Source organism: Trichogramma pretiosum, unplaced genomic scaffold, assembly GCF_000599845.2.
Source record: "Trichogramma pretiosum strain Unisexual culture from Peru unplaced genomic scaffold, Tpre_2.0 scaffold64, whole genome shotgun sequence".
In the NCBI taxonomy this organism is placed as follows: Eukaryota; Metazoa; Arthropoda; class Insecta; order Hymenoptera; family Trichogrammatidae; genus Trichogramma; species Trichogramma pretiosum.
In genome coordinates, this window is record NW_019641692.1 from 811,304 (window position 1) to 941,075 (window position 129,772).

The 129,772-nt window shown below is 39.1% G+C and overlaps 2 protein-coding genes across 6 annotated transcripts; both read right to left on the bottom strand.

Annotated features, from left to right (window-relative positions):
• Positions 1–482: 482 nt before the first annotated feature.
• Positions 483–1,167, bottom strand: LOC106655944 (endocuticle structural glycoprotein ABD-5-like). Its single transcript, XM_014376553.1, has 2 exons — positions 996–1,167; positions 483–827 (listed from the first exon to the last, which is right to left on the bottom strand). Exons 1-2 carry the CDS (start codon positions 1,002–1,004, stop codon positions 483–485), a joined length of 354 nt encoding a protein of 117 aa, XP_014232039.1. The 5' UTR covers positions 1,005–1,167.
• A 3,290-nt stretch (positions 1,168–4,457) lies between these two features.
• Positions 4,458–62,938, bottom strand: LOC106656333 (A disintegrin and metalloproteinase with thrombospondin motifs 6-like). 5 transcript variants are annotated; one of them, XM_014377263.2, is made up of 18 exons: positions 62,919–62,938; positions 54,117–54,156; positions 26,576–26,656; positions 21,769–21,829; positions 19,116–19,330; positions 18,299–18,385; positions 14,662–14,869; positions 14,392–14,560; positions 14,175–14,304; positions 13,962–14,104; positions 12,099–12,154; positions 10,253–10,379; positions 10,016–10,180; positions 9,805–9,931; positions 9,348–9,452; positions 9,106–9,236; positions 6,554–6,963; positions 4,458–5,479 (listed from the first exon to the last, which is right to left on the bottom strand). In XM_014377263.2, exons 3-18 carry the CDS (start codon positions 26,636–26,638, stop codon positions 5,349–5,351), a joined length of 2,328 nt encoding a protein of 775 aa, XP_014232749.1. In that variant the 5' UTR covers positions 26,639–26,656; positions 54,117–54,156; positions 62,919–62,938; the 3' UTR covers positions 4,458–5,348. The 5 variants fall into 5 exon arrangements, with proteins under 5 accessions (XP_014232749.1, XP_014232748.1, XP_014232746.1 ...); XM_014377262.2 differs by lacking the exons at positions 54,117–54,156; positions 62,919–62,938 and adding an exon at positions 30,883–31,833; XM_014377260.2 differs by lacking the exons at positions 54,117–54,156; positions 62,919–62,938 and adding an exon at positions 27,668–27,901.
• Between the last annotated feature and the right edge of the window lie 66,834 nt (positions 62,939–129,772).

Below are 129,772 nucleotides of genomic sequence, written 5' to 3' on the forward strand. Positions count from 1 at the left end.
ACATATTTGTGCGCGCCTCCGAATTTAACAAAAGGGCTACCGAAGGTTGAATACGTATATCGTTGGCTCTCTTTGCAAGGGTATGTATAAGTGTGTGTGTGTGTGTGTGTGCGCTCCAAAGCTATAAGGCTAATGCGTTTGGCGTCTTGTATAGAGAACACACCTTAGACTATTGAACAGCGCGAGATAACATCGAACCTGTGGGGGTACGACTTTTGAAAGCTCGATGCTAAGTTTGCGAAGGCGTACAAGAAAAGCGAATATATACTATCGCTCGTTTGATTCTTTGTTAACTTCCCAGCTGCTATTTAAATAAAGCAGATTTACTTACAGAGCAACTTTGAATGATCTAATACAAAAGATTGATTTTAATGTTTGGGCGAAGGAGAGGAGTGCAAATGTAAACGAGAAAGATTTTTAGCTAAATATAAAAAATTTTATTTATAAAAAGAACTTATAAAAAACGCCTGTCGCTTAACAATTTACAATTTTGGCAGGTGATCGCCGACGGCTTGGAAACCGTTCTCATCGGCGACGTATTTGACGGAGTAGGTCTTGCCATCGTCGGGGCTGACGTAGCTGAAGGATCCGGTTTGGCGGAGGAGGACGGTCTCTTCGCCGGAGCGAGCCTCGCGGACTACCTGGACGTCGGCGCTCTCCTCGCGGCGCTGGCCGTCGCTGAGCTCGTAGGCGAACTGGTATTTGCCGAGACCGTCGTTGTTGGAGGCCAGTTCCTTGACCAGTTGGACTTCTTGGGCTGGGGCGCCGCGTTTGTGCAATTGTGGCAGGGCAGAGGCGACGGCCAGGAGGGCAACGAAAGCGAAGATCTGCGAAAAGAAACATTTTTATTTAATTTCTAAAAATTTTTTGTTAATAAGCTTCAAATTATAAGTATGAGAATGAATTTTAAACGAACGATAAATAGTGCTTTATTCTATATTTTAAATAACAACAAAAATTGAATAAATGTTTAAACTTTAATTTAATTTGCTTACGGTTTTCATGGTGATGGTTTGTTTTGGACCTGAAGGCTCAAGCTTGGGAGGAAGATGAGTTCGGATTGTGCTGACTTGGAGAGTAGCTTCCCTATTTATACTGGAACACTCTGATTCTCCCTCTACTGAAAGTTCATTTTTTGTGCACGTGATAAGCTTATGACTCCGCTCACTTTTTGGAAACCTTCGAATTGATTAATTTTTATATGTTTCACTTGATTTTAGTAAAAATCTGAAATATATAAAAACGACGCTTGTATCACGCAATCGTTAAACTCGTTATATGCATTCTGTATCTTCTCCTCTCTTTAACAGCTATATTATTTTCTGATTTACAGTTCAGATACAAAAGGTGAGGTTTAAATTCTTTTAAATAAAATCGCCGATTTTGTAACCTCTCGCAGTGGCCTTTGTCGCTGTATTTTAATATTATGCAAAGAATGCTACACAAAAACTGGATTTGTTCGTGAAAATTATAATGTTAATGTATTCGTAAAACTAGATTAACTTCAATATTGTACACGATTTTTAAAGAGTTCAGTGCTCTATTAGTTAGTTAACTTTTCTTACTTGGATTTCTAATTCTTTTTACAGGAAAATTTGAGTGATAAAAATTAAAATACTAATTAATAATAAATACCAATAACAATGATTAATTATGATACTGATTATAAAAAGAGCGAAATCAGCTCATTATTAGTGAAAAATTTACGTATGATAATTTTGACAGCACATATTTGAAAGTCCTGTAAAAACCTACAAATCCATCGTCTAGGAGTGTTTCTTCAAGTTCTCTTACTCAACTAGTGGTAGAAATAGCGAAAAAAATAAAAACCAAATTTCGATTCATTAATTGTTAATAAAAGTTGATGAATAAATAGATCATTCTCGTGATAATTGATATAGCCTGAAAATATTTGTAAAAAGCTTTACTATATAGTTAATTTAAACCTCGATCCAACTTTTTTTGACCGAACACTTTGAAGTTTACTCATTTTTCGCTCAGGTATGGCAAACGTGATCGGACGGCAGTGTACAAAAAAATTAAAACTAGAGAAAATATTAATTTTCCTTTGATTTCTGCCTCTAACATATTTGCGTGTAATAGATGCATAAATTCATTGTATTGGTTTATATTTGTTTCTATTGAGCACAAACTGAATGAAAAGTTGTAATTTTACGCTTCAGTCTGTTCATTTCGGAATTGAAATGTGATAATTTTACTTACTAATCCTTCTTTCAATTTCTATAAATCTTCAAACACGATAAGATATTTTATTGTTGTTAATCCTTTTTTTCTTTTCTACTCTTTTGTTTTTTGACTTTGCTATTTTTCACTAGTAATTATACGTTTTCTATTAATTTAATAGCCATAAGGAAAGATTAGAGAAGATTAGACATCTCACAGCATTTGCGAATCCATGAAAAGGGAAAATAAATTGTATCAATAGTGTGCTATACGTACGTACACAGCGCAGTAAGTAATTCTCGCTCTGATCAAAATCAATCGAAAAGTTAGCGTAGTTCAATTTTACTGTGATCTAAATTAGATGCTTTACGTGCTTCAATATCAGCTGCTACGCACGGATGGAATGCTTTTCCAGCTTCTTTGTCGTTCGAGTAAGATTATCTTGTAGGACACGAAGTCAGTGATCAGTTGCAGTAACTTATCTGCTTTTCGCTCGGCAGAGAATTAAATAATCGGACGCAAAGTAAACGAACGATTAATCAAGAAAATCATAAGACTTTAAATAATTATTTCCTTTTCTTGCTTTTTCTTTTCATCATACATTTATATTCTAAATATAAATAATTGAATTTATTCATAACTTGTTTCTGTACTCATAGTATGTTGACAATTATCGTTGTATCATGTTTTTTAATTTTGTTGTAAAAAATTATATGCACTTCCTAAAGTTGTACTTCAAAAATCATTTTAAAAATCATATTTTAGAATATCTATGTATAAAGACATAAAATAAAGTTTCTTAATATTTACTCTCGAAAATTTGAGAAAATTTATTTAAAATAAATTTCTTTAACTGCTTCGCCTTCGAATGAATGTTACTACCAGCTCTTAGCAAAGTCACTAATGGTAATTTTAATTGTTCTGAATAATTTTTAAGAATTGAATTCATGTTTGAATTGAAGGTAAAGTAGTTTGCTGCTTGGAACTTTCAACGCGTTTATTCTCCACAGGGGGCAGCACATAATGGATAATACTTTTTATTTACAGTATATGTAAAACGAGTTTTGTTTAAAATTACATCTTTTAAGTTATATACGAATATATTTTGTTCAAAAAAATTAAATAAAGTAAACATTTAGGGAATAACTATTGAGCGTAATACAACATTTTTGAAGGAAAATAGATTTTTAAATTTTCTTAATATATTCTTGCTGTATTAGCAATAATTGATGCGAATCTCAAATATGTTTTGTTGTTACGGAGGTTTAGGCATTAGAAATTGGTAGTTTGATTGTTCAGAAGTAGATAAACAGGCTCTGCTTATTCTACTTTTAAATTTACGTTTATAATAAGTATATATGATGGGATAAACTATTAAGTTTCAAGTACTAACTATTCTGTAAAATATTTCGACGATCATGTATTTAAGAGTAATACAAAAATTTTTTGAAAAGTGATTACATTCAATAATTTTTCAACGTGCTTCTCATTTCTTATTCGGATTAAAATATGGAGTTCGAAAAAGTAAAATCAAATAGTTAGTTTTAATAATAAGTAAGTTTTAAAACGGTCATAAATCAATCAAATGAAATAATCAAAGTGTATTTAAATACGAGTTTTTATTTAGATAAATGTGAAATTTTAAGTACAAGTTTTAGAAAAAAACCGTACATATTAGTTGGTAACACATCACTAAATCGTTATGTTCAAATCGTGATACGATTATTGTACGTACTCATGGCGCTAAAACATTTTTTTATAGTCATAAAAAAATTCAAATAATTTCAAAACAGATTCTCCTTACCACGCTGAATACTATTTCTAACATGGAGAATTAATAAAAGATACACAAATGATCAATTAGCAAAATACGCTGCGAAGAAAAATACACTTGCTTTTAAGATTGCAGAATTGCGAGAAAGGTAATTTATTTTTATTCAAAACAGAGTTTGAAGCTTTCACAAGTTTTCTTAAAAATGACTGATCAATTTATTCAATTGCTATATGAAACAAAATTCAGGAAAGATAATAAACTAAAGCGCTTAGTACAATAAAAAAAATTAAAAAGCTAAGAAGTATACAAAAAAAAAAATAAGAAAAAAATGTTCACGTTTGTTCTACTTTAATTATCCTAATTGATTTTAAAAATAACAGTTTTCACTCATTTCATTTACTCAATCCATTCGACACATTGTAAATTATTTTCATTCATTAAAAACAGTAATAAAATAATAATAAAAATACAAATAAAAATGATAATCATAATAAAAATAATAATAATTTAGATCGTTTATGCATTATTCAAAATATTAACGTAATAAGTAGGTCAACTTTACAAAATAATTATTAACCAAGAAATCATCGGAATACAACATTCAAACCTGACAGTATTCATGACGTTTCGGTTATTTTGTGAAATCCGAATCAGTAACGTACAATTTTGATTATTATTTATTATTATTAAAAAATTAAATTTCTTATTTCTTTATGTACATATTTTCCACAGAGAATATTTTTCAATAACGTTTTAATTTTATATGTAGAATTTTTTAATTGTATGTTACTCTAAATTATTGTTTCTACAATTTTATCGATGATTTAAACGACTAAAAAATTTTTCAAATGAAAATCAGAACGGTCAGAGAGACAAGTAAATTTAATATCGATGGACAAGAAAACGTGTACATAACATAATACCAAAGAATGGTAAAAATACCATCATTAAATGAACGATCAAGAAAAAAATCTCAATTTTTTATACAAACATTTAAACTACATTTAAATTTTCAAACAAACTCTTTGTTTTTACTTATTTTATGTAGTATTATTTGTAGCCTAGCAGGCCTTCAATTTCATTTTCTGAAGTGAAATTTCAATACTTTTTTACATCATTTTTACAATCTAAAAATACATTCGATTGGTAATTTTCTCAATATCCTTATTAGACTAATACAAATTTCACAAAGTAAATATGTAAGACGATTCGTACGCATTACATGAACAGTCGTTACTCAGTGCCCTATTTTTAAGATGCCGCTCATTTTACACTTTTGCACCGTTTTAACATTCGCTACATAGTTTCTTTACCCCCAATAAAGCAGATTGCATGAATATTTGCTTTTACAAAACATAGCCCTGAGAACATATTTGGTTCGAGCCATTTATCAGCAAACTGTCTTGAGGGATGCACAACATCGACTTTTCACTGTTTGCAGATGGCACAACCATGACCTTAGCCTGGCGATCAAATCTGCGCAGTCCGTTCTTGTATCTTGACATTCACCGACCTCTGTTCCTGAATTTTTTAAAGAAAATGTATAATTTAGTAAATTGAAAGTACAGAATGTATAAATTTTTTGTAATCGAAGATAAACTATTTATGAATATAAAAGGTATTCATAAATAAAAATAAAAGTAGATAAGATTGTTTTATTATACTTTTGAATTTGAAGAAATACTAGTGTTAGAGTGTAAATGAAAATTGTAAATGGTATGAAAATAAATTCTGAATAATTTCTAGAAATTTATTGTAAAGCCCTGAAATCACTGAAAATGTATTTGATGTTATTTATTTCCTGGCATCAGCATCGGCTAAATAATTAAAATTAGTAATCCGTTAGCGAACAGTTAGAGAGTATTTAGTCTAAATACAGTTTGAATAGCTAAAAATGTTTTTAAAAATGTCGATTATTATAGTACTGTACAGATCACACCATCACCTTCTTAGCGTTTATTTCAACCACCTAATTATTTTTTAAGAAGATCAGCTCTTTATAAAACCCCTATTATCAGGTTTTATAAATAAAGTTACTATTATTATCATGCTCTAAATTTAAAGAAAGTAAATCACAGATTGCAATTCAAATGCCGAAAATTTGTATAATAACACAAATTTCGACGAAATAAGTCTAGAAAACCATTGAAGATAGAATTAATGAATATACATTCTCATTAGGGAAAATAATGAATGAATTTGATTGAAAATCAAAGTTTCCATTTTGCCAAAAAAGTGAATAGTAAACATAATTTTTAAAATCAAGTGATTTAAAAATATACATTAATGTTCGAATATTGTAGTGAAGTGTTGAAAAGTAATGTATCAAAGTATGTGACATTCGATTTTTTTATTGAATGATCAAAGAATATTGAAGCCTCGAAGAAGAACCAAGAATAATATTTAAAGTTTTTTATGATAAAAAAAATCCTGTACATAAGTATTGAGAAACGTGATAAAAGAATAAACCATGGAAAAATAAAAGAACTTTAAGAAATAGCCGAAGTGAAAAGAAGTAATGAAAAACCGTAGAATCGAAGTAATTGGCCTTAAGTCATCGCCAAAAGTATGCTTTTGTGACATTTAAAATCTTACCAAGAGTATAACTTGGCTGCGTAAACTTGGGGCTCGTCCAGGCGAGCGAGCTTGGTGGTCTAACCGTACTCTGATAATTCAACGGCATGACGTGAGAATTAGGAAGATTGTAAGAAAAGGAAAAACCTTTTCCACTAGAGATAGTTGAATGATAACTTTTTTTATAATAATCGATGTTATTTTGATAATTTCCATATTTCTGTTTGTTTTGGTCATCCGTTATCAAATTACTTTCGGTTGAGTAAACATATTGTTTATAAAATGGCGCCGGAGAAGGCGTGAAAAATTGTTTTGCAGTTGTTGTAATGACACTCGGCGGAGGAGTAACCGTTGTTGAACTCAAAGGTGCGAGTGTCGTGTATTGATTTCTAAGCTCATTAATACTGCGAGTTGTACCAGACCATTGATACCTGTGTAAGATAATTTTCTAAGTATTATAAAAATTCCTTTACTAGTGAATATTTATACAGCCATAGTCACGTGGCTGTATGGATAATTCAATTTTCACCTACATATGTCATTAATATTTAAAATATCAATTGGTACCATTAATAATAAAAATATTAATATTAAAAATCATATCAAAATTTAAAAAAAAAATTAATTAAATTTTAATTTTATAAGTAATTCTAAATTAGTTTTCTAATCGGTTAGTATTTGAATGGATCATAAGCCTCACACTACAAAATCAAGATTGTCTTGTAATAATGCTAATGTTTGGGGTAATTTAAATTACTCTTAAAATCAATTAAAACTATAAATATTTGTATATTTTATACATCCTTTAACACGTTGATAGACTTATTTTTTATTAGACGTTAAACTGCTTATTATTTTGATTCTGAAATATTTCTCTTTTGTAAATAAATTTTCTACACACTAATTTTACGTAGTTGCAACATTTTTTACAGGTAAATTTTTTCAATTCGATTGAGTAATTAATACATTATTATGTAATAACAAGTGTGTGAAGCACCCTCGCTATGCCTGACTGAAATCAACCTCTAGTTAAGTCATTTTCCTCACACAATACCCTCACTCTAATACATTTTTTTGGACGAAACTATTTATTCGCTCTAGAGTTTAGTAATTTTTGCTGCGTTTATCGACGATTGTAACTTGTGAATGATCAACTTCCTTTTTGCATTTTTGTTTAGCGCATTTTCATTGTTTTATTTAATTCAGTACAGTAAATAATATTTCATTATGTAAATGTTCTAATAAACCATATCACATTATAAAATATAATTAATTGTTAAGTAATGATGCAAGTATCCGATTTAAAACAAATAAAATAATCATGAAATTATATTATTTTTAAATTTCATTTCGTTTTAAAGTGTTTCACGAAGATTCAAGCGAGTAGCAATTTTTAACCTCATTATAAAAATTTGATACCGAAACGGAAACATACATACTTTCATAAAACGTAGTCGTAGATAGCTTATTATTAATGGAAGCTTATTTATTTAAATATAAAATTTTAAAATGCTATTTTTACAATTACTTCAAAAACGTTCATATTTTCATAAGTAAAACAGTAAATATTCAACATTTATCTGTTCCCTTATATCTTTGTAGTTTAAATCGAAATAAAAAATAAATAAAAAATTAACTTAAAAATATTTTATTGGCGTCGATGAAAGATCTTCAGGAAAAAAGAGGTTTTGGGAATTTAAGGAAAATGGGTATCCGGAAAATTGGATAGGGAAAAATGACTGGGAATCTTATATTATACAAAAACGAAAATACATATATTCTCTTACAGAGTAATAACGATCAAACTTTTATTAACATTGAAATATTTGAATTAATAATGTAGACACAATTAATAACTATAACTATGCACTATTTTTAAACACTGAACATTTTTTTTCTTAAACACTTGTCACTTTTCCACAAACATTAGTTTTTTGAAACATTAATAACACACGAGGAATACAATCCACATAGCATTGGTTACAAATAAACTACAAATTTAAGACGACATGTATATTTTTGACTAGATAGATTGATTTCCTAATGTGTAAAAGATATTTTGAGATGAATTTGTAGCCTGCAGTGGTCCTCTTCTGTATGCTGTTCTTGTGATTCGGTTTTACGAATGATATTTTACAATAAGGGTTTCAGGGCTTTCGAATTGTGGTGATGCAATGATGTAAAGAGGCCAAATGTATATATTTTAAGAAATAAGTGACAAATATTTCAGGAGTCATGAGTACGGGCTAATTCACATTAACAACAAAACTTCAGTGTAAAACATTTCTCTTAAAATATAATTTAATATCTAGATTTTGTGGATTTTTTACATAACGCACTTGATTTTGTAGTATATAAAAATGTCATTCACTCGTTAATTTGATAGCTAATTTTTTAAATTTCTAATTTGTACTACTAATATAATTTATAATTACAAAAAATAATATACAAAAAAATACATGCTTATGTTAAGATATATTTACATTCCGTATTGATTGCAGTTCAATTGCGTAAAAAAAATTTTTTTTCACACGCAAAATAAGCAACTTTTGCTTGAATAACTGATAGGTTACCTGTATTCAGTCGAGGTATTATTATATGTTGATCGAGCGAAGGAGTCTTGCCGCACGTATGTGGGTATGTTTTGCGTGTAATCAGGAATGATATTTTCATGCTCAGCAACGCATTTTCCATTTAAGCAGTACTGTAATTAAAAAGTACCGCAATTTTTACGTTAAATTCGATCAAGTAATTTGGCAATAAAAAATTTCTGTATCATATACATCTAAAAGTTACAGAAATTAGATGCACTTACTTGACCGTCTCCGCAAGGTGATCCCTCTGCAGCTGGCCTGTACGCTACGCAGTAACCAGAAGTTTGATCGAAGCAGAATAGTTGAGCGCAAACTCTTGCATCATACTGCAAATGAAAAAAATTGAAACGGATTAGCACATTGATATTGAACGAATTTATTTTATGAAATGATCAATATTTAACTTTTTTTTATCATTTTCTTTTTACAATCGTGTAATAAGTATGAACACATTTTAAATGGCATAAATAGGCACTTAGTTCAAAAAATTTCAGACCAGTTTTTAACCACTTTAAATTTAATAATATCACTTCAAGCTTCACCACTAGATGGAGCTTACGATTATCTGTAAATCTACTAGTGGTAAAATAAAGATAATTGTATAAGTCAAAGTACGATTTTAATATTTATAGTATTTTCGTATTTTTTGGCAGGGTGTTTGTATGTGAATGCACTTACAAAACAAGCTTTGGTTCCTCGATCCTTCCGACACTGTGCGTCGAGAGATAACATTTTTCCAGGAAGTACTCTGGGCAGTGCTTCATCTTCGTGTGGAGCGTTGTAAAGGCAAGTAGCTGTATCGCCACTGAAAAATTCAATAAAATCCATCAAACTCCGTTTTTGGTATTAGGATCTTTTAAATGATATAATTTGCAATGAAAAAACTTACTTCAGAAAATGATGGAATGATTGTACACTGCACGAAGACCATCTAAAGCCTTTTTCTGTATGTCTAAGATCACTCATTATGTAACCGTCCTCCCATCGACATTTCTGTGCTCCAGGACCACCAAGATAGCTAGGGGGTGGAGATCCATCATGCACAGCTCCGAGTCTGAATTAATGTAAATAATTGGTCAGTTTAAATAAAAATTTATGAAAATTAATCTCAAGCATGTTTACTTACAAATGGCCAACTTCATGGGCAGCGACTATGATTCCACTGAAACCGCCGGTGTCTTCAATGATAGCGACGGAATTGACTTTCTCAAGACGTTTGTTGACCACGCAAGCTCCTCCAACGTAAGCGAATCCTAATAAAAATAATTGATAAGTCGATTTGATTTAAGATTTTGTAACGGTTGATTTAAATTACATTTATTTTCAACTCTAATGAATAAATACTCAGGTTACAAATAAATTTAGCTTGAAAGCTCAATTATAAATAACTGATTATAGATAAGTACTTTTAATTATTTTCTGAACCTTAAATATGGATCAAAGCTAAATATCTTTATAACGATTTATAAAATATCGCTCAATGAAAATAAGAAAAAGTACTTATGACTCTCTGTTGTCTGGTTAAAAAGTTAAATTCAATTAATTGTTGTTATTTAAATTGTAAATAGATGTTATTTTTAAAAGTTATAGCAAAAAGCTATTAAGTAAAAGTAAATTATAAAAAATCAGTTGAGCGTTAGGTCAATTGCCTCGTAGTTATTTTTAAAGCCTTACAGTTCAAAGCAAGCTATAAATTAAATCTTGTAAGTTTTCAACTACTTGTGTTAATTTTTTTCGGATATTTTTACTAAATTGTAATTGATGGTTAATTTAAATAATAATGAAATTTGTCTGTAGACCTCTGGACTATGATTTGAATATTTTTTAATGTACAACAATACAATGTTAAATCAATTTCTCTAAGAATCTTTTCACTCGAATAATTAAAATGTACATAATTCCCAGTTATCATTATTAAAAACTTACCGACCTTACGACAAAAGAGAACATGGAATTTGCAAAAATCTCCTAATTATATTATCAGTTCAAAATATTTTTAAAAATCAACTTTTGAAGTCTCTTAAACTCTGATTTACAAATAGTCTCATATAGATCCTATATAATATATGCTTAATCGTGTGGGAATATTGAAGTCAGTGTACAAGAAGAATACATTTTTAAATACATTTTGAAAAATATCTACTGAATTTTTTAACGAAAAAAAAAATATTAATTTGTAAAACCAATCAATATTCCTTTATACTTTGAATAAAAATTTTCAGTAGAAATTTCATAAAATATTTAAGCATTCTCATTTTAGCACTGATCCTATCATCACCTTACAAAAACTGAAGTTTTAAAAATCAGTTTGATAAACCCATATATATTTTTTACTTATTGACATTTGCTCGATTATTTCAATTAAATTATGCAGGCAAAGAATATAGATCGTAGTCAATTCTTAAAAAATTGAAAGATTTACATTTGTAGAACCATAATATAAAAAAACCTTAAGTAAATAGTAATTAAGCATAATCTTTCATAAATTGCAGACAGTGCAGAAATGAATTTGAGCAGAAATTAGACACAATAGAATAAAATTTGTCAAGTACAAAAAGATTTCAAATTATAAGATTTTTCGTGTGAAATCAAAAGTGTATTCTGCAAGCTCGAAGAATTTAGACTTTTATTCAAAAGCTGAAACTGCAAAACTCATATTTAAATTGATTTGAAACGATTAAAAACAAAGAATTTTGATATTTTTGTTGGAAATGATGGTGTGCCTCTACAAAATCTTTGAATATCTACGTTAGCTTTAAAAATGAGATTTGCAGTTGTTTGCGCGACAGAAAAAAGATTTTCTTTCAATTTTGGCAGGAATTATAATTAACATTTTTAAGATTTGCATTGATAAGGTGTCAATAAATCATCTTGAAAGAAGAAGAGCTTTAAGCCAGTATTCAGATCGTCACTTGTTGATGCTTTAAAGGCGCATCATTTTCAAACACTTAAACTCTTAAAAACGAACGTACCTGCAGTTCCTCTATTGCATACTTCGTTCGCGTACTGGCGTCTGCACATATCTAATCTGCAATGCAATAATAAAACAACCTCTTTTATCATGACAACTTAAATTTCAATCTTTTTAGACCGCTCAGATTCGAGTGTCACGGGACAGATCTGTGAGCACATGTTCAATCAAAACGTCAAATGTTTGCAGACTTCTTGATGCGACTGAACTTTTCCTCATTGAACTCAGCAGCAACATTTTTTTGTAATATTATACTTATGACTAATATTTCCTTTGATGAATACTTATGATAATAATGATAAGCGTGTAGAAATGATATACAGCAGAAGAATCATGACATAGAGAACGATTCTGACTATGAATAGTGACACACATATAGTATGCGTTACCCCTGACAAAATTTCGTAATTGTCGTATGAAATTTTGAACCTAATGTCTAAACGAGAAATTTAACTAAAATTTGTGTGGTGTATTGTTTTTCTAAACTAAACGTTTTTTGTTAATTAAGTGCAACTGTACATCAATTTATGACTGTTCTACATAATCGTTAAAAAATCCTGTAGCAGTCATAAAATGAAATTAATTTGTGCTTTGCATTATTTGATTAATCCTACGCAGAGCTACAAAAACTACCCATAATGTTGCACGTTTGCGATAATTCGGATTTTATCAAGCTTTTTGAAAGCCCATCAGTCAGTAATGCCAGAAGAAAATTTTCAAACGACTCCATTAAGTAATTGACTATAAATGAAGATAAAAAAGTAAACAAATTAGAGCATCTTTTGCTCTTTATTCTTTTGTACAGACATGTTCAACGTACTGATGATTCAGCCCCAATGGACTTTCACAATGCGTGATCCGAATCCACAAACTCGACTCTACGTGAAAAGCGATTTTCATTATTTCAGACTTCATTCCACTTTTTTCCGTCTAATTTTTTTTTTGTACGAATTAATATACAATGCACGTAGTCAAATAGAAAAGAAAATTGGCACGTTGTAAACGTGAAAAATTTGGTGCAAATCGTTAAATGAAAATCACGTCTCACTCCACTATGTTCCCGTTTTTATATGAAACACTACACAGTGATAATTGTAATAAGTACTTTTAATAGATTATGAGATTAATGTGTCTACTTGATACCCAACTACTATTAAATATTTTCAATAAAACATACAAAATTACTAATCGAGTTAATAATTCGATTAAAAAAAGTAAATAATTTAAAAGCATGATCGCCATATAATAAACCATACCCGCTGTTCCCTTTGTGCAGCGGCCGCCTTTCCTACGACGGCACATATCATACCTGTTTTTTGAAAATAAAAATTTGCACAGTATGAAGTCAATGAAGTGCCTCAATATAAAGTTTTAATGCATTCTTATATACTTGAAAAAATTCCTGGGTGGATGTACTGTTCAGATGAAATAATTTGAAAAGTGTAATTCGATGAGAAAATGCAATCAAGGTATTTTCTCGTGCACACATGGACATTTTTTTTTTATAAACACATTAATCAGAAACAGAAAGTGACAGAACAGTAAGCTTATGTGCAGCTTGGATTGTCTTCTTAATCTTTCAAATGGTTCAAGATCGATTTTTAAAAAATATGAGTCTCTCGCATTCGATATTAGTTATCTTAGTAAACCTCAAGAAAGTTAAGTAGGACAATGTAATTTGCAAATAGACGAGTGAATACAAAATTTTGAAAAATGATTTTTTCGGAAAAAAAGAACAACACAAGTGTAAGTGATGCTGCATAAATGAAAAATGAATATAGATAGAAAAAATCTCAGCGCTGTAATTGAAAATCATTAATTGCTCGCGGCGACTGAGGCGCAATAAAAGTTCGGGCACACTCACTTTGTGACAGCGACAGCTATGTCGTAGACCGGCAGTCGTCGCTCCCTGTACAGATATTTGCCCATGTCGGTGAGCGCAGCTGCCGAGTCGATCGCGTCCCGACCCACTCGATTTCTTTCCAGGTACGGCGTGGCATTTTTCGCCTGCATATAATGATACGATTGAACGATATTCTCATACTTTCAATGATAAAAAGCAGGTAAATTGACTTACGCGTGAAATGATGATTCCAGCGATACTTATGCGTATTTTTGGGCCTTTCAGTAATTTATACCTAAGATCGACTCCGTTCCAAAACGACACAAAGTATCGTTTAACGTTTGGATTATCACCTCCGTGCATCCTGCAAGAAAACATTTGTTCATATGTAACATTGAAAAAATAAGTAAAGGACTCTAATAATTTCACAACAATCATGTTTACTGCTTACCTATAACCATCGTAGTCTACAATACAGAGAATTTCTGGGTATATTACATATGGCGCTTCTCGTTTTTCTCGAGTATGAAGTTCAAGTGATCTCTTTACCCGAGCATCAAGATCATCAATGGATCTCTTTCTCCGATATCTCTTGTTGAGTCGATCAGGCTCCATGTAAGCTGCGTAATAAATGAAAAAAAATCGAAATGGATTAAAATTTCATCGATATGATTGGCGAAGAAAGAGTTAAAAAACATCTCAAATACGACTCGCAACTCACCAAAATCGCTGTACATATCGTCCTCGTGGGATGCCGATCTTTTGTACACCACGTGGTGATCCGTCAATTCGTAATCGACGCTCCGCCTGTCCCTCGAAACCTTTGGCACTAGTCGCGTACTTTGCAAATGATCCATTTTACTCACTACATCCTTGAGCACGCGTGCGGGAATCGGTCGGATCACTAGATCTTCCCCTATGCTTCCGTCCTGCAAAAGAGGAAAATTGATTTTTTTGAGTAATTTTTCTCTATTATTTTTTCCTCCATTGCGAGCGCAGCTAGTTAAGAGCTATTTTCTCAACTAAATCAGCGAAGAAATCCAATCGATTAAGTTTAAATGCGAAACTTTCAACGCATTCGTTATATCTATACGAGCTCGGCTTGGTTATCGCTGGATAATCGCAAAACTCGAATGAATATAGTTCAATAGCCATAAATTACCCGGGGCCCCAGCGAGATAGTGCGCTTAGTTGGACGCAAGTTAAAAAGTCGGCAATTGGCGATAAATTTTCATGATTTTTGCAATCGCCGCCGCCTCAGCGCGCGAGACGGAGTTTTGAGTTGAAATCGACGGGACGATGTAGGTGCAGCAGCAGCAGCTGCATACAACACTATAACACACATTTATAGAGCCAATACGCGAGACGCATCGTCGCCGCCGTCGTCGTCGTCGTTGTCGTCGTCGTCATTGCAGTTGATGCATCGGTTAGATTAAAACGAGTAGTGAAAGCAAAAGGTCGCAGTACGGATAGCGTCTATGTATAAACGTATGTATATGAGCCAAACAACCGCTTTCACGGGTGTATGTGTATATGTATGTGTGTGCATGCTCGAGTGAGCTCTTACGTAATTTGAACCCGCGACCCAAATAGATTCGCACCGCCGCCGCCGCCGCCGCCACAGCTACGTACCAACATACGTAATTTTGACATTCATACGGACTGGCTCGTAAATTATTGTACAAGTGATGATCGCTCGCGGGACACGAGACATTATGATCGACGCGTCACAAATTCACCATCGCGTACGCGGCGCGACGAGTTGACGATCATCCTCGATTGCTCTTCAATTACGCCACTTCCGATCGATACACACGCGTACCTATGTACGTTGTGAGCGCGTACATAATCTGATAATAGGATTTTTTTTGAAGAATGAAGAAATCTTTCGATAAATTCAGCCGTTGTTTACAATCTTTTTAATTTAGCATTGAGGTTTGTCGTTGCTAAATGACAAATAGCGTATACGGTTCGTGCGAGGAGTGCAAGACGTGTCGTCTCGAGTGTGTCTGCCCATGAATATTTCAGCGAGTCTAAAAACGGTACCTGGGCTTTTTTTATTAACTGATTTTTGATTTAAGCGCGATTGTAAAATTGACCGCAGACGCGCTTTTATGCACGGTGTGTACGTGTTTCACGCGCTTGTTAATAAATCTAAATTTTTCGCAACGAGACTTGAAAAAAAACGAAAACGAAAGTTATGTTTATGTTGTCTGTCGGCGTTTAATGCTAATTTGAACAATAAAAATGGTTGAAATATCAATTTGGAAATGCAAGATATTCGAGACTAATTCTTTTATTTTTTTTCAAAACTAGCGAGCAGAAAAGTCGCAACGAAAAGGAAACCTTTTTTTTCCTCAAACGTATGCACGAGCAATAAGCACGAGAGATTTTTATCGCGAGTGACCTCAGCGTAATATCTTAAAACGAGAAATAATACACTTTCTATGGCGCACATGTACGAGGCACACTCACACACACACAAATAAATATATACGTAATTTCGCAAAGGCCTATTGTCTTCTTATCAATGGTCGTTTGACTCCGAAAGAGTTAGAAACAAAAGAAAAGGGGTAAAAAAAAGTACCGGCGATAAAACAGTGAAAAATATTTTCAATTCGAAGAAATTTTATGGCTATTGTAAATATTGAGCATTCAAACGTTGCACTAAAAATTCATCATTGTCGAACGTCAAACCTACAAGATCTTGAATCATTTACATACGATTGAGTTATTTAAAGCAGTACATTATTAATTGCTCTCAACAAGTCGGGAGTTTATTTTTAGGCAAAATTAACCGAACATTCCATCCGATCAAAACATATCGAAGCTTGGATCGACGCTCACAGATCGAAGGCTTCGGCAATGCGATTATTTGAAAACAATGAGACGACGCAAAAGACAAAGGGGGGCCTTATTGCGCTTCTATCGAGGATGTATTCCGCTCGCGTACGAGCACTATCACCGTTACTCAACAAAAGTTTATTGCTCGTGCGTCAATTGCGATCTTGAATGACTTCTCTATCGAGCTGTTTATAATAATTGACGAATTTATAATATTCGAGAGGTGCGAGAGACTCGCCGCTCGTGTACATTGCGGAAGTCGTCGTCGTCGCCGCTTGGTTAAGCCCGACTCGTACCTATATGTATAATAATGTAGTGCCAGGGACTCGTGAGTGGCGAAACGCGCGCCCGGCTTTATAATCCACGCGAGCGAATTATGAGAACTAGACTGCGCGCTTATCGCCATTTCTTATCTTCGCCCATTCTTGTACGTGTAGCCACCCTTTATGTACGAATATTCACATCTTTAACTACATTAATACACACACATACATACAACGGCATAGAGGCGGAAAGTAGGCGGGCCATTTTATCGAGAGAGAGAGAAAGAGCCCGAAATGCGTTGTGTATCAACAATATCGCGCCGCGATAAGGTGCGCACACGCGCGCGGAATAAAGGATGTAAAATCTTATATACACCGTCGAATCGCGCAAGCACAATCTTAACCGTTTGCTTTGTCTATTTTGTACAATTTTTTTTTCGCAATATTATTTTAATGCCGCTGTTACTAAATAATAAAAAAAACGAGAACCGAAACACGACGTTTGGGTCAAATTGAATGAATATATTATTGTGTACGTAAACCGAACTATTGTTTCACGCACACGCAACCGTTTACGCTCCGCGTTTAATAACCGGTAAATTATAAGTCTCGAGAAAATTTTCGAACACACACTTGGATTCGTATAAAATGTAAAAATCATTCGCATTATCGTCTAGTTACATGACGTCTTTTTTCTTATTATGATGAAAACGGGAGTAATTGAGCTGCTAATATTACCGTACTGAAGTTATTATCGCATTGGGTTTAAAGATCGCGCGCTCGAAAGCTCGAGACAGACACAACGTGTATATATCATATATATAGCTCTTCGTTGGATTGACTTATAAACTCTCGGGGAGATTTCAAACGTCGAATTGCACATAACTAAAAGGCTCTTAGATTCGCGCGCGCGCGAGGGGGGCATTAAAATCACGATAATGATGATAACGGGTTGTTCTGTGTAAGGATCTACACTAAAACTCGCGTTCGCACACAGGAGTGTACATATATAGCGTATACGAGGCTGGCTCGGATTGCCAAAAGCCTTTTATATATATATGTACGAGCGGAGCTGTATCTCAGAGGCTCTCGCGTATATACAGACACTCTTTTTATTAATAACGTGCACGCGCGCCGGAGTGAGAGTGAGTGAGAGAGTATAAGTATACGAGCGAGTGACGAAAGATGCCCGTTGAGTAAGAGCCTTATGCAGCTCTCCGCGTAAAAAGGATGTGTACAAAGTATACTTACGACGAGTAATCTGCCTTTGGAGTCTCGGTACAGCAGAACGGCGGCCATGTTATCCTCGTCTTGGTAAGCGTGGCCGATGTGTTCTCCCTACGGAGCATCGAGACAAAAATTATTAGTCGAGGGTCTTTTTTTTACACCACGGTCGATTCTTCGTGATATTGTATGTATATTTGACTCGAGAAATCTTTGCAACTCTATTAAGTTCGAGAAAATTAATCGATACTTTCTTCGCGGGCAGTGACTGCGGTAAGAGTTGTAAAAAAGTATACCGAGTGAAATTAAATTTTTACTTCGATTGTGGATAAAAGGAAAAGTTATTGCTCATCCGGATGCCTTGATCCGGAAAGACATTATTTTAAATTCTATTAGGCAAGATAATGATTTTAAACAGCGGGTAGAATCAAACTTTGAATATCATAAAACAAATACCTTTGTAGAAATGCTCAACATTAATAATGGCCTGCTGATCAAAAAACTGACCACTTAAAATGTTTTAAAATACTCTATTATTAACTAGCTACTTTTTTGACTTAACAGGCAAAATGGCACTATAACTGTTTTAAAAAATTCTGCCTAGTTTTCAACTACTTTAAAAACGATACTACCACTTTCTGCCACTAGATGGCGAGTATAATTATATGTGCAAATCTGCAAGTGGCAAAGACAAAATAATTGTATAAGTCAGAACTACTTCGATACAAACATCGAAACAAGCAACGTATGTAAAATTCTATTTAAAGAAGGATATGTTTATGGCCAATATTGGAATTATTATTTTCTTTTCAAGCTTTTATGAAAAATTGATAGGAAAACTCACATCAGCTACTCGCTCGAATCTCAAATCCGTTTCATTAATTATTTCCTTTCCGTCGTCATCGAGGGTCCAGACGGGCACGTGATCACCCTTCCAGAGCCTGTCGTTTTTATTCAAGGCTAAAGAAAATGTCTCGTTAAAGACCTTCATGTGAAGTGTTGCCGTCGTCTCATTTTCTCCCCGTTTGTGTAACAGTGGTATAACTTGATAATCTGGAACTAATTTAACAAGCAAATATATTAATGAGGAGAGTAAATAAAATTTTAAAAATAATTTATTTCTATGAAATATATTATTATTATACAACTTGTATAATCATAAGAAAACTTTTAATCGTACACGAAAACCGGAAAACTTTTTTTAAAAAGGGTTAAAATTTCCACCGTATAATATAAACCCGTTTAAGAATCATCAAAAACATGCGTTTCTTATCCGACGAGATCGGATTATAATTATAGAAATCATGTCATGGAGGCACTGGAGTGTAAAAATAAATCTGTTAAATATCACTGACAAAAAGAAGACGAGCGATCGGTCATTAAAGATTCGGAACTTTTTATTAAACGTATATTTTTCGAAGGACCACTTGACCGTTTATTATTTTTACCTCAAAAGCAAAAAAAAAGATCCGAAAACCGATACATATATTAAACCAACAGTTCCGGTAAATTCGAGCCTTAAAACGATTATAACAGTTCTCGTAACAGTCCGATTCACCTGCTGCTAAACGCCTACCATTTGATTCATGCGGTTCGTTCACTTATGACGAAAGCCTCGTTCATTCATCATATCGGAATCGGCAAATTCAAAAAAAAAAAAAAAAAAAAAAANAAAAAAAAAAAAAAAAAAAAAATCAATGGCAAGTGAGACTGTGATTTTATTTCAAATTATCGTTCGTTGCATTATTTTATGTTTTTTCTTCAAATCATGCCTTCGCTTTTATCTACATCGATCTCGAATTTTGCTCTATCACTCCTACATAACTATAAGGATGCATGATTGACCCCTACAGTCCATATAACTCGGGTAAAAATTATTTCATATCTGAGCATCGGATTGAGTCACGATCTGTCACATTGATGCATCAGCGCGGCTTTCCACTGGCTTTCGGCGAAATTTGATCGGCCGATGCGAGAACGAAAATCGTTACACGTATATACATTTATACACGGAAGAAAATCGTGCGCGCGAAGAAGATTCTCGGAGTGTAAGTACGTAGGCGCGCACTGCTGTACCCGAAATGTATTTACACACATTGCCGAGCTGGTAACATATATAATACGAGTCACGTCGCGTATCTAGATTTCGATGACCTCGTGTCGCTTTTTCACGACTTCCTTGTACAGTCCCTACTGGTATTACCCCTTTCACTCCTGGCGTAGGCGCACACGGTTTTGTCTCGTCTCTCGATGGTCTCTTATCTGATATACACTTATACACACGCGGTATCGTCTTCTTCCTTCGGCTTCGGATACGTATAGCGCACGACACTACTTAGATAATGCGCGCGGGTGTACGCGTTCAAAGGTTCCTTTTCATACGTACACACATAGAGCAGATAAACATTTACACGTACCCGAAAGGTTTCTTCGTGGAAAAGGACTCGAAATTTAATCGAAAATATTGTATACACATCGGCTTAATCTGCGCGTTATTTTCTTCTTTCTTTTATTTACAGCGCATGACGCGCAAGGCGTGCAATCCGCGGCCGAGTTCTCCGCTTTGAAACTTTTGTTTTGCAATCGTGGTGATACCGTCACGTCGAACGCTCATTTTTTCTTTCGCTGGCAGAGATTTGTTCCCTTTCCGAGTGTCGTAAACGAAATGTATCACGAATAATGGAGCGCAAGATAAATGCAACTGTACGAGAGAACAATTAAAATGACGTAAAAATTTTTAGATAATCCTAAAACAAAGCTCGATGTAAAAATTGTTGAGATGCTAATGTCTTTGAAAAAATTATTATCACATAAAAATGAGAGTTAAAAATTACGAGCTTATAAAATATTTATAATTAATGTTTTCCATTAGAAGATATTATCATAATTTGATGTCCAGACCGTAAATGCATGTGGCAGTAAAAAGTTGCAAGCTCAAATATAGAAACACGACGTCCAGCTACTCGTAACCCGTTGATGAAGTTCGTTACTTCATCCTGCGATCGTGTTATTTTCAGTTTTCCATAAAATATTTACAAGCCGGTTGACCAATATAATCGATAAACAAATTTCAACACAAAAATTCGTTAATCAACCACCGATGATACAGCGACTATTAACTTTTACAAACTAGTTTTGCGCATAAGTAGTGCCGTAGCCTTGACTCTTATTTTAGTTCAAAACAACTATTTAAAGCCTTTGCGTTATAAATAAGTCGATATTTAAATAAACACTCCATAAAAAAAAAATTATCTCAAAAATTAACAATTAAAATGTCCTTTAATACCACTTAGCTACTCGGCAACGCAAGCGGTATACTGATCAAAAAAACAAACAAACGCGCGCACGTACGCAGACTACGGTTGCTATATAGGTTATTGAAGTTGACAGTTAACTTCGATCGTCAAATAAAATGTAATTTTCAGAATACAATTGACGTAGAAAAAACATCGATGAAATAACTCATTGGATTTATGATTCACAAGGATGTAACTTACTGGAATTGTGGTCTGTATGAAACACCGATAGCACCTCCTCAGGGGTCATGTGATGGTGAATCTGTAAAAAAATTAATAATTAGTAATGATAAATAATTCAAAACTGAATTATGTAGTGTTAAATGAGAGTATTTTGATAAATTATCAGCTATTACATGGAAGAAGGGTTTCGTGTTCCCTGCTAATGGGTTCCGCATGGATTTGCATGTAATTCAATTATTTCTGTATCGAAACAAATTTATTCTAAATATGCGAGAATCAACACAGTCATCGTGAAAAATAAGCTAATTCAATTCAAACACGCGCGCGCGCAAGTTCGTGTATGTATGAAATATTGAATAGAAACTTTTGAGAGGTTTATAGCGTAACTTTACACACATTAGCATGAAATCGTATAAATAAGCGCTTATACAACATTCCCGCAGAAAGAGCAGAGATACTCGATAAATATCGTTCGCGATGCAAATAATGCGTGCACACAGACACACGCGGTGTGAAACTGCTACTGAAAATTGTCAAAACTACAAATACCGTCAATTGCAACGATTAATCGACGCTTGTGTTTAAAAAAAACTATGAATCAAGGCTGTTATTTTAGATAAATCGTAGGCACGAAATTGTCGCGTTGACTCTTTAAGATAATCATTAAAATAATTAAAGAGCGAGCACGCCGCGAGTAATTTAACTCGAAATTTCATCTCGTGAATCGCAGCGCTCAGCAGCTGCAGCACGTGCCTCGTAAACCATGCGCACGTCTTAGCTCTTTTCCCGCGAGTGCGAGTAAAATTGATGACACCGAGTCACGCGAAAACAATATACACCTCGTATAACTCGCGGCGGGCGTGTGTATACACAATGTAAAACGCCGGCTTACCACGACGATACATACAACGCTTATATAGGTATATAGTTCAGCACACCGTCGACGCGGGCAAGTCGACGCGAAAAGTAAAGAAAAAAGCAAAAAAAATTATCCGCTTCGGCTGAAAAAGCCCCGCGCGCGCGCGCCTGGCGTGGCGTTTCCCTTTCGTTTGACCGGGTTCCCTCTCTCGCTCGGCAGCAACAGTCGGCTCGCTAAGGTCGATCACTTTCACGCGCGTTCGAGCAGTCTGCAGCGCTGCAGAGATACGGTGGTACGCACGTTACGTCGTTTGTAAGTTTTATCCTGCACAGTAACGATACGAACGCGGCTCACACACACACACACAAATACACAGACTCACATGCTCGATCACGACTGTTTGATAAAGCGCACGCTTTTGCACGCCCGCGAATTGTATACTCCGGGACTTTGCGCTTGAGAAAGTAAATTCTTATTATAATTGTGCACGCACACGCGCGCCGCGTTTATATCCGCACACCCGATCGTTGCGCGGCCAGCAAAAGAAAGGTCCAAAAATTAGACCAAAACGAGACTAATGTGACATTCGGAAAGCTCGCCGATCGCCAATTAAAAAACCTCGAGCGCAGAAAAAATTACATCTGTATAATGTACGATCTTGTGTATTATACAGCTGCTGCTGCTGTTGCCGCTGAGCAAATTGCGCTCGTTGGCGATCTCGCGTTATTATTGAGCAACGACAACGGCTCGTCAGGCTATAATGTGCAAGTTGTGCATTGTTTTTTTTCCCTCGGCGCGATGAAAAAGTCGAGAGCGAGCGAGTGAGCGAAAGAGAGAGAGAGAGAGAATTCATAATCAACAAGATGCTGTTTACCCTTGGTTTATGAATGACTTGTACGAGAAATTCTTTGTCGACTTGTTACGCGCATTCCACATATACGTATGGTGACACTCGACCGCGAATGCACGACGCGTTTATTATTATCACACACACGCGGCAGATAATAATGTGCATTTTACAATATTGCTCGAATCGAAATTTTGCCGCCGTGGAATCTTACGATGTTTGGCCACCTCCACCACCACAAATGTGATTGAGCGTGAAAGTCGCGCAAAAAAATTTCGTGCGTCTATTTGCCCGGCCCGCAGATACTCCGCGTGTATGCGTATGTTTTTATTAATAATTGTAATCGTAATAAACGCGCACTCGCTGCCACGCAAAAGATAAATATTTACCATGAGATATTCCAAAGCTTGAATGAAGTCGCGTTCCGCGCGAAACGCGCACGATCCGCGGCGCAACAGCAGCCACCGCGCGACATTTTTCGAGCGTTCGTCACCTTCTTTAATTTCGAGCGCATATTTATTATATTATACGAGAGGTACGTAACGAAAGTAATGGATATATAATATCGCTGTCAGTCTACTTTATACGCGTACTTTATGTATACGCCTAAGTAAGCAAATTGTCGCGAGTCTCGAGGCACACGGGGGCCTCGAATTATCTTAATTGTCGCTTTTGCGCACACGTCGTACGATATATAACAACGCACGGCAGGGAAGAAGAAATGGGCGGAGGCGTCTCTGTACTCCGAGTCTGCAGCGCAGACGAGAGGCGCGTGCACCGTATTATATACATTATAATAATAAAGACATTGCGAATGTGCGTTGGCACGAGAGCTGTACGGAGCGGAAAAATAAATATGCCTGCTTTGCATTTTCACCGCGTGATTCAGCTATTGCCGGATTTTCAAGATGCTTAGAGCGCGATATCGTCGACTCGGTGTCTGAGAAAGAGAGCAGCAGCAGCAGCAGTAGTAGCGGCAGCGGAGAAGCAGCGGAAAATGCCTCTCTGCTGCTGCTTGGCGTCGCTATCTCTGCGAAAATATCGCGTAGGCGTAGCGATTGTGTATAATACACATGCGCGAGCGCGTACATCCCTAAAAACTTTTGTGCCTCGCTCCGCACGCAGCTACTGATTTCGTCTTGTACACACGCACGACGTATAAACCGTGCAACACTCGTATACTCCAAAGCCGAGAGACGGAGATTAAACTTGGCTCGTTGGAAGTTACTCTCTCGATTGGCAATTTCTTCGCAACGCGCGAATCAAACGCAGCAGTGGCAGCAGCAGCACTCGGTCTCGCTTCAAGGATACCCGGACGAGAGAGAGAGAATCGGACTTTGAGAGACACTCGTCGAAACAGCTCTCACTCTCGATCACGCAGGGATGCGATCCGAAGCCGAGGATGTAACGGTGCGCGATGATTAAAAATATATCGACACGCGCGCGCGATTGCAGCTCTCTTTGGGTGCACACACGCAGCAGCAGCACAACCGGTTCGCGTTGTGTAACGTATAAAACAAGTTGTTTAACGAAATTTGCGTTAAATTAGGATGCGCGCGAAAAGGAGAGCCGAGATCTTCGCCTCCTTTTTTTTTTTCGTTCATTCCGACCGATCGAGCAAATAAAGTCGAATGAGCGTGGCGCGCGCGGATCGGTTGCGAAATTGAACGGCGGTTGTTTTTTTCCTTCGCGCGCGCTCTAGCTGTGTTTATATATATATCGATTTTTTTTACTACTGCCTTTTTTTTATCCTCGTCGCGCTCTTCTACAATATAAAATCGACTTTCTATGCTCTGTAGCTATAGCTAGAGACTGCGCCGCCGTTTTTGAGCTAAAGCTGCTGCTGCAGCTCTGGTATGGCGTACGTGTGTATGTGTGTGTGTATATATTATATTGTGAAACGCGAGTATTTAGGTAAGATCAATTGCGCGAGAAGATTCTTGCTCGCGATATATACACACAGACACACAGATATACACACGGAGAGTCATTTCGATCGGCTTGCAGACACTTTACACATCCAATTCTATATGACGCCGAATTGCAACACGCTACACATATACATACGGGTACTCGTGCACCACGAGCGATCGTAATAACGAGGCATGTAATGTGCACAGGCTCTGAAGGGAGCAGCAGCAACAGCAGCAGCAGTAGCAGTGCCTCGAACTCCCGCGAGTCTCCGCGCGGCTGCAGCTGTACACAACTTTTCAATGTCACGCAACTAACTTATACAGATGTATGTTTCTCCGCGTGTAAAAGTTACGTACGCGTTAGCGATTAATAAAGATCGTTGCACTCGCGAGCCGCCGACGAGTCGATCGTGCGTCACGCACCACACAACAATTGCATTGTGAAGCATGTACTCGCGCGCCTTTGCATATATGGATTAATGCAAGCGCGTATTAGACGTATATGAGAATCAGCGAGTATAACAAGATTTATATATTAATCGCCTGACAATGAGCAGATCATTATTATTCTATAACGTATTGTACGGCTATGAATCCTTGGCGATTAGCGCGCGCGCGCGGCTTATAAATTGAATAATGCAGAGACGGCTGGACTCGCACGCGGATACGTGTCGAGGAGCGAGCTTATGCAACGGTTTTGCTCCAGTTTCTCTCTCTCTCTCTTTCTTTTCTTCCTCCGACGTTTTGCACTCGACTCTGTACTACTTTGCGTATAATGCCGCGTTCGTTTTTTTTATTTTATTTTATTTATATACATATAATTTTCGAACGAGATACCACATACCATATAACCCCCGCGGTAAAAACGAGAACGAGATTTGTAGAAATATTTATAGAAAACAACGGAGTTTTGACGCTGCGTGACAACCGATTTTACGGGCGATTATTCTTTCGGGCCAGTTAGTCGAGTATTTAAATCCAGACACGTGTATCTTGCGACTGTGAGTAGTAGAGGCGGCGTGGGATCGATTTCAGAGATATGTGTATCAAGTAGGTATAGGCCGCGCGCGACAACTTGTTCGTGTGTACAGGTATATGTGTAGATACACCGGTGTAGTGAACTAATATCATCGAACATATCGCGCGGCTTCTATGAGACTGTGTAACGTGGGTAGGAAAAATAGAAAAAAATGAGAGAGTACTCACCGCTGACGAGCTGTCCACTGCAGCCAGTGCTATGCACAATAAGATGCACAGACTTCCTGGCATCTTCCCGATTTCAATTCGCTGAAACAATAACGAGTTTCCGTTAGTTGATCACTTTTCACTGATAAATTTTCATAAATTTTAGTGTAAAAGAACATATTATCGGTAAAGAAATAATTTTTAATAGAATAAAGTGTCTAGATTTGGAATTACAATAGGTTGGTATAATATCATTTGACAATTTCCCTACATATCAATGAAACAAAATATCGAACCTCAGCTTTCGAAAGACTAAACCCAGTAAAAGGGTACAGTGAAATAGAAACGACGTTGAATTACTCAGAATATAATAAAATAAAAGTGATAAAAAGCACCAACGCTGTTACTACACCAAATCTATAATGCTTGCTTATTACAGAAAAAATTTCTAGAACCATGTAAATTTAAAATATTTAAAAAAAAATCTAGAGTAGTTTCAAAAACATGTAGAAATACTTTTTAGTACAGTGCACTATTTACGAGTATGACGATACTGATAAAAACATTTCAAGACAAGTCTCGATCGCATGTACGAAAAATTAAAAGCTTTTTTTGCGAAATCGCCTAGTTATACAGAAATCTCTTATCGAAATTCGAGAAAAAAAAAACAGCTCGATCCATCACGTATGCATTTCACTAGTCGTCGTCCTTAGGTTAATGATAATTCGCGTGAATTTTCAGTTGAAAGGTCGGTCACGTACGTCAATGATATAATTCGACAAGTCGTATCGTCGGTGAAAAAAAAATTGGTGCCTGCAATAATGGGCCCCTCCGGCGTCGTTGTATGTTTGCATAGCCACTAGGTATATGATTTTTTTTAAAAGCATCGACTAAGAAACTCCTTTCGGAGAAAAAGTCTGTCACCAAATATTATCGGTATACCACTGAGACCATCGCTGATTACGAAGAATTTAAATTTGAAGGAAATTCACGAGAAACGACTGATACATAAATTTTAATCGCAAGATTTCGTGGCGAACCGAAAAACTAAGAGTTACCAAGCCGAGTCGGAAAAATGGAAAAACATCGTTTTTAAAAAACGATAATACGTACCATTGTAAAAAAATTTAAATCCTAATTAATTAAATTAATGGTAGTAACTATCGATCTTATAACACTAATCACTAATCACTAACAAGCACTAATCGCAGTTCAGCAACATATTTCGATAGGAACACACTCTCAATTTCGTTAAACTCCAATATATGTATATAAAACGATATATGTGCAGCTAGGTATCGAAAATCGAGTTCACTAATAAGTCGGACTATGGCAAGAGAGGATCGACCTGTTCGTCAGAGCAGTCGATCAATGAATGATGCTCACGTATTTCTCACTCGGGTATTTATGGCCAAGATGCGAAACCAGTCATCGGCATCATCATGATCATCATCATCATCATCTTTGTCGTCATATTGCGCGCGGCCAATACCCGGCTTGTCAGTCCTCCTCGTGTGTATGTACATGTGTGTGCGCGCAAAAAAGTGGCCGGGAGTGGGGCATCGGACGCACGCGAGTCGATTCATTGTTCACACTTCTTCGTTTGCCACCGCGAGAGAGAGAGACGGACAGAGACAGAAGCAAAACGTTTAATGCCCCCACGATATAGGTAATTGCTCTCGTCGTCGTCGTCGTCGTCGTCGTCGTCGCCGCCGCCGCTGCCGCGGCAACAGCAGCAGCAGAGAAGAGAAGAGAGGAGTTAATGGCCCGAGTTTATAGTGCACGAGCCGCAGTCGCGTGTCACCTGTCCATCGACGCGGTGCTCTCGAGGAAGCGTACATTATATGTATTATCGAGCTCCTTATCACGCTCGCGGTTCGTGTCGTAGAATGTACAATATTACGATGAGTTACCGCGGATTTTTTGGTCTCTCTCTCTCTTTCAACGGCGATAAGAATCTCCTAATATTATTAATATACATGTATACAGGCCTCGTCACTCGCTCGGTACACATTATTATTTTACAGTCGCACCGACTCATCGTCTGTCTTACGCGGCTTTGTTTTTCTTTTCTTCTCTCTTTCTTTTTTTGCGTGGGTGTGATTTATGACACAACGCGACAAGTGCGCGGCTTTGCGCGAGTACGCGTCGCTGAGCAACTTTGCAATGAATAATATGCCGCTTGCGCGCACATATACATGTAAAACTATCTCGAAGGCGCGGTAAAAGTGCGAAAAGATATTTTTTCGCGGCTGCTCCCGGTTTTCGACCATCTAGCTTTGTGTTTGTGTATGTTTGCGCGTATGTGTGTGTTTCAACGAGAGTAGCAATTCGTGACAGTTTGGCGTTACGATACGATTAATCGATGCCGAGATCATCGAGCCGATTCAGGACAATGACTTCATTTTCTCGTGTCTCTTATAATTTTATCCTTTCGATTCGATTATAAATATCTTGTATTCGTCAGTGTTTGTGTATGATAAGTAATTTGTTTGCGAGTAAATAGCAAATGTTTTTTTCCCAGAACGCGACACGTGACTTGACGCCGAATTTTTGCGTGTATAAAATAGAATGTCGCGACCGGACGTCGACGATTTGTCAAACAATATAATACATTCGGCGTTAAATTTATGAAGATAGGCTCGCGAATGATGAATATCGTACAACTTTTTAACGAATTTTAACGGATTCGTGATCGATCGTAATCGATCGATACGGACGACGCGAAAAAATGTCCCCCGTCGAAAAAAAAAACAGAAAAAAAATATTAAAATAGGCAAATCCTGATCGTTTAATCGGTCGATTAACCTCATCGCGTATATCGGCTCTCGATTTCGTTCGCCGCGCAGACTGCGTGCGTGCACTGCACTGCTACAACTCGCTCGCTGGCTCGCGGGAGAGCGATGTGAAAACCTTGAGATTGCGTAAGGTTTTTGTCACACCTGATCGACCGTAAGCCAGCAGCAGCAGCAGCAGCCGAGCGAGATCGCAACGCGGCGGCGACACGCGTATCTATATAACGTATAGATACACATTGGAAAGTACCCCGCGGACTTTGGTATATAATTGGATTATAAGCGAGGAACAAAAGCAGCAGCAGCGGTGTGTACATAATGTAATACAAAAGGGCGCACCGGTACCCTCTGTACACAATGTATGTACAACGATAATAACGTGTGTGTGTGTGTGTGTGTGTGTGTGTGTGTGTGTGTGTGTGTGATTTGGCAATTCTCGAGTCCAAAATCGTTCGCTTCTTTTTTGTATGTATACGTTTTGCGCGCGTAATTGCTGCCGTTTGCGACCAGCAAGTAGTCGTTGCTCCGTGTGTATTCGCGTAATTTTACACGGCCGCGGTTAGTGTGTGCGCACGCAAAAGCGCTGGGGCCGCGCAAACCGTAGAGATACAGATCCCCCAAAAGAAAGTGAAAGTATTTCGCCCAACGTGTATCATTGTTTAATTAACGATCTCGACGATTATCATTCCGAAATTGATACATTTTTATTCGCGCTCAAACAATGAGTCCTCGAGCGGCAGCAATGCGACGATAAGAATTCCGTTGATATAAACGTCAAATATTCCTCTCTAACGATCTACGCGTCTCTTTCCTCACTCTCACTCGCGCGCGGCGCGTGTGTGTAAATAAATCGTTGACTGCACTGGTACAAGTATGCACGATTGCGTTCGTACACGCGTCGTGCGTGTGCGAAGCAGAGGAAGCCAAATCGACCAGCACGAAACGTCCCAGTTTCCCAACTCGATTTTCGCGATCGCGCGTCAATTTCATATATTTAATAATTCGGGGTCATGCACATACGAGAGTCGAGCAGTGCACTAAACAACGCAAAGTCATCGTATTCCACGCGCGTATCGACTATTAAAAGGAGTGCGTGTACGAATATACATAGATGCATGCGAGCGATGCATAATAACAGTTTTATTAGCGCTAATAAAAAAAAAATCGCTTCTATTTCATGAACGGCATTTGTCGATGGCATAAATAAACACTGTTTTTTAATGATAACCAGCCGCCGCGGCGGAGAATCGAATACGAGGAATAGCAACGGGAGCTGTTTTGCAACTGAAATATATAATTTGCTATATATATTATATATACATCTATACGCGTGCGTTTCGTTAATTACGCGCGTACAAATAATTACAATTCCAAGCGATACTTTTTTCCCTATTTTTTTTACTCTTTTTTAAGTATGTAATTGCTTAATGTCGATATCGTAACACCACGATTGTCATGGTATAAAAAAAAAATTTTCTAGAGTAACTATCATAATCCACGATCGTTATCGTCATCGTGATATTGTATACTTACAAAATTTTCGTCGATAACAATAGTGAACTCTTTCGGTGAATCGGGTTAAAAGTAACCTCGATCGAGCGACGAATTTTCCTTTATCGTGCGCGTGTGTATATGGCAAATCACGCACTTTTCATACATGTGACGCACTTTTTACGAAAATTAAGCAGCGATGCACACTTTATTAAACGATCGTAGTATACCGATTTTACCGATTTATAGAAACTAAAACTTATTTGCTTGACTAGTCGGCCTGGGGCACCGGTCCACACAAGCCCTTCTTGCAGACGAAGTGAAAAATCACTCAATTTTCACTGTGTATTACAGAGCCTCCTCTCGTTCTATCTATCTCTCTCTTTTTACTGGAATGGCACACAAGCGATCCGATACCGATCTGCGCACGATCGTTAACTATCGATTATTTCTCGAGATAAGCGACATTCTCTCTCTCCTCCTCCTTCTCGAACCAGCTCGATTTTCTCGAGATACAAGAGAAAATCGGCCCTAGAATTTCCGGTATCGGTGGAAAAAAAAATTGAAATAAAATCGGTATACGTATGATATACCTCTTATAAAGGCGCGCGCGCGCGCGCACCGCTCAAAACGTTGAGAAACGCGGGCCGCCGCAATGACAATATTTATATACGCTCGCGTGCATGTGCGCGTGTGTGTGTATACGCAGGCTCGTTTTCGATCTGCTCGTTATGTATAGCAGCCGCAGTATAAGTAATATTATGTGTACACACGAAACGAGCTGAAAGAGAGAGCGAAGAGAGCGTGTCTGTCAGTCCCCGTGTTGTACGCACGCACTCTACTCCCGTCGCTGACGGCGACCACAACCACGACCACGACGACGACGACGTCGAGGAGAGATACGAGCTCGTCGAGAGTCGGCAAACTACTGCTGCGACGGACTCAAATGTATATTGTTGAGAGAGAGAAAGAGTCACACACACACACACACAAACACTGCCGAGGGAACGATCTCCACAGGCCGCGCGAGCCGATCGAGAACTGCGCTGCTGCCGCCGCTGACTGCAGCACAAAACACACACACACACAGCAGCAACGTCGTCGCGCGTTGGTTTCTCGAGATCGGTAGTAGTAGTATTATATATAAGACTGTGAGTCGCACAGGCCTATATATTTCGCATGGCTACATAGTGTAGCATATACATTCGCAGCTTGGGTAAAAAGAGAGAGGAGTGGGTTGAGTCGCTGCTGCTGCTGTTGCTTGTGCTTGTGCTTATGCCTGGCCGTTGCTGCTTATGCCGCTGCTACCTCGCGCGCAGCAGCAGCGAATTGCTTCATCCTTACAGAATATTGTAGTGTAATACCACGGCCAGGTGCCGCCGACTGAGCCCGTGTATATAGTGCTTAGATGACGCACCGCACCAGCTACTACTACTACTATTTTCCACGCGTGCCTATGTGTGTATATAATACAGTGTCATACTTCAATGAGCGCGTGTATTATGATGAACGCTAATTACTCGCGGCTGGGCCCGTCTGCCGCGAGCCGCCGCGCACAGACGATATTGCAAATATCGCGACGGGGCCGACCTTTTTCTCTCTCTCTCTTTCTTTTCTTTTTTCTTTTCTGCGCGACGCGCGGCTTCTTAACGTCATGAAATTCGACAAATTGTTTGCCAATTTTTTTTCACGCGATAAGCCTATGCTTCGTGTCTTTCGTCACGTCGCAGGGGCACGTCGACGACGACAACGACGACGAAACGATCCTTGACGAGGTCGATGTGTGTATTCGATAGCTAGAAAGAATCGCAAATGTTTAAACATCCCAGATGTAACCAATAATTGTATCGCAATTATCCTCATTTTCATAGGATATTGTTATGCCGACTAAAATTATAAGAGTTAGCAAATCACCTCGTACACCTGATTCTATGTATGAAAACTTTTGAGTAATATAATCACAATCGCACCCGACACTTTCACTCTTACATGAATGCGATCTTTTTTTTCCATCACAATTATGTCTCACAATTAAATCAATTAGGTTTTAAGTCGATATAAAGCGGCACTTTTTGCAAACACTTCCTTGGACTTTTTTCTTTAGTGGAACGCATCGATCTAATGTAATAATTTCCGAATATTTTTATGCCTTTTTTTAAATTTTCATGATATTTTGAAGAACCTCTACGTTGATCAGGATAAAACCAACGTTATATGGGTTGTATACATTACATATCAATTCCGAAACATATTATCCGAAACATATTATTTAATTCGAAAACTCACTTCTATTTATACAATTATTTTATCTGTGGTACTTGCAGATTCATACGGGAGGGTACTCGCCATCTAGTGTCAGAGACTGACATTAATTATCATTTAATTTTCATGCATTTTTGAACCAATGATGTAAAAACTAAATCAGTATCAAAACAATAATTACAATTGAAATATTTCAGTTTCAGATTAGATTTACATTTTTCCGTTCTTTTTTGCATGATAATGCATTTGATGGTTTTTTCCGAATTTTTCGTGCACTTTATATAAAAAAAACCAATTATTACTTTTTCATCATTCTCAACGTAGCTTTCATGTAAAAGTACGTTGAATAAATGTCAATATCGGTTACTTTAATTTTAATGTCTGATTTTACATTAATCTGCATTAAATTTAAGGTTTTTTTAGTACAGCCTTTACAATAAATCGATCATTGACAGTTAACCTCTACCAAGTTGAGTAATTTTTTTTATCGCCGATGCAACTTGCTTTCGTTAATGAGAAAAAAAAACAAAACAAATGGCACGAAAAAATAAGTGAAATTCTATTTGCCATATAAAGAATAAGCGGCGTGCAATTGTGCACCTCCCTTTTTTCTTTCTTTGACAAAAATAATTTATCGCTTGGCCTTACGTAAGTTTAAGTTCAGAACCGGGCTTTAGATTATATACGTATTATAATATAGCACATACACACACACAAGAGTTCGAACGCGCGCACCCCGACCGATTGTGCAACGTATAGCCAAGAGAGAGAGAGAGAAAAGAGCACGCGCCATGTCCGGCGAATATAAACCTGCATATAATCGCTTTTCACTCTCGGTCTGGGACCATGTAGATATAGGCGGGCTAATTGGAATCGGAGTTCGGAGTTGGTAAATATATATCGCGGGCCTCGATCGTTGGCTTTTTCCCACCGCAGAATGTGTATTAGTCGTCGCAGCGAAGCACGCCATGTACAGTAGTGAGGCCTATAGTAGTTGGTAGTAGTTACTCTACTACACGCAGAGACCAAACAGTCCACGAGCAACTTCTTGTTGTGTTTTTTTTTTCGTAACTTTGAACTTCTTTTTCCAAGACGATTTTTCAATGTCAAATTTACATGTTTAATCCAATGAATTATGCTGAGTACTTGTCATATGGAGTGTTAATGAACTCATTAGCGGCATTTTTTTTTATGAAGCGAGAGATTTGCAAACCGCGAAAAAAACAATAAAATATTCCGCGGACAAGTTATCATATTCGCGCGCGGAATATTACTACAGGCCGGTATACTAAAAAGTAAATATTTAAAAAATTCGCGTGCGCGCTATCGGCTACTGGGTCAATTGTGTACTCTCATTGAATAACCTAATAACTCTCGAAAAAAAAACCAAAAGCCTCAAAATGTGCTAATGTCTTACGTAACAGGGTATTAATGAAACGAGTTTTTAGGTGATATGCATTTAATAAGTTTCTGGTGATTATCCGAGATTAAAACTACGCGTGATTAGACACGTAAGAGTGAAAAGATGATTTTTTTTTAATTTTCAACAAATTTCAAATCTTAGAAGTAAAAAGATCGGTCATGTATGTATTACACATCTTAGTCTAAAAAACTTCGCATGACTCAAAATACTTCATGATGTAGCAGGGTAAAACGTGTAAAAATATCGAGGAGCGCACCAGCGCTTTATTATTAATACTGATATGATGCATGGTATCATATCACCCGAAGCGATCGAGCTATTTTTAAACCGAAAAAATTGTTTTTCATGTTTTTTTTTTTCCAATTGATATTATTTTGGAAACACGTGCCAGACCGCGTAGCATTGAATTTTGTGTATATTAAATTTTGTGTACCTGTTCGTTCGTGTTCATCTACTTTTTGCGTGATCAATTTTTGGGGAAAAAAAAAATTATTAATTAAATTCGTGCACATAAATCCTGAAATTTGCTACACATACACGTGTACGCGCGAGAAAATAATAATTATGGATAAAGGAAGTGAGCACAGGTATAACGTGACTTGTAAAAAATTTTATATTCGCAGACGATACGTGATTTTTTTTTATACAGTACTCTTCCAGAATCATGGCAACGGGCGAGATTTTCAGATTTGCTTCGTTCTCTCACTCTCGATTCCACTCGAAAAGAGACACCATAGCTCGCGCTCAAAAATAAAATGTTGTAAACGGATCTAAAGTTTCGAGAGCATTTTCTTGTCTTGCGGTCGACATTACACTCAATTAAGAGGGATATTATTATATGGCTCGTCTTCGCTCACCTGGCAGCATATGGTAGCGATCAATTATTCCGCGATTTTTTATGAATTTAAAAAGCAGATCGGTTCTTAGTCATATAAAGTATATACCTGGCGGCTGCCGCGCGCGAGCGGCATCCGTTAATATTCATCATACGTCGCATTTGGAGCAATATTCATACCATTATGAGGTATACATTATCATTATTTATTCTTCGATGACAATAAATAATGCGATTACATTAATCATGACTCATACCTTTTTTTCCAATAAAATTCAGATCATCAGCAGCAGCAGCAGATTTCGAATGAACTTGGCCAGAAAAAAAACCTTAAATCCACATTAATTTTCGCGGTGTATAATATGCAACACAGCGTGTGTGTGATGTGTGACTCATCTTTCGTGCAAGATTTTGCAGGCAACACTAATACTACTTTCCTATACATAGCCAGACAGACGCGTTAAACTGCTCGCGCGCTTTTTTCTTCAAAGTCGACCCGCCGACCGCTACCCCCTTCGGACAGTGTGTCGAATGTTACTTCAACAATCAATCGGACACGGCGCGCTGCCGAGCGCGCGCACACATTATGCCCACACATCCAATGCACCAATAAGATAATTATACATTTGCATGATTTAAAATTGGTTCAACGCGGCGTTCCAATTAACTGCACATAATTACAATTTAATTCAATCGGCCGCTGCTGCTGCTGCGCAGAGCGCGTGGGGCTATTATCTCGCGTATTTTAACAAGGTGCATAAATATATTCGCGCGGCAATAAAATAAAAGTCCTCTGTGCGCGCGCGAGGCACCTTGGCGATAGCCTACAGCGTCCCGAACTATATAGCTGAGCCACACACACAACGCGTCAAATCCGTCCGCGGCTCTAATATACATTATGTAAAATGGTAAATGGTGCAATATTAAACGGTTCAATAACAAGACTTTGAGAGGCTGCTGCTGCTGCGTGCAAATGAAGAAGCTGGCAGCGATAATTATGAAAATCACTTCTAATTTGAGTGGCTTCAAAGTCAGAGAGGCAGACGAGGCAGCAGCAGCCACAACAACGGCAGCAGTGACTTTGGGAACTTGAACTTTTTAGTATATATTATATATGTAACGCAGCGGCTGGCAGGTGAAAAAGTGATAATTGAGAGTCTCCTTGGCCTTGACGGGTGTGAGAAAAAAAAGGATGGGTGCATACGTACGAGCGAAGAATGAAAACATTGTTGCATTTCGCTTTCTACGTGTATACGCCTGCAGGCGGTGCAGGAGTGTTCTTATACGTACGCGATATTGTGAGAGACCTTCGAGGATGAGACTTTGCGTTGTGAGGACGTATATCCAGTTCTTATAAGAGGATGAGCGCAACTCGAACGCCCAGGATATTTTTTTCGCGACCGCAAGTGTGGATAAGACGTTTAATATACCACGTGCGATGGAAAGTACCCGAGAGCTTTAATATAGTATTTTCGTCGAAATCGACGATGAGTTTTAGGTACATGGATTATTTATGGGTTTATAACTCGAGGTATCGACGAGACAGGCATTGTTTTAACATGTATGAGTGCACAGCTTGATAGGTAAACTTTTCCAGAAAAAAAGAAGAAAAATTCATATCTAATAAGCGATGAATAACGGATAAAAAGGAGATTTTTTTCCATGCATAATTCATACGGTAATTGGCGATATAGCGAACAATTCGCTTGACGACTGAAAATTCATATACATACGAACGACGGCTATCGTTTCCTCGTTGTCATAATTCCGAGCTCGTCGCAACTGTGAGCGCTCAATTAAAAAAAAAAGAATAAGAAGAAAAAAGAACGTGAACGATCCGATAAAGGATATGCGCTATAGACATACTCGACTCTTGAATCCGGTAAACGCGAGTTATATACTTTTGACATCGAGCTTTCGGTAGACTTTCTAATTTCGCGATACATTATAAATGTATACGATGCGGAGATCGGTCATTTTTCGGTCGTACGAGTGCGCGCGCGCGCATTGTATCGACGTCTCTGCTCCGCGCGCAGAGACAAAAATGATATCAAATAATTAGAAAGCTATCGCAGCAGCAGGCAGCAGCTGCAGTGTGTTGCATTAATTACGATATCGATAAGGCGCGTTTACAAGACTTTCTCGCGCTTATTTTTTTTTTAATCTTTTTCGTTTGTTTTTTTTTTTTTAACATTCAACGCGTTGCGCGCGCTTTGCAAATTCCGACGCGAGTCCTTGATAAATGTTCCTAAATCATGAATCAAAACGCGCGCTCAACGACTTCCCGACAATCGAGTTCTATTCGTCGTAATGACGGCACACGAACACCAGCACACGCACACTTTAAAACGATAATATCTTCCGTAAGCCGTGCGAGTGGTTGCGTTTTTGATACGAGCTCGGCGCAGCTCTCAGCGTGAGCGAATACATATTGCGTATGTATCGATCGCGCGCATCATGTGTATATGCATCGCGAAAATGAATCACGCTCGGCACGCATAAACGCGCGCATCTTCAATCATTAATCGTCGCAGCTGATAATTAAATTGTGTGTGCGCGCAGAGACCGACCGACTGCGTGTATATAGCTGCTGCACAGCGGGGAGGACTCGAGATCTCGACGCGCATTACGCGCCAGCTATACGCTCGAAATTTATGAGATTGTAAACGCTATGTTTCAGCTGCTGCTGCTGTTGTTCGTGAGCTTGATTGTCATTTTGCAAAATGGAAAAGGCAAAAAAAAAGAAGAATTCCGCCGTTAACTCGGCGACGTTGCGAAACCCCAGCAGCGGAACTCGCGTTTATATGCTCGCTTGTGATTAGCACACGCAGACTCATCGGCGCATATAAGAATATTATTTCATATATACGCACTTATCGTATCGTACCGCGTATATAATATCGCGAATTCGCGAGCTTGTGTAATTTTAAGCGCGAGTCTGGCACACGATGCGCAGCGTCTCATCGGTACGGTTCACGCGATTGACGGAATCGAATAAGCCGAATCCTCTTTTTGTCGCGGGCAAATTTAGAGGTATTAAAATTTAAAAGGTGACGATTCTAAGACGTACTAAAAAAGATCGTATAGGATTTCGATGGTAAAATAATGATTCACGACGAGCTTTTCCGCGAGTTCGCGCGAGAAATCGATGCTTATTATGTATAGGCTCGCGGTCATCGTATCGTAACTCACCTATTTATATAGGTATCGAGATCGGCGAAAAAAAAACACATAAAAATTTCACTGCCATATACTCGTTGTCGTCACCTCATCGCGTATGTAGAATACAATAACAGCGGCATACGCGTACTTACTCGGTGTCGTGTCTACACGTGCGCCGATAAATTATATATTCAAACGAGCTCTAAAATATATCGGAGCAGGCCTCGTTATACAGGCTCGAGTTATAATTTTTCTACAAAATATTATCTCGGCATGATTTTCGAAAATTAGCCGCGTGGCCTGTACAAGGATCGGAATTTGCACTCGTGAGCGCGCGTGAAAGCGAACTTTCAGCCACAATAGACGCGGCACTAGTTACCAAGTATGTACATTATATACACACATCCAATTTATATAAATATACCGGCAAATCGATTCGACGTGCACACACACACTCGATTTTACGTATACCTTATGTGTATATCGATATAGACTCTCGAGCTATTCCGCAGCTATACTCGCGCGTACATAGAAAAGATGTTATAATATATTGAGCTTTGACGCGGAAGCAGCTCGTCGACGATCGGTTACATGTACATGTAAGCGCGCGGCGGCGGCGGCGGCCCGAGAGTTCTTCATTAGCATCTCGATTATCTCGACAGATTAGAAATTCGTTCGTTCGAGCCAGGATGCGCGGCGCATTTATAAAGATGTGTATATACGCGGATATACGTAATACCGTATAGATACACATTATACAGCTGCGCATTGTTGTAGTCGCGAGAGAGAATCCATTATCGATTCGATGTAATGATTATGGGGTGCGTTGAGCAGCGTTTGTATACGCTGCTTGTAGCATATATAATGGCGCGCGCAAATTTACGCGCCATGCGCTCGACAATGCAGTGCATTGTATGCACGACACCTCTTGTAATACTCTGTCTCGTGAGTCTATATGATGGGCGCGACGACGGCGAACGATCACTTGGGCGATTCCAAGTTGCAAATGAATCGATTAATGCAAATATTTTGTAAATACTGAAGGTACAACATTTTCAAGTTAATATACAGGTCTGCCAATGACCAAGATTAATAAAGGCCTAAAAATCAAAAAATGACCGTTTTAAATGTTTTAAAATTCAGTTTTTGGCGACTTTTACTCACAACCACCACCACTAGATGGCGAAGTACTTTTATCTGTAAATCTGAAAGTGGAAAAGTCATAATAATCGTATAAAGTATGCAATAAGCATACAATTTATTCACGGCAAACAGCTTTCTGTGCAAGTCGTTATAATTTGGCACCCATATTAGAACGAAGCTTTCTTCTTATACTTACTCTATCAACTTGACTATAAAAAAAAATAATAAATACGCATTTGTGGCTTCGTCGCTGTACTATGAAAAGAAAAATCATTCCCATTTTACGAAGAACGCGCGGCAACCTTAATAATCGAAGGCTTCACGCATTTACATTGCCAATTCCGTCGTCGATATATATGCGCGCCGTACAATAAATACAATGCGCGAAAGAGACAACGGGCACACAGTAAAAGAAAAAAAAAGTCTCGGCTCGGGTTGTGTGATACGCGCAAGTACGCAGCTCAGTCAAGGCCTATGGCGCGGCACACGAATGTTGTGTGTGTGTTGCGAAAATCTCACTGCCGCCACTGGCGCTGCTGCTACTGGTTCCGTTTCGATAATCGGCAAAACGGAACGCGCGCTCTATACTACCTCCTATGTACATATATTTTTATACACGAAAGGGACACAAGGACACGCGCGAAATAAGACAGCGGCAACAGCAGCAGCAGCAGTGGCCGGTCTTTTATATATATTATTTGCCATGTACGTATATATCGAGGTTCGTGTGTACCACTAACTCGAATATGGCTTCGCTGAGCCATTCGAATTCAAACCTTTACTTCAATTTTTTTTTTCTTCTCGACGTTTGTGTGTGTTTGCAAGCTCCGCGCGCGCATTCTCGTATGTGTGTTGAGGTATGTTTGCATTGTGTCTCGGACGTGCCGCATGCATACATATTATATCGCGTGATTTGTGCAGCTCGCAGGCGGCACTAACACATATTGCGATCGATCGATCGACACAAAATGATTTCTCAAATTTGCGCAGCTGCAGACTCGCTCGTAGTTTCGATTGTTTTATAGGACACACGGGCGCGTAGACAATACAATAAGCCGTATAGATAAATAATTAATTCGAGCGAGCTCGCGCTGACAATCGTGCGCCACAGCCACAGCCTCGTAGGCAAGCAAAAGCTACACAATGTACGTAAACGCGCGTTATTACTTTATTATTTTGCGCGATGTTTATTGAAACTTATTTGTTTTCTGCGAGCTTATGTGCAATGCGCGCTTACGTGTGTATGTGTAAATGACATAGCTTGACGCGGAAATCGACAGTTTTATTACTGCGACTATAGACCGCGTGAAAATCGAGTGATTCTCACCGAGGAGTCGGTCGTTTCATCGCAATTTTATCACCCGCGAGTCTATAATAAGACTTGTCAATAAACATACCAAGAGCGCAGCCGTGTACATAGGCAACGCGAATCGGTTTTTTTATATCATTATGTTCTCACCAGGCCGCGAGAGTATTATAAATAGACGATAATATAAATTAATAATGTTAATTGCGCTTGAAAATGAGCAGCCGCGCCGATCCAGCAGCAGTAGCAGCAGCAGCTCACGCCTGGTTATGACCACCGATCGCGTCGCGTCTAAAAAACCTCGTGTGTGCGAGAGTCATCAGCATGCACACACGTACACACACACTCGCGTCTCGTAAACATCGCTATTATTATTATGCGAAAATGGGAGCTGCTGCGAGGCGTATATGCAAAAGCGAAAAAAATTGCGGATAACTGAAAGCGGAGCGACTAGAAAGTGTAATATATGCATCCGCGCGCGAGCGTCGTTCACATATCATCCGCGTGTCTGGAGCACCTATACATACTTCACGCATATACACGTAGACCATAATGTATATATACACGTGCGACTATAGATATATATACCCTTTAATATTTACGTAAGCTGCTGCCAAGTCGCGCGAGTACTCGTGCGCGGCATACGTATATATGGGAGCACTGGCACATATATATAGTACACGCAGTGCACAGTCGCGTCAGTTGTAAGTTTGATCGGTATATACTCGAGTGAGCCAGAAAGAGAGAGCCTATAATAGGCAAAAGACAAATGCGTTGCACGTACAAAGTGTGGTACGAGCCCATAAATTTCGATTCTTTTAGTTTCGAGCGCAAAGCTCAAACGCAGTACGACATCGAGGCATGCATATATCGTCCAAAAGCTCTCACCGATGCCACACGTAACGCGAAAGCTCCGGGCTCGATCTCTCGTTTCTGCGCGACCGTGTGCTCAGTACACGGTTATATACACGAGAATCAATTAGCGCGCAAAATCATAATATCGATACAACGTCGGTGAAAATGAGCATCGATACGCGAGGAGAGCACGCGTAAGCATTCGCGACGTACCTGCATTACATAGATACGTAACGACGCGACGCCCTCGCATTCTCGAGACCTCGTGTGTGTTCTACTGTACGTATGGGAATGTGTACACATGTACGCGTGGCGCATTATACGTAATTAACACGTTCGATGCATCGATACAGTGGCAGAGATAGGCCGTAATATAAATACGCAGAGAGATCGATCCTCTGCCTACAACGAGCTGCATCGCTCCAATCGGATTAAGCAGTTTGATCTTTGATTTTTTCTTTCCTCCAATGATCGCGCGCTCGTAATGGTTGAGAGAGTCGAGGTACAAAAATATATATATCGTTATAACGTAAACACTCTTATGCAGTATACTTGCACAGGCGGAGATCGACGAAACGAGAATCGAAGAAGGAAGAAATATACATTTGAAGAAAAAAAAAAATTTATCGCATTGTATAACGGAGCTAATCGACTGTATAATATGAAATTCTCGTAACGCGCAGATATAATACCGACTTTTCCGCGGGTACATTTTACATATGCACATAATATGTATACATATCTATATAAACCCTGTGTGTCAGTGGCGGCGGCAGGAGTAACAACGGCAGCGGCACGAATGGTAATTTTCGCGATTCCGTAACAAACGTATATACACGTTTCACCCGCGCGCGCGAACGATCGAGCGGAGGCGCACAAAAAATTCGTTTTCTTGTCGTTGTTGTTGTATCTTGTACGCGAAGAAATTCCATCGTCGAGCGCGGAGGCAGTAGCAGAAAACGATGACGAAAAGAGAAAAAAACGATCTCTTGATAAATTTTGCGGCGCACTGCACCACGTCTATGCATATGAATTGCTACGACGATCATACGATATACAGAAATGAGAAAGATGAGAGAAAGCGATGAACAGGATATAATCAAGAGGGGAGGTAGCATCTAGCCGGCAAAGTATGAAAAAATAATAATAAAAAAATTATTTAAAAAAAAAATATTATCGTCCAAGAAACATTAAAAAAAACGTATTTATCAATAGTAAATTATTTATAATTTTTTTTATTGTTTTATAAAGTTTATTTTACTAAAAATAATATTTTCAATAAAATTATAAGGTTTTAAAGATACAAAAGTTCAAGTGTGTTATCAATTGATTTCACTCACATGTTTTTGGTTATTAAAGTAGTTCGATGGTTACACTAAAGCAACAGTGGCATCAAAAGTTGAAAAATCTCTTCTTTATGAAACAACCATGATTTTTATCCTCCATATACATGTGCTCGAACTGCCGCTCATAGTCGCTTATATGCATACACTTGTGTGTATATGTCGTCTTTGTGTATATTATAAATAATGACGGCGATTAAGTGAAAGCACTTGATGTACATACGCAGACGCGTTTGACGCTGCGCGCTACCATTAGGATATTGTATGCAATCGCTCGCTCACTCGCACACAAACACACACATGTATATACAGTTTGCACCACCTAAGCGGCTGTTATTTAGCAGGCTAGAGTGTATGCGTGCCTCACAGATGTATGTATACGCGTTGATGGCTTGCGGAGGCTGCAGCGCGCACGACAAACACGCGCCGCCGAGAGGCGTCGAAATATTAATCGTTGCCTTATTCTGCTGAGTAAATATTTTGACGAAACGAATCGACATATGAATCACAATACAGATTTACACTTTGAGTGAGTGAATATTTAAAAGACACCCGATTTTAACTTCTGGTGATTTGAATTTTACTTGTGGATTTGTAAGTGACATCTAGTGATAGAATTTAAAACTTTTGCCATACCTACAAAAACGAGTTATTACAAACTACAAAATCGTTTTAATAATATAAGCATTAACAATGTTCATTAATAAACATGTTTATGAATAATATCACATACATGTACATCTTTTGGTGTATTAGAAATGTACGCGAAATCAAACATACGTATATAAAGCCTACATCATCGGTGCAATCGTTTGACTCTATAGTCTAACGTTTAGTTATTTGAAAAAAAAACAATAAAATACCATAACCTAGTCTGAATCTCTGGGTGCGTTTTTATTTTTACTCAAAAAATCACGCGTATAATTGTTGTCCTCCAAACACCCGTGATTAATAGTGACACATGTACCTCGCAAGGTAAATAAGATGCATAAGCTATAAAAAAGAAAGAGGAAAAAAATCGAGAATTCCACGATCCCATGGAGCTAATTACTCCGATCTTGGATAACATTTGTGCGAGACGCTGCTCTACATATAAACGACGAAGAAAATATAAAGAGATCTGCGTGCAGCCACACGCCAGTACAAAAGGCGTATTAATCTGTCGTTGCGATTCATGAAGTTTATAATAAACGACGACGACGACGATGTGCACCTGATCGTCGAAGAAACTCATTATAACTACTGCATGGCGATTGCGGCTCGCGCAAGGTAATGCCGAGTTTAAAAAAATCAAGGTGCAACGACGATACGTTGTTACAACCATGAAGATGTATTTATGCACGCATGGTATTCTGCACACAGCGTATCTGAAATTATTCCAGCTCTATACGTAGAACAATATAAAAATCAAGTGACAACGCCTTGCTTTGAATTGCGTTTCAAAAAAAAAAAAAATGATAATAATAAAGACAGAACGATCCAGCAGCGCCTCAGCCTCCAGCGCTTAAAAAGTGTGTGTGTACGCATAACAGCGAGGAAATATTCGCTCTGGCTTATATAAACGCCTCGTAACATCCGGTGGGAAAACAAAATTTCGGAAACAGCCCAGAGAGAGAGAGAGAGAAGGTGATGGAAAATTAAATTTTATATAGTGTCAATATGTATATGCGAGCCGGGCTAATAAACGCTCGAGTCGCGCGAAGACGACGTGCGACATTGATAATTGGCCCGAGCGCATCTCTGTTTGCACACGCGTTTGGCAGCTCGCTATATTTGGGTTAAATTTATTATTATATGCGCATACTTTTGCCGCGAAATAAGCGAAAAATGTCAACTCCGCGAACGCGATAAAGCGCGCCGTCATCGTCGTCGTCGTCGTATGCATGCACGACTGTTTATTTATTAAATGTTCCATTATATATACGTACATTTGAGCCATAAAGCGCGCCTGTCGTGCGCGCGAATTGCTTCGAGGAATTTTCTGGAGGCAGAAAAAAAGGTAAATGCCTGCATCGATACGGACATCTACCCCCGCGAGCGTATTTCGTAATTTTGTATCATAAGCGCGTCGTGTTTCGATCCCGGCAGCGCATTTGGTTCACTCGAACTCTTTGTTACTTTTCTAAACAACGTATGTTTATACGTTTTCGTGATTTCGCAGTGAAAAATCGAGCCTGTTTTCGGGGAGATACGAGAAAGAGAGAGAAAAGGCGCAGTAGTACGCGAGTACATTTCCATCGGAAAGTTGTCGTCTGACTTTGTACACACTCGAACTGCGCATTTATAGGAATCGCCCGGGCAGCCAACGTCATTAACTCGGCACCGGGACCAAAGTAAAACAATATTTCAAAATCCGTCTAATTAGCAACCGGTACGTCGATAATGTTTCTTTTTTTTCTTTCAATTTTATTTCGAGCATGTACAATCTCTTGCACCATAGGAATACTACTGCGTATACCCGTCAACAGTAGAAGAACACACACGTACGCGCAGTAGTGTTCTCTCGAGGTGCACAACACACGTATACATAATATACGCTCGAGCTGCATCCTTGCTCGTTTCTCGCGCGCGAGATGTTCTTCTTTTCATATATAATAATAAGGCTTATATATTATGTACTGTTTTGTGTGTCAGGGTAATAATGCGCTGCCGATTCCTCCATGGCTCGGGGAAATATATATGTATTTTAATGTGTAAAAGCCATAAAAAAAAAATAACAATAATAATGATAATAATAACAAGCAGGAAGGTCAGCGAGCACGCGTCGAAGCGATCCTCGTCTTTTTAACGTTATTATAACTCTACGAGATATGGGTAATGAATATCTTGGCAGGCTCTTATTTCGAATATTAATAATGATAAAATGATATCGACTCGAGCGCGTACCTTGTCACTTTCTCACGCGAGTCCGAGAGCTCGCGTTGCTCATCTTCAATTTTTTCGCATTAAATTTTTAACTTATGTTATGAATCTTTCATCCTGGAGTCATTGCCATGTATATTATAATAATAACATCCTTAGCTCAGGTTCTCGTCAATGACGCGCGTCGCTTCCTTCATTCATTTTGTTCTTCAAGTGGTTTATGTATCGATGTATGCGATATTATATAAGTTTTAGGCTCGAAACTTTGCATATTTTTTTTTCTCTTTGGTCAACGATCCCGCAATCCTTAAATTGTTTATATTTTGTTAAGTGCTCTCTGCAGCGTGTACTCGTAGCAAACGCGCTGACGACCACAAAAATTATTATATTGTATACACACCGCGCGAAGGTCATGGCTTACGCGGAGATCGGAATTTCCCTCCGAAAAAGGCGGAATTATAAGGTGATAAAAAAAAAAGAACAAGTGATGCGGCACATATTTCCACGGCATCGCGGCTATTGCCCGCGACACTCGATATGTATAATGTACTTAATAATCGAGATGTTTGGCTACTTACTCGCATTGACGCGCTCGTTTTTCTCATTATTGGGCTTCTTTTATTATCGTATGGATCATTGTTAATGCGCATTTTTGCATAATTCGTGCCTCGCACGACTCGCGCACTCGATAATCACACATTATATTTGTATTACACCATGCAGTTTTAAGCGCGCGCGCTGGCAAAATTATAATCAACTTTATCCCGATAGTCAACATTAGCGCGTATGCATACTCTAAAAAGAACAGCGTCGCAAATTCCGAGCGTACCGTTATCTAAATCGCATCGATGCATTGCGCAAAACTTTCCTATGTATGCATGCCAGATACTTACGATCGAGCCTGTGCGCGCGACGAATATCGTTTGTATGTGTGCAGGGCCTATTTATCGAACGAGAAAAACGCGAGTTACGCCTTACTGCGCTCTTGGCAAAATAAAACAAACGAATATATATTCGTACGAAGATACGCGATCGAGCGGATAAGAATGCATGGCATACAAAAAAAAGTAGACACAGCTCTTATGGACTCCCAGACAAAGTGTACCGCGCGTTGAGTAATTACTCTTCGTGTCGCGCAGAGAGCTCCGAGTGGGTCTCGTCTTTCCGTGACCCATCGAAATACTTGCGCGGAAGGCTCAAGGTCGCGGCCTGTCACGCTCGTATACAGATAGCGATAATCCGGCCGGTTTGAGACGAAAATTAATCGATTCTGCGCGCGGTTACGGTCAAGCTCGCAGTGCTGCGCATCTTTACGCGCCACCGGATACGCGGGAAAAATTACCGCGCCGATAAAACGTGCCGCCGCTCGTTACACGAGTTTATTTTTGTTACATTACACGGGCTCCGCGAGTGAGAAATCAATTCGATGTTAACGTTTGACTTAAAGGAGATGAATGTGCATTGATTACGATAACTTTTAATTACATTGTTATTGTCAGTGCTGGCGGCTTCGGGCTTTAAATTTATGTTCTATACGTACAACTCGATGCGCGCTGAGATTTATATAAAAAACACGAAAGAGTTAAAAAAAAATGTGTTTTCACCTGTGCGCGCGCGCGACGATCGATTTTTATCCGATTTATCGCGTGGCACAGGTCCCGAACAGGTGAATTTATGGCGTGCGTATGTACCACGAACGGAGCTCTCCAGCTCCGCGATACATAATACGTGTCTCTATACATTGCCGCGCGCAAGTATACATTATTTCGATAGATATTTTCTAATAATCCTTCATCATCGCGGAGCGCTTCGGCGCTATTGCATCGCAAATTAGCTTCTTCCACTACCGTATGATTATATGATTAATAGCTCAGCTTTGTGCTTCTTTACGAGGTAATTACATTGTAATATGTTCGAGGATCGCTGCTTATGTGTGTGTGCGTGTGTGTGTGTGTGTGTGTGCATTTATGAAACAATCGAACTCGAGGTACCGAGTGATTTTTTTTTTCGATGCGATCGGATACGCGCAAAGTTGCGAATTTCAAAAGACGTGACACAGATATCGAAGTATAAAAAAAAATGGTCTTCCATTATTGTAGTGTTGCGAGCTTGCGCGTGCAACGTCTTGTGTCTCGCGTCGACTTGCGAATGAAAAAAAAAAGAATAAATAGATGGAAAAGGTTTTGGAAATCAGCGCGTAATACAGCCTACAACGACGAGGTGAGGAACAACTGAATTACGCCGAGCATGCAAATGACAAGTCAATGCTGTGGCCGCGTCCGCTGCTACATGGCATATTACATAAACATAGTTTCTGACTTACTGTGTATACATGTGTGTGCTTGAACGCATGTGTATAATACAGTTGTTATTGAGTACGTACCGAGACTGTATGTGGCAGTTAGCTTATTCTTTTACGATCGTCTTTATGACTGCGTGTGAATTTTACCATTTTTCCAGTTACCGTAATACTATATATTACTTTCGCACTGAAAATCGACGTCGATGCGTATTACAGAAAAACCGTGGAGCTTAACTTAGATGATATGTGTATGTGCATTGACTTATACAATTATTTTCCCTTTGCCACTTGCAGATTCGTACATAAAGGTACTCGCCATCTAGCGGTGGGGTCTAATTTAAATTATGATTAATTTTTCGTAAATTTTTTGTACAATTAACTGAAAAACTAAATCAGAATTAAAACATTAACTTTCAGTCAATATAATTAAATTTGAGTATTAAGTTTGCCCTAACAATAATGTACGGGAGTGTATTTCATTAATTTTTCGCCTGGTGAAATGAAAGAAAATAAAGTACTCAATGACAATTTTTAACAAAGGGTTCATAATACCATATCTTAAATAGAATTCAGTATAGTTTACTTTAATTGTCAAGTCTAATTACCATTTAATTTAAGTAATTTTTTTTAACAATCAACGGTAAACTTGTTATTTTATTTTTTACAAATTTTTTGATCCTATCTGTTTTTAAAGAACATCTCGCCTCTATGATTTTTTTATAAATGAGCCTATTGAGAAATCATGCATGTAGTAGCAGCAGAAAAAAGCGCAACACAACAACGTAGTACAAATGTGTCACGGAAACGCTTTTTATTTCATTCTTTCCCTGGATGCTAAAAAATCATGAATAGCTTCATGATCATCGGTTGTTCTTTTTTTTTCTCTCTTTTTTTACACTTTAATTGCCAAATACATTTCATAAAGTTACAGTTTAGCATTTTTTTTTATATCCCACGCGTATTTATGATTTATTGTTCGGTCACTTTTCTCACGTTAATATACATGAGCATAAAAAAAAGCCACGCGGTACCCAGACCTTCGCTATACGTGTATACAAGCACAAACGTCGACGCCGCCGCCGCCGTCAGCGCCGCGAAATCGAAACCTTCGATCGTACACATCGTGCCTAAATCTCATTGTACTATCTCGCGCGGCTTTAAATTTTTTTTAATGACGAATGTGTGGAAGAAGCGGAAAAAACTCAGTCAGCGTGTCAAGTTTAAGCAAACTCGTAAAGTGTCATTGACGCGTTTCTTATTGCAATTGTTTTGTGTGCCGTGCGCGCGCGTTACGGCTGCTGTAAGCAGAAAATATATATCTACATGACACTCTCGGGTGGATTAACTTTCAAGGTTGACCGCAAAATTATATACCCGCGACGACCGCGTCGAGGCTTGCGCGCGCGCCAGATATGATGGCTCAGAGACGACGCGCGCTTTTGTGCACTATTAGTGCTCGCGTATAAAATTCGCACGTCGTTAATAATCGACATTGAAATTCGTCGATACGGTATTCGTTGTATGAATCGATGATGCCTCATGGTCCACAAATCATATAATCACACTTACGCGCCGACAGTGAAAGTTCGCGGCTTTTTTTGATTTTTCTTTTCAACAAAAGGTTTCGATAGAATCGAACTGATTCCAGCTCGCGATTTCGATAAAAATTACCCGGAACAAATAAAATGCTCTTTTATCTTATAAATAGAGTGATTCGCGCGAAACGATGACTTATTTCTGTGGGCCGAGACCTTTTTTAATGATTTGATTCCAGAATCTGTTTTTATTGTCGCGCATTTCTTATTTTCCAGGGAAAATTTTAACATATCAGTAACGAGAAACTTACAAATAGCTCGCACGAGGACTCGATTAGCATTAATCAACAAAGCTGTACACCGCGTGCACGTCTCGTACACTACATGTAATTTCGACGTAAAAAAAATAACGAAATTTGATACGTGTTAATTTGTTTCAGAAGCGTAGCAAATTTTTGAACGCCTCAATAATCGATACGACTATTTCGGGGAGAAAAAAAATCGAAACATGGCATAAACAATGCTGTACACGAGTTGTTTGCGTGTCAATGCATAACGTATAGTAGTAGTACATCCGCTCGCTCGCTCGAGCTCACTCGATCGAAGGTAATGCCATGACCGATCCTTCGCGAATTATAAATTTGAGCGTCTGTTTTTCAAAAACAAACAGAAAAAAAATCCCCCTGAGAAAGTGACGATTATTATAAATAGACTGGATAGGTTAATTATACATTAATTCGTCGGCTCTGTGTCAAACTTTGAGTAAATATATATCGGAAGAGGCGATCAGAGTCAGACACAATATTGCGATAGGTGTGCTGACTTGTTCTATACACGCCGCACGTCTGAGCGAGCTTGAAACCTTCCTGCAACGCAACGAACTATACTACTGCAACTTGGCGTATCCGCGCCAAGCAGCTATACAGCGCCTCGGGGCTACCATATACACACTTATTATTATATATTAAGCTCCTCATCGCCGCCACGTTCGTAGCTCCTCCGCATGAGAACTTCATTGTGTCTCGAGCAGAGAAGAGCGTTGAGGAGGAACAACTCGGAGGATTAATACATTACGATATTACGGCGCGCGTCTTTATGGAATATCGGGCGTGTGCATGGCAAGTACCTGCGTATACGCGTACAGCGACTCACATACATATCGCGCGATAATGGTTAATGTATGGGCTTTTCAATATTATACACATAATATATAGCAGCGAGATCGAAAACTCGCACACACGCATCTATCTATTCTTCATTTATTATATACCATACGATGAAGTCGCTCGCTTGTACGCGCGAGAGCTATTATATGCGTCACCTTGAATCTTCGCGCTGCTATGTTTGCTATTAGTATACCATTTTTTTTTCTCTTCTTCTGCACATATTACACACGTACGAACACACGTGAGGCTCTATTCCGTTGTCATTATTCACATTATCTGTCTCTGCGCGCGGCGCTGTTTTTCTGCCTGCTACGAATTATATTACAGGCAATATATCAAAGCTCGAGCCCGTTGATAAATATTATATATATACGAATGAAAATCTCTCGTCCTCTCTGCTCGTTGGATCTGCGCGTTATTATTATATGTTTACGCGCCCGATGAGCAGCGCACAGATATACATATATCAAAAACATCGTTGAAAATCCCTGGACAGGTGGACGACGACGCAGCCGTGAGTCACACCTAGCGTAAGGTGCTATAAGCTCGCCAAATCGGAAGCAACTCGCGACGCAGCAGCAGCCGATTCGGCGCGCTCGCACGATCGTCGCGGAAGCCCATAAATTCAGATATTATGACTTTCGTCGTCTCGCGCGTCTCTCGGATTTTCATAGCGCGCGTGAATTATAGCGCCTATAGCACAGCCAAACACACCGGGAATATAATGTATCGTTTATAAAAGCGCGAAAAACACGCGCGCCTCTCGTAAGAGCTTCTGCCGCGCGCGCGCGACGACGACTGTTTTCTCGTGTCTTACGTAACTTCGATCGTTTGTGTCAAATGCAGCAGCAACAAAACACCATCGCGTAGTACAACACACGCACCGACTAATTTATAATAAAACGTTGCGCCTTCTTTTTTTCTCTTCTTTTTGCACAACGCGCGCAACGCGATCGTGTACGTACGAACGCGCGCGTGTGTTGGAAACTTTGCGCGATGATTTACATAGTACACACACAGTCTAGCGCACTGTGAGAGCTTGCGAAATACTTTCGCACGGTTCCGAGACGCGCAACGCCAATAGAGAGAGAGAATCGCTACTCGCGACCTACTACTGTACCTGCAGAAACAACAACAACGCAGCAACACAATGTTCAATGTCCTTAAAAAGTGCTCTCATGCGTCTCGTGCAATTTATATAAAACTATTATTTGCAAAAAAAGCTCGAGGTTTTTTCGAACGATCCTTAATGCCATACGCAGACTTATTCTGCAATCCGATAATAATAATACACGCGCGTATATAACTCTTGAAGCACCTGTAGCGTGAGTAATATTAATGTCCGATAAAGAAAAGCTCTCTCTCGCGTGTGCTGTGTGTGTGTGTCTGTGTGCGTGTGTTTGTTTGTCGAAACGCGATGAATCAAGAAGTCAATGATCTTCGGAGCGCGACACGAGACCCGTGACATATGCGTATACGATGCGCGCGGACTCGTTGTATATAAATTGCGCACCGCCGCGTAAAATACATGCCTCGACGCAACAACAACTGCGAGAGATTTCAATGCCTCGTCACTCTATACCTACACTGTACGGCGGCTTGACGATGTGTTGTTTGCTCTTCGATGCGCGCGAGCGAGAGCAAACTCGAATTACTTATCTATACTCCTTAATTCTGTAGACGAGTGAAAAACAGCAGCTCATCCACAAAGGCGGCTATATGCTGATCGTAACACGAATAAGGCACCGTTTTATACGTCTTGCAATTCTCGCTTTATCATCGTGCCGAATGACAAATTTCAATTTTTAATTTTTTCAGAAAAAGAGGAGAAAAAAATGGTGCTGCCCATATAGGCCAATGCTAGATTAGATAAAGCGATGTGAATTCAAGGTCAATGCGCCGTAGTTGTCTATTAACCGCGGTTAAAATGTGTCGGTTCGCGATAGACAATTGAAGACAAAGTTGAATTGGTTTTTAAAATCATTTTTACACGAGATGATTCTTATATGCTAATTGAAGTAGTATCATAGAGAGATTACTAGATTAAAAAGTCATGAAAAAAAGCTGATTTTTCTATTAATCAGTTGATAATTAATCGAGTGGATGAGAAAAAAGATTTTAATCTTGATAAATCCTCAAAAGAAAAGCGAGCCGCGCGATTTCGCAAATGAAAAAAGTTTATTACACTAATCAGGAATAATTTAATATAATCTCGTCTACGGCTCATAGATTGCGACAAGTTTTCACAAGTCCCTTTGTTGAATCAACCTGTTTGAAGATTACGAGCATGTACGCCACTGGAAAATCATCATAATTCTATCCGGATCAAATTATAATCTTCATGCGAATCTTTGTGCGTCTGGCGATGCGGAACTCCAATTTCACAGATATACGAAATGCAATATAACTTTTCGAATAAAAAAAAAAAAAAAAGTCAATGGAAAGTGCGAGAATTTGCGAGCTGATTGAATCGAAAATTATTTCATAAGAGTATGATTATTGTCCATTAGTGCGCGATATGTCAGCATCACTTTTTATTCGCGAATATTTTCGATTAAAACGTCGCGATCGCGTAATGCCGGTCATTATTCCGTAGTAGTCAAAATATAGGACAATTGTGAAATTTTGTGCGAATCGGTAAAACTTATTAAGCAAGGTCACCTGCCATGAAAATGCCTGGAACCTTCTTTTTTTCTTTTCAAAGACTCATGAATGTAGATGATGAATTCGAAAACTTTATGATAGTAAGAAAAGTAATAAATCTTGTATTTTGTGGAAATATCACTGACACTTAAATGCTTCGTAGCTATTGAAAAATACACGAACTTTACAGAATGAAGAACGTGATAACATTTTGAGATAATAATAATTTATGAATTTGAATGAAGAAAATAATTTTGAAGGAATTGAAGTGCATTTCAGATAAAGAAAAATAAAAGGTTTTTGTGTGTTTTTCTATTGTCACCATTACATAATTAGTCATTAATAACGAAAAGATGCAAGACATAAATATTCAAAAGTATTATTCTTCTACTTAGATAAAATAAATTATATAAAAACTTAGAATAATTCAAAAACTCACGTTTTTTTATAATCAGAAAATCATGTGCGCCGTATCTTTCCTGTAACATGAGAACATTTATTAACAACAAGACAAAAATATTGAATTAAAATTAATTTATTATGCTTAATGTAATAATAACGAATTTCATATAAATTATTATTGTAATATTCATGTAGTTTTTGTCGTTATTTTTATTTCAAATCATCGCCTAACTGTGTAGCGTGAACTTGACTGATTTTGTCCTTAGTTACAAGATATTGATTTAAACAATCTACAATATTACTCTTTAAGCAACCAACCTACGTACATCATAGTTCAGCAAGATATTGCATAGGCCGTAAGTCGTATGACCTGGGCCTTTACAACGAAACTACATAAAAAATTAATCTCACTTACGCTGAAGCGTAAAAATCAGATACAATTTACACTTGACTTTCGAAATAAACGAAGTGAGTCTATACAAATTCTTTTATAAGATTCCGAGTCGTTTAAGTACGAAAAATGCAAAGCTTAAAATACTCGATCCAAAACTATCACACGTACATTCGATTGCCATTGTAAAAATTTTTTCGCACGTTTAAACTCTCCGTCGTCCTCTTGCATTGTAACATAAATACTTTTGTTGCATTTTTTTCAGCGATATCGCACGGGTGATTCATCCGAGCCTAAGTAGATCTATTTTCTAATGGGCGAGAAGCATGACGCTTTCTAGAAAATTCAGTGATCGAAAACAAAATAAGTATAAATAAACAATCGCTTGGCGTGGCAATGCGTTTCGCTCGAGATATCCTGGAGAGGTTCGAGTAAAAATGCGTATACACACTCGATTCAGATGTCAACGAGTGCCAGTTCTTATCTGGAACTAACTCTTTCTTTCACTATTATAACGTTGAAAAATATTTCACACTAACAAGTGCGATTGGAATCGAAATTCGTGTCAACAATTTTAAACGAGTAAAAAGAATAGTTTTAAATATTTTAAGCATATTTAAATATAGATTAAAAGAAAACGCAGAAATTATTGAGCTTTTCGTAGGTAAAGGTTAAAGCTAATTATAAAAGCTTCTTGCTGCTATCATTTCGAGTCCAATTTTAATTATTTAAAAAGAGTAAATCTTAAAGATTTTGATTAGCTCGTTGGTTGTCATCGAGACCACATTAAAGTATTTTGAAATGGTCCAAAAGTAGTGATGAAATGTAGAATTATTGACCTTTTTTACATATTTAAATTGTTTCTGTGACTGTGTTTTAATTTTTTATGTATGTATAACGACCATGAACGGAAATGATTGTACTTAAGGAATTTTAAGTAACCGCATGCAGGCACGTAACGTAGATGTATATTCTTACTAATTATAAAATATTATACAAATTTTAGATGTGTAATAGCTCGTTTGAGAAATTACTTGCATGAGAAAATTTGTCATTCATACTGCACTGTGAAAAAAAAGTTTCTCGTCATTAATCTATATCTAAAACAGTACACACTTCTATTTCACTCTAAAAATGTTTTGATTCAATCACTTAATAAAGTAATCAACTCCTACATACTGCCTTTCATACGGCAGCTCTGATTTATGGCAGTCAGAGCTGTATATAGTCACACTGCAGATTTTGCAATACTCGGGACGTACTTCTTCAAAGAGAATTATGTTTCTCGACCGACTCATTAAGCGCATGGACACAAACGCATGATTTATTGTTCTTAAGTGATGATTAGTCGACGGATAAACTGCGATTTAGGCTCGATAATCTTCATAGAATTGTGTACGTTTTGTTAAGAAAAAAAACTCAATGGAAAAATCAAAGCAGGATGTAGCAATAAACTAGTTTTTACTTCTTTAGTTTGCAATTTTTAATTAAAAACTTCATCGCGAATCAATTCGAGCATAAAAAGATTTGAAGAACGACTTAAAATAATTACATATTGAAATCGTTTTTTTATTCGCAGTAACGGTGCTTTAAATTAAATTTTCAAATTTTGTTTCGCACCTTAATACAATCGCACGCGTTTGGCAAATCATTGTATTGAATGAAAAAAAGTCACCGACCTTGAATTCGCTAATGCTTACTAAATCTTTTGACTGACACTTTTAGTCGAACTCTTCTCTATCACACGATTTAAGTGGTCAATTTATCATATAAAAATGCAATAAATTTCCAATTTGATCAAATATTTTTTTCTTATATAATAGATGCGTAAGCTTAATATAATCTCCTTTGTATTATCAGATGAATATGGAAGTAATCATTTGCGAATCGAATATAAAATATCTATAATCGAGCTTTTAAGAATTCGCAGCGACAAAATTTGGGAAAAACACAATCAGCGTCGATAATGGATGGACTTTTTTTCTCGAAACTTTCGTTTCATTTTCTATGTTACGGCATCCCTTGTAAGACGGCATCGGTTGCATTTACGAAAATTAATGTAAAACATCGCTTCTAGGAGCGTAGCAAATATTTTTGACGAAAAAAAAACCCTGCACGGTTCTTAATAGCTCACACTCGCGCAACAAGGAAGCTTTGACTGACGGCTCCTTAAAAAGAGAGACGTGTGTATTCGTCGATGTAAATGTACCGCAGGATGAATAAATCGTGCGTTGCGCCGATTACGAAATGTGCACATTATACATGTATACGTATAACAGAATGCAGGCGCGTACATTGACTTTTTGTCGTCGTCAACGTCGCGCACCCGGGTACAGGGAACGAAGCGAATAGAAATTTTCACACCTCGTGATTGATTCGTGTATATATATTTGTGCGTGTGTTATGTATGTACGTCTCTGTTTGAAGCTTATGCCTGTTGGGCAACACATACGCTCTTGGGCTTAAAAAGAGCGAAGCTATATGTATCTTGTTTTGTATTAAAATTATTCATTTTTTATCATTAATATACTTTATAATTTACAGAGATCTGAATGTTATTTTAATCTGATAGTTTTTTTTAGTTACACTTTGTAAGTAAATCCAGAAAGAACAAGCAGATTATGATAAGATTGCAGCAGAAATATCTTTGGGGATAAAATTTAATAAAAAAATTAAAATAATGAAAAAAGTCAAGGTAGAACCTAAAACCACTGTGAAAAAATTTTAATCAAAGAATGCTGCTCATTGTTAGTGAGAATAAAGATACATAATAAAAAACATCAACAACAGCCTAATTATTACATTGTCTCGAACTTATTTCTAGAACTTACTTGCCTTTCCTGTTGTGGATTCGGAGAATCAGGGTATGCGCCACCTAGTGGCAACATATTTCATTTTATGTTTCTTTTGTTGTTGTACCATACGATTCACTACAACATGTATCGGGCATATTTGTAGGACAGTTTTAATGGCTCTATTATGCCCAAAAAACTTTTTTGTCTACCCAAAACTAAACGTAAAATATTGAGCATTTTTATCAGGGTATTTCATTTTTAATTTCAAAATACATCTGCAGTATGTAGCCAATTTGAGTTTTATAAGGCGCACATGCACTGCCGCTAAGATCACGTTATATTCGATACTACATCGATGAGCTGCATATTAACGGTTCCTGCATTTACATCATTTCGCAAAACGACGCGCAAATTCGCACTCGAACGGATGTGACATACATGTATTGTTTTTACATACGATAATTTCGTATACACTCGTTATACTCATAAGTCCTAAATTTGGGGTACCCAGTCAAGTTTATCGCGTGCTGAACTCGTTTTTTTTTTTCTTTGCTCGAAGAAAGGAAATTCGCGTCGCGTGATTCGTGCGTTATATGCGTACTCGCATCGTACGTCCTCAATAAAATTGAAAAAATACGTTCCGCGCGCCCATTTTCATTATACTTCAGCTGAATTCGCGATTCCAGACGGATCGAAAATGCAGATGGACAAATACCGTATACGAAACGACGTCCGTACGTCGAATTCTAATTCGCGAACTTGGCGCGTATTGATAAGTACCGCGTGGAAAGTATCGTATATATACTGCAGCGTTGCACTCGCACAGGACACATTGCGCCAGGTATATAACTCGGACTTTGAGCATTAAGATTAATGATTCGCGTGCGTCCTGCAGCACACGCGTATATATGTACGCGCGTTATGAAACTTTCTTTCTATATAACGCATCGGAGGAAAAGTTGTGCAAATGTGTACGTATATATAAATATTTCTGGCGCACGATTTTCCGACGAGGAGATATACGTAGATATCTGCAGAGCGAATAGAGTCATGATCCGTAAAACGACGTTCTAAATGCGGCAGCACTTCATCGTCCATAACGATAATGTAAACGCGCGATCCAAGAGCGAACGCGCGCTATATGGTCTTGTATATTATATCGAGGCGAGATCGCCCGCGATACCGATCGCGAATGAGATCGCGAAAAAAAAATCGCGGAAAATAAACATGGGGTTCAGCGATGCGATATCGATGTATAATAATGTGCATGATGTACGTACATACGTACGTAATTATGAGTACGTACATACGTACGTACTTATATACATAAAGCTCTCGCTTCAACCTTGACCCGCATCGTCGTTCTCTGCTCTCCTTTTTTTTGCATTATGTGTGCGTATATGTGTCTGTGTATGCCGTACACTCGGGCATAAGTGTCGCGCAATCATCTACTTACTTCGTCGGACGAGCGCGAAGAATCGTGCGCATACAACATACGCATATTATGCGCGTCTGTATCTGTCTGTGTGCATGTGTACCTGCTGTACGCAGTGCAGCGACAGCGACAATTTCACTCGCGAGCGTTTTATAGCATATATTATATGTAAGTCGTTTGCGTGCACCCATATATATATATATCGGCAAGCAAAGCGTGACACGCATACACCGGCTAACGAGCAGTGGTGCAGCTCTCGTGCGGGCGACCACCTGAACTTTGGAAACGTGTAGCATTTTGGTACACATACGTGCGTATTATGCGGAGCCATACGTTGTTGGCAAAAAGTTTATTATTATATGAATAGGAGAAAATAATTAGCTTTGATTTTATACGTTTTCAGGAAACTGCGTAGATCGCGATTACGAGGCGAACGAGACTTCTCGGTAATGAATCAAAATTACATTGCGTCGCAGGATTGTAATTGTGCCCTACGTGGACGATGTGGAATCGACGTAATTGTTTCTACTGTAGAAAAGTATCGAGCAGAAACGCAACGACGAAATTACTCAAAAACCTCAATTTACGTTTAATGAAGAGATTTCTATAATAATACATATAAACGCAGGAATTAAGGGAAGCGTCGAGCCGAGAGACATCGACGACACATTGCAATCGAAGAAACGCACGTACATACTGCGACTTTTCTCGAGTCGTCGGTTTGATGGGTGCGGTGCACGCGCGCGCGCGCGCCTTTGTATAAATAAAACAAGCATTTGCACTAACGAGAATATACACACATACACAATAACAGCCGTACCGACAGCAACGAGAGGAAAAATATTCCCTTCACGTACGCGTTTTGTGTATACACACGCGAGCACAATGCTAACGGCTCGTTCCGATACGACGACCACGACGACGACGAGCCCCCCACGTGCGCGCACTGGACGTCGTGAAAGAAAAAAGAGGAAAAGAAAACGAGAGAGAGGCTCGACCTTCGCAGAAAACGGAGAGAAAGAAGAAACCCTCGCTGTCGGGATATCGCGAGTAGATCGAAATCCGTAAGTACTGCTGGCAGCAACGAAAATCAAAATAAAGACGAGGCACGCGGCTGGCATGGATGTAGCTATATGTGCTTTTTAGCGCATCGGTGCACTTCGCGCCTTCTGTAATGTATAACACACTAGGGACGGCAGCCTTGGCCTGTATATCTTCGCGATATGCGATGCAGTTCACAAAATGAAACTGACGGGATAGCAGAGCAAGAAAAAACATACACATAGTAAAAGAGTTTGGAAGTTTGTTGCGCGATCGGCTCACGTTGTGTCTGTGTGTGTGCATAGGAGCTGAGCAGGAAAAACTTCATCTCGCGCTGTAGCAGCAGCAGCAGCCGCCGCCGCAGCCATCCCCGGCAAGGCCAAGTGCGAGATCGCGGCCTGTTGCACCGCACACGCCAAGGATCGCACGATACGTATCAATTCTCTCCTTCGCGTATACGCCTTTTTCTCGTCAGCTGACAGCATTATATGCATGTTGCGGTGGATCTCGGCGCATCTCAGTTTATGCGTGTACACTGTACACTGTTAAAAAAGTGCGATGCCGACTCGATGAAAAATCAGATATCAAAATTAAAGTAACTAATATTGAACTTTATTTAAGGTACTTTCATTTAAAATATTCGTTGAAAATCCATTGATCAATATCGATTCATTATTTTACACAGACTGCACAAAGAATACATGAAAAAGAATCACATAAATTATTGTTACGGAATAACAAAACCAAAAAGACTTGATATAAATTTTCATATATCGATTGAAATTGTTTAAAAACTTCATGCAAATTTTATAATTATTCATGTCAGCCTGCACCGCTAGATGGCGAGCATCTTCATCTGTAAATCTGCTAGTGGCAAGTCAAGTAGTTTTTATTAAATTGAGTTGATTACTCCTGATTTTATTGAGTTTTGCGCTGTGAAGAATTTCCACGTCTATTTTCTCATCAAAAATTAAAAGATCGGCTAAGTTTTTGTAACGGTTTCCGAAAAACTCGCAAAATGTACAATATCTTCTTGACATTTTGTGAGTAATATTAATGTACTATTCTTAATTAACTAATTGATTAAGGCAATCGATTCTGTTTTTAGTAATGAATGCTACTAAACACGATTCATTTCCAATTACAAGAATGAGTGATAATTTTTTTTGAATTCACAAATTTAATTTGACTGATGAACAATATGAGAATTAATATAAAAATAGAGGAAGTTTTTTCTTTCGATATTTTAAAAATACATAAGATTTGATTCAAATTTTAAGAATTTGGATAAAATTTAATGCGACGATTCGAGAAAAAATAATTAAATTTTATTTAAACCGCATTCATTTTAATAAAAACTATAGCTGCATCTCCCGCACAACATTTCTACACATTTGCCTGTATATCCAATTTATTATTATCATACGAGCGAAGGAGCTCGACAGAAGTCTCGATCGAGATGGTTCCAGATTGGCAGGTGCCTCTTCGCGACTCTTCTTTTTCCTCTCTTTTTGCTCCTTTATTTACGTTGTTTGGGGGTCGCAGACATTTATACGTATACGCACGTGCGCATAGACGATTGCTTTCGAATGAGCTTTCCAGTCATTTTTCAAAAGTCAGAGCTACAAAGCTCGAGGTGAGGGTATGCATAAAAGGCGCCTCGGCAATGGTAATGGGAAGTGACTGCGTTGGCGAGAGAAAAAGAGCGAGAGAGAGAGAGAGCAGCTGTCACGAAAGAAAATTAAATTTGCCCCGTACCGGTATACGCGGCGCATATCTTTCTCTCTCTTGTTGAATTTAAATACGTTCAATTTACATACGTGCAGCGTGTACATAAGTCGAGCCTTTGTACACGTTATGGCGCACGTATACAATATAGTACCTGCGCATGATTAACAAGACTTTTGAGTTAAAAACATGTTATTCGCTCGAGCTCGCGCGCGTCGACGCTTTAAGAAAAGACAGTGGTAGCAGCAGCAGTAGTGGCTTATGCGACTTGCGAATATAAATGCACGGTAATGTAATATTACATTGTTAAAGCACATCATCAAGTACCCGTGTAAGTAAGACGTTCCGAACGTGTAATTACGCGTATGTATCCGCGACGTGATGAAATCAATTTTTTCTTGGCGATCAGAAAATTCGAGCAACCTCGTGTACACGGAATCCAGGTGATATACAAATTGGTCTGCCTATCGATATTTCGTACAATTATCGACGAGTCTTTAATTGCCCTTTTTACATTAAAACGATACTCATAGCATAAAATATACACGCGAGACTCGTTGCTTTTACAAATTTATGACGCATTTATGGCTTTTTCTGCGGTCGGAACCCATATACGCGCGTGTACGCGAGCGTCATTACTTTCGTTCGCGGCGCAGGTGAAAGATAAACGGCCGACCTTGAATGCGCGCGACACCGAAGACCCCCCGTATATAAAAATAAAAGCTTGCGCGTCTCGATCGCCGTGTGAATTTGTATGTGTGTGAGTATATACGCGCGCGGAATCGTTAACGACGCGCTTATAGACTTGCAACGTGCGCAAGTTTCAATGTATATATTTACTCACGTGACCGTGCCAAAATTTACAAAACGGCATTACGCACGAGAGGGGGGGAGTCGGTCCCATCGATTTATTCAACGTAATGGAATATAATTTTACATGGCGCATCTATACAATACCATTTTTACCGTACATCGGAGATCTTTCAACGCGCGAAAAATGATATATAAAAAAACGCGGTGAGTCAAGCGTTTAAAAAGTTTCCGACGTGCGAAATAATTATTCACGTAAGTAAACTCTGAATGATGTATATTTCCGTGTAAATCGAGCTCATTATAAGTTAATTTTAGATGTATACAGAACCATTAATGAAATTTTAAGAATTATTGTATCAATGGATGTAATGCTTTTTTTCGCGGCTTGTACTACTTTTTTACGATACTTTTCTCAAATTTACGAGACACGAAATGGTATTATATCATATCGAGTTTACTTAAACATAGTTAATATTCATTTGAAAAGAATAAAGGCAGACATAATATCTGATGGAATGTCATAATCGGCTCTGGGTATCAATGTCCAAGCGCATGATGTAACGTACAACGGGATTGAAGCGATAAAAAAAAAACTGTTTTTTTTTTTAACGACAGTATATAATGTATGTAACTTACGCATCGATGGAAATTAGTTTTTTATTTCTCAGCAGAACTGCAGGCAATCTGTAACAGAGAAGAGATTTTTGCGGATCAAGAAAAAAATTCAAGAACTCGACGCTCATTGCGTTGAAATTATATTGTCAGATTTATTTCCGGGAACGGGATTTATTTGCCCGCGCGCGCGCAAAAAAAAAACGCCGGCACTTTCGACTTCAATCGTTCTCCGAACGCGCGGCTGTCACCGCTCGGCTTCGAATCGTTGCAATTAATTAAGCATAACGAAACAAAGCGTCGAAAAAAAAGTCCATGAAACCTCGGCATATACAGCAGAGCAGGATTGGACTATTAAATAATAAGTAAATCGAAGACAATACAACGGAGACTTGTACAGTAAAAGAAAATCTCTGCGCAGTCTGGGCTATTATCGTTGGTCTGTCTGCGCGAAGCTCGGCATCGCTCGACAAGTGACTCTGTTGATATACCATGCTACACAATCTTTGCGTTGAAAAAAAACAGACAACGATTATCGTCGCGCAGTAAAATAAAAGCCATTTGCATTACACGCCACGTTTATTAATTCATTAAGCGACGCTATTATATGGTGTATATACACAGCACAAAGAACAAGTGCGCGCGGCGCGCGAGCAAGAGAGAGACAGAGCAAACGATCAGAGCGTGTGCACGTTTCATGCGCGCGGCGTATCCGAAAGGGTCGTTTAAGACATCGTAAAAGGCGCACCGAGAGATATAATTGCGAGGCATTTAAGCCACTCGAGAGACTTTCGCAAAAAAAAAGAGGAGAAAAAAATATGAAAATCAACAAACTGAAAGAAAAGAAACAACTCATGTATCCCTTGCACACGGTAGCTCGCGCGAGAGCTGCTGCATAAGCGTCGAAGAGATCGTGCTCTCACTCGCTCGCGGGTTATTTTGAAACGCCGCGGCAATTGGCAACTGCAGCAGCTCGCAGCCATATATCTATACACACTATGGAAATTCGGCTTTCACGTGGCGGCGTTCCTGCCTTACATTGTGTATGTGTATTGCAGTTACAGGCGCGAATTTTCCAAGACTTGCGTAACGTCCCCCCCCCCCCCCCCCCCCCCCNCCCCCCCCCCCCCCCCGCGCCTTTATATAGGATATATATGTAATAATACAGTCAGTGTGTCCTCGCCTCCGCACGTTTATAACGTTTTATACAGTACACGCGGAGTTAGCGGAGTTGGAGGCGGTGCGGCAGCTGCTCTCGCTTGTGCTTCACGTGTGTATATAGTAGTAGCATTACTTGCTTTATCAGGCGCCGGAGTGCGCGTTAATGAAATAATTTTTCCGAAACTGGAGAAAAAAATTGAGCCATTACATGCAGATGCGACCGCTCGTGAACGACTATATTATTACATCGATGTTTAATTTTAGAATTATATAGCAACACCTCGAGCTTGGCCTATCTATCGCTCATTCATTACGAGCTGCGGTGCAACGCAAAGTTCAGTTATCCGCGTAGCCGTAAAACGTTTGTAATACATAATAACTATACTCCTTGATAAATTTACAGCGCGCGACGTGTTTGCGGTTTTGGGCTCATTATGACTAGAATTCATTTGGTTAAATGATTATGAATTATAAAATACAGTTTCCACCAGCAACGACTAATTTACGTAAGCCGACGAAGAGTCGCATGAGCTCGCCCATTCAAACACGGCTACATCGAGAAAAAAGTTTTTCTCCAGCTCAATGAGATTAATTCTGCAGTCAATAATTGTACTTTCAATAAGTGCAATTTCTCCTTGTAACAGGGAGAATCATCACTGGTCATTCAGCAGTTTTAAACGCGGCCCTTCCCAACTTATATGCTGCAGGAAGAGTAAAACGCACGGAGTATCTCTCACACACGTACGCATGCACATACGCACATTCACATACAAATGCGATGACACATACACTGCCGTCAAAGCGAGTCGGCATGGCATATTTTCCAACCAGGATCTAAACTCGGCAACATCGAACTCGACCTGGGGTGATAGTGGTGACGAAAACACACTTATCAATAAGGAACCTTAACTTTTAATAAGTGGACCATTTAACTAGTAACACGTATTATGTATTCAACGTAGCACGGGCCTGTCTCGGTTACTCCTAAAGATAGGCAGCCCGTACAACGCGAGAACACATAGAGCGCAGCGCCTCATGTCGCCAAGCACTGGCACTCTGCGGCTGAGCGCTCGACGCTCAGACGATCTCCTGCGTGAGACGAGATAGGCCGCGAACGGCAGTAAAAACTACGTTGTATATCTTGGCAGCTAGCTGCGTTACGTTAAGTTTTTTTATTATTAATATACTATTTAATATACACATACGTGTATTTTTATTTCGGCAACTCTTCCCCACTCTATCATTCTTGATCATAACACACGTTGTTGTGTAGTGACAACTCCAGTTCATCTCCAGAAACCAACTAAAAAGCTGCATTGGCTCGAGCATACCTCAGTTGGAGTGAATGAAAAATTACCTTTCACTTTCTGACGTGGCCGCTTGTAGAGAAGCAACCCATTACTGTTCTGTGTAGTGACAACTCCAGTTCACCTCTAGAAGCCAACTAGGAAGCATCATCGGCTAGTGCGCGACTCAGTTGGAGTGAATAAAAAATTACCTTTCACTTTCTGACGTGGCCACTTGTAGAGAAGCAACCCATTACTGTGCTGTGTAGTCACAACTCCAGTTCACCTCTAGAAGCCAACTAGGAAGCATCATCGGCTAGTGCGCGACTCAGTTGGAGTGAATAAAAAATTACCTTTCACTTTCTGACGTGGCCGCTTGTAGAGAAGCAACCTATTACTGCGCTGTGTTTTAGAACTCCAGTTCATCTCCAGAAACCAACGAGGAAGCCTCATTGAATCATTCGGTGAGTTGGAGTGCATAAAAATACTCACTTCGAATCAGATATTGATCTTTGTGCAGTACTGTTACATCGCTAGTAAATGTTCAGACACTAAAGTGTAAGCATCAACGGAATTTAATTTTTATCATTAGCTTAATTGATTCCACAAAAACAAAAAGCTTAGAAACGAGGAAAATGGCTCTTTCTGCGAGACTGAGAGCTTTCCACTTGGATTATTATAATACATTGCCTGCACCATTGCACTCTGCAGTCTTTTACGCTACTGAAAATTTGGTCGAACAGTTGCTTATAAGTGGGGCTGACCCGAACGCGGTGAATGAAGATGGAGCCACTCCTCTGCATATTATTTGCCAAAAATCCGACGAGGCTTATAGCATGGCAACTACGTTTTTTAGAGTCTGCGATCACATGGAGCAAACGATACACCTTGACACCCAAGACAATTTGGGTAACTCGGCATTGCACTTTGCGATACACTATGAAAACGTAGATATGGTCGAATTTCTGCTGTTAAAAGGGGCCAATCCGAATGTCGCTAACAATGATGGAATGACACCTCTGCATATTATTCGCGCCAAACGAGCAGTCCGTGATCACTTGTTGATGACGTTCCTGAGAATCTCCGATCACATGCAGCAGACGTTGCAGCTCGATGCTCAGGACAAGTTGGGTAACACGCCACTACACTTGGCTGTGCTAGACGGCTGCTTTGCAATGATCGAACCTCTCCTAAGACGAGGAGCTAATCCAAATTTGACCAATGAAGAAGGAATGACACCTCTGCACATTATTTGTAAAAAAGGAACTGATGCGCATATCTATGCGATGAATTTCTTCAGAGTCTGTGACAGCGTTTACCGAACTGTACACGTCGATGTTCGGGACAAGTTCGCCAGGACACCCCTTGAGTGGGCTGTGGCGAATCGCTTGCATCTTGTGGTCGATATACTCTTGGACAATGGCGCTAATCTGCGGAACTTTATCTTTCCATTCCCAAGACATTACGACGAGCAATTGAAACCAAAGCCAGATGAAAACTTAAATAGCTTTAGGCCAAGACTAATAAAAGATGCTTTGGCCGTCGTTAAAAGTCTTGAAAAGAAAGGATGGAAATTGCAAGAACATGACAAATTGAAGGTCATGTCAATAATACAGCGGTACGGATTGTTGAAGAAAAGTTCCGAAAAATTTGAGGAATCTCGACGAGAGTTTGCATAACAACTGTTGTTGAGTGGGCAAACTATAGTTTTATTTCTTCTTATTTTAAGAAATCGAGAGTAGGATTATCGCACGAGAATTTGACCCGTGTTCACAGAATCAATAAAAGTTGTTAAAATGTATTAATATCAATTGTATCTAAATGTATAAATATAGAAATGTACAAATGATAAGGATTTTTAATAAATAATGTATAAACTCAAAAATTTACTTGTTTTTACTACAAATAATAATTCTATAGATTTATTTTATGACGTGTACGACATATTTCATTACTATGATATAATTAAAGGTCAAACAATACCATTAATTGTTTCATAAATGTGCTGTTCGGAGATTCTGACTACTTATAGAAAAAATATATGGTATGAGTAAGTGAAGCAATCCACTTCGTGTAATTTTGTGGACCTTTGAATATTCAATATGAAAATGATTAGAATTAGCTTTTTTTGCTTAAAAATACAATCATAAGTAACCAGATCAACTGAGCTGATGAATATGTTTCATCTTTTAATGTGGAACCGTAAGTATCCAAATTTACCCATTTAATTTATCTTATTTTGCTATTGATGCTCAATGTAACTGAATCTGCCCAGTTCAGGTAAGTTAATAAGTAGTAACATTAAAACCAAGTAATATTGAAGTAATCCAGTCAACCCAACTTGTACAGTTTATCGATTCGTGAGTATATGCAATATTTAATATGTTACAAAGTAAGTTCAAGTAAGTTCAGTCGTATTTTTATATTTTTATATATGATGCCGTCGCAAAAGTTTAAGTGCTGAAAAAACGACATTACTCGAAAAAAATGTCGCTTAATTTTTTTTAATTTTCTTCCAGTACACAGTGTGCTTAAAGAGCATATAGGTTTGCCAAAAATACCTCCAAATTCTTTTGTAAGTGTTCGAAAGAATGTAAGCCACTGAATATGAAACCGTTGGAACGAAAATTCTAGCTGCTACTCTAGTGAAATGTTCTCTTAAACTGCATCAAACCATTATTGCCGTCATTTAATATTGCTGTTTTTTGGGAGATCGTTCACTTGAAACATATTAAACTCACTTTAATCCATATTGGCAGTTGTACAGGTCTACAGTATCAAAAAAAAACCTTGAATTTGGTTACTTTAAAAACATTATAAGTCACATAGAACCGGAAATACAGCTGTATGAAGTTTCATAAAAAATCCACGTATCAAATCTAGTTCATCAACGGTTCACACATTTAATACTTAAATTATTCGTGAATCTTCATGTAGTTGTATATCCGGTTCTATGTGACTTGGAATGTTTTTGAAGTAACCAAATTAAAGGTTGTTTTCTGCACTTTAAAGATGTACAACTATGAATAAGGATTAAAATGAGTTTACAATATTTCAACTCAACAAAACCCCCAAAAAACACCAATATTAAATAACGGCAATAATGGTTTGATGCAGTTTAAGAGGACATTTCACTACAGTAGCAGCTAGAATTTTCGTTCGATCGGTTTCATATTCAGTGTTTTACATACTTTCGAACCATTACTACAGAATTTGGAGGTACTTTTGGCAAACTTATAGGCTCTTTTAGCATACTGTGAGTAGGCTACAGCATATACATGATTACTTTATCGTGAAGAGCGCAGTAGGCCTATGGTGCTGCACGTTGTTTTTACGAAAAAACCGAAACCATTAATTGCGCAGCTTTATACGGAGGTGCCTGCCATGGGACTAGCTGCGAGGCAAATGCGGCATGCGGCAAATTGTATCGCGAACGTCTACCGCGGGTGGAGTGCGCAGTTTTGATCGGGAGATTATATATACGTATCTATCGATTATATAGCTCGTTGTGCGTGCGTAGATCGGCATCGTATCGTAGAGCGGCACATTGTATCGAGCGGACACAAGCCCGACGCGAGTGTACACACACTGGAATTCATGCGATAAGTTGCGTAATCGGCCGATCGAACTTTTTGTTGAATCGAGACAGAGAAAGAGAGAGAGAGCAAAGGATTGAGCCGCGAACCGCTCTGTGAACCTGAGTTAAAAGAGTTACAAACGCACTTGAGCGCAGGGGAGGGCCACGGCGCGACAAAGAGAGAGAGAGATTTTTCTCTCTCGCGCCACTATATACTTGTAACGTAATGTGAATTACATCGCATACACACGATGCACAAGATTAATGTCATTGTTTTTCGCTTGTAGACATCCGCACCCGCGAACGCTCGCGTCGATACGCGACTCTTTTAATTCTTATATCGGTATGTGTGCGGCGCAGTGCACGCCGCGCCGACTCGAGAGAGCGAGTACATTGTCTGCGTCGCAGGCATTTACCCACGTGTTTATGTGTATACCGGATGACTTTGAAAAATATTTGCAGCTCTCTTTCTCTCTCGGTCGCTATCTATCTCCCGAGCTTTCACGTTTCTTCGGCTGAACCTGTGGCACAGACACACACGCAGCAGCAGCAGCAGCAGCTCGAGCAAAAGTGAGCTCGCACGCGAAATAGCGCTGTCTAATGCGCGTGAGCGAGTTTCGCGCGCGCTTTACATAATATGCACCGCACGCACGCACGCACGGGCTCACTCGCGCTTATATTGGCGCCTGTACGTACACCACGACAACGAGCGTAAAATTCCTGCTACAGTTTCGATTATCTAATGCCGCGCTTGAGCTCTCTCGGCAACAGCAACAGCAGCTGCCAATTGTGTGTGTGAGAGAGTGTGTGTGTGTGTATTAACAGGAGCGAGTATACGTACGAGCTGTAAATAAAAAAAAAAAGAGTAAAGTCTGCGAATTTCGTTACGGACGAAGAAATTATTTGTTACGTATACATTAAGTACATATATATACGCGTATGTGTATACTCGTATCCTTGGCTCTCGTGATATCGAGCACGTTTCTTCGAAAAACTCGCGTACCTCTCAACAATTGCTCAATTTCGATTTATATATGTTTTTTTTTTCATTATCGCTCATCTAGACGTCTCGATGGGAGCGATAAATTATAGCGCGCGCGCTGCATTGCACAATGCGACAGCCTTAATTGCACTCCTTTTTAATTGTCGTTAAGTGAAAAAAAGGTCGTAAAGTACCGTGTGTGTGTGCGGCATTATCCGCGTGTGTCTTCGACAACGAGAGAAAGAGAGACTTCGAAGAAGCTTTAAAATTCTTCGCGACGCTAATATTATTTTTGGTATCGGCTAATAATCAAGGCGAAAAAACAAGTTTTTCGATTATCGATCAAGGTTGAGCGAAGTGTAGTTTGTGTATCGATGCGCCATGCGCGTACATAGACGCGAACGCATGTGCGCCTGTGTGCGTACGTGTGTTTATTTCAATCGATTTGTTCGAGAATCAATGAACTTTTATACGCGAAAATGTGCGTAATTTATAAATATCTCTCGCTGCCTGACCTTAGTTGAACTTAACCTTACATAAAAATGTCAAAGGCAACACCAACATTATATAATCTCTTGCAAACATAAAAGCCAGAGTTCGGACGAGAAATTGACGTCTGATAGTCATAGAAATTCGATTCGCATTACACGAGAAAAGTACATCATTGATGGTCGACGGTCCGAGAGTAAGCTGCACTCCCTCGTGACTGGAGATGGAGAACGAGTGACAGTTTTGCTATTGAAATCAATGGTGACAGCGCGCGTGTCGACCAAGAGGCATTCAAGCGATTTTTTATAATAGCGATGCAGCCGATAAGATCAACATTTTTTTGTCCGAGAACAAAATAAATGTATCCAGCCAATGTCTATTTCAAAATTGGACAGAGCAAAAAAAAAGTACAACAAAGTTGCATCTCAAACGAACTGTAATAGATCGCATCTGCCAGATAGCATTGAGAGAGATATAGAAACGCAGACGCGGAACCTCCTCTATATTCATTACAAGTGATCCCGCCGCGAAAAGGTGGTTTGTTATATAGACACGAGGATTTCAATTGAGAAACATTTTAAAGCATATAAAATCTGGAGAGGAATATTTGGCTTGAATCTATCAAGAACGTCGTGACAATTTTGCGCGGACACTTGAGAAGTTTATCTGAAATGAGGGATGAACCAACTCATTCATACAATGTGAAAGATCAGTACTTATACAATTATACAATTATTTTTACTTATACAATTATTTTTACTCCACCACTTGCAGATTGGAAGACAAAGGCGCACGACACCTAGCGGCATAGGCTGACTTTAACCTTTATTGAGTTCTTATCAATTTTTGAACAATTATTACAATAAGTGAATCCTTATTGAAACATTAATTTTCGATCAATTCATAAAAAATGTTGTTAAATGTATCAAAATAGCTTAATTAGTAATAGTGCTGGCGAGGTTGGACGCGTTTATCAGAGCTCTTGAAACACATATGGGCAAACAAGCCACAATTCGCTGCCACACCGATTTTCTTATTCTATAACCCGAGTAAGAAGTAAGTGAAGAGAGTCAGGATGCGGAGGCGATGAATTGAAACGAGACAACGAGTACTGCAGCGCTCGAGAGGTACTTATAGCGCAAGAGGATGTGCAACCGATCGATCTTCATCGTGCAACGAGATCGATATGACGAAATACCGATTCACATTTGCGAAATGAGTCTCTGTGTTTATACCGTGTACGGAGCTGCGTACATGAGTATGCATTACCCTTGGAGCTGCAGCCGATCGACGATGAAAAATATTTACCCCGTGTGCTGTCGATATATGTTTATATAAAATGTATAAAACGATGGATGCTGCAGACAACGTAATACCGAGATCCTTATCCGAGACAAAGATTTTTTCCTGTGATCGTTGCGACTCACAACTAAGCGTGCATGCTTCGTTTGCATCTAGAAGATGAGCAGCTTTTTCATGTCGACAATATAAGCACACGTTACAATTCTTCCGACCGATCTATAGAAGCTATGATGTTTTTATTTCTATACCTGTAGTGCGCATGTGGCACAGACGTGTTATGTCTGGGTATTGACGAGATAGTCAGATCATAGAGATTGTTAATTATATCGCTCGACATTGAATAAATTTTATCGATGAAGTACATCGCATGCATATCCAATAAATCAGACGTTTCAGGTCCACCGTAGCTGTCGAGTCTTTGTTGCGACGAGTCATATACGCCTATTGCAGAGGCGCCTACACGTAGGACGAACGTAATTAGATTCGATGTACAGTTGCACTCATGCCACTTGGTTATTCTACTTGTCCTCTGACCGATCGTTGAGCGAGCGTCACGAGCGCGCTTCGTACCGCAAGCCTAATTCCACGTGTCGACCCAAGTTATGTACACACGCAGGCCTCAAAGTGCCACACAACGACTCGAGCGCGCAGCTATAAATGGCGTTTTAATCGCGATCGTCGCGCGCGCATCTCGTGACACGCTTGGCGGTGCTTTCGCGCGTATACTTCCTTAACGGTGCATTTATATAACGAGAGGAGAAAATAAAGGCACTAGTCGAGATTATGGATGAAAAACGACACGTTATCTTTTGTCTCGTTGCGCATTGCAGCTTTGTGTCGAGCACTTGTTTTTTTTTGATCCGTACGACACTTGCTGCAATCCGAATTGTACGTACGATATCGTTCGATTTTATCTCTGGCGAAGAAGCTCGACAATTTGTGTATAGTTTTGAGGCCAGCGATAAATGTTCATCATTGTGAGACCAGTTCAATTGTACGTTCTTTTATAATAACTGTCTTTTGACTATATGTACAAAAAGCCAAGCAAATTAAATTTGTTAATATGAATATTGTTAATGCTTGTACATAGGAACTTAAATTTAAAAAAAAATTTTTAAGATCGGGATTACGAATCAAAAGTCGTGCTCTGATTTATATAATTATTTCTGCTTTTCTACTTGCAGATGTACACATAAAGGTAATCGCCATCTAGTGGCGAAGGCCACTACTAGAGTAGTATTATCGTATTTAATGTGGTTGAACTAGTTCAAATTTTTTGTGGTGAATCGTGAGTTTATCAAATGCGAGGTTCAGCAGCTCATTGTCCGTACCAACTACTGTGATTTTTACCATTTAATACTCTGTCGATGGAGCCTCTACGCTGTCGAAATTTTCAGACACGTTTAGTAGAATTTCAGCACAGTGTTTGGCATTCTTCTGCTTTATTTAATCCAGATTCGTTGAATTGGCATTAAATATCGAAGTGGAAGTGTACTGAAAATCAACATGAAACTCCACTATAAGAATATCGGAAAATTTATATAGCTTAGAGACATCAGCAGGTCAAATATCTCCGATAACGTTGCTATATTATGTGGTTCTAAAATTGTGCTTATACAATTATTTCTACTTGTCCACTTTCAGATTTACAGCTTAGGGTACTCGCCATCTAGTGACCGAAATATAAAGTTCTATTGATGTATTTTATTTGGTTAATATCTGGTCTAAATTTTTATAGTATTCAAGTCATTTAAAATGGGGCTTGATGTTTATCAACATATTTTTAACCGAAAAATCGTTAAAAACTAGCCAACTGATTTTTATGCATTTTAAAATATTTTAAATGGCCACGTTTTGGTCGTTAAGCCACCGTTTAATGCTCAACATTTCTATAACCAGGGATATACAGAAATGTATTCTTAAATTCATAGATAAGAAGGTGCATACCTGAATTTATAACTCTACATCATAAGCGCGTGTCGAGGTCGCGCATCAAATGCATTTATATAATATAAAAAAGCATCCTCGCGTCGAGTTTTATAGATTTTCCTCTGGCGCACGTGCGGGCCGCGCAGCGATCGATTCTAATCTATCGCCAAGGCATATAACGTATATGATATTGCAAATTTGCGCAGCTCGTGCCACGCGCCGCGCCAGGATCCACTTCGAATGTACGTTAGCGCGCGCGCGCTCGTCTATTTTTCTTTCCTCGCGCGTCTCGCTTGTGCTCGGCTTTTAATGGACGAGCTCGGGTGCGCGCGAACGGCACGAGCTGAGAATCGGCAATAGAGGAATTTGTATAATATCATCGACGAGGATCGCGAGTCGAGACGCGCATTATTATTAGCATTATAAGCATCTATAGCTCTGCTCTCTTCTCTTTTTCGTATCTCTCTCTCTGCTGCTGTAAAGTCGAATAAGATGATCGAGAGAGCTTTTGATATCAACGTATAGTTACACGCTCTACGTGCGTATAATATTTCAAGCGCAATGCGTCGAACACGAGTCATCGAGAACACGCGTTACATCCGTTATACATCCCTACTATACGCGCTCTTACGTGCATTTTTTTAGTCATAATACGTATATCCTTCCGCATCTCGACTATTATTAAATTAATAACACGGCTGAAGCGTCGCGCATGAGAATGAGTAAGAAAAAGAGACATAATTCATGCGCACCTTTTGTGCGAATATACATACGAGGCACTAGGGTATACGGATTATGTATATAATATGATATAAGAACGTCTCGGATCCGCGCAGCCTGTCTGTCTCGGCGTTTCTCCATGTAGGCTGCGCATAGGATAGGACAGGACTGCGATGAGTCGGACGAAATAATATAATTTTTTTTTCGGTCGATATATAAATTTTGAATCGAAAAGTATATTGTACACATGATATACGGCATATATCCTCCTGGCGCGAGCGCGATGACTCACATAGATACAGCGAGAAGAGAGTCCTGTCGAATCTGTATACATATTATATTATTTGAGCAGTGCCGATTCTGCATTCGCAAATTTCGCAATACATCGCAATATATACATAGTGATGCTCTCTCGATCTCGTCGTGCTATATATAGGTGGCGAGTTTCCTCAATATCGAAGCCCGGTTAGCTTTTATAAACCGTCTCGTCCTCTTTCTCTCTTTCTCTCTCTCACTGACTCTCTTTCTACTCTCTTACACCTTTTTTCGGACTTTCTGTATATATTATTATGCTCGAAGCACGTGTCCTCGCACACGCATATTATTAATACATATAAACACAGCCGGTCACACGGTCAAACCTCGATATGTATACCGAAAATGTATAATCGAAAAAAATGCAGAAGTATCAAGGCTTCCTCTTCTTCTTCTTCTCTCGCCTTTGATAACTCGAATTGCTGAGCCAAGCTGGCTGGCACGTACGCGCCAGCGTATTATACGTATTGGACAGAAGCGAGCAAAAAAAAAGAAGAAGAGTCGAAACGATCGAGGCAGAGAAATTGTGCCTGGTATATATGTGTGCACGGTCGCATCGAAAGACTATCGGCTCGAGGGAGAGGGGGGGNGGGGGGGGGGGGGGGGGGAAGAAACGAATATAAATAATTTATTCAAACAGATATTTGTCGCGAGCTATCGCACACATGCGTATACACCCCAACGCGAGCCGCGCGACGGAATTCGGAGCGTATCTTATTTTACTCGCTTTTCCATGCGCGCCACCCTTAAATGCATGCACACGCACGGGCAAAGGGTATCCCGTTGGAATATACATATTTACGCAGGATCGCTCGAGAGTCAGCAGCAGCAGCAGTAGCAGCGAGGAACGCAATAAAAGTGAGAGAAAAGTGCGAAACACGTATCGGCTGTCCACGCGCGGAATTCGAGACTCCTTTAAGCTCTAGCCTCTATACCGCAGACATACACACGAGAACACGCATTTGAATCCCCGAGACGCGCCGTTCAATTCTCTCTCTCTCTCTCTCTCTCTCTCGTGGAAAAGTAACTGCTATACTCTTACTACTGACTGGATAAAACCTCTCGTTCTCTCTTTCCTCAATGGCATGCGTCTGAAGCATGAAATGAGTAGTAGCCGGCGCACACATGTATACGCTGTACGTGTGCCGATACGCATACAATATATACACGCACGAGACGGAGAGGCTAAAGTAGTGTGAGTCAATTTCTTCGACGGCCGAGCACATTCGTTGCACATAATATAATGGCCATTGTCATTGACCTTCGCACACCAAAATGAGCCTGAGTTATAGCGAGCGCGAAGAAAGTCGCGCAGAGCGGACGCAGCTACATCATTTTGTTTTTTATTTTTTTACCTCTTTTTATCGCTGAAAAACTGCAACGCGTTGCTCTACGCGAGGCTATATTATGCTCAATGGAAGCGCGTAGTTATGTACACGCGGATGCCTCGGAAGTGCAATTTAGGAAAAAAAAATGTTTTCGGGCATTATATGATTGAGTGCGAAGAAAGTATACGTACACCGCCGGTAATCGTATAATAGCTCAAAATTGAATATAAAAGCGCCGCGAGGACGCGGTAGTATAACGAGTCTGCGTATACGTGACGAGTGAAAGCCGCGCAGTATATAGTAGTATTATATTGCACTTGAGTTACAGAAGTGACTTTGAAAAGGAGCATTTTGACTCAAAGCTTTAATAGCCCATGCATATGCGTAATTTACGCTCGCTCATTATCAGCATGGCGCGAGCGCTCGGGTTGTTGTCTTTTATTCGTTTATTTATTCATTCATTTTTCATTTTTTTGCTCCACGCGATCGCTTGAATTCATGAGGCGTGCGATAATCGGCCTTTTGATGCATTCCCGAGAATTTGGTTGTCGCGCGCCCGATCGCGATGCATCCATCAACTATCGCGAAGCTTTGAGAATTCTTCTTTTGGGACGTTTCAATTGGCTCCAATCTTTGGACGGTGGCAAATGCAATAAAAAAAATTACTCAATGAAAGCTGACGCATTCCTTCTAAAATCATCTTTTCACCTCGGTTCAATCTAACGTCTATATCGATGCACAAAACGTCGAAAAAAAAATTATTGTTCAGCGATATGTATATCGAGAATGAAAAAAAAAAGAAAAAAAAATTCCACGAGCTTAGTCACGGCGTTCGTCCACATATACACGTTTTCTATATTTATATACGCCGAGCACGCGCCGAGCAGTGCATGGATCCTTTGAGCGAAAAAAAAAAAATTTAACGAAAAAAAAAAATTCAAACGATCAATCAGGGGCTTGCCGAATGGATGCGTCGCACGCGGGCTTGATCGGTAAATTAAATGTCGATATAAACTATGTGTATTATAGTTTGGCTTTTTTTTCTCCGCGATCCCCGCCTTTTTTTTGCACGAACTCGAACGGCAGCAGCGACTCTTACGTCATCCTTCCATTATGTGCATTTTCATCGTCGATCCTACAGGTTTGTATACGTGCGTATTTACCCAGGATAAAATATACGAGCTTTTGGAACACCATGCGACGCGTTACAGCTCATTGCCGAAAAACGCCGAGCCAGAGCTTCACGCGTTATAAATCATGTCAGATAAACAAAAACAAAACAGAAAAAACAAACAAACAGACCAAATAAAAAAAGCTTCGTTTCGAGAAAGCCAATGAAATACACATTAAAGGTGGTATTTGCGCGTGCTGAAGCATGCGTATACCTGTATATAACACATTTGGACCTCATTACCGACTCTCACTGCTCGCGTCGAGCTATGCGCGCGGCTTATCGGGCGCCGCGCCGCGTATTCATACACATATAAAGCCACCCCGAAACGACTTTCCATTTCTTCGGCCGAGCAGCGCACACAGACATACACACACGCAGTCGGCATTGCATCGCGAGTGTATAAGGATAACTGGAGCAATTCGCGCGCGGTACACTACCGCTGCGTTATATACACTCGTACGTATGTGTGAAATTCGTTTTTCTACAGACGCTGTGATATGCTCGCGTGAGTGTGTGTGAGTTGCACAGCTCCGCGTTATAAAACTAATGGTATCATTAGATACGATATACTATATAATATTATATTTCGTTCGGAGCGTTTTCGTCGATCGGTCTGAGAATATAATCGCGTTTCTATATCCGAACGAATCCAACGACGAAAGTTCAATGTTCAATAACGAAAGTATTCGCGCGTGCGTTTTCGGAAAATGATTGCGCCATCGTGTATGCGGTGGAAAGACGAGAGAAGTGCATATTTATACACTAATCGACGATCGTTGCGTAAAGTACATAATGACGTTTATCGTTTTTATAAACCGATGACCGCGAACGAGGGAAAACAATGAAAAAAAAAAAAAATTATTGACCAAACATCGCTAATATCAAAGATACCCACACCCGCTACTCGTTGAATCGCTCGTACATCCTATATATAAAAAATTTAAAACACCAGGTCCGCTGCTACAAGGAAAATATAAAACGCAGTAGTCGTGTACGCGGCACCCACCGCGGCAGCTCGCTCAGCCAGGTGCATTATAGAATGGTTTAGACGGCAATTCGTCTTCTCGTGAAATTAAGTAATAGCGATGTAAACGACGAGGTTGACTGACCCCGTATTTTTCCGACTTTCTTTTTATTTAGTACTGCACTCGAGTTGGTGTGCGCCTTATACTATCGTGCGCCTAGCTCGTGGTTGCAATTCTGCGCCGTGCAAAGCTACACACACCAGCGAGCCGCTCGTATACTTGTTTCGCTTACTTATTTTTCTTTCTCTCTTGCTCTTGCTTGCTACTAAAAAGTTGAAGTGAAAATAATAGCTAGATTAAGAAACGACGACGATTTTGTAGCTCGCGCGCTTTTAAACTCGCGCGATTACCATTATTGTTATTTAATTTTTCCTTCTTTTTTTTTAATGACTGGAAAGCACTACGCGATGTGAATAGTGTTTTAAACGAAAATACGTCCCTTATTTACGCGTAACGATCAAAGATCGAGACACAATTCCCCAGTGGCCCCATAAGAAATGCAGACTATCCGTCAGCAGACTATCCGTGGTCCATCGAAACGAATAATTTTTTTGTTTGTTTTTAACATATGTATCGCGCTTCGCAAAACGCGAATTAGCACTGGAATGACGTTAAATCGCGTACTATATATACGTGTACATGGCAACTGCTGCAGCAACGAGTATTACAAAATATCGGCTTTCACCATATATATATCCGCGCGCGCGCATAGTTCGAGACTACGAGACGGCCGCTCGCTGCAGTGCACTCCAGATGTGCGGCTCGCCGCGCGATCGCAATATCGCACGCCGCACAGCGCGACGCGACTGCATTTTATATGTATAAAAGTCGAGTGCATGGCACGACCGAGAGATCGAGAGAGAGAGAGAGAGACCCGCAACGATCGAGAAACGTGGCCTCGTACTCGACGCGTTTCCGCGACCCGCGCGCGCAAGATCTCGGCTGCAATTCGCGCGCGCTCTCCTGGCCCACATTACGTATTATTATAAATATATTACATATCCAAGCGCTGTATATATACGTGTGCCATGCGCAGCTGATTTTTTTTCCGTTGTCTCCGAGAGCTGCCGCTGCGAGAGACCGATATATGTATATTGCCAAAGACTTGGAATATTCGCATGCTGCTGCATGAACCGATCTCGCGCTCTTTATATCGTTGCGAAGGTCGTAACTCCAATTGCGCTGCTGCACCACCAGCACGACTAAATGCCACCACGTGTGTGATTGTAAAATTCACACTAGCGTGTCGAAAACCCGCGCGGATAACTCGCGCCAACATCGTGTGTTTTCTGCCTCTGAATATTACTCAGCACCGCGAGCGAGTTTTTTTTCTCCCTCGATATAACTTTAACGTGTATTTTTTTTTTATGTCCGACAACAATTCACGACGCACGCAGACCTCGCGAGACTCGTGCGCATTTTTGCAGGAGTCCGTAAATATTTATACTCCGAGTGCACACGGTCGAGGATTGCGCACGTTCCGATATGGATTTTCTTCTTGTGCGTGGTGTATATTGTACCACGCGCACAAATGAGTATCGGCGATCATTACCCAATTTCCATAAAATATATATGGATACGCCGCGGCCGTATAACGATCGTCTGCGCTGCTCCCGGGTAATGATACATAAGCGATGAAAACTAACGTTTAATGAATTTTGCTTGTACACGCTCGAACGCACGCATTCGTAATAAATACCCTGTGGGAGATCTCTTGGTGCGCTGCGAGCAATCGTATCGCGGGGCCAATGTAAACAGGTATAAACGAAAAGTGGCCAAATCCTTGCGCATATACTCACCGGCTGTATACATAAATATATACCGATTGCCGTAATTTATGCGATTATAGCTTCATTATAAATGGGCGTTCGATGCATTTCTATATATTAGCTATGAAAATTACGAATTATCAAATAAAAAATATGAAAAAACTATCCCGTGTGCCAGTAATGAATTGCGAAGTCAAACTTGAAATTATAATTATCATTGAGAAATTTTGAGCGCAACGCACATGAGTACCGATATTGGATTTACGAAAGATCCTTTTTTTCGTTCTTGTTGGAGATCTAGACAAAGCCCCCGAAGCTGCACACACACACACATAATAAATTTAATGTGAAGATTGAATGTAGAATCGGACTTTATTAATCAAAGTAACAGATACTGATTTTTAATTCAGCTTCTTTTACACGAATCTGTGTTGAAAATTAATCTGTAAATACATTTTTTACATGAACTGCAAAGAAAAGAACCATCAATTTTTAATTCTGTACTAAAACAATTAAATTGAAAATTAATGTTTTAACTTTTTTGAGCCGATATCTTACAAAATATATTAAAATTCAATCATAATTAAAGCCAGCTCCCACCGGTAGATGGCGAATGTCTTCATCTATTCAAATCTGCAAGTGACAAAGTAGAAATAATTTTATAAGTAAAGCACAAGTAAAGTACCAGTTTCACGGTCGTTTTTGATGCACGCAAATTTATAAAAATTCATATCGTATTAACTTTAACGCTTATATATGAAATTGAATTTTTCCAAGCGAAGTAAAAAACTTCAACAGTGTTTAGACTATCACTCGTATAAAACACTCGTCATTCGCGCGTAAATTCATGTGTATTCACACGTCGCGCCGCGAAGAGAATTGCAAAATCAATGGAACGTCCCCCCGAGGTAAATAATACCCGCAAGTATAAAAACGTACGCGCATACGTGCTGCCGCACACGCGGGGCCTCTTTCATACACATTTCGCGCTTATTTATAAGCTTTTTTTGACACGAATGAAGAAACGCATGTACTCGACTCGTCGCTCGCGAGCGCGAATTTCGTTCGAGGCAAAGCCGTTATTTAGTCAATTTTTATAACGTATACGCACTCGGCTCGAAATAGTTGCATTTATTCTCGTGCTCGATGGCGCGAGCTCTGTATCGGGCTGTATATATATTGATTTATATCTATTTATATACGAGTTTTATTTCGATAAAAATGTTTACCTTTAATTATAATATTGTTTTGAGTTAATTATGCACCGAGAATTCAGAAACTTTTATTTAAATATAAATTTTAAATAGAGCTGTTGTCCCAGCGCGCGATATTCCAAGGCAATTTCGATTTCACAGATAAAAAAAAGCTCTTATCGATAATACACGCCACGAGCCACTTTTACAGTATCCTACGCGCGGTGCAACGAACTTTGGAATTCAACCGAGCAAAGTCAATAGCAGTACGAGACGAAACGTGAAGAAAAAAAAAGCATCGTCGCAAATGTATAATGGGATGTGTGCGCGAGAAGATGAAAAAAAGAAGCGGCTCATCTCGCGTCAACAAGTGTCAGCAACCTTTGCGCACTAAGAAATCAACGCTCGAAGTCAGCCGCGCGGAGTACGAGCAGCGCGTTGAGTGTGCACAAACAGGACACACAACGAGTGTACATTATAATAGAATTAGCAAGCACGAATCTGCGACGAGGAGAAAAAGTTAAAAACAAAAAAAAACGCAGCAGGCAAAAAGGGTAAGAGCATGTGTGTGTGTGTGTGAGTGTGTATAAACGAGCACAAAGCCGCGCACCACCCACGTTACATGCACGTGGAGTAGCGCGTGAGTTTCCATGCTGCACGTTGCTGCTGATCATATGTGTATATAATTTCTTATATGTGAGCGCGCGCACACACACGTTGGAAAGCGCATGGTTTTTTTTTTGCTTTTTTGTTCGTCGACGTCGCTGACACACAGAAACATACACAGGCACTCGCGGTCAATCAGCTACATGTACCTTATACACGTACACTCAGTCCCTGTATCTATATAATATCCCTATGGCTGCACCGCACGCTGCACTCGCCGCGTCGTGCACTCGTGTCTCGACTCGCGTTATATAGATCAGACGTAGATCTCAGGTATTTAAGCATTACATACACGCCGTGTTATAAATATATATGGAGCAGGAGCGCCTAGCCGGGTCTCTGCGTTCCTTATGCGCGAAAGCATTTAAATTATATCGAGTGCATATAATGTTTATACCTATATTTTATGTATTATAAATCGACGCGCGTCGTGAAAGCGTTTGTCCAAGCTCGTGCCCTGATCGTGCTGGTACACTCGCACACCATAATGTACAATTTCAAATGTATAAATCGAGCAATTATTGACTCTTGAAAAGGAATTTTTCGCTTCGATTACTTATAAATCGCAGCTCTGCGATCGATTGTATAAGTGCACCGCGTTATGGATATAAGGGAATTAATAGAAATCGTAAAGTATATAAACGTGGGTAATTTTCAATTACACTGAACAAAATCAAAATAGGTCCAAATATGTGTAACGCAAATCAACTGATTCTTTTTCTCTCGGTGTATATATGATATCAAAGAATCGATTCTGTGAGTCTTCTTATTAAAGTTATACGATCATTTTGACTTTGGCACTTGCAGATTTCAAGTGTTAAAGGTACTCGCCATCTAGGGACGAAAGCATTAAGTAGTATTATCATATTTAATGCAATTGAAAATTGCGGTCTAAATTTTCTGAAACGGTTAAGAGTCATTTGCGAGTAATTTAAAATGCTCGTAATATATTTTTAATATAATATAATTGTTAAAGAAAAATCGCCAAAATTAAAGTATATAATGGTAAAAATGATGCAACTTTTTAAATAGAAATTTTTTTGGGTCGGTTGGGTAAATTTGATTATTGCGATGATTTGACGCGCGCTGATTGATTCTAAAATAATATAAATCAATCCTCGCGTACGAGTCAACGCTAAAATATTCCTTCGCCTGCATTATCTCCGATGCAAAAATATCAGACGAGCCTTTCTCAAAACTATATCCTATACGGCTGTGGGTCGACGAACTTCTATAATATACATGATAATGGCCGCCACGAGCCGGGCCCGTTCGCCGCCGCCGCCTCCACCGCACGCGGTACCGTATAAATTCGAATTGTGTCTGCATTATATGATGCACATTTCAAAGGAGAGGAAATTCAAAGGATACAATATATAATGCGTCGTTTTGCACGCGGTACTCTCCGAATGCAGATCTCCTCGCTCGCATTTACCGTATACTTATAGAAGCTCGCTAATTTGGCAAAGACAAACTTTCGCGACGACGATGCCTAAATGCAGCCGATTGTTTTTTTTTTCTCTTCCTTTTTTCTCGCCAGTTCATTCATTCATTCATTTGTTCATTGGCTATAAAGTATCGTCGTCGTGGTCGTCGTCGTCGGGTATACAATTCATCAGGCGCTCGCATCCTGCGGAATTTTTGTGCACCGCAACCACACGCGTAGATACAGAAATCCATCAAAAAAGGCGAATGAGCGGATAAGTCACGAAGCATCATAATACGAACGCAAGAAAAATTCGACGACGTATATAAACGCGGAGAGGGTTGACGCAATGTACGGCGAGAAGGCGCGAGGATCGTTTAATTAAAACGAAATTGAGATTCATTGGGCCTAGGGCGACACACATCCTGCGGCGTATTATAACACGACGCGCTTGTACGTACATACGCTCGCCGCGAGTGTCGTGCATTGAATTTTAAGATTTTATATGCAGGTGTAGTAACGTGTCTCCGAGTGTGTTTGTAATTCACGTATAATATGCTGCGTATGTACGTATGTACAACCGACAATCGCAGGCCTCTCTGCGTGCCAAAGACGCGCGATAAATAAGAGGCCCCCCGATACACGAAAAAAAATATCTGTATATTTGTACGTATGCGAGCGGCTTTACGCGTCTTTGCGAAATCCTCCGCGCGCACCTCGACGCGCGTATTATAAGTGCATTTGAGAGCGAAAGGAATATACATCGAGGTGTATGCGAATCAAGGAACGAGTTAATACGTTCGAGTTTTAGGTCGAGATCAGCGTTGACAATATATAAATCCCCTCGGCTCGCGGACCCCACGAGCTGTGCGCGCATACGTACGTACATGGCACCGTTGGAATTGTTGCAGTCTTTAATTAGCCACGTCGCTCGCAATCGTGGCATGTGTATATGTGTGTGCGTACGTCGCGAATATATCACACACGCGCAGCTGCCTTCGAAATATCTCAATCGGCGCGCGCCAACGTGCCTTTGACCAGCGCCGTATTAAAAAAAAAAAAAGACACGAACAATTGCCGCCGTACTTTTACACGCGTTGCGGTGCAGATATAAATGCATGTCTGCGTGTGTACGCTAAGTTGGCAGGTACCGACAGCCCAGCGTGTATGTGTATATGGCCAAAGGCATGGGAAATTCACATGGACACGCGTGGACACGTTGCTGTGCAGCTTGTCCGTGCGGGGCTGCAGAGGTACACTTTAATAATGCAGTCACCGCGCCGTCGAGACAATAAATTAACTTAATCGTAGCTCCAGTTTTTATTGGCCCAAGAACGTATTTATACAAATGGTCTATTTATATATATCGTTGCGATATAGTGCGTGTGCACGCGAAATATTTATTGTCAAGTTTATCCCGTGCTCGAACGAAGCTCCGGATTTTCATTCAATGTCAGGCTAAAGAATAGGCTCGTGGTTCGCGGGACACCGAACGTGTAGACTGGCTTAGGCTTATAAGTAAGAACAAAAAAAACGCCACACACACACACATCTACTCTGAATATAACGAGCAAATAATTTGTGTGTAATTTCAAAACACACTATACGTACGAATGCTCGCGTATACCCATACGTACGTCACTCGTCGAGTGTCGCAATTTTGCCGTGATTTTTTTTTTTGCAGCGCGCGCTCGTGTGGCTCGCGATCGCACATACACACACACGAAAGTGAATGTTCAAGAAGCGTGATACATATTTCTTTTTTTCTTGCTTTCGCGCGCGTATATTTTATAAAAATTATCAATTAAAACGTAATATCGTAAGATCCTCGCGGCGCCGCGCGCCGAAGTGTTACATATGGCGCACGAGCGATTATTTTATCGCGTGTCCTCGAGCGATGTATAACACCTGGGATCGACTTGTTAACATTTCTATTTTGGGGTGAGAGTTGCATCAATCGAGTGGTTGGTTTTTTTTTTTTAATGCTCTCTGACGTAGCCGCTAAATGAACGCGCGTGAAGCGCTATGTATATATCAGTGGTTCATCGAAAAATTAAGTCGGCATTTCGTTTATGTATACAATGAGAGCCTGAAAAATCAATTAATTTGAGACGAGATTAAAAAGTAAAAATAAAAATAAAATATCGAAAAAACGCAAAGTGCGCCGGGCATTACCATACTCATCCTCGAGTAGCAGCAGCAGCGGCAGCTCCAAGTGCAAACGGAAATCGTAATGGTCGTATAACCGATGAATATTCAAATCGTCGTCGCTTCGCCTATATTGGAAAAAGTCTCTCGGCTTTGATGTGACAAGCTTTTCAGCTTCTCAAGAGCGAGAGAGTGAGATTTTTTTTGTAAAGGTGACTTTTAGCGACACTTGCGTCCAAGGATCGCTACCACAAGGCATTAAAGTCGGCGCGATCGCTCGCAGTTAATATAACGTTTTGTAAACGAGCTGCTCCCGGTCCGAAGGAATTCGACTAATATAAACGTGCTTCGGTGTTCCTCTATTTGTTCATCGGAGAGCTGTATATAAACGATAAATACACATTATATTCGTCAGGCTCGCGCGACACGTGTCGTCGGCGCACAGCAAGCTTTTCTCTCGATAATCCATACCCGGGTTCACGGAGGTTTAATTCGATTCATAAATACAAACCTTAAATTATGATCTTTATTATTCTTCTTCGTCTTCTTTTTTCCTCAATGACATAAATAGTCGGAGCAACGATCGTATACCATAATAAATATAAATCGAGGGGGGCCTGTATAGCGGGCGCCTTTAGCGCCAATGCTGTATCGTATATATACTTTACTGTGAAATAAATATTTATCATTCATAACCATGACATTAATATTCATAACCAAAATTTTGAATCATCGGGTATCTTCGCGGTCGAAAGTCACACGCAATATAGGTTTAAGGTAATATAGCAAGCTATCTCGCGCGCGACTGCAGCACGCTTTTCGTCGTAAAACTCGCGCACACGGCGAGTACACGCGAGTGCAATATTTTTACGCTTTATAATTGGAGCTCGACGCAGCAAGAGCTACAACGCGCAGTAGCGCGTGCGTATGTATGAGATATTACGAGCGAGAGTGTACGTATTAAAAGAGAACTACTACTGTCCGCGAGTCTCTCGAGTTATTATTACGGCATAATTAAAACGCGCGAGCGCGAAACAATGTCTAGTCTAGCTCCCGATATGTTATTGGCGATCGTTCAAGAGTAAAAATTTTTCCAAGTATTGGCCAAGTGAAGTGCACATACACGCGTATGTGTGTGTATGACTATAGCGTGCGTTCCCACAACGAGAGATAATGGATACGTATTCATGTAGTTATAATATAATAAAAATCGCGAAAACGCGAAAGAAAAGTTTGTTATGTGTATATCTGCGTATACTGTCTGCGGCACGTAGCACAGGCTTGTTAAATTTCCATGCAAATGGGATACACTTGGCGTGTATATAGTCGCAGTCGAACGTTTTCATCGACGAAGAGAGCTGTTACGAGCGTCTCCCGGGTAAATGTCACCTGGAGACAATTCGAGGGGGGTCATTATATTACGGCAGAAACAAGACTGCATGGTCCTTGGGGCTTAACACTAAATATACATATAGTAGGTCACTCGTCGTGGAAGAGACGATCTTTCAACTGACGACTCCTTTCCGAGGTGCTCGCGTATACATACATGGCACATGTAGTGTACAGTTGAGAGTTGAGTACCTGCAGATCGCTCTCGGACTCTTTCTTTGAGCCTTGAACGCATTTAAATACACATACACACGTCGCTGTACGTGTGTCTGTGTTTGTGCTCGGAAGAGAATGTGTGCAGACTTATGCGGCCGCACGCGGTATGTCTTGTGCTGCATATATGAACTGCACGGACACACGTACATTTATAAGCGAGAGAGACATTCTTTGTTATTCTATCGCTCGTACTTAATACTTATGGCTAGCGCTCGCTGCAACGGCAAAAAAAAATTATAAGCTCGCGCCTTTGTCATCGTGAAAACGTCCTATTCTTATGGAAAGATTATAATATTTCGAGATCTGCTGCTGCTGACACCGATGCGAGAGATACGGTCGATAAGCTCGAGCGCGTGTTCCGATCGAGCTTTTCCACGAACTCGCTCTCGCACGACGAAATTGAGTATGAGATCGAACCTTGAACTGCCAAGGCGTAGGCGTGCGCACTATCGTATCCGATTGTAATTCGCTCTCTAACGATCGTGTGTGTACATTTATCCTAATCGTTAAGGAAACGTCGTGGAAACGATTATCACTGGTGTACACTCAACGTTGAAATTAATTAGTTTTTTAATTTACTTGTAAATTTTAGACGATCTTTTTCGCCGTAAAAGTCACTATTTTCCATTTGAAGTTGAGATAAATGTTGATGTTGACAATTACCAAAAAATTACCGTTTAAAATGTTTCAACATACTTCACCATAGACTTGTCTTTTTCAAAAAGTATGTTACAATTATTGAGCGCATTCTAAGACTTTACCGCTAGATGGCGAGTACCTTTGGCTGTAAATCTACAAGTGGTATAGTGCAAATAATTATATAAAGGAAAGCACGGTTTTTCTGTCACTTAATATGATCAGGTCTGTTAAATGGAACTTTGTTCCAATTGTCAGCACTCTTCTACCTCAATATTTGCTGCCAATTTGACAGCCCTGGATATGATGAAGCACTTATGCGCGCGCTGCTAATTCCAGAAAATACATAATATCAATGGCCTCGGGGGGTCAGCTCTTAATGTGGCACATAACAAGCGGGTTATCTAAGTGGACGTTTTCGGGCTGGTGCATAATCATCGTCAAATAAGCTTTGCACGGGTGCGTTGCCGCACGATAAGTCGTGAGTCACTTGGCGAGCGAAAAAAAAAAGAAGAAGAAGAGTCGAAATCCGATGAGATGCGTTTCGATCGAACATCTCTCGACACCGTCATCGGTCAATTTGGTCAAAATCTAACGCGAAAAAAAACTCGCGTGGAATTTCCACTTTCAGGCGGCCACGCGGCACACGCGTTGTAGTAGTATAGTAGCGATCGGTAATCCTCGAATGGCGAATGTACTCTATACAATTTATAAATCCACACGGTGTATCCACGCTTTTTGCAAGCCTCGAACCGCGTGTATTTCCTGTTACAAGTTAGCTCGCTGGATACATATAATACGTAATATTGCAATGGTTAGTGCACTGCTTATAGAAATGACGATACTTGCAGTGATTATGCTGTATAATACGCGCTTACGCAGATATAGGAAACCTCGAAAGCTGCGTGGCTAATGGCGTGCAACACGCGAAATCTCAATCGTCTTTATACGCGGCTCAATTTGCTTCGACAAAACAAGTCGATTCTTGTGTACACGCACGTGCACGTGTGAGTGTGTATCTATTATGCGAAAAGATCCTCGTATACAGATTGGCTCGATCGAACATTTCGATTCAATATAATTGTATCGCTCGAATCGATTCCCATACAGCGCGGGCACAAAAGCTCATTCATGAAAAAACGGCTCCAGCGAAAGCTCGCGATCGTTTTGCAGGGGTCAATGCTATACGCACGTACAATAATTTTATGTCGGTATGCACGCGAATTTATATCTTGTAAATATTTTCCAAACACTCCGTAAATCACCGCCACCACGAGTGCATAAGTTTGATAATGACGTCTTACGTAATGGACGCAGAAAAGTATATATATACACACGGGTTATTTAATTGGAAATATAAAATGTTGCTGACAAAACACACACACGCACAGACTTGAATTCTTCAAAAAGTCGCATTTAAAGTATCGTGTTTACGGCCGATTCAATCCGCCGATTTTTAGGGGCTTTAATGAAAATATCTCCTCTAGTCACATTATTATGCGTTTCGCGATCGCTCTCCGGAGAGTTATACATTCGGTTAGAAAGAGAGAGAGAGAGAGAGGCTTAGCCATTAAAGGTTATATTGGCGCATTAAGAGTTTGCCGCCGCGCGTGCACTTTACGCGCGGCATTAAATGTTAAAAATCAATTATTATGCAACAACGACGTCATAATAAAACGTCACGCTCGCCGCGGTGGATATATATTTTATAAACGTGTGTGTATGTGTGTGTATGCGAGCGCACAAGCAGTGCAGTGCGCGCATTTATTTATTTATATACAATGAAGCGCGTTGATATGAAAAATGAAAGTAGAAAGTTCTATATTATATCGAAATGTCTATGGAAAACTCCTTGAGCTGCTGCTGCTGCTGCTGCTGCTGCATGGATACATTTTTATTTCGTTAAATTATGACTGCACACAATCGTGCACCGGGTACAATGGCACGCGCACTATGTACATTTGATATATCTGCAAGTTACAACTGCACCACTGGGTGTATCTGTAAGAATTTCGGTTCCAGATAACTTTCACGCCTCGTATTTCATGCTGCGGCATTTTTTTCCACCTTCCCCCGATCTGAACCAGTCGCGACAACGACGACGAAAAATTGTCTTTTCATTATCTTCGATCGTTTTACATACATACAGCACTCCGAGAGCTGCTGGTTACATTACACATTCGCATAAGTTATAAATAGCTTTTGAAAAAATGATCTTACATTATGTATCGTGAGGTTTATATATGTGCTTGTTCAACTAAAAAAAGAAGAGTAAATATGCACCTGTCTACCTGCGTATATAGATTGTTGAAATTTTTTTTATTATTGACCCAAACTAAATTTACTGAGAAATTGTGTCAAATCATGCCAAGTAGAGCGAGGAATAAAAATAGAAGCCAGAAGTACTTGACAATATAATGCGCAATCATTGACCCTGTAATTAAGCGTTTTATTGTCTCTCTCTCTCTCTCTCTTTCTCGCGACGCCGCGACAATAGGCTCATTAATTTGCATAAAGCTAAGGAATAAGACTCATACTTGACATTAGGCGACCGAAATACAGTCGTGACTCAGAGAGATTCCGCGGAATTTGATCATTGTAATGGTTTCATAAATTTGACGCTAAAAGTGTCTTCGCGAAATGAATTACAAAATATTTTATAATACTCTATCCAAGCTGGACATAATAATGATGTAAAAAAAAAACTACATTGAAAAAAAGAAGAAGAAGAAGAAGAAAAAGAGTTGAAACAGAGACGCGCGCATAGGAGAGGACGTCGAATAACGGTTTTATTATTATAGCGCGTCTCGCTTCATGCGTGTGCGTGCACGCCTCTATATCCTACGACTATAATACACCTATGCGCGCGACGACGACTCACGCACAACTGGATTCTAAATTGCAAATTTAAAGAGTTCCGATTCCTCCTCTGCGCGCATCGTACGATCTGTTTATATAATTCCAAGGAGGCCTCTAAATCTTTTTTTTTTTGGTACATTTTTTTTCCTCGTGCTCGGGACCGGACCTCTTAATAATGAAATAGATGGGGGTCCTTAATTTTACCGCTAAACGCGCGAGGATCCTCTTCCATAGAGCTTCGATACTTTGAGGTAATCTATTAAAAAGCCATAATCCTCGTATATATCCGGTTATTTTACGTTGATGTCTCACGAGCCTTTTATGCGTTTGTTTGTTCTCCGTTTGTACGTGCAAATGTGTATCTCCAGCCCCGGTGATTACTACATCGCAGCCCGAGAGCCATTACAAAAAAACGCATGTGATTTTTCATCGGGGAAAATGCATTTTTCACCTGTGGAATCTAATTCACCTGGAGGCGCGTTCGCGTACGTACACCACACATGCAGTTACACGCGGAGAGCGGCATATAGGCAGCTTATTTAGCTGGGAATATTTCATCTTTTCCTTTTTTCTTTTCAGCGCGCACGTCGTTGCAAATGATCGAACAAGCAGCGAGCGAGCGCGTAATTACACAGTGGCACTGCGGCGCTGCGCTTATACCAAGCTTTTTGCCTAAATTCCGGCATGCTCGCGCTCTCGAGCGCCGGAGAAAGTAACAAAAAAAAAAAAAAAAAAGGAACGACGAAAACATTTTAGCCTTTATCGATTACGAGCTGCCGCGCATGTGTGTGTGTGTGCACTCGCGAATAGGATATACACGCCGTAGCTCTCGGAGCGATGCCGCCACGGCTATCACATCTGCAGCAGCCGCCGCCACCGCCGCGTGCACATAACACAGAACCCGATAATTACGTTATCTCACCCGTAATTGGATAAATGGGCTCCGCGGCGGTGGCGTCGGCGCGTGGTGAAAACTGTGCTAAAATCGATCATCTGCGTACACCGCCTGCTGCCGCTGCTGCTGCTATAACCACATAGCTGCGGACGAAAAGCTCTCGCGGCCGGGCTGATAATTGCGATAATTGTATACCTATGTGTACGATACGCGCGGAGATCTTCGGGAGAAATCAATCAATAACTGCCGCTGAGGCTCGTCGACTTGGCACACGCGATTATCATTTGTACGAAGCGGCGCGCATAGGAGTATCATTTATAAAAACGAAGTTTTCTGTATTTGAAATTCCACGCGGCTGCTGCAATTTCTTGAATGATTCGTGACAATTTGTACGCCGCGAATCATACTATTTCCAGCATTATAAATATCACTGTTAAAATTGATTACATAAAATGAATGTAAAGAACGGAAGAATTTTTTCCTTAGCATGAAAGAATTGAATTTTGTATACAATATTAAAGAATATCGCAAGATAATTTGATTTTGAAAAAGCTTTCATTTATGCAACTATTTTCACTTTACCACTTGTAGATTTACAAGTAAAGGTATTCGCCATCTGGCGGTCGAGGGCGCTTTTAGTCATACAATTAGCGCAAAAACTAAATCAATATTGAAATATTAGTTTTCAACCAAAATGTTTAAAGTTGATTATAAAATTGAATCGTTGTAGCTAATTTTTGTATTAAAAATAATCTATACGGTTACATTTTTTTAAATTTTTTATTGAGGCAAAAAATAAACCAGTGCTGATACATTAATAATTGTTAAATACTTAAAAAAAAAAACGCATCACCTTAGTCCAAGGGATACTAGAGTTATGTCGTTGCATACGCACGGACGAAGCGGCAGAGTCGCAATTGTGAAAGCGCGAGTGCACGCGCGCGCCCGAGCGGATTGAGCCGCACGCGTGAGATAGGTCTATGCCTCATACTGTATTTTTGCGAGATTAGCGCATTGTGCCTATGTAGTGCGCGGCCCACCTGGTGATAGCGATAAATATCGCTCCGAGGCGGCCCAACTTGGTGGTTGCTTGTGTGAGTGTGAGTGTGTGTGTGTGTGTGCAGTGCGTCTGTACTAGTCTATTATATGTACGTCTGCGTACGTGCCAGTGCGCGAGATACATTTGTGCGCCGAAAAAGTTCTAGTGTGTGCCCCCCGTCGACGAGTCTCGAGATATGAGCTGTGTGCATACTGTAGCGATGTACTATAGAGGAAAGAAGTAAAAAGCTGCTCGAGAAACTCTCGCCGAGCCGCGTGCTACGGTACTGCACTGGTGCATGCACACGCACACAATATTGGCCTTTCAAAAGGAGTCAGGAGTAAGAAAAATTGATGTCTTGAATAGAGAAAAAAACAGCGATTCAATCAGGAAAAATTGTCATCTTCACATGTAACTGCTCTCGACTAAAGGTAATCACGCGTCAATTTAATCGCACCGCGCGTGAGCCTACAATGAGTTCGTAGCGTAAACACCAATCCAATGCAGCGTAATTCATGTTGAAAATAAAACGATCGACGCGACAGCTGGCAAAGCTATGAGGATTTAATAAACAAAAAATCAAGAAGAGGCCTCGACTTTACGTACTCGATGCTACATGCCTTACGATCGCGACACGCGACTTCTGTGTCTTTTTTTTTTCTCTTTCCTATCCATAGACATACACTAGAGCCGCACGTCCTGAAGTGTACGTGCTTGTGTGTGTATTTGTGTGCGTGTGTGTGAATAGCTGCACAAAGAGGGAAAGGCGCGTGCTACACGCTGCGTAGACGCTATGCACCGCGCCGATACAGTTGCAATATATATATAGCAGAGCAGTAGTGCCTGGTAATATGTACTCGCGCGCAAGGATCGGTGTGTTGGAGGTGCGCCGCATGCATATGGTCGATTCTCTGTCGTGCGTATACATCGAGTGCGGCCAAAAATATTTCGTTTTACATGATGTAATGAGCGTGACACTTTTTTCGTGTATACCACTAATTACATTGAATTTTATTGAAATTTTTGGTCACTTCTGAAACGATCCACGAAAAAAACAAACAAATAAATAAACAAATAATTAAAGCTCAAAATTTAATTGACTTCGTTTCAGATTAAAATAATTACCAAAACATGAAGAAAGATATCATCGAATTGTCATTAAAATACCGCCCGAATTTTTGTGCGTGGGAATATCGCTGTAATAGAATGTAATATAAGAAAAAATTATAATTTGCACATTTAATGAATAGCTATTCGAGTTAAAGTTGTTATTTTCTGCATGAAAACAATTATTCAGAGTGTACGTCACTTTGAAATATTTTGTTTTGAAAATTTTTAAAAATATTTATAGAAATCTACATAGCGATTCTACAATTTTTTAAATCACTTAAGGCTGAGCTTTCAACTCTTTTCCGTTTGAGTTAAAACCCCCAAATAATGACAGAAAACGTTATCCATCATCCGGATTTCGAATGAGTTTTCGGGGACATTCGATTTGGCGGAGAATCAGCCATATATACACATTCACATGTACGGCATAAGAGCGGAAGACGGAAGGAAATTTAAACTCTCCCGAGCGCGGCAGGACGAGTTGCTGCTGCTATACACGCTCGAGGTAATTAGCGCAAACGAAGAACGAATGGCAAGAATCACGTGAAAGTGTCGCGCTCGCGACAACTGCACCGACGAGCTACGACGACGACGACGACGACGATCATCTCCGCGAAGCGTTGAATTTATGTTCCATTGAGAGAGCTATATGTATACACGGCAGCGGGTACATTTCGTTGACTCTCTCGACGCTCGATTGCGCTCGCAGCTCCGGCTCCGTTTTAAGAGCTTTATGATGATGATGATGATGATTTATGTATTATATACAAATTGACAGGCCGCAGCGGCAGAGGTGAAAACTCGATCGCGCATCGAATGCACATTTAGGCCAGTCGCTTTTTTCCCTTCATTTTCGTTCAATTAAATGGAAAAAACGGATTATCGACTCGAGCTGCGGTGTCACTGATTATTCCGCGAGTTTGCTTTCGAATAATCATTCGGACATGAGATTCGTCCGATGCGCGAACGTGAACTCTATATCCACATTCATATGGATCTTGCAAGGTTTCGTGAAAAACGATATATATTTATTAATTACCATCCTTAGTCTTTTAAAATTTGTCGTATTTATTATCATCGAAAATCTGCTTGCCACTTGGGGATTTACAATACTCCATCTGTTGATAAAAGTGAGAACCTTGTATACATGCTTGTAAAGAATGGAACTTTAACCACGAGGTCATCGCGTATGTTGTGGAATGGTTTTGGGATGGTCGTGCCTGCACTTTGCATATTGGTTCTCGGCTACACTAACTCTGAAAATTCAGTTTTCGCGATAACTCTATTGTACATCGAAATAACGACAAACATTGGTGGTCACCATGCCAATCATTTAGATCTCTCGTCGAATTACGCTGGACTTCTCATGGCCGGTATGAATACCATCGCTAATTGTGGTGCCATCGCTTCACCTTTAGTACATGGCACCATCGTCATTGTCTTGATCATATTATATACCTGTTAGAAATTTTGTAGACACTTGCGAGTTTTAAATACTCCATCTGTTGACATAATCAAAAAGTTCATCATCAAATGTGACAACTTTAATCATGATAATTCTTTTTAAAGTAAAAAACGAATTTTGGGGTATCTATCTGTTGATGAAACAGCTTGAAGGAGGAGGCGAAAGAAAAGGCGCAAACGCAGGTGGCTTAGGTTGAGACAAACTCTTTATTTTTCTTGTCGATTACAATCACGTTTACGTGGACAAAAACTGGATTACTTCAAAACGTATACAAAAACTGGTTCACGCGATGCGTAAAAGATTCGGTGCAGGCGATGTTCGCGCTCCGAGCTCTTGAGCGAGAGTGTCGACTTGCTCCGCAGCGCGGAGTGGGAGACACGCAGCGCTCGATTCGGGACCAACGGTCCGCGAACTACTTGAATCAGCTCTCGTTCGAAACACTATCCTCACATTTTCTTAAGAAAATACAAATTATTTTTAAAACCAATAAGTAACAGTAAAAATTGTTCTTGAAAGTCAAACTTTGACAAAAAAAAACATAATTTTTAAAAAAAATTAATATTAAAAAATATATCTAGGCTCTTCAATTGAGTTTATATCTTACAATTATCGAACAACAAGGCAAATTAGTATCAGCCAGCTGAAATGTAATGCCTCGTTGTAATGCAAACAAACAATTCAGCTTAATATGAGTCAAAAATCAAGGAAAATGAGGGAAAAACCATGTTTCTTGACTCATATTAAGCTCAATAATGAATTCTGTTTGTCTGCCGATAACCAAAATTTATCAGAAGTTGTAATTTGATGTATCGATGAACATATTACAATATTGGCCATATCGCTGGATACAAACATGTTTATTTTTGCACAGTAACATGATTAATGCATGAAAATATCATTTTTATGGGGACTCCACTTCTTAATATGATTTTTAAGTACAAATTTGAATTCTACATCAAATTTTACATTAAAAACCATGATTCAACAATTTTTTCATATTTACCCCAGATAATCAGAATTGCAAGCAGAATATGGGAAAAAAAGAAAATTCAACTTTAAGACCCTAAAATCCAATACGGTTGGACCTAGAGAGCTGAAACTTTCAGGATTTTCACTTTTCAATGTACTCTTTAAAAGTACATAATTTGAGAAAAAAAATTTTTTTGACTATCACGCTAACTATGGCTTAGCCCATATATTTGCCTCTGGGCGCAAAAAGTAATGTGTATTTTTTTAACGGGTTCAGATACAGCTTTTCAGCAAAGCTATAAGATCAGAGTAAAAGCCAAAAGCACAAACATATCGCAGTGTATATAGGCGAGGCGCGACAGAGATGGAACTGCTGCACGGAGGGCCACACTGTAATACACAGGCTCGCAGCTATAGCTATACAGGGTCATGAACGAGCCGAGCGATGCTCGGTGTGCGATAAGCTCAGTCTTTTAGGAGTCAATAGTCCTACGATTATCGGTTCCCCCCTGCGCTTGCCTCGTGCGCGATTACTCGGGGTTTTTGCCCGGATTTAGATGCTGCGGTAGACGCGTCTAAACGAGTTTCAGTCCAATGCCAATGTCAAAAATATGATTTAAGTTTCTTTAAAGATGTGTGTACTTGGTAGTAAAGCATCCTACCATAAAAAAGCACATTTAAAATTTCCTCACGTGTATTATCATTAATTGGATTGTTTATTATGATTTGCTGTAACAATGATGTAACAAAAATTAAACGAATTTTAATTGACCTGAAATCAACAATTGAATGAGTGCAAAATATTTCGACTATAAGTTTTCAACTACTTTGTGTACGGTGATGCAACTTCAAGCCTTCGCCACTAGATGGCGAATACCTAAAATATGAAAATCTGAAAGTGGTCAAGTGAAAATAATTGTATAAATAGAGAATCGTTTTGAGAGTGATAAGACTCCTTATATAAAAGTACGATGAAAATTATTAAAGTAAAAATAATTGTACCATGTACATAAGTCAAAGCACAGTTTTTTCTGTACAGATTTTGACGTGATAATGGTAAAAATGCTTGTAAAGAATGGAACTTTAACCACGAGGTCATCGCGTATGTTGTGGAATGGTTTTGGGATGGTCGTGCACTTTGCATATTGGTTCCCGGCTACACTAACTCTGAAAATTCAGTTTTCGCGATAACTCTATTGTACATCGAAATAACGACAAACATTACCATATACAGTGGTCACCATGCCAATCATTTAGATCTCTCATCGAATTACGCTGGACTTCTCATGGCCGGTATGAATACTATCGCTAATTGTGGTGCCATCGCTGCACCTTTAGTACATGGCACCATGGTCATTGTCTTGATCATATTATATACCTGTCAGAAATTTTGTAGACACTTGCGAGTTTTAAATACTCCATCTGTTGATGGAATCAAAAAGCTCATCATCAAATGTAGGTCAACAAGCAAAAGTGATACGATAAATCTTTGCTTTTCTTTGATATGAGTAAATCCTGTTACAACGATACAAAACGAATTCCGGATTATTCATTCTAACATTTTCTTACGAAAATACTAATCATTTTTTAAATCAATTAGTCAGCTGTATAACGAAAAGCTATCAAAAGTAAAAATTTAACAAAATTCTCATTCTAAAGATTCTGACTCCGGGGTTATACGAATCTATTCGTGACCGATAAGCGATCATCGATCTCTGCGGCGTAATACGTAATCGATTATGTACATTGCAGATATTGCGAGCAACGCATTGTAATAGGAAAAAAGAGCCCGTAAGAAGACATATTCGATATGAAAATATACGCAATGTCCGATGGCGATCGAAAAGCACACGCCAACGAGTCGAGTAAAAAGTCAGCGTACGTACGTGCAGCGCCACGAGTATAATATGCGAGTATCGCCGGCGCTGCATATGAGCGATCGTTACGGCGATCGGTATGTGCACGCGTGTGAGTATGTGTGTGTCTGCTGCGTGAGTGAGAACATATATATGTATACGTAGTCTCTCTCGTCGAAAACGAGAGTGAACCGTTGCGCTGCAGAGTCTGCTCTCTGCTGCACACGTTGCACTGCACGCGCGCGCGCACATGTACCGTATAGTTATATTTTCATATACGTATATGCTTGTATATATCGTATGGAATCTTTTTTAGATGCATTATCGGCTAGTATACGCTAAATACACAGACACACACACGTGCCCGGTTCGACTATAGTCTGACGTGACCACACATACACACATTTGCCCCAAGAGTCGACTGTATATGATTTGTGCAGGCTGGATAATGCCACTGTCCTTCCACGTATAATATAATACAAGCTCTGTGCGCACATGTAGTCGTTATCCTGTGTGCTGCACGTACACATAGACACCGAGTCGCGCGAGAAAAGTGTAGCAGTCTCCGCGAGCTCGAGCTCGCTCTTACGTGCGCATGTTCTGTATGTGCACGTATATATGTTGCACTCCTATAGGATGTGTGTGTCTGTTTGTGTCTGTGTGTGCGAACGATCGTGTCGGAGAAGCGAAAGAAATGAAAGTAAACGTAACGTAGGCTGCCTGTCTATGCAGCGCAGGAATATCGCACCTGTGTACAGACCACTTCTCTCTACGTATATATGCGCGACTTATCTTCTAGGCGCTCGTGCGGCTGATTATACACCGGTATGGATCGGCCATATAACGCCTCGGATCGAGCACACGGATCGCCGTATTTTTTTTCCTTCCTTTTTCGTCGTCGTCGCCGCCGTCGTCGTCGTTCGTCGTCATTCGTCCTAGTAAAATTATAACTTTCAGCTGACATTAATGGAAAATTCCGGTGTAAAATGAACTACGCATACATTGGGTAGCTTTAAGTCAATCGTCGATCAGTTGGGTAAAATTAATATTAAGATTTCAATTTTTTATCTTCTGTTAACAGATTTAGTCTGTGGCTAGACGCCAAAAAGCATCAGACTTTGTTTTAAGAGAATTGGAATTAATGAAACGTTTTTTCGACCATTTATTGGTCAACTCACCGAATGGGTCATTTGATGACCAATAAATGGTCAAGAAAACGGTTCAATTGATGCTCTGAAGTGTTAAATTTCTACTGGAGTCTCTTCGTCACTTTCAATTATTTTGCCTCTTTGTAGGGCTATATCATGATAAACCCTTAAAAAACGAATTCTTACTCTCATAAATTGCTACTAGATTTATACAATTATTTTAAATTTTCTACTTGCAGATTTATACAATTAAGTTACTCGCCACCTAGTGGCAGAGAGTACAAGTAGTATCATATTTAAAGTAGTTGAAAACTGATCTGAATTTTTAATGAAACAATTAAATTGACACTTTTAGGTCATTTAAAATACACTCAATAATTCTAGCGTGATTTTAGTATCAAATTACCAAAAACAAGCCAATTGCATTTAATGGAAATGTAATTTGAAACCTTTTCGTTAAACTTGCACATCATCCCATCGTCAAATTGTCATACCGATTTATGAATTTTGAGCTGCGTGAAGCTATTTTATAACGCAGGCACATGCAGACCGAGAGATTATAACGTTGCACGATATCACATATATAAATATGCGTTATTATACAAACATGTCGTAACGTGATATTCGGTGCTCAGCGGCACGTTTGTATTCGCGATTTATAGTTGTACTTATGAAACGACGTATTATACACACACACACACACGTACACACATTGAATTACTTTGACTGCGGCGACGAGGTAATCGACATTTATTTTTTTCAAACTTGATTGTTTATATTCGGCCGCCGCGACATTAATAATTGCATCGGGGAAAAAAAATATTGATTTTTAATCGCATTTTACGTAATGCATATTATAAATCGGGGCCGAACTAGTGTCGGCATATTATAAATATAACTGCTCCGGCATTTAACGATTTGGAATGCGGCATTGTAAAAGTGATATAACATTTTGCGTTTTACGTAAGTGATTTATCAATTTGTGTGCATCTTTATTTTCGTTTTTTTTCTTTCTTTCTCTCTCTTTCTTATTTTATCTCGTTCGCGACAAAAACAAAAAATTATAAACATAAATGTGTGGCTGCTCTTTACGACGTGGAAATTTTCTCCGAAGTATTATATCAAGTCCGGTAAATGCTGCAGACGAAATGACACAAAACGAAGCGAAACATATCGTCGCGGCCTCGTTATGAAGAATCGAATGCAGACGCGTGTGCAACGTGTTGCGGAGGACTGCTCGTCGTTGATTGATAATGACGAAATAACCGAAAATAGGAATACGGCGAATGGATTTCCGCGAACTCATCTGCGACGATCGGGTGAATGAAGCAAACAGAAAAATAATAAACAAGAAAAAGAGCAGCATAGGACGATCGCTTCGAATTTTGCAAGAGCGGCTCGTGTAGCCTTTGATCGGATATCATAAATATAATAGAACGTATAAAATTCGCCAAAATGTTATTCATCAAAAAGTTGACGGACGCGATCGGATGGAGAAAAAAACACTGACCTCCTTCGAGCAGTAAAGATTTACCCCGACCCGCTGTGTATAAACATATGAGCATTATGAGTCTCGAGACTGTCTCGATTCGAATAATACAAACACCGTTAAAAATATTGACATTAATGTCTATTTATCTACTAATGTAATGTAATTATAATTAAATTAAATTAAATTAATTAAAAAATAATATAAATAAACCAATGTAAAAGTACAAGGAGTTTTTTCCTCCGCGTGGATATATTCATTTTCATGTAGAAGCATTACAATTAAGGCGATTTGAATTAAATTTGAAGAGTTTTATTTCAATTGGATAAAACTAATTTTAATGTAAAATTCTTTAAATATATTTTAGATTACATCAATTTTCGTGCCTTTACATTAAATTTCCAAATTTTTATCAGAATTGCGTTTTTTTACTTAAACCGTTCTTTACTTATGTAGTTATTTTTACTTTGCCACTTGCTGTTTTACAGATATAGGTACACGCCATCTTGTGGCAGAGATTGGATTTAATTATCATTGAGCTTTCATTCTATTTCGTACAAATAAAGTAAAAAGTAAATCATTATATATTAATTTTCAATCTAAATGTTTTAATTTGAGTATAAAATTATATTTTTTTGCATTAAAAATAATGTGTGTAATTTTCAACGGTGATACCAATGTAAAAGAACCTTAAATAAAATTCAGTATCGGTTTTAATGTCTGATTTACATTAAATCTGCATTAAATCTAAGGTTTTTCAATAAATACAATAGCCACGTGCGTCTATTTTTTCAAAGATTTCTCAATTTTCCCCTGATTTATTGCCCCTATTCCCGCAAAAGCACGCACAGTCCCGAGATCTACATTTGCGCTCGCAGCAAATCTCTGCGCGCCGCTGCACTTTCGATGATCAGTCTTTATCAAAAAACGAATTTATTGATTTTAATTATAATCGCGCGCGCGCGCGCGCTCAACTCGCGAAAGGAAAGTCGAAAGCGACAATAATCGATCGATATCTCTCTCTTTCTCGCCGTGCGCTATATACCTTGCGCTGCAACGGGCCCGACTTTTATAACGATCGTAATAAAACTAAAACTCTATAAGCGCTATGTAGCTCAGGTTCCTATATTAAATGCCTATAAGCTCGCCGGTCAACGCGGTATATAATCCTATTCGCGCGTTCGCGTACGTACACACGTTCAATGCCCACACGCTGACGGCCTGTGCGCGCGACTCCGCGTGCGAATATAATAAAATGCGTGTATACATTGGGTTTTTTTTTACTCTGTAAATCTCGATAGGCTCGATACATAATTAGATGCACGTGGCGATCGTACACACGCACACACGCGTTTCTATTTTAAGGTCCTCTGGCCAATGAAGAAATTGTAATTATCATTAGCTCTCTTTCTCTCACGCGCGGGCTTTTTTTAACAGTCGTCTTCCGCTATACTTTTAACCGCACAATTTCACAACGAAAGTGCGTATACCTTTTTTTATTTGCACGAAGGTGAATCGATATTCTCAATTCGGTAGGGAAAAAACGAAAAATTTAGCAATCGTTATTTATTCTAAAAGAGTCGCAGTTATAAAAGAAAAAAATAAAAAAGCTTTAATAGGTTCGCGGCAGCTATAGTCGTGAGTCGATTATCTATTCGACGCGTGCATAATTTGTGGTCGGCTGTGCGGCGCGCCGCTCCCACAAACGGATTCGACATCTTTTCAATTTTCAGTCCTCGTTACACCATAACGTATAATACGTAGGATAAATGTAATAATTGAACTATTAAAACCATGACTATAGAACCTGTGTGTCTGGCCCGCGCACTTGCACACACACACAGGCATACATGGTACACGTAATATATATGCTAAAAACTGCGAGGAATCAACCGCATTTAACATTTTTAATGTACGTTGCGTAAAAGGTTCCAATCGTGCCTCAGCCTAAAATAACTATATGAAATCGTAAAAAAAAAGAGTACTTAATATACCTCCGCGCACTTTTCTCATACATCTGCATACGTATATTATATTTACCGTCTCTCGCTCTCGTCGACTCGTGCACACACGCTCCACGGGTGAACTCGAGGTAAACAATGCAACGCGCTTATGCAAAAACGGTGTCGTTTTTTTTTCTTCTATTTTTCTACGCTAAAAATAGACACACTAACGAACGGGCAAGCAGCGCACGCGGCTCTCGAAGGTGCTTGAAAAAATTTGCCATAAACACACATTCGTCGAGTGCGTCTCTTAGTCTGAGTAGATATTATAGAATACAAATAATAAATACAGGTCTCACGTGAGTACGGCAGTGTCTCGAAATGCCGCAGTGTATCATATGTACTGTATTTATAAACTGGCATGCGTGCAGCAAACATCTCGGGACTCGGAGAAGACGAGCTCGAGGGACGAATATGTTAATTAAGCGGTTGAAAGATCGAGTACAATCGATTGTGTTTGTTTTAGCGACGTTTCGACAAACACATCGTCGCGTCGAGAGCTTCCATACTTTGCAGTATGTAGTTTTGCAGGATGTTTTTTTTTTCCTCGACTTTTGTCGCGATCGCGTCGTACGTAATTAAAGATTTATTCTAGAGACGTATTTTTAATACAGCTAATTATGATAAGAACGAAGTGGTATAAAAATATTTAAGAATTTTAATCGCATCTCGTGTCGAGACTACAGCAATTTTCGTATTATATAGCTCGGGTCTCGTGTGTGCATACCAATTAACACTCGGCCGAGGTGTCAAAAATATCGGACGCTCAATATCCGAAATAATTGATAGCTTTGCGCGCGAGGCTATTGGTCGGAGAGCAATTTTCTTCGTTGAGAAAAAAGATTTATCAATACGAGTTATCCTTGAGTGAAAAAAATATTTTTTTTCTTTATTTTTTTTCATAGAAATTCATTTCTCATATTATTATGAGCTGTGTGTGCGTCGCATGATTGACAATCGGAGGGCTTTACAAATCAGACGGACGAGCAAAAAAAGGTCCTCGGAGGTGTTTAAATGATTGTTTGATCGTGGATATAAATAAAAATTGTGAAAGCATAGTCTATTTTTGGCTTGACAAGTTTGGTACGATCGATCATTTCTGGTATACAGCGAATAAATCATTCTTAACGCGCTGTTTGTATACAGTGAGAAAATTTTTTGGGCTCTTATAAGCGCAAGGATTTTTAAAATACCGCGCTAATTGAATTTCTCTGCTTGTTCAGCGCGTATATAAATATCGAATCGAAGCGAAAAAAAAGACTTAATTGACACGGTTTTGGCCAAAAAAAAATTTCAATTTTCATTTAAATTCCTTTCTTCTCATTACCATCTCTTATCTTAATTTATCGGCTGGGAAGATAAAGGCGAGGATTGTGACTCGATGACGCTAGGCACACGAGGCACACGCGACGATTTAGTTATTTAATCTGATAAGAATATACGCACGCGTGTGCTCGCGAAGGATGCTGATTTTTATATAATAATAAAAACGATGATAAAAATAAAAATAAAGAACGAGCTTGCATAACGGCATAAAAAAGGCAAGTGTTTGGCAGCGCGTATAATAGGTTCAAGCACGATGAAATTTACCAGGAACACAACGGGAATCTCTCGAGGATGCGCGATCCGTTGCTGCTGGCGTTATTATAGAAAAAAGGCCGAGAGCCTCTGTCGTCACGTGTTGTTGCTGCTGCTGCTGCTGCACAGCGACCACGCGCTAATTGTCTTATATGTATAGCTCGGCGAGCTTATGTACCCCATGCAGCAGTTGTCATTTTTTTTCTCTCTCTCTCTCTCCAACTCACACTTGTACCGCCGCGACTTATGGCTTTATCTCGATTGTATTTCCGCAATTATACAATATAATAACGTGTATATATCAGAAACTGCGGGCGCGAAATAATCAGTGCGAGCCATAGCAGTGCATTACTTTAAATGTGTGCAGACGCGCAAAGTCGAGGACGTGTTAGACCGCATCGCGTATACGTGACCAACGGTCCCTCGCGTTTACATATAATATATACGGTGCGACGCGAGCTCATTGTTATAGCTCGAATCGCGAGACGACGACGACGACGACGACGGGAAAGAGATTACGTGTGCGTCGAGCAGCTGCGCGACAAAAAAATTAATTATTGCATCGAACGCATGCATAAATATATCATTGCTATATTCGAGGCTGGACTTTGGGCGCGAGAATTGAATTGCCACATCGCCTCGATGAATTTGTCACCAGCTTGTAAAAATGCGTGGGCTCATTGGAAAAAAATCATTTCTCGACTTTTACGTTATACTGTTATGTGAGTTGGAGACAATGGCTATTGGATGGGCAGCATTCGAGCTTTGAGACTATTATTGGAGTTTTAACAATACTCATGCCACACTGGAAATGCTCAACATAGAAAATTTTTTTTACCGTCGAATCAAGGTCTAAAAACTAAAACTATAGAATATAAATGAATGTTGTGCATACTGGACCATTCACAAGTAGCAGGATCTGTCTATGGCGCCTACATAAACCAACCTTATGTTTTGTTTCAATAAATGTTCATTGCGCGAATGTGATTACTCATGCGTGCAAAGTTTTGAGTCCTAATATTATACCAAAATGAAACAAGCATCTGGCGTAAGTTACGGATATTACAGAAAAGTGATTTATAGATTTAGTTTCACTTTGCCACTTGCAGATTTACATATAAAAGGGTACTCGCCATCTAGTGGTGAAGGTTCAAAGTGGTGTTATCGTATTAAACGTGGTTAAACATTTGTTCTGAATTTTATCAAACGATGTAATGTCATTATAGTCAATATCGTACCTATATAATATATATTCTCGCATCCATCGCGACTAACTTTGTATCTCGACTTTATAACACGCTTGAAACAGCCGCATAATACAAGCTCGATCGCGCGTTCGGCACGATGGATTTTTCACTCGTAACTCTACTAACCGATACTTGCGCGCGGAGCCGACTTTCCTCTCCGCGCACGACGTACCTCTATATACGCGTTACAGTATATAGCCGAAAAAACGGAAGCTCGTATTTACACACTGCACTCTCGTGCCGACATATAGTTGTGTATATGCGCATAAAAACTATTATAGACATGCGCGTATGCAACTACGCGATCCATTATATGTGGATGGAGTACATTTAATATTAGACCGCGGCTCGTTGTTCGCTGCACGAACCTACTACTACTACTACTACTACTACTACAACTACTACTACTTCTCACTTTGAAGTGAGCGCACGCGCGAGATTATGTAAACGTTTTAATTATTAATGTTCTTCTCGCATGTATACACGTCCGAGCGTATACGCTAAACTTTCTATTAATGAAGTTTCCATTTTCGTTGCATTATATTATATATATTGTGCGCAGCTCGCACGATCGGTATGTCGAGCTTGATAATAAAAATGTACACGATCATGCGCGCGCCCGAGTTGACGATATAATACAGAAATAAAACACCTTCGGGACAACGATTTCCTTGGCCCTTTTTTCTCTCTCTCTTGTTCCTGCTCTCCTTCTCTCTCGCTGTGGTTTTTTTTCTCTGACGCAGCTTACGTCCTTAATCGACGCGCATACGCTCGATCAACGCTCCGTCTACCGTCTGTACGTGCATTCTCCAGAGAGAAAAAGAGACACTCGAAGATCCTGAAAACGTTTCCGCGTGACCATACATCCGCAAAGACCGTATTCCCAAAATGCTGTGTGTGTATGTGTCTGTGTTACAAAACTTTTCGCAGTATAAAAGCGTGAGTGCAAGCGTAAGCCACGAGAGAGGTCCCCCGATTCTTTTCCTTTCTTTAATTTTTTTTTTCCTCTTCTTTTTCGGCAACCTTTGAGAGAGAAAGTGGCGCGCGCGAGCGGCTACTACCACTGCTGCTGCTGCAATAAGCCAAGCTGCATATCCGACGAATGTATACAGATATACACAGAGCTGCAGCGGAGTTTGCGAGCGCCGAGCCGGACCGCGAATGCAGCGCAGCGCGTAAATGTACATTATATACACACACACACACACAACACATCCTGCTGGGCGATATATAATAATGTAATGTAACAGCACGAAAAGAGAGAAGGAACAAAAATCACTTATTGATTCTCGCGCCTGCAAATTATGTTATATATCGTACGCGTATATTATAGAAAAAAAAAAAAATTACCGATACACGTATACGCGCTCGGTGAAGGTTTCGTTCGCTCGCACGAGCCGGACAAGAGCGATTGAATAACGCCCAACAATGCGCGCCGAACGTATGCTGCACGCGTATATACACTTAGGAAAAGCCAAAGTTATCTAATTTTCGACTGCTCTGCAAAAAAAATATACTATTGGTTTGGACGTATGTACATGTTTTTCTACATTCGACGCATTGTCAAATAACACAATTATACTTTTTAAAAATAATCAAATTATTATATCATTGTTAATTATTAGAGAAAATATTTCAACTATTTTCAACTGCTTTAATTAAACTTATACAAATATTTTTGCTTTGCCACTTGCAGGTTTATAGATAAAGATACTCGCCATCTAGCGGTAGAGGCTCACCTTAACTTTTATGACATTTTCACACACTTTTTGCAATTATGTATAAAAATTGAGTTTTTACTGATACATTCATTTTCAACAACGATTTTATGTATAAGTAACTTCAATAATACTTAATATCGACTACTTCAAGTCTGATTTACCCTAAATCTGCATCACATTTGAATTTGTTCTAACGCGTATACATACATGTATGTAGGTGGAATGTACTCTCACACAGACGCGACGATTACGTGAGTCACACGCGGCGACTCCGAAAGAGTGAACGGCGCTCGAACCACTGCTGCTATATGTACACGCGGGGCCCAAAACCGACGTTTTCGTCCGGACAAAAAAGCCCTGCTTTTGAAAGCCAATCTTGTTTCAATTTCATGCCACTCTCGATTTCCCTCTCGATTGCGTTCGCGAGAGGCAGCAGCAGCAGCTCCGGGCTGACAAAACCGCAGAATTATTTTATATTATTATTATACATTTTGTGTTTTACGCGGAAAAACCAAAAGCCCATCGCGCGATCATCATCTATTTTACCGAGCACACGGGCCTAGCTTAAGTATAGTAATGCTCACTCCCCCAAAAAAAAATAAAAAATAAAAACCAAATAATAATAAAACGGTAATGCGAACGAGAAACGTGCGAACGCCCATGGTGTACGGTATAATCGAGTTGGCTTTGTTAAACGCAATATTTAAGGATTATAACGACGAAGGTTGCTGCCAGCTCGGCGTCGGCGGTGGCCGAGAGATCCGTTTCTCTTTCACGTTGTATTATACATTATGTGCGCTCGCGCCCGCGAGAATCGAGCTGCAGCTAACCACTGTTCTTAGGAATATTTAACCGTCCGGGGCGTACCCCCTTGTGTGTGTGTGTGTGGAATATATATCGTATAATATATAAAATACACAGACAGACAGAAACGCGCTTATAAACCGGCGTACCGAGCGCACACATACACATTACACACACCTATGTAAGAATAAATGCAGCAAAGCCGTAAGTGTATTAAATCGTTTCGAGCAGTGGTATAGTATATACGATAGCTGCTTTCGCGCCGAACACGCGCGCGTGGCTAGTCTGTGCGCCGCGCGGACGAAAGTAAAGTTTGCCCATATTATAATATATCTATATACGAAGCTGTCACATCAGGCGAGCACCGCACGGTGCTGCAGACTAGCCTTAGCTAATATACCAAAGGAGAGCGTGTGTGTGCGAACGCACGAGTTTAGCTGCACTCACACACATATATTGCACTGTATATATGAGCAGTGTGGGCCGCCGCCGCCGTACGTACGTACAGATAGACTGCCTGCAGAGCTCCTTTACCAACTGCATTTTCATGTATATTATACACACTCGTATACGATACATATAGATATATATACGTGTATGAAAAGAGACTTATGAAACTCACAGGTTCTCACAGCGTCGGTAGTAGCAGCAGCAGCAGCAACAGCAGCCAATCGCTTCTCAACTGGGTTGGCGCACGGAAAGCGATCGCTTACGTAAAACCGATCGCTTTTTCTTCGATGCGGTACGTTTGTGTGTATGTGTGTGTATTTATCGTGAATATTTGCGTGTATATGTGTGTACGTGTGTGCGTGTGTTCAAGTGTGCATGTGTGTGCGTGTGCGTGTGTCTGCGATCGCTCGCAGAAATCGGCGCCTGATATCCCAGCACTTTTACGTATATCCGATCGTTTGCACCAAAATCCAGCCGAACTCCAACGACAATGCTACTTTTTTTCTGAATATAAATACACAGTACACACTTTTCGTCATGCGCGTGATGCCTCTTCCTCGACGATGTCTTCGGTCTTATATATTACGATATCTCGGAACGTCACTGAATCGATGATTTTTCACTGAATATAGCAACCGATCGTCTTGTGGATCGAGCGGAAGCGTGCCGATTTTTCGTGGTACTTGGAATCAGCGGATCTGCACACGATTTTGCATACGAAATGCTGTAGAATATTCTTGCTGCTGCTGTTTCTGATCCAGGATGGTAATTATTCGCAGTCGAAATCACAGGCACACGCGAGACACTGGACTTGAAGGCCGATCGGTAACTAAACTGGCGCGCGCGCGCGCGCTATATCGGAAATCGAATTTCGACGAAAATCGGTAACCGGTATTACCGGGAGACAAATCCGCGATACAGGCCGATCGACGAACGAACTCACTCGCCTTATCTCGAAATTGAAAAAAAAACGTGACGAAAAAGATTCTATGAAAAAAAGTCGCGCGTGCAAACGCGCGCGCGAGTTTCAACGGACTCGCGAAAGCGGTGTGCGACTCGAGTCACTCTTGGCTCACCGAGCCGAGCAGTGCGGAGCAGAGCCTGAGAGAGCAGCGAGCGAGCCGTTCGTTCGTCTGGTTGTTGTTGTTGTATCGCTGCTGCGGGTGCCGCTGCAGAACGCCCGAGTGAGCCTCGGCCGCGGTGTGTTGCACTCCACAGGCCAGGCCAGAGCGGAGCCAGGCTGCAGCAGCAGCGGCGCCGTACGAGAATGTGCAGGAGGCCCCCAGTGCTCTGCCAAGGTGGGGAATATGCAACTGCTGCTCTTACTATATACATATAAAGCCACGAAAGTGAGAGACGACGACGACGACGACGACCGCGCGTATATAGGCTCTCTTACTTTAGCTGCTGCTGCTGTTGTGTGTTAAGCACGAGCTGGCAAAATCGAGCTCGGCCTGCAGTAACGTCGACGCGGTATACACGTTACGTCGCGCGCTCGTGAGCGTGCGGGTGTGGGCTCCCTATGTCTGTGTCTGTGTGTGTGTGTGTACGTGTATATTGTATATGCAGCTCGCGAGCCGAACCTCGAGCGAGATCGTTCATTTTTTTTTTCGAGCCGTACTGCACCGCAGTGCGCTGGACGCCCAAGCGCGCGGGAGCTCGACAGTAGAAAGAAAGAGAGAGAGAGGGACTCGCCACCGAAAGACTCGTATTATAATACAGCGAAGAGGAAAGAGAAAAAAAACGAGAAAAACCTCAGCACGATTTTCGTGCGGACGATTATTATTACCGCAGAACCCGATCCATATACATAATATGTAATACGTACGTTAAAGGGTCTTCTTATTATGTCAGGCGAGTGTCTGGTCCCGCCGATCGACTGACCCAATAAAGCGATCGATGTGATCCAAAATGATGGGTTCAAAATTTGCTGCATGTGGCTCAAGGACGGGCGCGGAAGTTGGGTAATAGCGCGAAGAGAGCGGGAACGAAAACAATGCGTGATTGCAATCATCATTCTGAACTTCGATTTATATACAATTACTTTAACTTTGCCACTGGCAGATTTACTGAAATAAAGATATTCGCCATCTAGTGGTAAAGATTCAAAGTGGTATTTTTGTAAAGTGCTTGAAAACTATAATTGTATAAATGTATAATTGTTAAAACGCCAATGCATTTAAATAAATAATCCAAAATAAGCCAATTCACAGTAATATATTTCAAAAATGTATACATTAACTTTTTTTAGTCATTAGGTCATTATTAATGTTGAGCATTTCGTAGCAGGGAGTAGCCGCATGTAATTATGTCCACTTTCTAGACCTCTTTTTTCATTGCTGGCCACGATATTCTTATTTGACCAAATAAAAGCCTCTGAAATTCTAATGACCTGTGTAAAACAACCGATTACCAAAAATATGCACCTCTCGGCTGTTAATCAACGAAAGAAGGTGGCGAATTTTAATATCAAACTGGTCTCGAAACGCATGCATTATAAATAGACGAATTCTATTGTGACGATTTCACGATAATACCGCGAACAAACGGGAAATGCAAAAATCGGACTGGTTCTCAAATACAGCTTGTATGCAGCCGATATTCTACAGAGCCCGCGAGCGCCGAGTCGACATTCCACTGATTTTACTTTATTTCTAAAAATATAATTTGTTTTCGGGGGCCTGACAGAGTTGATAGCCACAGCGACTTGAAACTTTATTTTCCCGTTGTCCTAAATCAACAAGTCTATTCCAGACGATAGTTTAAATTTTATCGTGATCCATTGTTGCGCTTTTCTGCGAAGGTAAAACTCGCCCATGTTATTGGTACACTGCCAATGCAGAATTGTTTAAAAGTGTTTCACGTTTTCGTTTTTCTTTGTTAACCGATCGGCTTGCTAATAAATTCTGCCAATAATAATTTTCACTGTCGTTCAAAGTCTCTAATGGGCATTGAAAATTCATCATTCGTCGAGATTTAGATTTTTCATTCGGTTATCTTGTAGTAAATTATAATTTACTCGTCTCTTTGAAATCTCTAAGCTTTTAAGTGATTAATCCAACAGTGAATAATCAAGCAAATCGAACAAAAGATTATTTATCATATAATTATGAATGAGTAAGAGCTCATAATATTACGAATCGAAGATAATTTTTTAGGATTCCCATGATTTCGTTCATTAGTACTGTGTGCATGAAATATGTATTACGTCTATGTATGCCACACGAGAGTTACACAAAACCAAGATGCTTTAGTAAGATATAAAATATTTTTTTATCCGTATAGTTGGAATAATAAATTAGATCGTTGCAAATTATTTTAAATAGAACTTATTTTTTACTCTAGTCTGCAACTATGCGGTAAAATGAATGTTTCAATTAATAAAATTGGGCAAACTTAACGTAATAACATTGCTGAAACGTTATACATTCTATAATACTTATGTTTTTTTTAGAGGCAGAATACTTTTTATCTAAAATCGCAATTATTCATAAATTGCTCGATAAACTTTTTAAAAAACATGAAACAAGTTCAATGGTTTTACACGTTGATTAATGATTACAAATACTTAAATATAAGTTTGTTGGCGTCGATATTATTATTTTTACTAAAATTAGTGCGTGGAGGAGTCCGATTTCCTGCTGACTACTGTTTATCATGCTTTGTACAACGAATGTAAGTAATTCATTTTATAAGATCATGAATTATAATATCGGCACCGCCTGATCTGTATAATATCGTTAAATTAAAAAAAAAACTATAATAAATTTGAAAAAAAAATTTTAGTACGCAATTTTTTGAAATTACACATCTTTATGAGTTTGACAATGTTTTCATTGTTCGAACATTGCAAAATTTGTATTTCTTTTTGTAATCTTATCTGAAATTATTATTTTTTACTAATATTTTTTGCGTGGTCGGAAATTTCGACCGGTCATTCCGGATACGATCCTTAAAAACTTCAAGAGTAATGATACTGTCCGGCAGGTGGTATTTAAACTTTCAATATCACAAAAGCTTTTCATTGAATATATGAATGAATACGTAAGTTACGTAAAAATCAGATGCTAAGGCTATTTGTCCGCAACAATGGAATTCATCTCTTAATTTATTCATTTCGAGCTCGCTTCATTGTGTTAAATAAAAAATTAGCGCACCGCTAATGAGCAAGCATTTTTTTATGTAATCCTGCTGCTGCAAAAAAAATGAATGAAAGTTTGCATGCAATAAATTCAAATAGTAGTATTTATAGCAATCCTCGAGAGATATTAGAAAAATGAAATAATTTACAACTCGTTGAAATTTCGTGCAATTTGATCTAAAGAGAGCATAATCGGAATCGCATATATCGGAATCAATGCACTAGTTATAATAATGATGTTAAAATAGGCGAAACTGATGCTTTTATTAGATCTCTTCAGAGTAAAATCTCTTTTTTTTAATTTGCTTTTACGATCGGTCCAACGTAAAACTTACTGCCCTGACATGCAAATCATAAATGGGTCCTGAGAATCTAAAAAAATCTAGGTTGTTTTAATTGACACAAAGAAACTTCATGAATTTGTTCAGATTTTTTGAAGCAAAGGTATGCACAGTTGGAATGTTATATAAGATACTTTAATTTGGTCAAAATATGTTAACCCATCGCTCTGGTTTATTTGAAAATTGTCAAATCTGACTGACATGAGTGTAAATATAATTATAAAAAACACTTTCATATTACTAGGAGTTTTTTTTATAAATATATTCAGTTTTATAAGACCTAAAATTCGTCGGAGATATCGTCACCATGCTAAGATTTTTCCTGGGTTTCAAATATAAATATATGGAAACAATATAATGAAATAAATCTGAGTCTTAATTGTAAGCAATATGAATATAAACAATCTTGGCGGTCCCCTTGAACAATGAACATGTGTCTACCCAAACAAATTATTATGAGTGTTATCTTTAACGATGATACAAGTAATAATAACAGTAGATAAATTTTACTTATTAATTTTCCGTGGCACTGAATAGAAGAATCAATCGTTTAATTTGTACACCAAAATTGATAAAAGTGAGAAGAAATATGAAAAAGTTATTGTTTTGAAAAATAATTTGAGTGAACAGTATTCGTAAAGAGTCATTTACACTAGAATAGAGCACGATTTCATACTGAGACACAATGCATGATAATCGAAAAGGTCACGAATTCGACCAGTGCAAAAAGAAATTCACCAAAAAAATCTAGTTTGTTCAAGCACCAAAATACAGTTCATGAAGTATGCAAAGATTACACTTGTGACAAATGCGAAAAAAAATGTGGGGTTCAATGCAATTTAATAAGACACCAAAAGACAGTCCATGAAGGTAGCAAAGACTACGCATGCGACAAGTGCAAGAAGAAATTTGTACTAAAATGGAATTTGCTCTTCCACCAAAAGGCAATCCACGAGGGTTGCAAAAATTTTGCATGCGATAAATGCGAAAAAAAGTTTGGGCATCGATCGAATTTGTTTTATCACCAAAGGACAATTCACGAAGGTCGCAAAGATTATGTATGTGACAAGTGCGACAAGAAATTTGGACAAAACTCAGATTTGTTAAAGCACCAAAAGACAGTTCATGAAGGTGGCCAAGATTTCGCATGTGACAAGTGCGAAAAGAAATTCTACTAAACTTTCTTACTAAATTTTGTAATAAAAAACGAAATTTATAACTTGCAGTATTGATAATATTTTTACAATTCAATATTTTTAGTGGCTCAAACAAAATTGGCATTCTGATGCTGTAGAAAAAATTTCAACAGTTGTACCTATTAAATTATTGGTTGGTTACGATTACCTTTGTAGGCTCAACTACAAGTTTTGTTATGTGCAATCCGTAATTTTTTATTCGTGTGTTCATATTTTCCTTGACAATTGTAAAAAATTATAATTTGAACGGTTTTCTTAAACTTTAATAAAAAGTATACCAATATATGACAATCTATGAATTACGATTCCGCGTGACGAGCTAATTTCGTTACTTTGAGCAACAAGTATATGAGCTATCCTATATATTCATACGCGCTTATTTCTTGCATTCGGATCGCTGTATGTGTATACCTCTAAAAACGAGCTAACTATATAGCGTGCCTATAGCGCCTATAGCGCGCACATAATACGTACATATATAACTTTCGCCTCCGCGCGCAACAATTACGGGCATTCATCGCGCGCAGGTGAATCTCGCGCGCGCGCGCGGATATATGTATACACGAATCGTCGCGCGCGCGAGCTTCGCGGCGAAAATTAGTTATCGCGCGTGCCTATCGTATTATGAGCCCCGGCGCGATTTGGCCCTAACGTATAACTACCGTAATACTGCAAAACTGCGTGGCGAGACATTCCTCCTAAAATGCGCGTGTGGCGAGTGCAGCAGCAGCAACAGCACCAACAACAATCTGCCGTTTAAAGCTCTGGCCTTTCTCTGGGTGGCGAGTATCGCATATACATATCGAAGGCGTTCGTATACGCTGAGCTGCAAAATAATATAATATAATAACCTTCGAGCACAAAGGAACTGCAGGCCGAGGCGATCGGCGATCGGATAAAGGCCTGCTACTGCCGCTGCCGCAGTAGATATATAATGCCGTATACGCATTGCCGATACATCGAGCCTGGCTCTCTCTCTCTCTCACTCGCTTCTGGATCCTTTCCTGGAGCTTGCTGGACTCGATCGTCCTGCATATCGCGGGTATACGTCGAGATATATGCAATGCCAATGCGGAACTGCGGAATGAGAAAAAGGAGGATAACGCGTGCGGCGCTCCGATAATATACATTCCCGGTGTACGGACATATAATACGTCGTCGTCGTCGTCGTTGTTGTTATTCACGGAGGGCCCAGTATGAAGAGGCCGCGCAGCAGCGATCGAACGTTCTTTTCGCCGTGTCATATACGATGCGCGCACGTGTGCATCCGAATCGAGCTGCGTGGACTACATTTCATTTCGTTATTATGTTTCTTTTTTCTTTTCATTCTTTCAATTTGCGCGAGTGGGTGGCTCTCGTTTTCTTGATACGCTCGCACGTATACATCGACCCGAAAAAATGAAAGTATACTCGGCGTGCTTCAGTCTTTTTTTTTGTCTCTTTCTTTGCGTCTTCTTCTTTTTTTTTTATCGAGTCTTGACCCATGCAATAATCGCGCTCGTTTAAATGTACGCGCGCACGCACGCGCGAATTATTGAGCACAGTCACCTCGGTGAATGTAAATCTGTATACTTACAACTATGCATCGGAAACTATGTGTCTTTTCTTGAATTAAATAAAAAATCAAATTTAATTTTCGTGTCGATCGAGTCCGAGTGACCTCCGAAAACCGAGACTGTTAAAATGATCGCGATTTAATTGATCTCGGCGTGCGCGGACTTTTGCTGGCGCGATCAAGGATTTGAAACGATATCAAGGAATGAACATTTTTTTCTTATCTTCTTTTTTATTTCCAAACATTTCGATATTTATACAGAAAATGTAAATTTTTTCAACAAGAATCAAAATAAAATATTCACACGTAAATTTATCATTGATTATCACGTGACGTTGAAAATTTTAATTCGAACAAGCTCGAGCGTTTTGTTATTTTTAGACAGGGTAGTATTTTTCACGTATACAAAATAAAAGTATCAAAAATTTTCTTCAAATGTAATAACCAACATGTATTGCATAAAAATTATCATTTTATACAAAAGCTAAATAACACCAAAGTGACATATATTAGCATGAAAATAATAATTTTCCTTTTGGAATGACATTAATAAAATATAAAGGGTCAGCTGTTAACACATTTGACAGGCAGAAGATCGCTTCACGCATACACAAATCGTGATAGAAGCTCACACTCGAAATTTATATCACTCACGAGTGAAACAAATTTTGAACGCTTTATAAATATTTTTAATTTCAAAAACGCCGAATTTATTGAGATTGAATTCCAGTAATGAATAAGACTTATCAGCTTAAAGCATTATGTAATTTTTATATTATATGAGACGAGTGGTAATAAGGGGGCCTAAAAATTTGAAAACTGCATGAATAAACCAGAGAACCATGCCCCGCACACCCTCTGCGTGTTATTCGCGAAAGACAAAATAAAGAAACTATATAAAACTAAAAACCAAATCATCGACTAACAACGAGTAAACAACCTCTGCTTCAAGCGTAACATCGACAATTTGAACTTCAAGGTGAACATAGCTTATCAATGCGCGTATACAACAAAAATCTGCTATTTTCGAGTACATTCATATACCTACTGGATGAAAGAAAATTCGGTGTACGCCGCTTGGCACGCGAGCAAACGTTCGCGATTCCGGAAGTACAAACGTCTGGCAATAACGTAAGAGCTTCGCGCGTTTCCACGTATAAGCGCGCGAGCCGTTTATAATAACGATCTGCATGAACCTGTATAACAAATTATACGGTAAGCCGAGCGAGTCGATGCTTTATCGCGACGTGCCAGTACAGTCAATAGCTCACGCAGAGTCAGCTAATACTCGTTCTCGCATATGCAATGCGGACCACGAGGTTTGGAATATTTCTCGTACCTATAGACGAAGCGCATGCACGAGTACTCGACACACGGCTGAGGCTCCGATGAATGACAGCTTTGAGAAACACGTGTGCATGATACTGACTCGTATTTAATAGATAAACAGGGAGAAAGAAAATGCAAAGTGAAAGTTGTTTTCGAATTTTGACTCCTGTGCGCGTACGATTTTTCCAACTAAAAAGAAAAATGATTTTATTTAATAAGAATAAATATTTAACCTGGTCCCTGCAAATTCATTCGGTTGTTTTCAATATATAAAACAATTAGATATTAAAAAATGTAGAGCTAACAAAAATTCCTGTGTCAACTGAGAAAACGGTTATAGAGTCATCGAATGATGATAATAGTTATAATTTAAAAATTTTATAAGTCATACAAAAATATACATTCATTTATTGCTTTTATTTATTGCTTTATATATTGTATATATTGCCTTATATGTTGTTTTAATTATTTTACAAAAATATGCAATGTTAAAACATGCACGGTAAACGACATCAGTATATCGAAATACTTTTTGTCGTATAACAAAATGTATCATTAGCAAAGCTTTATATAGTTCTATCTGTGCGCAAAAAGCTGGGCACGTGTTGCACACAGTATTTTTTTTTCGTGTGTGTTAGAAAATTCATTTGAATTTTCCATCATGCGCCTGTGCAAAAGGTTTAAGGTCAGTTCACTAAACCCATAATCTAATTATGTCCGGCGGAACACCGGAACTTCTATGCTTATACAAGTGCCACTACCCTAATGACCGGACAAGATTATATTAGGTCTAGTGTACACTTGCGTGAATTGAATCTCTTCCTAGATATAGAAAATGGAGATTTTCTCCTATTGACTTTTTAAAGTGTAACCCGAAAATTATTCTACTCATTCTTGTCGTGAAATATCTTTCAACTTGTCCATGTGTTCTGTGTTTAGTGTTAAAACTAACTTCTGTGATAATAATGGAATTGCTGCATCGTGACACTCGCGAGATTGTTAAAGTTCTCAAAGGCTCATTGGTTCGGAGGGAAAATTTGGATGAAAAACGTCGACATATGTTTAATCTGCTGAATTTGGCCCAAACAGCAGATCAAAATAGTTCTATGACTCAGGCATTGTCGATATTGCTAAGAGATACCTCGATTTTTCCCGGTACAGGACACTCCGATCATTTTTTATGCTGTGCCCTAAAAAAGAAGAAATTAAAAATCGTGGTATTCCTCGTGGCAAACCATTATGAAATTCATCAGAATCTATTCGAAGATGGAAAAAGTGCGCTTCATTATTTGGCCGAACTGGACGTATCCGAGGAGAGGTACAACGTCGAAGATGGTAAAACTATGGAATTGATTAAATTTTTTTTGAACAATACAGATACGAATCATTGTGACGCTCAAGGTTATACATACTTTCACGGAGCCTGTATGGCGGGCGACGTAGCTGCATTGAATCTATTCTTGAGTCATGGCGTAGACGTTAACCTCACTTCGTACACGCACTCGCCGCTGCATATAGCTGCGCAGTATCGGAACGCAGAAATCGTTGAAATCCTATTGGAACATGGCGCCAATCCAAACGTCGAAGATCAAGAACGATCGACTCCACTGCACGCGCTAAGTCGGCCGTGCCTATGCGAATGCGTAGGCTTTTACCAGTTCTGCGATCGGCGAAAACCCGTCGATGATATTGTTCGCATGCTCGTGGAGAAAGAAGCCAATATCGAGGCGCTTGATTGTCGAGGAGATACTCCTTTGCAGTGCGCAGTGTCGCGCTTTGATTCGCAGCTTACCAAGTCTTTATTGAATCACGGCGCAACGCTGAAAAGTTTGAACGAGAATCGAATGTTCAGCATGAAATTCGACACATTTGAATTTAAGAATTATCCTTTAACCTTGAACATTATCCAGGTGATGTCTGTTTTGCAGTCGTTTGGCTATGAAATAAGTTTATACACTAGATTCAGAATGTTGAAATGCTGGTTGCGAGTTCGAGGAGGCGATATCGACCATATGTGCGCTGACGCCCCCACCGGTAAAGATAAAAAAAAGTTCTTTCAAAAGATTCGTGAAAACTCAACTATATACGAAAAGTTTGAGTTTTTCATGGAAGAAACAGTTTCTGATTTCTTGTTCGGGCAGTTTAATCATTTAATATGGTCGTTGCCCGAATATGCATTTGTTTACGATCTAAATGCATCGACGATGGAAAAGCTGAATCTCGAGGCTCTGCAACTTAAAAATATAAAGCTAAACGAAGATGTATCGCTGTTTCAATTATGCCAAATGAATTTTGAGAAAGGTTACGCGATAATAAAGGAAATTAAAGATTGGCAGATACCGGAATTGCATGACTTAAAGTACATGAAGTTAATAGTCAAAAGACACATCGCCAATATTTTAATAAGGCCACAGATGGAACTGTTCGTCACGGATCTTTTATCAACCGATTACATTAACTTGAACAAACATCTGCCGTACAATGTTTGTCGGACGATTGCCGAAAAAATGAGAAATGAGGATCTACTATTCTTGTGTAAGAAGACGAACAAAAGACAATTAACATACAGCCATCCAAAGCGACAAAGTAAACGCCGTTGTGTCCGGCCCCAGTTCTATCAGGCTTAAATGGGGACATCGAAGAAAATTCATAAATGTTTATGATGAAAACTAGTATTAATGCTTTATTAGTGTTGTAGAGACAATTGTACATATTTTTAATCTAATTTTTGCATGTTTTTATGTATTATTAATTTTTACAAGTATTGCTTCCTCATAGAGGAAGTTATGTGATAGGCTTGAACACGAGATTTGGAATTAGACGTCGTACGAAAATTTGGGTTACATATTTGGAAACTACATTGAATTACCAACAAATGTCTGTATGTGTGTGTGTGTCTTCTCGGCCTTTTGGCTAAGATAGATAGATAGACAGAAGGGAATTTTACACGAAATTCTAGAAATCTCTAAATACTTTTGGAATTTCGTATACAAAAATGAAAACGGAGTTCAAACTTTAAAAATGAAATATTACATAAAATATTGCAAACATATTGTAAAGTTAATTGTATTAATGTTATTGTTATTGTTATTTTGTATATTATTGACATATGAATGAATTTTTTAAATGAAAGAAGTAAAAATTCAAATAATATTTTTTCATTTTCTGCAATCACCCTAATTAATATCATATTCACACTTGTATCTTCTTGATCGCATGAGTATACCGTTAAAATTGAAAATTTTAATATTCAACAGTCAAAATGTGCTAATTGCAACATTTTCATATAAGTAAAGTAGTTGTTTCCAAGGGAGAGATAAATATTGAAATTAAATCTACAGAATTGAAATTCGTCTGAGTTGAAATCGTTTTGTAGCTGTAACATAAATCAATTCAATGTGTCGATATTGCAAGAGCTCGTTCATCCGATCAAAAAATTTGAAAGAGTTTTCAATCACTTTCAACACGTCAACACCACTTTGAGTCTTCATCACTAGATGGCGACTATCTTCATCTGTAAATCGGCAAGTAACAAAGTCAAAATAATCTTATAAGTTAAAACACAGTCGTTTCAAAATCAACCTTCTTCATTTAAAGCTCGAGCTCGATCTTTTTTGTCTATTATTTTCATGTAATTCAAGTCATGCAATTCCGGCATCTGCCAATCTTTAATTTCCTTCATTATCGAATAACCTTTTTCATAATTCATTCGACATAATTGAAACAGCGAGAGATTTTTTAGCTTGATATTTTCAAGTTGCAAAGCCTCGAGCTTCAGCTTTTCCATCGTCGATGCATTTAGATCGTAAACAAATGAATATTCTGGCAACGACCATATTAAATGATTAAACAGGCCGAACAAGTAATCAGAAACTGTTTCAGAAATGAATAAAGTCGTATATACCAGAATATAATGTTAAATTTCAAAATTCGCTTTTACCATCGAGTCACACTAGCGGTCCTCAATCTAAATTCTATAGATTGCCTTCGGACACGCCGAGTCCAAACACAGCCGTACCTTTCTTTCAGCAAGCCGGTCTGACACAAAAATAGCCAGCTAGTAGCAGACAGCACATCACCCTTCAAGTGACCGCGCGTAAGGAATTGCCTCCCTCAGCAGTCAGCTCTCGAAGTCGTCAGCGCGCTAGAAGACAAATCTTCCTCAGTCGACAACTTCTCGAGCTTTACAGCGAGCTAGAAGACAAGTCCTCTTCAGACGCGATCGAGCTCTCCCATATGCTTGGAGCTAGTATTTTTCTGATGCGCGAGTCGACGATCCGCGTCGACGGCATCTAGCGGTGACTAACTCAAACAGTCGATAATTTCTATTTAGTGAAAAAGAAATATACCAAATATATATTAAATTTATTCTGCTCTAAAACATACCTAAGGTATTGGATAAACTATATCGATTTATATTTATTTGGTACCATTGTCAATGATCATTATTTGTATAAATAAGGTATTAAAATTGAGTAAAAAGTACAATCGGGCATAGCCGAGTGTCGAAAATTAGCAAACAATATGATTTACACTGACAAATGGACAGTGCGCGGCCGTAAAGTGCAAAAATCGAAATGGTTTTCCGGTTTTCTCAGTAGCCCAACCCATCTAAAGCCGACCGCCGCCGCTGCCGCGTTAAATACATGCATACAGCTCCGGAGCTCAATGCAAAAGGCAACTCTGAGTTTGGTCGAGAGGGAAAGTATTTTATGCCACGCTCGGCTTGGCAAGAGAAAGGGGACACCCATAGTGTGTCTGCTGCTCCTAATTTCTGCCTTAGTACTTTGCTTTATATATTCACACACACAGACGCTGTACACACGTATATGCACACAGGCACTCGACGCGTCACAGTCGCGCGATCGTGTGGGTGGGTTGGTGCATTATAACACATTACAACAGCTGTGTGTATATGTGTGTGAATAGTACATAAATTGGTAGCCCCGTAATCCTTTTCAAGGTGTACGATTTCGCGAGCTTCAACCGATAAATATGCGCCGCCGTCAAACAGCAGATCGCGACATATACATATATCCACAAGTTCGATCTTCTTTTCCGAGCGGGGAAATTCTCCAACGTCTCTCTGCGTATAATTCGTTTCTATTTGCCGCTCGGCCGAGTAAGCTATTATACGAGCCTTTACACACACACCCTTTTCAGGACCATCTTCTTGGTGCTCGCGAACACATTTGTCGTAATATGCTACGACTTGCAAGAGCAAAGCTCCTCGAGAGAAACTTTGCCCCGCGCGCGTCTACTTGTGAATTGCCTATAATAATAATTATAATAATTTCAGTTCTTAAATAGAATTTTACCATATAGTCGAATTGACAAACTTTTGGTCGTCGTCGTTCATCCGCGAGTGCAGTGCACTGTTCTCTCTCTCTCTTTCTCTCGATCGCGCGCTATATACAGAACGAGATCACGAGTGCAACAGCTGAGCAATTCGATGAATTTCATCAAATTCGTAATACGTATTGCTGCTCGTTTATTACAAAATTCGCGCAGCGCTCGGACTCGATCGAATCGTGTGCGATGCCGTAAACAACGAGTTTTTGTTTCCGTGCAGTAGCAGCAGCAGCAGCTGCGTCCAATCGACCGACTTTTTTTTTCACTCACCCGAGACGTAAGACTATTTGAGAACTCGCGCGCGGTTGTATAATGTACAACACCAGCTCGAACGCCGTCTGAGTATCATTTCGTATAAATATATCACTTGTAAATTCATTTATGCATATGTAAAACAACGACTATGATACTAGTTTACCGGATTTAATGGCGAGTGTACACACACTAGCGAGAATTATCGAAAATGACCGTATATACAGTTTCACGGAGTTCTTATTACCTGATACACGCTGCACCATATGCAGTGGTCAAAAAAACTCAACTTCCATACCTCTCGAGTACAGTTTCGTATTGTTATACTACACTCGTGGCCCCATTTTTCGACACTTAAAATACTTAAGTTCATGACGCGTAACAATAATACCCGGGGCGGAAAATCGAATTTGGCAATATGTCGATCAATAACCAAAATGGAAAATCGTTCACCTATGATATTGCTTTCGATAAATAAATATGCTATTGTTCATACGAATGAATGTATAAAAACGTGACTGTCTTTTGTAAATTTTTTCAACGGCACTTAATTCCTCAAGATTGAAACTATAATCCGTTTCTTATGAAAAAAAGGGGGTAAGATTTTCAGACCCATTAAGTTTTTATATTAATCGTCGTCTGCGCGGCATAAACTAAATATAGGCGCGTCATTACTTTTGTTTGTGCGAAATATGCAACAGTCTAGGCCAAATATAATGCCGGTATGGCTCGATCGTATCGATTGTTTTGCTATCGACTGGTTATTATTGAGACTACCTTGAGTTTGAAAATAGGTAACTGCGTGGATTAGAGGCCTTCTGCTGATGCAACTCCTCGGTAATTTAGTACCGAAAACGAGTCGTAAGTTTTCAAATCCTATTTCGAGACGCCAAAAACGAACGAAACTTCTATGATTTTGGCTTTTATAGCTTTGACACGTATTTAAATATTTCATCAAACTGTTTCGTAAATGAGATTCACACGGAAAATTAGCTAACGTTTGCAAAAAAAAAGAACGTACGTAGATAAAAGCTATTGTTAATAACTGATAATGGCATCTTTTCAGCTTTTGAAGATGACTGTCGCGAAGCAAGAAATGATTGGTATTCAAAAGCAATTAAAAAAAAGTAAGGATCAATTGTGCAATTTTTCTCGGCTTGATGATTAAAATATTTTAATCAGTTATAAATAATCTCAATGAAATAATAGCTCACTTTTTTGAAGCCTCAGAAGATTTATCTCTCTTGTGCATTTAACTTTTTTTTTCGTTAAAATTTCTCTCGAGTTTTTCTCAATTATCGAGCATACGTCCCAGCTCGAGGCATGTGGAGACGTTTCCATGCTCTATACTCGCAATACTTAATTCAACCATTAACATCCTAAATGAATTCGCCAATTTTAATCAGCGCCAACTTTTATGAGTTCTTTTTTTTTCTCTTTAATACATATAATTACGTAAGGCTGCAACATTTGGACTCGCGCACATACGCGCAGTGCGATGTGTATATAGATATAAAATTTCATAATGTACTTCAAGGATTTAGTGATTCACATGCGCGCGTATGCGAACAGCCTGAAAAGCTGTTTATTAGCCTGAAACATGCTCGAAGCTAGTGTATATGGTATACATACGCGAGGCAGCACGCGGAAACACTCGAAATAGCAAAGTGAAAGTCAATACATTTAGATAACTTATTAGCGTTCGGGGCATAATTCTGTTCAATTTTCGAAATTGATACGCGGCGATAGCGGCCTTTAACCATTCGTGCTCTAATAAGATTTTCGAGTGATAAGACGCGCGTTATAGTTTTTCGCGCGCACTAGAGAATGGGTGGGGAGGGCATCGGCGCGACTTGACATAATAAGACGCATTTAGAAAAAAATATAACTCTATATTCTTACATTTGTACGGTACGATATAAAACAAAGTCATCCAGATTTTGTAATATATAAAATACGTAACAACAAAAGGCAGAGTGATACGGACTTTCATTCGGTCATGGCTTGCTGAATCTGCCTGTGGCAATATTATACTCAAAAAAAAAGGAGGAAAAAAACAATGCGCGCGGGCATATGCATATCGCGAGTTTTCACACCCGAGCTGACCTTCGTTATAAATAAAGAGATTTATCCTCCTCTCTCGCGGGCGCGAGAATCGGAGGATTTTATTAACTTTTAATTAACGACTTTGGAGCGCGCTGCAGTTTTCAAATAATGACATCACAGTGCGATCGGGTGCAAGCCGAGGTCGATCGAGATAATAAACTCGCCAACAAAATTGACACCATGAATTCAACATAACATAACATAACGTCATAATGTAATATAAACAAGTGGTGTACGCGGCGTAAAAACAGATTATTATTATTAAGGCGGTCGATATGCGAGATAAATTATCGAATGATACGAAACAAGTCTCGGGGCGCGCGATATAACAATGCCGTTGTTATGGTCAGATAAGAAACTTTTAATTCGCAATTCTTCAGCATTAGAGCAGTTTTAGGAAGGTATTTGTGTGTATGTGTGTGTGTGTGTGTGGCGCCGCAGCTATACCGCGTTAAAGAAGATTCTCGCGATTGGGCGCGAGCTCTGTGTGTCTGTGTGGGTGTATAAACGAAAAGCCGTAAATTCGACCGCCGGGCTATGGGGAACCCTTGCGCGCCGAGGCCATTAAGGGCTTTATTTATGGATGGAGGAGCCTCTCGGCTCGCTTCCACGGGCTCGTAAAGTTTACGGTGAATTTTGGAAACTTGCTTATCCCGGGCGCCCACTTTCCTTAAATATATATACGTGTATTTGTAAGTGTGTATGTGTGTGTGTGCATGTGTATAGGATCGCGTGGCGCTGGTACTATTATCGACAAATTGCGTCTTGAATTAAATAAAGCCATATACGCCATAACTAACCATTCGCTGTGTCTTTAATGTAATCACGTATATAATTATGACGATAATACGTCAACGTTAGTTCTGGCATTTCTCTATGTAAGCTGCGTGCATTAATTCTTTGATAGATTATAAAGAATCTTCATGTGATATAAGACTCGAGAGTAATTACGAGTTTCTGAAAACACATGTCATTTATAATTGATCAGTGATGATTTTCGAAAATATCTTAAAAAGCTGGAATATGAGTGGAAAATACACGTTTGAAAATTCTACCTAACTTCGATACATATCACCTTAACTTTCTCTTTTTCGAATCATATTGTAATGGAACTTTTAAGACGGATCATATTTCTCTCGATCTCTTATGTACTGACATACATACGCATCTGTTCGCATGCACGTCATCAAGTAACATCAATTGATCATACCTTTCGGCACGCACTTCATCATACATCAGTAAATGTCGTTTAATTGTATTTCGCTTAATTGAATCGGCGACTCAATGTAATAACAGCACACCGATTTCTTCCTATACCTTTTCAGTTTTATTTTAAAGTTTCAATCGCAGTTTATTGTAATCATAATATGGACAAACGTCATTGGAACGTCACAAAGTTAACATGAATAAAATGTTCACTTTACAATGTTGGGAACTGATTCAAGTTTAGTGAAAACATTTTATTTTTATTAATATTTAAAAATTCATTTCTTGCTTTTTTGCTCAGATAAATGGTCGGTTATTTGAATCAAAATATACAGTTCCATTGTGCTGGTGATAAGGCGGAGTCTACTGTATCTATTTCGAGAAAGACATTTATAATTTGAATCTTATATTTTTGGACCAAAAACATCATTAGCCAGTACAGTTTCAGTGCACATCTGCTTTCCTTCTTTTCGGATACTTTCATTTTCAATCTTCACGATACAATCTTTTGTATACGAATCTTTTGTATCATCTGATCACTGACATCTTTACGAGTTACATTCCCAGAAGTCGAAAACATAAGAAAGTGACAAGTATCTTGAATGAAAAAGTAATTATTTGACGTCAAATTTACAAAAAATGTGTTTTCAAACACTCAATGTCTGCGAAACTCTTTACCAGTATATTGGAAAAGGTACCTCGTTAAAATATATTCAATCCCACATTATATTGGATTATTCTAATTAAATAACAATTGTTTTTTTAGGGTGCAACTATTCAAATGAGCTCATAATGTTTTCAGTTTTCGTATCAAATTAAAACTTAGCTATTATTATTTTGTACTCTGTGCGCAAATATTCCAAAAAATTACTCTAGCCCCGTACAAAGCAGAAAAATAAACAAAATAATAAGAACAAAAGTATTGATTAACTCAATAAATTTTTAAATATCCAACCGAACGGGACAAAATTTCTATGGGCTTCATGTGCTATAAAAATTGACGAAAAAGAAGACCGTCTGCCTGATTTCTCAATTTACGTATCGGTTAGTTTCCAAATTATGATTCTGTGCGCAAGTGCAATGAAAACCTACGTGTCATCGTACGAGTTAAAGCCAACACCCAGTAAAAAATTTCTTCAGTCTGTCGTTCGTCATCGAGCTGCGACGCTGTAACTCCTCAGCGCCAGAAGTATCCAGAAAGAAGATTTAAAAAAGAATCGTTCCTCGACCAATTAGTGCAGTGCAGTGTATAAACGATTTTTTATCGTTTAGTTTCGTGATAAACAGTTAAAAATGGCAGAACACCATTTTATATTTCAAGCAGTAAAAAGTATTTTAAAAAACAAGACTATGAGTTTTAAACGCAGAATCTTGTGCTCTTACCTTTCACTCTGGTCTCGCAGCATTCGAGCCCATAGCGATCGCTTGATCTTTACGCAATTGTTAAACGATAAAGATTTGTTCCCCAGTGCCAAAGATAAAATATATTTCTTCAAGTACGCCCTGAAAACTCACGATTTTCACCTTGTACGACTGCTCGAGACCACTAATCTAGAAATACACAAGGTCAAACTCGGAAACAACAAATCAACGCTACATTATTTAGCCGAATTGGAGAGTGGCAGAGAAAGAAACGGTTTCCGCGCCGGAGGTACGATGTCGCTCATCAAGTTTTTCGTGAATAATCCGCAAGAAAATTACCGCGACGAGCACGGGTTCACGTACTTTCACGGGGCCTGCATGGCGGGCAAGAGAATCACGGTGCTGAAATTCTTGCGCGCGGGCGTCGACGTCAACCTCGATACGTACGCGTGTTCGCCGCTGCACATCGCGGCCCAGTACAGACAGAAAGACATCGTCGATGTCTTATTGAAACGCGGAGCCGATCCGAACGCGAGAGACCACGAACAGTCGACTCCGCTGCACGCCCTGAGTCGGCCCTGCTTTTGCGAGTACGCCTCTTGCGACAACTTCTGCGATTGTCAAAAGCCCGTCGATGACATCGTTCGCATGCTGTTGGAGAAAAAAGCCGATATCGAGGCACGCGATCGTCACGGGGATAGTCCATTGCAATCGTCGGTGTCACGATTCCACGTCGAGCTCACGCGGTCCCTTTTGAAGCACGGAGCGAGTCTGGACAGTTTGAACGAGGATCGAATGTTCAGCTGGAATTTTACAACGTTTGAAATGAAGAACTTTGCTTTAACTTTGAATATTATCGAGGTGATGGAGTTGTTGCAGTCAGCTGGCTACGGAATGGACTTGAAAACTCGATTCAGAATGATCAAATGTTGGTGCAGAATTAAAGGATACGATACCGAGCATTTGATTCCCGATGTCGAAGAAAAAAATACCTTCATAACCTTCAGCTACTTTAAAATAATACATAACAAGTCTTCGATTGATTATTCCGGATTATATATGGAAGAAAGAGCTCAAAGACATTTATTCCTAAAACGTCGAGAATTAAAATCCAAATTGCCATTGAATTACCGTGTCGTTCCACTACAAAAAGATAAAAACTGGTCGCTCGAGGTTGGGAAGTTAAAAAGCATTATGTTGAACGACGACATTTCGCTCCTTGAATTGTGTCAAATGGATCACGAAAAAGGTTACTCGATTATCAAAAAAATTAAGAATTTTTCGATGCCACAAATGGAGGACTTTCATCACGCGAAGATCTTCGTTAAGAGACACATGGCTAACATTTTAATAAGGAGACATTTGGAATTGTTTGTCAGCGATCTATTCATGACTGATTACTGTAAATTAAATATGCCTTACACCGTTTGTCGCAAAATTGCCGAAAAAATGAGTCGCGAAGACCTGTTTCGATTATGCTATCAAACGAATGAAAATGATTTAGCCGAGTCGTTGCTAGTTTGACGCACAAAAAATATCAAATCCGTCGAGCTCTACAATTGCAGCATGATAAAACATTACATCTCACTACGTCATACTTGTAAATCAACAAAAAAAAAAGAAATAAAATTTAACGAAACAAAAATTGAAAAACACTGTCAATTTATTGCCAAAGATCTCACTCCTTAAAATGTACCTGTTATAATTTATATCCATTGATGCTAATGCGAAAAATCGCTAACTCCTTGATTTGGAAAAAATATTTTTGATAAAAGAATTTTTTTTCAAAATCATCATTACTTTTCACATTATTATTTTTCAATTAAAGCTAATAGAAGAAACAAATTGTGCGTATAATTTGCCAAGAACAAGGTTGGGTAATTGTACTTTGATCTCATAGCCGAAAAGAGAAAAAAACACGAATCCTTAGATATTTAATTTATTTAGCGAATGTGAAATTAATTTGTCCTGCAACGCCAGGTTAAAACAATCGTTTTCCAGCCCATTACATAGTTAAAAAAAAACAAATTAGAAAAAACTAAACTATAGCTTCTGATATTAAGTACCTGCATCACTCTTGTCATTCAAAATATCATCAAGTACTTGCCAATATTATGAATGAAGCGAATATCTTAGACAATTCTCATTCGTGTCAAGTTACACGCGATAAATAAATACATTAATAAGTAAATGAAAAAATAAAAATCAAAGCGAAAAAAAGACAAAGAAAAAGAACAATACGAAACAAAAGCGGACGAAATTGTAATCCTAGGGAAAAACAAGGTCCGATTCGGCGCGTTATATAGTCGACGAGCGAGCGCGCGCGCGCGAAAAGCCTCTTATCGCGCGTGACATAGCTCGTTGTACCTGGCTTCGCACTCACGGCTTCTTGATACTTTTTCCATGTTTTCTCGCTCGCTCGTTCGCTCGCTCGTTCGTTCGCGCGCGCGCGCGTGCGAAAAAAAAAGAATAGTCAAGATAATGTATAGGTATGGGTCAAAATAATACTTTTTTACAAAACCGTGCGCACGTATGTCACCGATCTTGACGCGCTTTTGGTATGTTATAGTACATGGAAAAAAGGTCCCAAAAAAAAATTTTTAGACCCCCTCCCCCCTCCTACCCCCCACTTCCGGTATAAACGTCCATTTTCGATCTATATTTTTTCTGAGGA

What these genes read in the sequence shown, in the direction of transcription:
- LOC106656333 (XM_014377260.2), bottom strand. An exon ending in CAGTGGACAGCTCGTCAGCG is followed by an intron (nt 21,830 to 26,575) that starts GTGAGTACTCTC and finishes ATTTTTTTACAG; the next exon opens with ATTCACCATCACATGACCCC. An exon ending in GAGGAACCAAAGCTTGTTTT is followed by an intron (nt 9,453 to 9,804) that starts GTAAGTGCATTC and finishes TTTCATTTGCAG; the next exon opens with TATGATGCAAGAGTTTGCGC.